The sequence below is a fragment of the Alosa alosa genome, chromosome 12, assembly GCF_017589495.1.
Source record: "Alosa alosa isolate M-15738 ecotype Scorff River chromosome 12, AALO_Geno_1.1, whole genome shotgun sequence".
NCBI lineage: Eukaryota > Metazoa > Chordata > Actinopteri > Clupeiformes > Clupeidae > Alosa > Alosa alosa.
The window spans coordinates 4,362,657-4,495,840 of NC_063200.1; the positions used below are offsets into that span (position 1 = coordinate 4,362,657).

Here is a 133,184-nt window from a genome sequence, read left to right on the forward strand (position 1 = left end):
CCCTCTCACAGCATAACCAGTGGACTCGACAGAACAGTCTTCCCACTGTTTTTCCTCAATGAGGTAAATGACCCTTATTTAGCCGACAAACTGTTGTCTCCATTCTGTTGCTATGTATTCTATTGTGCAGATCAATAGGAACATGTTCACATATTAATCACAAATGTTGTCTTCGGTGTCCTGTTCTGTTGTTGGGGCATACATTCAGTCCTTCAGGTTATATGCTACAATTAAATGAATCTTGTTCATTCTGGCCAGACTGTGGTGGTTGATGACGCCTCAGCAGCTAGGCTGCATAAGCTGTTACTGATCGTCAAAATTGGATCCAACTTCCCCATCTTCATCATTGCCCTCGGCGCGTTGCTGGTCATCATCCTCCTCGTCCTCATCATTCGTCTCCACAAGAAGAAGGTTAGTGACTGCATCAGTGGTCCTGTTGGAAAATGGGTAAAATGCTCAGGACAGCCAGTTATGCCCCTGGAAGTGTCCAAGTTTTGGATGGAAATTTATACTTTACTTAAGAGCACCCCCTGGTGGCTTGTTCCATTTCCTGTTGGATTTTCTATGACCGGAATATTACAGTTTCAGGCTGATTAGTTATCACACTTTTAAGGAATTATTGGGATAGACGTTAGGTGGCAATCACACTGGTAAGTGGAAGTGGTTAAAAGTAGCTTTTGTCCTAATTTATACTCATATGTTTCCTAATCTTTTTTCATGAATGTATGGCTACCCTTGATTGCTCTTTTATCAAACACTAATTCTCTGTGATATTCAATTCAGTTAACTTAATCATTATAACAATAGCATGTAACACTCCTTTATGGCTGTTATGTCTTTTCCTCATGATTCTAACAGCTTTTTTCATAGCATGTCAATTACATGACTAACCCCTGTGTACTAACTGTCACTTGCCAGTAGACTAAATGTCATGTTTTGATGCTTCTTAGTTGGTTCCTTTCTATGTCCTTTCAGATTGAAGTGAAACGCTTTGATTTTTCAGAAGCTTACCCTTACTTACCTGTAAGTCCTAACTGAATGCTACATTTGACAACTGTTGGTGTGAATTTCTCTTCCTCTGTCCCTTTCTTTTTGAACAGCACGTTGTTCATAATATGCATATGAATGCAGTAGATCCTGGGTGTCACTGGGTATCGTTTAGTAAACTGTGGTAAACTGCATCTGTGATTTCAGTGTGGAAGAATGTTTGATGCTTATGCCCAATAGTCTTGGACTGACATTATCTTCAGTTAATGAGTTGAAAACGCATTGTTTTGTCACGTAAGGGCCCCGTTCATGTTGCACAGAACTTTTAATGACATTTTGAGTCTGTTAAGAGGCAAAAAGGCACATTTAGATGATGCCCCCAGACCTAGCATTGTAACTCACTGGAGGCACTGGCTATTAGCTGCTGCTACTCCAGTTCGGTAGCACCGATTTTGGTCATTTATTTTGCTATTGACAGTACTCTGCGATATCTAGCGATCAAGATCCATGTAAAAATCAGCCAGATTTTTCCTTTATGATCACACTTTCTTGATCTAGTAAATATCATACATTTGATTTATTTAGAGCCAACTTGAGCCACAATGTCTCTTACTATCAACAGCAGTAGTTATATCATTTACCACAACATTTGCTGCTGCTGTAATGGTGCCATGGCCTGCTCTGAACCCAGACTGTCTATTTACAAAGGATTCTAATATCTTTGCTCTGCATCAAGAAGGAGACCCAAGTGATTTGAATAACTACAGATCTATCTCCAAGCTCCCATGTTTAGCAGTCACTAGGGCTGATTTACAAACTTTTGGAATAGAACATGAGAAGACGGTTAAATTAAATTAAATAAATTAAATGAAATGTCAGGGCTTCTGCTTGTCTCCCAGTTATTTGCCGAGTTATTACAATATTTACAAAAATAAAATAAAAATTTACAAAAATTATTACATCATTGGGTTCTGAAAACATAAGGTTAAACCCAATCATGTAGTCTCTCCATGTAAAAAAGACACTTCATTATTGGGAAGTTATGGCTGCATTTGGTTTTATTACATTTTCAAAGGAGTTATTTTGATGGAGCTATAGTTTTTTATGACATTATCGGGCCATGATTACATATTGGGTTCTAAATGGTTCATGTGCAATACCTACACATTTAAATTATTGTACTCATATCATTTTCCTCATAGACGACTGCTAAGGAGGACACAATCTACTCGCCTGTGAATGACAAAACGGAGGACTACTCTGACAACTCGAAAAATGGCAACTATGTTGGCATGACCCCTGTAAAAGCAGAGCGTGCTTGAGCACGATTCCAAAGATGTGTGGCGCCAAATAGTATATATGATCATTTTTCATCACATGCTGATCCATTCTTTATATGTTAAATATGTGTAAATATGTTGCTCTATTTTCCCATTTTAAAATGTTTTGAGAGGTTAGGCTCGGCCTTGAATGTTTGCTGTGTGAAATTATGCTTATATGTTTAAATCATTATGTTCCCTGCATACTTTAGAAGGCCGGGTGTTGTCCGTGGTTGTGTTTTGTAAAAACAGCTGTGTTGATGTTTTATATAATATGATTGCCATCAAATAGTGTTTTTGAAGGAGATTTTTGAATTTAGAATTTTGTTTTATGAAGAGATGACTGCCAGTGTTCTCCATCTTTCTGTTGCCATGCATACCCTGGAAACTCCAGAGTTCTCGCAAGAACACAGTTTGAATTGTCTCTGCGAGACAATCTGGCAATGAGTAATGATGCACGTTACCAGGGTCTGGAATCTCCATGCTAGGCCATGCTAATATCAAGTATCAAACATGATTACAGTCTTTAATGATTGTGTTAAGTACACTGTCCTTTAGTAGACAGAAACTAAAGGGCTTCTGTAGGATTACTTGCAGGACACTTTAGATTGTTAACTGTGCCTTCCTGTTTCATGAATGAATGAAAGTGTATCTGCCTCACTCAGCTGCCAGCTTGTATGCCAATTAGAGAGCTTGTCTTAATGATATCTGTTGAAAACACTAGTAACCTTATGTGCTCTCCTTTAAACCAGTTCTCTCTCTTCTTGGTCTTGAAGTAAAGAGAAGGACTAGACAAATGCATTTCATTTCTTTGGCCATGACCATGGTAGAATTCTGCTGGTGTGTTTGACTGCCAACTTCTATTGACATGGTTTGTTGAGTTATTAGATTTGTTTTGTTCCTTGTCAGCTTTCCCCCTTTTTGATTGTATGATGACCCTCCACCTTAGAGGCCAAATTGTCGCATTGTTTTGAAAAAAAGAAAAAACATAGAATAGATTGTGTCAAAAACCATAGTAAGCCTCACTTGTAAAATTCAGCTTGACTGATCTTTAAATATTTTTTTTGATGGATATGTTGTATAATTGGATTTTTTGACCTTAGGTTGTACATCTGATGGTGTGAGTTCAGAATATGTCTCAGATATTTACGTCATTGTACATTCTGTAAAAATGTTTGTTTTTAATGTAATTACGTTTTAAATTCATATGTTGTTCCGTTCCATGGCATTTATTTGCCATGAGTGGTTTGGTTGCCATTTTCTCTGCCTCTTTTTGATAATAGTAACGTTTGATCACTATTGATATTGCTTAGTGTAAGCCAGTGCTTACAAAGCACAGAAACCAGCCGAATGAACACAGGTTGCACCATCCTCCTTGTTACATTTTTCAATGAAGTTGAAGTGTCGTCAAGAATCTCCTGTTTGTGTATCCTGACTTTAGATTTTGGTTATTTCAGTGTTATAATGTGTGCTCGAGTTGTGTGTGAATAAGATGGGACAGGCTTTGGTATATGCATGGATAATCTCAGGTCCATAGGCTCCTTTTGTGTCTCGGGGTGCTGTGCACATAGTTACAAATGTGGTGCCCCACAGGCCACACACTGTGTTGTAGCTCTTGGTAGCTACTGTAGTACCCCAATGAATGTCCGTAACCTTAAGCTATTACAAAACAACTTCATCTACATCTTGGTCCGAAGTGCTATTATAGTATTGAGACTAGAGAATTGTTTTAATTTCAAAAATGACTTTTACATTTCAGCCCATCCAAGGATATAAGTGCTCTCTTATGAGAGATGACCCTTTTGTATGCTTCCTGTGCCATAAGGGCTGGGTCAGAGTTATAGATGGCTTTCCAACATCCCAAGGTAATTCTTCCATACTCAGTTCATAAATATTTTACAGAAGTTAAGTTTAAATAAGTTACTTCCCTCTTTAGTACCACATCTGTAGAACCTTATTCCCTCAGTGTCCATTCAATGTCAACATTCATATGTTACAAAAAGAGCTCATGACTATTTTGAGTTTCCTTTATACCTTTGTATTGTAATGTCAATTAATGACATTATTGTTGGCCGTCACTTCTACTAGATACTTTGCATTATACTGCATACATGTTAAATACTTTTGCACTAACAACAATCTGTATTTTACAATAAACTACGTTTGACTTATGCTGGTTTCACTGTTGTTTAAAGAGAGATATATTAACTGTATGTCAGTAAGTAACCCTGGACTTTCAGTTTTATCTGTTCTTAAAATTTTAGCCTTCTGATTTTGTTCACTACTCTCTGAGGCCATTTATCAAAACGATCACTCTTGACAAAACAATTTACAAATATAATTTACTTTTTTTTTTTTACAAAACTCTATAAACACATTCTCACTCACTAAAACCCCATGATGCACATGTGATGCATACTGGTACACATAGGGAGCACAATTACAGATAAATCCAGCACATGCATCAGTGCTCACAGTACTGAATTGGTCACACTTGTTGCTATTGATGCGATGACACCAATATAAACAATGCACGGGCACTGCACTGGGTGAGTTGATGTAAATAGAACCTGATAGAATAGATGCAAATAATCAGAGTGTGAGGAGGTTGTGGAAGGCAAAGACCAAGAGCCATTTCAAGCAATTGTGACCGATGCAACTTGTTCATGGATGACACTCAATAATACAGCTCTTAGTACTTACTTTATGCAATATCTAAACAGTAAGTTGAGCATATCAAAATGCACAACTGCATTAATGCATTGCAAATTCTGAATATTTTCTTTCTGGAGCTACATAGCCTACTGTATGTTCAGGCGCCTCATGAAGCTTTGTGACATGAAATCAGTTCCTCGCTGTGCAGCTGAATACTAGACTTCCTGATTGGCAGACCACTGGCAATACGGATGGGCAGTATCATCTCCTCCACTCAGTGCCGATGCAGTACACATTATTCACTCACGACTGTGATCCACACACCGCTCCAACACAGTCATTATGTTTGCCGATACCACCACAATCGGCTGCGGAAAAGATGGAGATGAGTCTGCCTACAAAGCAAAGGTGACAATCCTAACATGATGCGAGGACAACAACCTGCTGCTGAATGTCAGTAAGTCTATCGTAACTCCCCCTGTTTCCACCGGTCCCGTATTTCCACCGTCTTGCGTGTATGTGTCACTTAATAACCATTTCTATACAAACCAAGACAGCGGACTCCTATAGAAACGCAACCACGCACAACATAGGTGTATCTAAATTAGCTATGTACCAAAAATGACATTTTACCGTGACTCGAGGAGCTGTAAACAGTGTTGTAAGGCTGCGTGTGTCAACCGCTTGGAGCTCCAGTGGAATTTTAATTTCACGACGAGAATTCTCGGTCTAACCGTTAATGTGCCGTTGAAACGGTGTAAATAGGCGACCCATCAGGCCAGCACTATAATTCCAAACGTGGAATTCCTAAACAAAATCGGATATTTCAGGCAGTAAATGCTCCCGTTAGGAACCAAACCAGATTTTGTTCAAATCTACAGAACTATGGCTACTGAAAAATGTAAGGTTCATTTAGTAAATGTTATTTTGAAGTGTTAAAAAACATCGTTGTTTTAGAATTTCTGAACAAAAGTGGTGATAATTGGGGGTGTTACGATATGGAGCTGATCCTGAATTACTGGAAGCAGCAGAGAGGAAGTCAGGGGACACAGCAGTAGAGTCAGCTGGTTGAGATTCCTAGAGCTTAACACCGGCAAGGATCTGAATAGGTAGTGGTTAGGAAGGCAGCGAGATGGGTTCTTCCTTCGGGGGCAGAGGTTTGGTATACTCCAGAATACTGACTAACTTGCTGTGACATTCAGAGTATTCTGACTGGCAGCATCACAGCATGGCATGGCAACAGCACCACCCATGACCGCAAAGCTTGACAGAGGGTACAAAGATACAAGGATACAAGGAAGTTTATTGTCACATGTATATAGTTACTGGATGTAAGAAATGCAGTGAAATTATGTCTACTGGATGTGCATTTATGGGGGTCATGTAGGTGCTGAGGAGTGAATGAGTGCAAAGTCAGTATAGTGTGAGTGCTCAGATCAGCACAGCGCATCACAAGGACTGAGCTACCAACCATGAAAGGTAAAGAAAGCCTTGCTTTTCAGCTGGTACAGCACATTACTGCACTGTACCTGCAATGCCAAGTAAATGCTTGTCATTTGCAGAGGACACGTCAACATACAGCACCCTCCACAATTATTGGAATTATTAGAAAAAAGAACTGAACTCAAGATCAGTCTGGTGGATAAATAAGGATGACTATACTGAAAGGAGTCCCATCATGACCCATGCTTACACATTATCTGCTTGGTTTGGGGGCTAAAGAGGAGAATGTGCAGGAGGGGACCCAGGAATCTGGATGATCTGTAGAGATTCTGTAGAAAGCAAGTTGTATTCTGTTACTTTATTAGATGTTGTAAGACTAAGTGCTTTTGTTAGATGTATTTATTTATAAAATAATAAATTTAATAATAATAATATTATAAATAATACAATTTGCTTCCCTTCAAGACTATTTTTCCTCATTGTTTTCATTGTGAAAAGTACAGTATATAAATTTTTACTCAACTTTAACAGGGGTGCCAATAATTGTGGAATGAGCTGTACTGTATATAATTGCTCAGTACAGTCTCATAACTCAAATGTAACATGAGATAATAGAGGAACAACACAACGCGTTATAAATTAAATGAAATACAATACATTTATTGTAAACACAAATGTTAGGATAGATTAGAGTCACATGGTAGGGATAGCACTGACTGACAGGCGGGGCTTCAGTGATGTCACTACCTGTGGCTAATTGGTAAATGACACCTGTCCTCTCAATCAGGAGACACAGACACAATTGGGTTTGGAGGTCTGCTAGAGGAGCATGGCCAAGGTTCTCCCCTTTCGATTGTTGCCACATGAACTGTGGCATTAGGGACAACCTTTGGCTCTCTACGGAATCCTGCCAAGCTGACACGAGCTTGGGCCAGGACCGCCTCGTAACACAAATGTTAATGCAATGTTAAATAGGCTATCTATCCATTTAATTGTTTATTGAATTCCCTCTTTGGCCTGCATGTAGTAAGGCCCCTTCTCTTGACAAATCCGTGCAGAATTTTCCTCCTATCGTCGTCTCTCTCTCCAGGGATTTTATCCGTGTGCCACACAGCAGGCTGTGGCGTGGGCTTCTCTTCCTCAGTGATCAGTGTGGCCTCTGTGGTTGTAGTGGTCCTCTCAAAACAATCCATGCAGAATTATCCTCCTCTCTTCCTCAGTGGTCAGGTTGTGTGGCCTCCTCTTGTGGTTGTGTATTCTGGGTTGTAATGTCCCTCCTCTCAAAACAATCCATGCAGAATTATCCTCCTCTCTTCCTCAGTGGTCAGTGTGGCCTCTGGTTGTATTCTGGGTTGTAATGTCCCCTCCTCTCAAAACAATCCATGCAGAATTATCCTCCTCTCTTCAGTGGTCAGTGGTCAGTGTGGCCCTCTGTGGTTGTATTCTGGGTTGTAATGTCCCCTCCTCTCAAAACAATCCATGCAGAATTATCCTCCTCTCTTCCTCAGTGGTCAGTGTGGCCTCTGGTTGTATTCTGGGTTGTAATGTCCCCTCCTCTCAAAACAATCCATGCAGAATTATCCTCCTCTCTTCCTCAGTGGTCAGTGTGGCCTCTGGTTGTATTCTGGGTTGTAATGTCCCCTCCTCTCAAAACAATCCATGCAGAATTATCCTCCTCTCTTCCTCAGTGGTCAGTGTGGCCTCTGGTTGTATTCTGGGTTGTAATGTCCCTCCTCTCAAAACAATCCATGCAGAATTATCCTCCTCTCTTCCTCAGTGGTCAGTGTGGCCTCTGGTTGTATTCTGGGTTGTAATGTCCCCTCCTCTCAAAACAATCCATGCAGAATTATCCTCCTCTCTTCCTCAGTGGTCAGTGTGGCCTCTGTGGTTGTATTCTGGGTTGTAATGTCCCCTCCTCTCAAAACAATCCATGCAGAATTATCCTCCTCTCTTCCTCAGTGGTCAGTGTGGCCTCTGTGGTTGTATTCTGGGTTGTAATGTCCCTCCTCTCAAAACAATCCTCTGCAGAATTCTGGGTTGTATCCTCCTCTCTTCCTCAGTGGTCAGTGTGGGTTGTAATGTCCCTCCTCCTCTGTGGTTGTGGTCAGTTCCTCTGGGTTGTTGTAATGTCCCTCCTCTCAAAACAATCCATGCAGAATTATCCTCCTCTCTTCCTCAGTGGTCAGTGTGGCCTCTGTGGTTTTGTATTCTGGGTTGTCCTCCTCTCTTCCTCATGTCCCTGGTTTGTATTCTCCCTCTCTCAAAACAATCCATGCAGAATTATCCTCCTCTCTTCCTCCTCAGTGGTCCTCCCTCTCTTCCTCAGTGGTCAGCCTCTGGTTGTATTCTGTGGTTGCAGAATTATCCTCCTCTCTTCCTCAGTGGTCAGTGTGGCCTCTGGTTGTATTCTGTTGTAATGTCCCTCCTTCAAAACAATCCATGTTGTGGTCAATGTCCCTCTTCCTCAGTGGTCAGTTCCTCCCCCTCAAAACAATCCATGCAGAATTATCCTCCTCTCTTCCTCAGTGGTCAGTGTGGCCTCTGGTTGTATTCTGGGTTGTAATGTCCCCTCCTCTCTTCCTCAGTGGTCAGTGTGGCCTCTGGTTGTATTCTGGGTTGTAATGTCCCCTCCTCTCAAAACAATCCATGCAGAATTATCCTCCTCTCTTCCTCAGTGGTCAGTGTGGCCTCTGGTTGTATTCTGGGTTGTAATGTCCCCTCCTCTCAAAACAATCCATGCAGAATTATCCTCCTCTCTTCCTCAGTGGTCAGTGTGGCCTCTGGTTGTATTCTGGGTTGTAATGTCCCCTCCTCTCTTCCTCAGTGGTCAGTGTGGCCTCTGGTTGTAATGTCCCCTCCTCTCAAAACAATCCATGCAGAATTATCCTCCTCTCTTCCTCAGTGGTCAGTGTGGCCTCTGGTTGTATTCTGGGTTGTAATGTCCCCTCCTCTCAAAACAATCCATGCAGGGTCTCCTCTCTTCCTCAGTGGTCAGTGTGGCCTCTGGGTTGTATTCTGGGTTGTAATGTCCCCTCCTCTCAAAACAATCCATGCAGAATTATCCTCCTCTCTTCCTCAGTGGTCAGTGTGGCCTCTGGTTGTATTCTGGGTTGTAATGTCCCCTCCATGCAGAATTGTCCTCCTCTCTTCCTCCATCCATGCAATTATCCCTCCTCTCTTCCTCCAGTCTCTCTTTGTATTCTGGGTTGTCCCTCCTCTCAAAAACAATGTCCCACCCGGCCTGTGGTGTGGGCACAGGTCCACAGCTTCGTCTCCATTACCGTGTGTGTGTGTGTGTGTGTGTGTGTGTGTGTGTGTGTGTGTGTGTGTGTGTGTGTGTGTGTGTGTGAGTGTGTCTTACTGCCCCCCTCGTCCAGCTGATGTGTCCCATGGTAAATAGATAACTCATTCAGGGCTATGAAGAGAGGTGAAATTATTATAATTAGTAAGTCTGAAAACATTGAAATGTCCATTTCAACTCTATTCAACCATCTGAAAATGTGATACTTACTGCAGTCCTCTTTGCTGAACTCTCAATCACGATCTCCATCAACCTTCAGTGGAGATGAGCTCCTACCCCTCACATTACATTTGATGCGCTCCTACTTGACTTTCCCCTTGGGGATCAATAAAGTATCTATCTATCTATCTATCTATCTATCTATATCTACCACCCCCCTTGTCCTGCTGAGGTATCCCTTGGTCAACAAGTGATTTGATCAGGGCTGTGGAGAGAGATGAAATTGTGATTTTTATTAATAAGTCCATTTTGACTAGTTTAGGCTATTCAACTATCTGAAAATGTCATACTTACTGCAGTCCATTTTGCTGGTCTCCTGATCAGGCTAACTGATGTCCTCTTTCTCAGCTGTTGAGTGAGACACGGGCCTAGCATTAGCCATCTCAGTACGGTGGATAGCGATCACTGCCTTTTCAACTTCTAGTCTCAATGCAGGCCCATCCTTCACCTCATCCAGAGACACTACTAGTCTCCACACTGGACCTTGGAGATGTCCATCTCAAGGGCCTCCTTTCTCCTCCTGTCTGCCATCTCCTTCTTGAGGCGCTTAGACTCCTTTCTTTTCTTCTTCTTGCTGGCATCAACCCTCTCATTCCTGAGCTTCCTCTTTTGGATCGGTAGACAGTAGCTGAAAAGTTCATTATTTTCACCTCTTCGCTTTGAAGTGTCTAATAAGACTGAGCAAATTGTTGGGATTCACTCAAGATTCTACTTTGCACATCTTGGAAAAGTCCGAATTTACTTTCAATAATAATTCACACACTATTTCAGTAAGCAAAATTTCTTGGTGATGCAGTATGAGTAGATTTGCTTCTTGCAAGATTGGATATTTCCTCATTGCCTTCCATGTGAGAATAGTAGCCTATACATTGCCAAATGTATTTTTTTTTATACCTCTCTAACTCAACTTCACCAGGGGAGGCAAACATTGTGGAGGATGCTGCATACAGTACCTATAAATAACACATGGACCTCACATTAACAGCGCACCATTTATAAATATGTGATGTGATCTGGGAAAACCCTTCACATGGTGCAATGTTACCAACTTATGATTCTGATACCATCCTAACAACATCCAAGATTTTGGGAGGATGGTATCCAGTGTTTTGCTAGGGGACAGTGTTCAGAATGTTGCTAGGATGGTACCAGAATCTTAAGTTGGTAAAATTGCACCAGGGAGGGTTGAAATGGAGCAAAAATCAAAGAATTTTTGAGTGCACCATGTGAAGGGTTTTCCTAGATCGCATCACATATATTTAACAGCATCAAACTACTAGTATTTCTAGTCATGTGATATGTCTTAATAGGTCCCCTCAATCATATACCACAGGTTATGTGATTCACCCCTGATATCTGAATGGGGCCCCACAGTCAAGCCTTGTGTGGGGGGCCTTTTCACGTAGACCTGTGCCCAGTGGCTCATAATCCGTCCATAGCCAGCTGGTAACAAAGACATACAAAGATAAAACTGAAACAATGCCGAAGCTCCAGACTCCCAATTCGATTGACAGCCAATTGCGGGTTTGAGCCTGGGCGAGTGCAGGGCTGAGCTGCATGGTCAAAAAAGTCGTCAAAAAGTGACAGACCATCTTTGGTAATACTAGGCATTTTGGGTGTGCTTCAGCAATGAGGTCAAAGGCCATGGCCAAATGGGATCACATGGACTGGTCTTCAGGATCATCTACATCATCTCCTAGAAAGGTCTGCCATGCCATTCAGGTGTCTAGTTGGTAAATGGTAGGTTTCCCCCTGTGCTCCCTATCTGAGCCCCCATTACTGCCTGATGACAGTCATTGTCCAAGATGTTGATCAGTTTGTTCAGGGTCCTTTTATCTGATATTGAAGTGATGCACTCCAGTTCAGCTCCCACGACAGAGCCAGCTTTCCTTACCAGCCTGTCTAGTCATCCAGCATCCTTCTTCTTTGTGCTTCCTCCCCAGCATACCACAGCATAGAAGAGGACGCTGGCAACAACAAACTGGTAAAGTCTGAGGAGCTTGCTGCAGACATTGAAAGACCGCAGCCTCCTCAGGAAGTACAGCCTGCTCTGCCCTTTCTTGTAGAGTGCTTCAGTATTGGCTGAACAGTCTAGTTTATTGTCCAGGTGTAAAAAAAATGGAGACTGGTAGCAGAGCGGGCTTAGACCTGCGGAAATCCACCACCATCTCCTTGGTCTTCGCAGTGTTGAGTTGAAGGTGGTTGAGTTTGCACCATTGCACAAAGTTTCTACTGCCTCTCTTTCAAGAGTGGGGATGACGGTAAAGATGCACACAGCATGTAGGGGGTCATGTAAGTCCAAACACATCTAACGGTAACTAGGTTTAAATGTATCCAAAATGCAATGATAACTGCTTAACAACTCTAATGTAAACTCTACATACTTTGCCGAGGTCATTTTCACACCATCAGGGAGGGCTCTCTCCCCATGATTCCGGCCCAAAACATGACTCTGCCACCTCCTTGCTGACGTCTCAGCCTTGTTAGGACATGGTGGCCATTCACCAACCATCCATTACTCCATCCATCTGGACCATCTAGGGTTGCATGGCACTCATCCGTAAACAAAACTGTTTGAAAATTAGTCTTCATGTATTCCTGAGCCCACTGCAACCATTTCTTCTTGTGAGCATTGTTTAGGGGTGGCCTAATAGTAGGTTTATGCACACTTGCAAACTTCTTGAGGATCCTACACCTTGAGGTTCACGGGACTCCAGAGGCACCAGCAATGGCAGTTTAGCATCTGCTCTCTTAATCCTTATGCCTTTGTCTGCACAAACCCACCTGTGCTCTGAATCAGCGTCAAATTTCTTCACAGTACGATGATCACGCATAAGTCTTTGGGAAATATCCAATGTTTTCATACCTTGTCCAAGGTAGTGCACAATTTTACACTTTTCAGCAGCAGAGAGATCCTTTTTCTTTCCCATACTGCTTGAAACCTGTGGCATGCTTAACAATGTAGAACATCCTTCTTAAGTAGTTTTCCTTTGATTGGGCTCACCTGGCAAACTATCACAGGTGTCTGAGATTGACTTCTATGATCCAAAGAGCCCTGAGACACAATACCATCCATGAGTTTAATTTTAAAAAATAAATAAATAAATAAATGTTTATGACACTTAAATCCAGTTTGCATAATAATTTGGAACACGGTGTATATACAGGCAGGGGTGTAGTGGTAAAATAAGAGGTGGGTAAACTATGAATTTGGTGATCAAGGTGGACTGTGCCATGTGATTTTTTAAAAAGGCATTCAGAACATGTTTGATGATGGTGGAGGTTATTGTCCAATGTTTATAACAATACCAGTGGTATTAAATGGTTCCTAGAGTGTTGATGAGTGTACATATTGTGAATGTGGATAATACAGTATGATTTTTAAATACATTAAAACATGCAATTGGTGAATAAACTCTTTTGAGAGGTGGATAAACATTATTTCTGAAATTTCAGAGGTGAGTAAACTGTGCTTACTCCACTGCATCCCTGCTCCTTAGCCTCCACTGCATCCCTGCTCCTTGTGTACTGCTGAAGGGTCCTCTCTTTCTCTGTGCACCCCCCTCCTTTCTCACTGTGCATAATACAGTGTGATTTTTTTAAATGTTAAAAGCTACAATTGGTGAATAAACTCTTTTGTTAGGTGGATAAACTCTAATAAGAGGTGGATAAACTCTATTTCTGAAATGTCAGAGGTGGATAAACTGTGTTTACTTGCGTTTAGCCTCCATTACAGTCCTGTAGAGGAGTAAACATCTAAACATAGATCAGTAGTAGAACCTTTAAAGAGTACATGTACTAAATTTGATAGTTCTGTCTGTTAAATTAAGATATTTTAATGACTTCCTTTAGAAGTCTGAAGAAGAAATTTTCCTCCAGTGACTAGGGAGACGGCAGAGTACGTGGCACAAACAGGATGTAAACGAATCTGGCCAATTGACCTGTGGAAGAGCACTGTCCCATAGACAGCAAAAGAAAAGTCCACAGGAAAGACAGAAACAGGAAGACGTTTTACCAATTAAGGCATCATTAGCACCGACGAGGCCGGACACCTGGACTCTGTGAAATTGGTCTATTTACTAAAATGACCGCATTGGCTTCACATTTGCTGAAGTTTCGATTCCACATTGTTAAAAAATCGCGTTTCGGCCACTGGATGGCAGTATTTACAACAACATCGAGCACCCAGAGTCCCCAGAGAGAGGTGATTGCTTCCCAAAGATTTCACGTCGCGGTCAGTTCTAAAACACGACGTGCACTCATTTCAAGACCTAAATCGCAATCATGATTTTTTTTTTGCAAATAGACTACGCTGTCTTTGTGCATATTTCATGTGTTTAAATAACCGTGTTCCCTGAGCTTAATTTCACTTCCGCTGCCGTCGCGGGCAGTCCTTACAGCGTGCATCTAAGCGTAGGCCTATATAGGATTCAGCAAACTTTTTTCTTTCGAATTATGTTCCCTTGTGCACTACACACTAAAACATCAGATGTAGGCTACGTTCTGCAAGTCACGCAATGAAACTGACATACTGTACTTCGAACCTCAATTTGGCCTCCTCCAAATGCAAACTCAGGCCTATTTAAAAAGATGCTGTTAAACCATGTACGAATCCCAACAAGCCTTGAGTGTCGTAGGCATAATCGCAAAGTGATTATACACGCACCCTGAAAATTAGGCTACATACCTCTGTATGACGTCCATGCATAGCCTTCAACAAGGTCTTCTTCAACTTTGCAGAGCCCATACGTCATCTCCTAAATGGTAAGTAAACACCCATGCATGCCAGGCCCCCAGACAAAAATAGCCTGACTTAGGAGCCACTGGCTGCTAAACCCTAAATGTTAAGGAGCGAAACCAAATAGGAGCCAACATTTTCATCTCCAATGTCTCCTTTTGTCAGCAAGCACTGGATAGAGCAAAGTATTTTGTGGCAACAACATCAGTGGGATGAAATAGGTCTATAAGAAAATTCCTTACAGTTACCATCTTCTATACATGTTCTATAACATAGGCCCTACAACATATAAGCAAAATAAAGTGTTGCATTGCAGGAACATAATTTGAGTATCACTAGGCTCATTGTTGTTGAAAACCAGTAGCCTAATTGCACCAGTGTTTGTTGAGTTTCTAACAATACAGGAAAAGCGCAAAGAAGGCAGAGAAGGATCGTACATGTCGTGTTACGCAATTAAACCTTTAAACCTTTGAGCCGCAACTTAATTCTCAGAGTGCTGGTAGAACTCAGCCCCACTAGACTACAGCCCCAAATCAGAAAAAGTTGGGATGTTGTGTAAAATGTGAATAAAAACAGAATGTAATGATCTGCAAATCTCTTCAACTCATATTTAGTTTCAAAAAGGACACAGACAATATATCAAATGTTAAAAATGACAAATTTGACTATTTCATGGAAATGTTCATTTTGAATTTGATACCAGCAACATGTTTTAAAAAAAGTTGGGATGGGGGTAACATAATCCTGGAAAAGTTGTGTAATGATAAAGAAAACAAAAGGAGGAATGTTTCACAACTAATTAGGGTACCTGGCAACACAATTGGGTATGAAAAAGAGCATCCCAGAGAGCCAGGGGCAGGGTCTCAAAGATGTAGGGGTAGGCCTATTCCTCACTCTGTGTAAACCTGTGTGCACAAATGATGAAACAATGTAATTTTAATGCTTCTTAAACATGAAATAGTGAAGTATTTGAGGATGGATGGCCGTGGTCTTTAGGACCTCAGATGGCACTGCATCAAAACCAGACCTGTTTCTGTAAAGAAAATCATTGTTTGGGCTCAGGAAAACCTCTGATAACTATGTCTATGTGTACAGTTTGATACTCAATTCAAAAACGTTAAACCATGCAACAGCCAAAACTGTATTGAGACATGATACAGAAAATACCACTGTCTTATCTGCCTGGCCTGAGCTTGTTTAAAATGGACTGAGGTAACGTGGAAAAAGGTCCTGTGGTTAGACCAATCAAAAATTGCCATTTGTTTTGGAAATCATGTACTCATCTGGGCTAAAGATGAGGGGGCCTATCCAAGTATCCAACCTTGTTTTAGTGCTCAGTTCGAAATCCAACATCTATGACGGTGTGGAGGTACATTAGTGCAAGTAGGAAAACAAAGCCAAAATGAATTCTGCACATATTTAAACAGTATTTTGCCAGTCCAGGTGCTAAAATGGTCTGTCTGCAGTCCAGACCTGTCAAATAGGTGCATCATGGAATGAAAAACATGACTAAGAATACCCCATACTCTTGAGCAGCTGAAATCCATATCCCTATTAGTCCCGACCAGTAGGGAAACTTCGAGATTGTATGGCTGGTCGGGGCTCACTAACATCAAAGTGCTGAAACGACGGCCAGTCCCACAGGCATTCTGAGGAAACTGCACTTCCACCTCAATATATATTGGGCAGTAATGGGACAACATTTCATTCTCAAAACTCTAAGCAACTCTCCTCAGTTCCTAAACATTTATAGAATGTTGTTAAATGAAGAGGTGAGGCAGCAAACATTCCCTTTCCCAACTTTCTTTAAAACATGTTGCTGGAATCAAATTCAAAATGAACATATATTTTCCATGAAATAGTCAAAATTTTCATTTTCAACATTTGACATGTTGGGTATGTCCTTTTTTGCTGCTAAATATGATCACATTCTGTTTTTATTTGCATTTTACACAATGTCCCAACTTTTTCTGATTTGGAGTTGTGGCCTAACATTTAGCTACCTAACATCAACTAATTGTCAAGTTAACAAAAATAAAATAAATTTAATGTCAACAATCTGTCTTGTGGCTGGGGCACCTGCACCGTACGCCGGCGACCTGGGTTCGATTCCCGCCCCGTGGTCCTTTCCGGATCCCACCCTGACTCTCTCTCCCACTCACTTCCTCATTCTCTACTATCCTGTCAATTAAAGGCATAAAACTTCAAAAAATATATACTTAAAAAAAACAATCTGTCTTGTTTACTGAATGTAGTATTAGATAGCTTACATCACCTCCTACAATAAACCCTATCAATATAATCAGAACCTCTTTAAAAAACACTAATGCATGCCACATGACTGTTGTGAATGTAAAACCATTCAAAGTGTGGGAACAACATATTGTGAAGGAATGCAAAAATGTAATTCCCATCTCATAAATAATTCCCATCATGATCTTCCAGGGACTAACTGGTACAAAAAGCGTTAGAATTGAAGTCACGAATAGAAGTGTGTGTGCGACAGCAACACCAAAGCACATTTCCTCTGTCGCACACACACTTCTATTTGTTTATCCAGCACTGGCTTTGGAAACGACGATGTTCACAGACAATGTAGAGTATGTTACATGATTTTATGAAAGTATGATGTATTGCAACATCAGAAGCAAGTCAAATTTGTAGTTTCTTATGTCTCATTCCATCGAACTAGAGATCCCCGATCTGGCAAACTTGCATATGCGGTTATAGCCAATAGAGGGTCGTGAAGCGAATGCAGAAGTGCCATTCACCCTGTTACGAGTTGATGAGTACTGAAACGATTTTGGAAGGATTCTTTGAAGGTACAAAAATCTTGTTAGTGTTGTTTTAAAGGGTAAATGTCCAGTTCTTCATTTATACCACTAGGGTGCAGAGTTTTTGAGATAGAAGATGTGCATTCATGTAGAATCTGGGTCAAGTTTCCCCGATAACGTTGCCTTTGAACACATTAAGAGGGCTCTAGAGACAAGGCACTAAAATTGTTTACTTTTCAAGGCGTGTTTCCCAAACTATGTCCTCAGAGTCTTCTTTTCTACATGTTTCTACACTAGTTTTGAGCATTGTGAGATATGTGTGCATGACGGGTGATCATAATATCAACAAGAAATATGCAAGTCAAAATTCAATAAGTTATCAAATATGACATGTAGGCAACATGTTACTCATGATTTGCATTTAAAGGGAAAATGTTTTCCTTTTTATCAAGTGAAACACAAAATGAACACCCTATAATGCAACATCCTAGTGTAGCATCCTGCATGACATTTTTAGGATCTAAAACATTTGTTTTATCTAAAAACTTTAGTAAGGTAGCCTATAGCCTGGTTGGCTGGAATCAGAAGGTAGGCTATCTGTGTCATATTACAAAGGCTGTGAACACAACATATCAACCTAAAGTCAGATGACGTAAAAGATAAGAATGAAAAGTTGAAAAGAATGAAACCTACATTTACATCAATCTCATCAGACTTGGAATAGATGTACAGTAGAAAAGAAAGCAATGGCTTCTCAGAGTTCAACACACCATTGAATCATAGACGTTGCAACGTTTTGTCCGTCTTGAACTCAGCCCTGTTGCACACCGTTGCAGCCAAACATGCCGTAACATAGCCTATCAAAACGATGCAAAACGTTTTGATTTCGAACATGTCTCTGATAGACGGTATTTCTGGTTGTACCTGCATGTAAGTATGACCCAACATTCTTAAAAATGGAATCAGTTGATGGGATGTTCCGTTGTTCCATTACATATACGCTCAGAACCCTATCTATAAGGCTCTGTATACGCCCAAGTGGTGAACAGGTAGTTTTACCGACAGCTAGGCCTACTCAGCATGCTTTTTCCTTTTTAGTTTTTAACATTTCATGTATTTTCTCGCAAACCTCCTGAAATGCCTGGTTCAAGAATCCGATAGCCTATTTCACACCAGAAACAAAACGTTAACTGTAAATCATCCTCCCTCTCATTGTGCAGATGCGTCATCCTGTACTGTTGGCAATATTTCACTCTCTGTCTTTATACTTGTATACATTATTTTCCTGCATTTTGTTTAAATGTATTGTGTCACCGTTTTAGCATCGTTTCAGCTTGGTTAATTTCTGAGGAATTCAGGTTCTCCCGGGGCATATTGGATCCTGCATCCAGTGCTAGAGGTGGGTGGAGTAGGGATAGGGGGTGGGGGTTGTGTGAACTGTGAAGTTTCGGTACCACCCCCACGTTGGTCTGCATTCTGGCTGGGTATACTGCTGCACTTAAGAAGTGCTTCCTGTGGTCACCTGGGCAGCGTTCAAAGGGAAAAAAGTTTTTAAACGCAACTTTTCCAATGCTCTAGAGAAAGCTAGTGTAAGGCTTTCCCTGGGATTCCTTTATCGCAGACAACACGAAAGTGGAGCACTTGGCATAGTGCCATATGTAGCCTAGGCAAGAGAGCAGGCGATAGCTTCTTGAGGAAAATGAAAACTGAAGTTTCAGAACATCAGCTCTGAATACCAATGGAAAAGTCTTACAAGCTCATATTTATACTTATAACAGGTAAGACATTCTTTATCTGTGCTCGGCAGCACCTATTACTTATAACCACCGGCTCTTAAGGAAGCGGAGATAGGCATATCAGGTGGGCAAATGTCGCACTTTACAGACGTTTTTGTAAACAGTAACCTCGTCAGTTGGGAAGTTGGTCAAGTGAAGTTTGTTTTTATTTTGTATATCTATATAATAAGTAGGCCTAGGCTAAGTGCGTAATGACTACCTGCGTCATTCATCATTTATTGAACACTTCATTGGATCTGTAATACTAAAGCATAGGCTTCGTTTAATTTCACACATGTTTGTGTTCGCCTTTGGAATCATAGCCTCATGTCTCCTCTTTTACACAGAACTCCCAAGCAGCTCAGGTATTCTAACCATTAGTCCACATCTTGAACTCATTTCCCCTAGTTACATCATGTAAAATCAATGCCATTAAAAAAAAAACCTGGTCGATATAATTAGATGACATTCCTAAGTCACAACAGGTCTTGTAAAGCACAAGATTACTTTTTATTATGTCTGGTAATCCTAATGGTTTTCAGTGTGATAGAAAATTAATTACAGTGTATGTGATACATTCCTCACACTCTTGTGACCTGTGCTTTGAGATTTTTGCTGTCAAGCAAGGAAAGGCTGACTTTGTCCAGATTTGTTTATCTTTTTTTAAATTACTACTGCTATTTTTTGTTTTCTGGCTGTAGCTATAGCCCTATGCAAACACTCCCAGGCTGAATGGAATGCAACAAAAGCGTCAGCAAACAAGACTGTATCCTGTACTCCCAATGACAACAGCAGTAACTGTGCAGGTACAGTCTCACTGAATCTTTGATGTCCTTAACACAGTTACTCTCTCTGTCTAAGTCAGATACGTTATGCCCATGCCCAAATTACACCCACACACATGTATACATTCCTTCTGATCCTACCTCCATCAGTCTTTGCACTGGGCTCAAGAATTCATCAGACTATTGTTGTGTCCATCGCTGACCTTGTATTCTGAGTGTTGATTGTGGCCAACAGTTCACCCCTCTGGCTGATGGTGTGAAATGTAATACTTTTCTATGACCAACAAGTTTGGCTCCTCTTTGTCAAATGGAATGTGTCTTGAATAGAGCCATTGTATTTTGGAAGTCTAAAGTTTATCAATGATATAATGCTAAACCATTTTAGTTCCAGTCTTATAGATCAGTCAGAACAGATCATTCATCACAAAATAATATAGAGGAATGGAAAAAAATAATTTTCACAGAAATGTTGGGTTGTTCTCAGCAGGTGCATGCTTCTACTGGTACATGTGTAGATCACATTACACGAGTGGCCTCTCAGTAATTAGACCCACGACAATTTAACTTCCAAGTCATTCTGAAAGATGGCAGCCTCTCCGGTTTCCGGAAGCCAGGTTTTTACACTCTCTGGATGGTACTGGCAACTAGCACACCTTGCTAGCTTTATAATGACCTGTACTGCACTCTATAAGCACCAAAACACACTGCTGAGTTACACACTGACAGTGAAGGCTACTTTCTCTTTTATGTAGCCATTGTTGTTTGACTGTATTCACACTGAATTTTGTTCAAATTTCAGTGCAACATTCCACCTCTTCGGTTAGCTAAGACTGTAAGCTGAAACACTGCGTCACTGCCTGCCCGACCTCTAGAGCTTCAGAGATATTTTAAGAAATTAACCAAACAAAACCAGCAACAGAGCACCCAGATGTGCAGCCTAATTGGAGTGTAGTTACAAGCTTTGGGTGAAGTCAGGGAGACCATCACAATGGTTTATTGGAAGTCATTTCAGACCGTGTTTGGAGGGATTGAATACACCCTAAGCTTGAATGAAGGAACACAATTATTGTTTCCAGACAGGTGCCTATAGAGATGTGTTTTCAGGCTCTACCCATGACTGTGTTGCTGGCTTGCTAAGAGCAGGATTGTTAAATATCTATTCAGTATCTGCTATTGTAGGCCTAATGGTCTTGGGTAAGAGTGTACCCATTGTGGCCAACCATAATGAAACACATTTTGAATTATTAACTGAAATTACACAAAATGACAAATTGGACAGAATGATATTAAACACTGTGGTTTGGTCTGTCCAGAGTAGAGCCAGCATTGGGATTGTTGTGTAAACACTGTGGTTTGGTCTGTCCAGAGTAGAGCCAGCATTGGGATTGTTGTGTAATCATCAGCTCATTCACTGCTTTGTTTTGTGCCGAGCAGTGACCAAAGAGACTCACACATGGAACAGCCATTTCTCCAAGTGTCCAGAACAGTACAAGCACTACTGCATTCATGGCAAGTGCCGCTTCGTCACGGAGCAGAACACCCCGTCCTGCCGGTGAGCTTATAGATCAACGTGACATGTGTCTAGGTTTTTAATTCAATTTGAGTGGGTGGGTGGGTGATGGGAGTGGGCTTGGCAATCAATCAATGCAGAAAGAAAGTAGGATTTGTTCTATTTGCTCCCCATTGCAGAAAAACCAAGCCCTGGTGGATGGGTTAGGTAGGAAGGTAAAAAATAGTTTTTATTATTAGTTTGTAGTTTACAGTGATGCATGACAATAAACACAGCTTGTGTGACTGGATCTGCTCAAATCAAACAAAGCATGATGCCCAGTGGGTACAGAAACCCATATGCAGTGTCCTATGAAGGACTATACTCCGGTCACATCAAAGCTGCTCATAACTGGCCTGAGGATTCAGGAAATGAAAGAAAGCAGACAATTTATGTTTCAAAACCATTACATTCAGACCAGGGAAGTTATCGAATGCATAGAGAAGTCAAGTCGTTTTATTCTTATCTGTCATTTGGGATACTATTAGACAATTTAATGTCCAGTTTTGTGCAATACACGCACGTGCATTTACCTCTACTCATGGTTTACACCATCTTGTGTGTTCTATTCTTTTTTAAATGTTTTTGTTGTTTGCACCCTGTTGAAGTTGTGCCAGTGGATACACTGGTTCCCGATGTGAATATTACCAGTTTGACTGGCTCATAGGAGACAAGAGGCAGATCATCATTGCCTGTGTGATTGCGGGGCTGGTTCTCCTCATCATTCTGCTTGTGTTCATCTGCGTATGTACAAAGTGAGTCACCCTTTTTACAAGTCACATGTGTCTTCTATAGGCTTGGGTATCGAATATCGAGTATTGGTTGGAACCGGGACTATATTTGCGATTTTCAAATTTTTGCGAATCGTTCAAAAGTTTAAATTTCGATTCCCAGTCCGCCGACCGGAAGAAGAAACAGCTGAACACCAACAAAGAAGCGCATAGTTCATAGAATTAAAATTCATGGAGAAGGTCAGACTATTTCATTCAGAAAGCAGGGTTCCCGCAGATCCTTAAATAGTCTTAAATACAACTGAATTTTCGAAAGAGAGGTATTAAATGTGCGTATGGGACCGCCAGCGAGTGCAAGAGAGCGAGTGATGTCTCAATCCAGTTTTGTGTATTTAAAACGCAATTGTATAAGTGACTAGGCTATTAGGCTACGGGAGGAAGTGTAGTGGTTGCAGAGTGAAGATGTTTTTCACGGGTGTGGTTAAAGTGGTGAAAACGGTAATAATACAGTAGGCCTATGTACAAAATAATATGCCTGATGTTTTCGTGGTGTAGCTGAGGCCAGAGAGATATACAGGTAGCCTACGTGGAATAAGAAAGCCTACGGTAGAATGAGCGGGAGAAAGAGCAATAGGTTGGCCATACGTTCGAATTTAGGCCGGACATATGGATTTTAAAAGCCCTGTCCGGCGTGCGTTGCAGCCTCAAGCCGGACGCTTTGTTTGTTTTGGAGTCCTTTTGGAGTTAAGCGTTGCATCTAAATCTAAACTATGGACGCGAAGACTGCTGGTCAAATTATGTGCAGTGCTTCGCAATCAGGAGGAAATACTGTATATGTTAAGTTGATCTGTTTGCATCTTTCCAAGTCTGTCTAACTGTCTATCTGTCAAAGTTATAATAGCCTACCTGTAATATCTGCCAGCAGCTTGCTTGCCAGCGTTTCCCAGTAGGCTAGGCCTACTTCGCAAAAGTTGTGAACTATAACCGCATATTTTTTGAATGTCGGCGACTGACTACATAAAAAAATAATACGTGCGTGCTTGAGATGAAACCAGCAGTTTTCAGCAGGATCATGCGAGGAGGACCTGTCTTAATTTAAAACAAGTCAATAGACCTCTCCAGAATAAGTCCCGCCTCCTAACTTCCGTATCCATCCAGCCTTCGGTCGTCAAATGTCTATGGGAAATAACATGGCGTTTTGAAAGATCGTACCTGTCAAACTCTGTAGGTGACAAAGTAGAAAAAGCTGCTGGGCAGATTGGCCTACACACTTCTGCCATCTAGTTTCCACTGGATTTTTTGATTTTCGGTGCCGTTTAAGTACTTAAATGGATTTACGGTAAGCCGTTTAAGGGGGTTAAAATTAGTAGGAAATAAAAAAACTATTGCATAAACAGTCATATATATCTTTTTGCCGTGGTATAGTGTTAAGTTTCATTTAGATGTCTTGAAAAGGTCTTAAAAGTCTTTAAATTTGCACTTGGAAAATGTGCAGATACCCTGAGAAAGACCGTTAATTAGCTAGCTCATTTAAAATATCCTAAACCTTTTTTGACCCTGCCTCTTAAAAAAATCGAATCGGAGAATCGTTAGGAACCGGAATCGAAATAAGAAATCGGAATTGGAATCGGAATCGTTCAAATTCAAACGATACCCAACCCAAGTCTTCTAGTTGAGTTGATGTATGTTTGATCAATGCTGTATAGCAATGCAATATTGTCTAACTTCAGTGATGAAAGGTGATATTATGGAGATGCAACCACTTCATTTTGTACTTGTGCACAATGCAAAATGCAGTCAGTCTGACTGATTTTGAATCATATGCTTGGTAAGGCAAATGGAAGATTTAAATTATTACTTCCACAGCCAATTTGATGATGTACTGTGAAGTTACAGCAGTTTAACAGTCCCCCTTGTGTTTTCCAGTCGACCTAAACTCTGCAGAAAAAAGAAGAGAAGGGAGGAGAATAAAAAGGATGAGATTGAGAAGCTTCGCACCATAATCTCCAGTGAGGCCTCAGCTCCAGCTCCAGAAACACTGGCCACAAATGCGGTGTGAGATGGCGTGCGCAGCTCCTCTGATGTCATGTCACTCAGGTCTTGGTGGCGATATCATCAACAATGCATCGCTGAAGGTTTCCATTTCCCTACCAGTCAGATTTTAGCTTGGGGCAGATCAATCATATCCTTTTTGCTCGGAACCATTCGTCTCGCCAAAACACAACACAAAGTGGAACTCCCATAGCTGTCACAGACAGATGAATGGGATGGAAGCAAATTCCAGTAACTCGGCAGTACTCTGGGAATTACCTGGGAGAGAGAGTCGGCTCATCTGGAGAACGCATGACCCGATCTTTCCACACCCTTATATAGACACCAACGAAGAAGAGCGCTCGGAGCTGAGTGCCTCTGCTGTCAGATTCAAGGCGCAAAAAGCCTCTTGGTCTCGGTCTAAACAGGGCAGAGAGGGATTTGTCTGTGACGCCATGCAGGCAAGCTCCTGTGCTAATGGCATGTGGGTAGCCCTGTCTTAACAACACACAGGAAAGCCAGACAAAGTGAAGTCTACACTTCAGCCTTAGACTACTGAGGTGATGTGTTGATTGGAAAGAAGTGACTATGAGGGAAAAAAAGAAAGAAAGAAAGAGAGAGGATCCTCATCGCATATAATGCTGTCATTTACTTATCTGTGTTTTATGATGAAATTTATGTTCGGGGATGCTCAACAAAAGGGGCTGTCTCTTGCTGGACAAGCTGATGGCCCCAAGGAACGATAGCTCCCATTCCTCCCTCAATCTAAAATTTTTATTCAGTCAGGCAATTGGAAATGTGTGCAGCAGTCTTTGATGGTGATCTCTGGAGTAGATATAGAGACAATTGAGTGGGTGACTGTATGACAACACGGAACCAAGCTATTCGTGCCTCAGCAGCTGTGAAAAAAAAGGGATTAGCTCTGGGCTGGGGTGACATGGGTTGTCATAAAATAAGGTCTAAAGGCCCGATGAGCATGTTGGTTGTCTCATAAGATTCTTCTTCTTTCCACACGCAACACTGTTAGTGTAGATGCGTTTACACTTAGAGGCTCAAGCTTTTCATGATATTATGTCCAGATTAATCCAGTGGTGTACCTCACATTGCACCTTCTTAAGAGTTACAGATGTTTCACTTGTTAGTCTCTTGCAATACATTGTGCAAGGTATTATTTTGTGAGATTAAGTGTTTATTATCAAGCTAATAATACATTGTCATATACAAAAACATCGGTGGAGGTCGGCACAAATTAGATATGAAATAAGCTAAATTGTATTTTTAATTGTCAATTTTAAATTAAACAAGAATCATCAGTCAGTCCATTATGTGACTAATTGAGTTATAATTGGTCTCACCAGCCACTTGCTTGAATGAATTCCACTAATTAATGGATGGAATTATGCTGATTTTAAGGATGAAGGTGAATTGTTCGGTATGGTCCATTATAGATAATGTGTTTCATTTATTTATTCTTTATTCTTTGAAATGTGTTCATTTGTCCCAAACATTGAGCTAATTCAGAACCTATTCTGGGAAGAATAGAGTCATAAGCTAGTGGTATGATTTTGTTATGAAAAGGCATCATTTCAGAATGTCCAGAGGGTTTTGTCTTATGTAAACAGTGTTGTGTTATTGTAAAATTAGCTATGAGGTTTATTGGATTAAAATCCAACAGGCAAATTCCATTATGCTGTAATGCAACATAGTCAAACCCCACAAAATTATTTGTAAGGGTTTATACTGACCTCAGTATTAGATTGTTGGTTTATACTGCCAGTGTGGTAGTTTAGATGTTAAAGCACATCTTAATGCAGTTTTTTTGGCAAAGACCTGTTTACAGTTTCACTTTCCAAATGTAGCTGTTCGTGTTTTATCCATGATTGATAATTATACGCAGTAATTATCAGATTCAATGTACACATATGTATTTTTAGAAGCTTTGTAGAGGTCTACATATTCACACAGTAAATTAAAACATATTTTGACTTGCAATATTGGTATATGTGTCACTGACTTTACCAAATTTCCCTCACGGGATCAAAAAAGTATATATACTTATACTTGAATCTATGATGAACATGAATAACAGCCTGTCCAAACCAGGATCATTAAATTGTTTGACAGCATTCTTTCAAATTATACAGTCAGATGACTGCATGTCCCCCTCCCAATGATTGCAGGAAATGCCTGAGAGAGGAATTCTGCAATCTGACTGTTCTGTACAACAGACACTAATCGCACTCCTTTGACTATGGACACAGCAGTTTATTCAGGACCCTTCTGTCTGCCACGAACATAAAGGAATCTTGCTTCACACCAGGCACAGCTCTCTTCCCCAGCCCATTCATATGAAAAGAATCCTGCTTCTTAAGGCTGCCTCCTCAGCCCACCACTGCACTGAGGAGAACACTGGTGACAATTGACTGCAGCAGGAGTTTCCTACAGATATTGAAGGAGCTTTCTCTGGAAAAAGCACTCGTTTTTGCCTGTTTCTTCAAAGACTGTCGACATTTGCTGACCAGTCCAGTCTATTATCCAGCTGCATCCTCAAGTCCTTAAATGTGCTGAGCATGGATGATATAGAACTGGAAAGAGGGAGGAAGTACCACCAAAAAAAGTTTGAATTTCACTGCAACCATCCTTTTCAAAATGCACATTTCACGGGGCTCATTTGCGGCACCATCTAAAGTCAGCCAACCTTGCAGAGGAATAAAGCGTAGAATTCAGCGGTATATCGTTGATACGGATTTGTTGAAGACTGGCCCTGGGCCCCCCCAAGTCCTCCCCCACCCCACCTCCACCTCTAGTTCACCTCACGGTCACGGTGTTGTCTGTGAACTTCTATATGTGGTATGAGTCAAAGTTGAAGTACTAAAGTCAGTACCTGAAGTCAGAAGTGTAATGGGTGGACATGACCAGGGAAAGCAGTGTCCCCTGTGGTGTGGTTGTGCTATTGACTGTGTTAATGCCAGACCGAAATTTCAGTCTGAAAGGAGCAATGCCACATCCTGGCAAACGGCGGATCTTCCCATAGACCTCTGAAGTTCACCTACAAAAAAGAACCAAACCTGCCATCTTTGCCCATATAAGGAGATCTAGGTGTTAATTGAAGCTAACTACCTATAACAACTTGCATTGGAAGTTAGCTCTGGGGTAGAAAAAGTCTAAGTTTGCTGTCTTAACCGACTGAAGATCACCACTCAAAGGCAGAGGGCAAAATTGAGTTAAGCAAAACGTCTGCATTTCAGACGTCTTTGTCACCATGACAGTTTAACAGGTGCAATAATAATTTCAAAACCCCATGTTATTTTTCCATAGGAAAAATCGCAAGATACTGGATCCCAAAGATTGCAGTTTATTTGTAGGTGAACTTCAGAGGTCTATGAGGTAGGGCTGTGATCGAGGTCACCAGGCGTGCATCCACCCTCAACTCTGCCAGCTTTTCCCTCAGGAGCTGGGACTCAGGAGAAGTTAAAGAATACGACTGTCACTACACCACCCCCTTGTTTAGGTGAGAGTGAGTCCTGCGTAGCAGATAAACATGGCATCTTCCACATCCATTACATGTGATGTCTAGGCAATTGGCCTGAAGTGATTCAGCACACTAGGGGGTGTCTTTTGGTAACTGGGATGTGAGAAATGATGTCTTTGATTGCACAAGGACCTTCTCCAATTGCAGTAAGCTGTGGACATTTTCTATTATCTCTTTTACACACAAAATTAACTGTTCGTGTTAATTTCACTTTGCTACCTCTTCTGATGAAAATTACTTGGGGAACTTTGATTGTCTTTTGCCTCAGAACTGTGTCCGAAGGCAACAACTTTCCTCCAAATTGGCAGCATGTTGTGCTCTGTGGACTAATTGCCCTATAGCCAATTCAATCTGCACTGTGCAAACCCAGTGCAAATAAGCCTCGCGCTGATAAAGCTTTGAAGAGCCGCTTCTTCACAGAGCGCTTTATTGCACTCAAGTCCCCTAGTAAGCTCCTGCCAACAGAAACTGGCCGGTGTGACCTGCAGGCGCGAGCTCATGTTTCAGCTTGGCCATAAATAGAGCGCTCTTGCCCTGATGTCAGTGATCAAAGAACGATAGGAATCCAGCACCTCCACTGCAGGCATCACATGACGTAGGGGATACACTTGTGTGTGTGTGCGTGGGTGTGTGTGTGTGTGTGCTGGCGCGCCCAGCTGCATGTGGGTGTGTGTGTGTGTGTGTGCGTGCCGGTTGTTACTCTTAGATTCATCAAGGCCCTGTCACTTTTGCATCAGCAGTTGAAATACTTGCCAGGGCTGTCGCATGTGGGTGTGTGTGTGTGTGCGTGCCGGTTGTTGCCAGGGCTGTCGCATGTGGGTGTGTGTGTGTGTGCGTGCCGGTTGTTGCCAGGGCTGTCGCAGTTGTCAAGTGAAAATCATTATCTTTTCCTCTTCTTTCTCTTTTTAGCATTTCTCTCCTCAAAGAAATTACTTTCTGACTGTCAACACATTCCTCCAGAACTACTTTAATAGCAGGAGGAACATGAATTGATAGTCAGAAAATCAAACAGTATGCCGAAAAACACACCGCCATATCAATGGTCCACTCTATATTCAATCCCTTGCTTACTGCCATGACCTGTTAAGGACAGAGCGACAGCACTGGGCTGTATAATAAAGTCATAGCTAGCCCTGAGTAGCCCCAGATGACCTTTGGCTGATGGCTTTATAGGGCCGCTGTGCAGCGAGATGAAGGGCGTGCCTCCGAAACCGCTCAAGAGGAAAACATCTTGCTGGTATCGGAAGTGTGTGATAACAAGTGCCTCTGGTCTAGGAATTATGAAAGATGGCTTCTGGCACACTTTGAAAAAGTTGTGCCGTATGAGAAATATATTGTTTATGACTGTGCTAGTGTTTAGAGTCTGTATGTAGACTATGTGCCATTGCATAATACAATACAGCTGAAACTAAACTGATATTTGTTTTACAATTTATTAAACTGCATTATATCCACAGCAAACGTACATGTACATTTGTGGTGTATCTATATTACAGAAAATGATGTAGAAGAACGTGTGTGACAAGACAGTAAATGGACAGTAGCTACAATTACAACCTGATGTTAAACAATGGGACAATCCAGCATACATTACATACAAAGAAGACATTACATGTATTCTTTATGAAGTAATGGTATCATGATGATCAGACATTTCATTTTGGATAAAGTTAAAAATATGTAAAATAGATAGGAAAAAGCAATCTGTTGAGGCTACAAAACCATTCCCTGATGGTGTTTTTGTGTTTACATTGCCCCAATGACAACATATGGCATGTTGTTTTATGCAACTGTCCCTTCCATTCTAATGCTGTAGATCCCTAATGATGATTTAGGAAGATCCTCTGAAGATTTCTAGGAGGATGAGATTTTTAGTCAAATGGTGGAAATATGATTGAGGACAGTGTCGTCTGTTATAGTGCTACACAATATAAAGTGTGTACTTATTTTTTTTAATAATCTTCCATGGGTCCGCCTTTCCATTTAATGAATTTAGTCAGTCATCATCAATTACATATATCATCAATAACATATAAACAATCTAGGTTTAAATGACAAGCAAACATTTAGCGAACATTCCAAAAATACAGTGTCCCTAACACTAATTTAGGATGATTATCATTTGCATACCATGACACAAATATATTACATTACATTACATTTGGCTGACGCTTTTTTAACCAAAGCGACTAACAACATGGTAAACAGTAAGTTTTAGAACAATTCTCACAATAAAAAACAGTGGAAGGACCGCAGCCTCATCAGGAAGTACAGCCTGATATATATAATATATAAATATATAAATATAAATAAAATAAATAATATAAATAGATGTTTTGGAAGTAATGCCTGATTTGAAGAAAGGGCAGAGCAGCAGGCTGTACTTCCTGATGAGGCTGCGGTCCTTCAATGTCTGCAGTAAGCTCCTCAGGATGTTTTACCAGTCTGTTGTTGCCAGCGTCCTCTTTTATGCTGTGGTATGCTGGGGAGGAAGCATAAAGAAGACGGATGCTGGGCGACTAGACAGGCTGGTAAGGAAAGCTGGCTCTGTCGTGGGAGCCGAACTAGAGTGCATCACTTCAATATCAGATAAAAGGACCCTGAGCAAACTGATCAACATCTTGGACCATGAATGTCATCCACTCCACAGCACTTTTATAAAGCAAAAGGGCTTGATCAGCTGGAGACTTCGCTCACTGCCATGCACAACTGAAAGGCTGAGGAAGTTATTTGTCCCCAGGGCCATTGAACTGTTCAATGCTTCACTTAAGGGAAGAGGAGAGATAGACTTCTCTGCATAGTCTGTCTGCCTCTCCACCCTCTCCATGTTTGAGTACTGACTGCCCACTACTGTTTTACTACTGTCCACAGCCTAATGTTTTACTACTGTTTTACTGCTACACTGTTTTTCATGCTATATTAGCACACATGACCAATGGCTTCTGCTACAGTACTGAATGGCTGTAACCCTATTACCTCAAACTATTCTTGCACTGACATAGTTTTTTATATTACCTTGTCTACATTATACATTACTCTCTTATTTGTCCATATTATTTATGCTTGTCTCTTGACCTTATTCTTGCACTGTTGCACTGTTGGACTATGGACTACTTTTTGCACCTCCACCATGACACTGTGGGCCAGATGTACTAACGCTTTTGTGCACACTTCAGGCATATTTGTTTATAGCGTCGGTGTAAAATCATTCCGCGAGGTATGTACAAACAGGCGCAATGATGTAAGCATAAACTGCCTGTCGCTGGAGCTGAAAGTGGCAGTTTTATGTTTTTAATGTCATGCATATGCATTCATGGGAGGATCCAGGGGAAAGTGGGAGTTTAGCGTAAAAAGATGGGAGGGGAAGAGTAAAGAGCGCCTAATTATGTATTCCGCGGTATGTACAAAGACTGCTCCTGAAAGCGCACGTCTATTCTGCGCCTAAATACTTCCGCCTTGTAAAAGCAGGTGTTAATCCAAATTGCAGTTCAATGCGTTAATAAGAGAACCTTTCAAAGACAACAGAATCGCTATTTAGAGCACTTTTGTAAGTCTTTGTACTATCAAAAGCAACATTAACTTTTCGTTGGCCTTTCAATGTCTTACTTTCCTCTCCGTCATTCACTTAAACTTTCCTACTTGCTAGATTTGACCAATCTTCCATAGCCTACGTGCACAAGCATTTTGAGTAGAACTACTGATCTTCATTATCTCCTTGCTTGTTGACATCTTATCATGTATGGTATTATTTCATGATCGCTAAACGTTTGATTCTTTTAATGTTGTCATCAGTTAACTTCATTCAACTGCGCTTGTATGAGCTGCCATTCAGTTGTGGACGTTCATAAATTGCGTTTATGGGCGGAGAAAGGCAGAGAAAAGCGCAGTTTACACTAAGGATTGAACGATTGATAAATACGACGGAAACTTGGGTCTGACAGCGTTCGCAATGTGCGGTTTGTCTATGACGCTGATAACGCTACGTTCGCAAATGTACGTACATCTGGCCCTCACTCTCTTGAGCACCTTACCATGCACACAGAACTACAGGCCAGTCCTGGCCAGACGAATGACTGAAAAGCCAGTGGCCCACCGGCCAAAGGGCTGGTTTTTCCGCTCACAGACGCTAGGGGGAAACAAGACAGCCACCATTCACCCCAGAAAAAGGCATATAACCATTCCAATGACGCTGAAGCTGTTAAGATAAATTAAACTGCATAGTTACCCTTTAAATTATGTGGAAAACACTCTGGTTCAGCAAGTGGTGCCACTTCACCCATCTGCACACCTCATTAGTTGTCACAGGGTATAATTTAGTGACCTCAAAGGGATCCCTGATAGTGCTCTCCATCTGTCACCAGTAATACAGAGTTATATCAAAGCCTCTGCCAGACTGGCAGCCAACAGCAGCTAGCGGTGGCTAATTTATATTTATGTGGGCATAGCCATGGATCTTAGCCCATCTGGTGGAGAAACGTCAGATCTTTGAGTTTCTTTCGTATTTGTTTCGCCAAAAACAACTTGTATCAAAGGCTTTTTTTGTTTTGAAGATGTGTGGTGCTTGGGCTCACAGCAATATCAAGGTGAAATCAGTAATGTATGAATAACGTCAGTTAAAAACACTGAATTGCTTTCTGAAGGAAGAACATCAGGGCACCCTCTCACAGTAAAAGTTTCTATTCAATTTAGAAGGGTAATTTTGTGTTCAGAGAGTGTTACAGTGAAACGGTCAGGGGTGCATAAAGAGCTGGTTTACCACTTATTACTTTGACCTTGTCTTCATCTGATGTACTGTGTCAACAAAAGGAAACAGATTTCAGCTGATTGCTGAAAAGCGTTCAATCGGTCAGGCTCTTTGAGATAGCACTGCTACATTTGAGATGTTCATTGCAGTGGTTAAGCTTAATTGAAGTTAAGTCGTGCACGTCGCGGGCCTGTGCCTTGCTAATCCAAATGGAGACCGGATGATTTTTTCAGCAGTAATCAGCAGAGCTGCCAGTCAGCTGCAGCAACAACACATCCAGCACCCCCACCTCCAGCTCACGTGCTAAGCAAGCTCGACATCAAAAGGAAGGGGAGAGAGAGAGAGGTGGGCTTGGCAGTTGATTTTCAGTCTGGTGACATGATAATCCATGGGGTGAATGTTTTTGACAAATCCTATTCATATTGTAATGAAATGACGTTGGATGAATGTATTGTTATGACTGACGTATGTGGGGGGAGGGAGCTGAGGGAAGAGTGGGTTGAGTTAATTGATTGCTCGCACCTGACCACTGATGAGCGTGAAGAAGCAGGAACTTTGGAGCAGTGATTATCGTCGAGTTGGAGAGGCATAGTCATAAAAAGAAGAGCACAGCAAAGGGTGAGCAAAACTGGGAAGTGGCGTGTGGTTGCTAACGCCGAGCTGCACTCAAGGTTTGGGGGTGGGTACCGTTCGTATGCTATTTAGGGCTGCCGGCGGCGAAGATTTTACTGATCCTAGCACTCACCAGCCGTTTTAAACTGACAAGTAACTGCTAAAAACAGCACTCACCGACGCACTTATTCTTACTGTACTCTAATGTTTTTTTGAAACTGTCCTAAAATTGTGAGAATTGTTCTAAAACTTACTGTTTACCATGTTAGTCGCTTTGGTTAAAAAGCGTCAGCCAAATGTAATGTAATGTAAATAATGTAATGTAAGATAGTTTAGCGGGCTAACCTGTAGATAAGGCCGGGCATAGGAGTGCGTAGGCGTTGCTGCTTCTCAGAAAGAGGTGCTCCGGTTCCGCTATTGTTCGGAGGCCTCACGAGCGCTGGACTGGCGTCTGCTTTCTCCCTGTGCCAACCAGCGCCAAAGCTTAGACCCCGGGGGAGGGTCTCGTATCCCGGGAGAGTTAAGTGTTTATTGACTTTGTGTGTGTGTGTGTGTGTGTGTAACTTATTTTAAACCTGGCAGTATCCGTTTCATGATTGGGTGGGAGGGTTGTGGTGATCTAAAGCCTTGTGTTGTAGTCTGATGGCGTCTTTGGTATGAATCTTAAAGTGCAGTGTGAACCTGTGCAGTGCCCTATGGGGGTGGTGTGGGCTATAGCTTTTACCCATTTATTGTGTGTGTGATCTCTTTTGTATGGTCTCTTTATTGCAGTGTCTTCTGTGTAGTAGGCTTCATAGTGGTGTGTTGTTCACCCAGGTTGATAGCATTTGGTTTTAAGATTTCATGAATCTCAGTCTGACATGTTTGGTAGCTGCATGAATTGTGTTAAATAAAGATTACTGTTTATACATCTGTGCTACTTTTACAATATTACAATATCACACAATCACACATAGAAGCTGTTGACAGATTGCTACCATTTGTCTAGTCAATCCCTACATTTTACTGAAGTTCACTCTGTAGATGTGTGGAAATTCTGTCTTCTGCCATTACTGCAAGCCAAGGCACAGTCATAGGGAGGGCCTGTGACCACTGGAGAAGTTTGTCAACTAACCAACTAATTAAACCATAACAGCATGACCCCCATGGACTTCATGTATGATAATGTGTGCTTGCTTATTTAGCACAATGCTACCATTTATGTCATTTCATTTCATCTGTTTCAATAACTGCTTAGATGGCGGACTGACAAATATATGTTGTACACAGGTGGTATGAGTAGAGACCTGAAAAATGACTATAGAAAATGGAGCCCAACAATGTAATATTTCACTATGGATAATTGTGTGTTTGCCCAGACAGATTATGTTGGATATTTGTTAAACACCCCATATTGTTAGGACTGAATGCAGGAATCATCAATTACCAAGCTGTCAGCTGTGAGAGCAAAGCTAAACACACACTAAGCTAAACACATCCCTTATGATAGGCTGCAGTGCGGTTGCTGTGATGAATGAACGGTAGGCTACTCTATATGCGTCACCAGCACTTAGAGAGGCTTCAGGAGGGAGGAGGCGATAAGAAGCACTGACACACAAACTCACAAAAGGGATGTACAGCGCTGGATAGATTGTCACGGGTAAAATTAATAATTCATTTTCATTTGACTATTGCTTTGACTGCCTTTTGCACTAAACACATATAGACCAAGCAATGCAATGTACTGTAACATACCCATGAAGCCAGAACCCAGAGCCATGTTAGGCTATAATAAAATGAATGCATGGATAAATGAATGCAAGCATGAATGGATGAAGAAGATGCCTAACTGATAACTGAATGAATGAATTAATGAATGAATGACTAATGAATGACTGATGATGGTATAAATTAATGTTTGTACAGCCAATAAAAGGAAGGCATGGTATTAATGGTGGTGGCAGTTCTTCCATATTTGCATTCAATGTAAGACTTCAGAGGTATAGGTTATCTGCAGGTGGCCAAGATAAAGACAAACTTTAGCTTCTTGCTGTGTGCTCTGCTTTTATCAAGATTTCCAGGTGGTGTTCTGCAGTGTTATCTCTAATTGGTCACCATGGTTATGCAGACCATCTGGAATTCTGCCCTTATTCCCAATAAATACAGAGAGGGAGATATGATTAGAAAAAAATCACATTAAATTTTATGTATGTACAGTAAGCATTTGGCACACAACTGATGTTGCACATACTGTACACAACATTTCACTGTGCATTAATAATTTTACCTGCATACATTATGGATTATGGGTCTGCTGTTGGACTTTTGGAAAAACATAAGCTGTAAGTTATGGGTGTAAAAGTGTTGGGAAGAAGACTTGTAAATTCTTCTATAGTGAGAGATAAGCCACTCTTTGTTGTGCCATAACAAGAATAAAAGAATTACGAGAGGTTACTCATAAATCATGATGACAGCATTCATTCACATGCATGGTGGATACACAGGCTTGTGTATGCATGGTTTGTGCATTTACATTTTCAATACGTGCCAGACCAAGTGCCATGGGACATGAAACACTGTAATTAGTCACGTTCCATGCTCCACTTATATGTATAACAAACTGTCACTTATTGGCACCCAAATAATTAATTCCCTTTGCCCTTCCAATGAAATTGCTTTAAAGTGACTTGCAGATCAACTTATTGCATGTCATCTACTGTTGTGAGAAGGATCAGTTGATAAGCTGATAAGTAGAATACAATTGGAAAAAACACATATGTTTGACTTTTGGAACAGGAACATAATCTATGTGAGAAGGAAAAGTCACACCACCCTTCACTGCATGACAGGAATGCCAAGCTATTTTATGTGTAAAACTAACCTAGACCTATTATCACTCCAAAAGCAACGGAATAGTCACAAGGTTATTGTGAGGCATGAGACAAGCAGAAGCTGAAAATGGACAAACTGAAAATAGGTGCTGAGCTTCCTCAGGATAGTAAAGTCTTCTGTTCAGCTCAGACCAAAATAATGAAGGGGTTGGATAACAAGATATTGCAGCTGAAAATTGAGGGATATTGAGGCAAATAGGAAAATAATATGATAAATAGTTGAGCGCTGAGGGCAATATCCTGTTGACATTGCTGCATGACAATTTTCTGACCTAAATTGGAAAAACACTGACCCGTAACAGAACCTCAGGGATTAAAATATGCCTCTTCGATAAGATAATGGACCACTGAACTGCCCAGGAGAGTCTGTTAGCCTAGTAATTAGAGGTGGTCTTTGATGGTGTCTGTGAATGTGTGTAGAGGCAAGAGCAGAGGTGAAGCATTCGTTAGCTAAGGGAGCTTTATGAGAGTCAGGGGAAAATATCTAATATCCAAGATTTGCAGCATGCACATACACTTTATTTAACCAACAGGGAGATATTTGCACTTGCAAATCTTTTCTCTGATGTGAGAGTAAACATGAAATGTGCTTCCCTTTGTGCTGGTTCGAGACCGAGAGAGCCACTCCGCAAAAGGAGCCGCCGCCGGCCTGTACAGCTGGCAGAACTCCTGACAAAAAAGGTCACCTTAGTCCAGCAAGGTCAGAGCCAGCTCCACCAAGTGTGTGGGCCTACTTCATCCTTGAAGTGTCATGTTCAATCATCTTTTTGTCTGTATGGAGAGGCTGTGTGGCTGTTCTTGATGATGGAATAGAATGGGTGCAGTGAACAGGGAAAGCTGCCGATTGCAAAGCATGTCCTTACTGTGGCTCATCGTCTAGAACATCGTGTTCCATTTTGACAAAAGAGTTTCTGTATTTTCTGAGGGTCTGATACAGTATCTTCCAGAAGTAATGGCACCTTTGGTAAAGTTGACTAAAAACAGGAATAAAAAATAATCTTTGGGTGATTTATCGTAATCTCACAATAAAAAATAATGAGGAAAAATACCACATTGAAGGAAAGGAAATTTAGTCTGAGAAAAATGACAAAACTCATGTCAAATTCTCAAGAAATAAATATTTTTAACAAAAACACGTCACTCACAATTATTGATGCTTGTAATACCTACTTAAGCCTCCCTTTGACAATAAAACAGCTCATAATATTCTCCTATGACACCCCATTAAGTTTGAGAATACAAACCAAGGGATTTAAGACCATTCATCTTTATAAAACCTAGGTCACTCAGACTCCTAGGTCCATACTTTTGCAGTCACCATACCATTCAGCCAACCAACTCCTCCTGCCATTTACATTTGTAATTAAATGACTGGAAAGGCTTTTACCTGGCATGCCCTCTGAATAATCTATTAGCAGTAAGGTCACTTTAGGTGACCCCAATCTGATTCCTTTTTCTAAAACTGTCCAACAGTGGTTCTTTTGCCTCTCTCACCATCCTCTATACTGTGTGTGGGGGCAAGATAACCATGGGTCTTTGTCCAAGCATGCAAGCATATTTCCAGTTGATTAGAACCTTTTAATTATTGTTTAAACTGTAAATATGGGCATTTTCAACAAAGTATAGTTTTTATAGCCATTCCCTGACTTTCTCATTTTGAAAATGACTAAGAGATTTAACCTCTGTGTCACTTTATTTTTATACCTTAGCGAAAAAGAAAGTCATGAACTACTTCTGAAAGTTCACAGACTCTCTGATTAACTTAAAGAAGTATAATTAGTATGAATATAAATAGGAAAATGCTTCTGTTACATTTTGTATAAAGCTGGATTAACGGCATGATGTGCGCGGCATGTGCTGCGTTGGCCCCTAGGTTGCTCTTGGTGGAGGTAATGCCCCAAAGATTTGTTATGGTTGCCACCACCGTATTATTTACAACACGCCGCGGTCAAAGTTCAACATTCAACTTTGACTGCGGCACGTGCAAGAGCGGCTAAATGCGCTTTGCTCGGCACAGCGGCAGGCCAGGTCGAATATTAGCGCTGCCGCTTGCGCGTACAATGTGAATCCCCCTTAACATTTTCTAGGGATGCCAATAATTGTGGTTGTTGTCACAAAACATTGTCACAAAACATCAAACTCCTGCATAGAGAAAAGCCGGTGTTTAAATGGCCAATTAACTAATTACTTCCGCCAACACTGGAAAAGTCTAAACACCCAAAATGGGCACACCACCCCTACCTGGCGGATATCTACAGCAAACATCATGACATCAAAAATTACCATAGCACACCCCCAAAAACACATGATCAAATATTAAGCATCATTCCTCGCACGCAAAGGAATGCGCCCAACATATTGAACACGCACAAATAATAATTCCTGAAATTGACATAACATACATCATTAATTAAATAATAATCAGAGAATCATAGTGTGATGTACTGCTGAGACGGCACATCGTCACACTGTGCCCTTTGGAAGTCCTAATTTATTCACTCATACAGGGTCAATAAATACACATAACTAAATGTTTTTATGATGACTTCACCGTTAGGGGCATATGTTGCACATTTAGCTGCCCTATAGTTAGTAATGACACTTGGTGGCGCCATGGGTTCACAAGGCTATCTGCAGATTGTGCAGCTCCCTAGCAGCAATTCCATTCATTACCATGGTTTGGTGTGATCATTATAAGTAGTGCTTTTAGGATTGTGCCTATGAACAAACCAACAATTTTGTCCCAAAATGCAAAAGTATTTTCAACTCATGTAAACATAATAATAAGTTGACCCAATGTCAATTTATCTAGAAATCTCTTCACATGTTATGAAGTACGATCATTGTTTTAGCTGAGGATGTACAGTATAGCTGGAAAATTGGTGTAAATGTGGAGCTGATGCTTTTTGTTTTTGCCTTTTGTTGCCATTCTCTTTGTTGCCAATCTGCTGCAGTGGTAATCCAAAACAGCTGGCACTTCTGGGTGTCAAACATGTCTCCAGAGACCTCTGTTAAGCAAAACCTAATCTTGTATTCAATGTGCTTTCCACAGTTTCTCTATGTGTACAATATTACATGGGTAGGAAAAACCCATGTCAGGAGGCAGGCGGCTCTGCATACCTTAATTGAAACAGTTCTAAGAATTTAGGATGAGTTTGATGGGCATCGGGTTTCAAAAGAGAAAAAGAAAACCTTGTTGGTGAGGTTTGGTGAAAAAAATACAACAGATTGAAGACCATGAAAAGTGGCTCAATGTTGCCACTTCAGGCTGAGTCTCTTCCTGACCATGGACTATTGGACTAACTAACTAAACTAATCTGTCTGAACCATAGACTGTATATATAGTATATACAGTCTATGGTCTGAACTCCAGTTACATTTGAAGATATAAAGATTCTATTCCGGAACTTCAAAGTGCTTTTGGAGGTTGATTGCAAAGATTCTAGAGTGTTCACGGCCATCTCACCAAAGTCTTTTTTTTCTGTCGGTGCCTCTCCACACTTGTGACAGATGTATGTGTGGGCTGTTAAATTCAAACACCAGTCTCATGCCATGAACACTCTACATCACAATGACCTAAAGCTTGTAATGTCAATGGATGACATAGGTTAAAAATAGTCCTTCAGACCTTCCCATTGCTTGTGTTCTTTGGGAAAATGCATGGCAACATGGGTATTTTTCAAACCACTGGTCTTAGACCAGGCAATGATTTTTTTAACCTGTTCTGTCATATGTTACATATTATTCATGTAACCCTCTGCGACCTGACTTGCTTTTGGTAGAAAAGTATGGTGGTCGTGAGATTTTACCCTTTTTTCATCTTTTGAAGGATTCTCTAAAGTCATTAGACTTGAGGGCCAAGCCAGATGACCTTGGTCTTCTTCCATAAGAAACCTTTGATGCACATAATGGCAGCTCACCTGCAGTGCCGTATTAAGGAACCTATATCGCCAGCCTTTCTCAAACTTCTTTGACCTGAGGCCCAGTCATTCCAGACTTTGGGGTCATAGGCCCCACCTACACAACCCCCACCCCCCTTCAAATTATCATGATGATTATCATTATCACAATTATTATTGTTATGCTATATTGTTACACATGCACTTCAAATCAGTCAATTTTTAAAGTGCTAACATTGTTCACAAAAAGTTTGTGAAAACATACACATCAGAGGACTGCTTTACTGATGTAACACATAATTGTAGTATGTTAAAGTATGATGCTTGCTTGTTTTTGGATGTTTCCCTCATGCAAGCATCATAAACTGGTTGGCAAAAGTAAAAAATATTGATATCCTTTTCAATGAAATTTCATTCGAATCCCTGAATGTAAGGATTCAGGAAACACACAAGCTTTTGTGTATGATAAATGGCGGAGCAGATAGGCGTAAATCACTGATCTGGAGATATTTCACAGGAAGACTAATTATGCTACAATAGCTTTTGGCCCGTTATATTCAAATTTGACTATACTATACTCAATGCTAGACAGTGTATTAAATAGTCTCTGCTCTGTGTTTATGGAAGTTGCAAGATTCCTTTGTTAAGTTCGTAATTAAATAGCCCCAACAAGATGGTCTACCTGAAACCAGTATTGAATGAGCGCTAACCACCCACTTAATTGTATATGTTTGATACATCTTAGCTTTTTCCTCCTGATTGCCGTTTGTTTTTCTTTTTCTGTCGGTCCGAAATTTGGTTTGTTAACTCACCTGCCATTTATCCCCTGTGAATTTGGTCTCTGCATTTATCCCAATCCGTGAATTAGTTGAAACACACTCGGCACACAGTGAACACAGTGAGGTGAAGCACACACTAATCCCGGCTCACTGAGCTGCCTGCATCAACAGCGGCGCTCGGGGAGCAGTTAGGTGCCTTGCTCAAGGGCACTTCAGCCGTGCCTACTGGTCGGGGTTCGAACCGGCAACCCTCCGGTTACAGGTCCGAAGTGCTAACCAGTAGGCCATGGCTGCCCCAAAATAGGCCACAGCTGCCCCTGACCCTGACCCTCCAAGGGTATGGAGATGTTTTTTTTAACTTCTGAACCTCTAACCATTCACAAATTATCCACTCTCTGGACACACTCAATCACTCACTCTCAGAGACCTCCAAAACTTCTCATGTTTATGGCTCTAGCAGATGCTTTTGTCAAACTTACAATGACATCAATAAACTTTCCATTAACATTAAATTTACATTTTACATTAACTTAAATAAAGTAAAGTCATGTGGCCAAAATAATAACTAGATGTACCGCATAGCGGTACAAAATATGACCGCCGCTCAGTCCTGTACATCCGTTCCGCGAAAATAAATCACACTTCAATTTGTCTCCATATTTTACTCCATCCCCCACTCTTGAAACTTTTGTGTATGCTTGTTTGGCATGCCTGAGTGTGTGTGTGCGGCTGCACAGAAAGTAGCCTACTGGTGCTGAAAAGGTGAATAGATTGTAGAATAGCCAAAGAAGATGTAGCATTGTTATACAACCTTTAAAATCTCTAAACAATCACAAGTAGGGCAGTTCATCACAGTTCATCCATTGCAACTGGATTGATGAAAGGTCACTTACACCTGTAGGCTACATTGTATTTGGGAAAAGCAAAAGGTATCAGCATAATGTTATTTATTTATTTATAAACAAAAACATCTCTGTCAGTTCCATGCCGTTTTCAACAGCTGACAACAGTCATTTTTGGATGGATGGATTTTTTGTGAATGTTTCTTCTTCTACATAAGATTTTAGTCACCTTTTAGTTCATGTTATTGCCAATGCACAAATTAAGTAACAGTAGTCTGAAACGTTATTGTTAATGCACAAATTAAGTAACAGTAGTCTGAAACGAAATGCTGTTTTACATATAACCAGTGGTGCAAATAACTGACATGTCCAAATGGGCCTTGATGAAATGCGTCGCTAGACTGTTCATACACATTTTAACGGGCCAAAGTTGAAGAGCTGTTGTCCGTTATTGTTCGTGCAAATATAGGCTGATTCATGTTCCTTTCCATTGTGTAACTGAGGTGCATGGCTATGGCTTTCACCAGACCAAGCTCAATCTTTTAAGAAATCAAAAAATAAATAGCGGGCAGATCAGGCTGGGTTCACCCAGCCTAGTCCATAGGCACCCGATATTGTTTAATTTTCCGATTGAGATATCCACGCTCTCTATATCTAAATGCAAAAATGCATCAGGGAGTTATGACAAAACTGTAACTAACAAACTAGATCCTAATAGAAATCTGTTAGCTTCCCTAAGCTACAGGTAGGCTTATAAGGTAGGCCTATTTACAACATAAATTGTCAATAGGCTATGCTGGCGACACAAATAAAATCTCCTTTGGAAACCAATGGCTTCACTTACAGTATCAAGCGGACTTAAACTGCCATATCGTGGCGAAAAGTTGTAATAAAATTCACGCAGCTCCATGAGTCAAGGAAAGCGCGAATGAAGTAGCCACTTCTAAGGGACTGTACGATATTTAGAGGGGGGGAGGGCCGGTCGCCAGACGATCGGGTTAAAAATGTTCTGCCTGGCCCTCCCCCCTGGTCAATTTTTTTTCCAGGGCCTCCCCGGCTCAAAAAAATTCTCCTAGGCCCTCCCTCCTACGTGAATCAAATAAAACTGGTCGAAAAATGACGTTTACAAGGTTAAAACGGCCAGCAAATGTCATAAGCACACATACACACACACGGGCTACAAACCAGTGTTCTGCTGGTTTGGTCACAAGCGCCCCATGATGCGCCCGATATTTTAATCAACCCGACCGCAACTTCGGACATGGCGAATATTAATTAGGACAAAATTATACCCGACCAGCGATCCGACCCGCTTATTTACCAAATGTGTGCTTTTGGTTATAGCCTGCATGCAGTAGTCCATTTCTGTAAAACAAACTAATTTATTTGCGAAACTTTATGCAGTAGAACTACAAGCAGGCATGCAGGACACAATGGGTGTGTTCCAAACGGGAGACAGCTGCCTACTGCCTCCCTCCCTACATATTGTATTGTATAACCGCGGTGACCTGCAAGCTTACGAGGGGAGTTGTGGGAGATTCAGGTAGGGTTGCGACTTTTGGACTCGCCCACTCTGTCAAAGAGAGGCGTGAATCATGTTTTGGCCTACAAACCTTTTTTAAAATATCGAAAACGGATCATTGATCAGGGAAAAATATCATGAATCAGGAAAAAATAATTTTCCTCGGCCCTCCCCCCAGGCCAAAAAAATTCTCCTGGGCCTTCCCCTAAGGCTTGAAAAATTATCTTAGGCCCTCCCCCCCCCTGACGACCGGCCCTCACTCCCTCAAATTGGCCTCCATCACTCAACCAACGCTAACGGTAACATTACCTAGGTCCTTATTGATATTATAAGATTAGCGTACCTGCAGTAAAAACCAAGCATGTCCGATAAACATCCTCAGATTTATTTCGGCTTCAAGAAGAAATGGAAATTACATTTCATGTGAACATCATTCTATACTTATTAGACGTTCTCTGCGGTAAACTACACTCCTTGTATGAAGCGTCCATTGTTTTTCCAACCCACTTTTAACTTCCAACAAAATTACGTCTCACTGCAACGATACGCCATCTAGTGGACAAACGACTACTTATCGCCAATACTGGAAATGCAGCCATGATGATGAATGATATTTATTTTGGCTTTCTTTTAATCCTACTGAATTTGTAATTATGTATCGGCAGTTCTAATACCGATAGTATGTGGGTGCCTGTGTGTGTGTGCATGTGTAAATGTGTGCACCGCCATCTACAAGCCAATGAGTGTACAGTCACTAAATGTACACATAACCTAATTTTTTAGACCCCCATGGATGAAAGTCTATGAAACTTGGCATACCCCCAGAGAATGCCAGGGCAATCATACACATACAATTTGGTGCAGTTCTGAACATCTTAACTGAAGATAGAGGCGATTAAAGCAGAATAATATTGCATTTTAATTTTTTACCGGGGGGGTGCAAATCACAAATGAGTGATTATGGGCCAGATTGATGTGGGCCCTTGAGACCAACATACCATAAAAGATTATTTATCCTCAGTGCCACGGTTCAGGTAGTTATTTAGGAAAAACTTTTTTTGCAGTTCGGGGCCCCAGCACGGGAGTGGCTCCCCGGGGCCTAAAACAAAATTTTTCCGTAAAAAGTCTAGTGGGGCTACATACCCACCAAATTTCATGTGCCCCGGTGGTTCGGTGTCCCGGGTATCGTTGACCAAACATTCAGGAAGTAGATGACGGGGAAAAAAAATAGAGAGCGGTACAGAATATGACCGCCGCCCAGTCCAGCACATTTCTTCCACAAAAATAAATCACGCTGAAAGGCCTATATGATTCTAACTGTCTCACTAAATTGCATTATCCACACTCAATTCTCACTGGTATCTCTGCTAGACAACAAGTACCAAAACATGATTAGTTCATAGATTTCACATGTAAAATTCATTTTATACAACCCCACCCCCATCTTGCCTGTTCATAATTCTGAGAAATTCTTGAATGTGTGCATGTACACGTTTATGTTTATGTGTGTGGATGTGTGTGTGTGTGTGTGTGTGCGTGCTTGTGTGTTTGCCTGCGTATGTGTGTTTGTGCATGTGCATGCATGCGTACATATGTCTACTGTGTGAGTATGTGTCATACGTATGATTACTGTGAATGTATGTGTGTGCGCAGTATCTGTTTATGCACATGTGTGCACATGGAATGGGTTAACATGACCCCTGAGGCAAACATAACGGAAAAAATTGGTCATCCTAGGCCCCACGGTTCTCAAGATATTCACAGAAAACTGTTTCTGCCCTACCCTCCTTTCGGGGTCCAGTACAGCGGGGGCTACAGATCAAAACGAAAAGGATGGTTCCATGCTATCCATGTGGGGTTACATGCCCACCAAGTTCCGTGTACCCCGGTCTTTCAGTGTCCCGGGAATCCTTGACGGAAATTTGGACATGCGAAAAAAAAAAAAAAAATCTGACTAAACCTATATGACCGCCGCTTCGCTGCGTGGCGGTCATAATAATACACTATATAGAAGTAACAGAATAATAACAAAAAACATGTGGAAACAAACAAATCTATAAGGACCGTAATCTCTCAATTCCCATTCACTCTTATGGAATAAGACCATTTAAAAAAGCCTATCTAATAGAGAAATCTGCAGAAGTGCAGTTTGTATCCTTGAACCCTGCCGCATATTGATATAACGGCACCCACCAATGCAAATTAGCAAGACTTACTCAAATGATTGACATCTTTCATGAATAATGAATTATACTACCTACTCGAAACAGGCCTCAGGATAAGCTATAAAAATGTATGACCAAAATGGATTGCTCTTTGAATGGATTGCTCACAGCCTTTTTAGGGACTTGTTTTATGTTCAAAAAATCTAATCAAATGAGACCAAAATCCCAAGCCACTACAGGGTAAAACTTGGTTATTATTAATGTTCTCTGTAGTGCAAAGCCTCCCCATGGCCTTGCAGTCAAAATGCAAAGGTATCCATGATACAATGATGCACAGTGGATGTCAGAATTTGACAGCAAGGTGTCGCATGCTGTCGCTCATTAAATGCACCCCCACTGATTCAGTTTGATGGCAAAATATCTATAGTCCCCAACCCTGTCATCAGCAGCTTTTTGCACCATTTCACAAAATAAAAAGAATCCTCTCTGTGGCTTGCCTCTCATGTCCATGCTCACAGGATGCATGAGAGCACTTGATCACTGCCCAAGGCTTCAATCATATACACTGCTCTTAGGCTGCTGATGTTTCAGAGCCCAAAAAAGGCTGAGATTCTCCAAGCGTATTATTAAGGAAAATCAAAACTGTGGAACTGCATTTTACCAAGACTGATTTTTGCAAAAGAAATATATGGCTGACACTAAAAACTGTTGTTGTTCAAGACTTTAAAGGCCCTATCATGACAGTCTAAAACACATGGTCATGGCGAAAAGCTTATTTAAATTTAGTGGGATGTCCAGTCCACATTTGGAGTGTTTTCGTTAAAACATCGGGTAGCACAACAAGGCGTTCTTAGGTTTCTTAATCAATCATAGGTGTGTTTTGGGCGTAACATCATTGTGATATGTCATTGTGATATGTCATTGTGAGATGTATTTCGTAATATCTTTATTCTAATTATGTTTCCCATTGTAATCGTGTAATTTGTAATGTTTTGCATGGATGTGTGCCGGTGTGCGTTTGTGGATGATAGAAGCATGGTGCGTTGTGCACCAGCCCACATAATGCGCTCGTAAAATATGTGCGCATTATGTGTACACACTGAACAGGGTTGCAACAGAGCAGTAGGCATCACAGAATGCACCTTAACATTTTTTAATAATCACCAATAATAGTTCCACAGTTTGGCTGGATGTTTTATGGAAAAGATGCTTGTTTAGCTGCCCTTTTATATTAATATATTGAAAATAGCTTTCTGCATCATTCTGCACAAACCTGCATTACATATTGTCTTTAAGGGGCATGATGTGAATTGTTTGTGAACCTCAATAACGAATACATTCTAGTGTGTATTCAATCCAGCCTTGTAAGCTTTCACCTGTCATGTTACATAATATATAACTTGCGTTATTGGTCATGGTAGGAGCTCATTTTGAGAATCTGTGGAAGCATAAAGTACCCACTGTAAATGTCAGGTTTCATAAAGGAGAGAGATCTGATAACAATCCGGATGGATTATTTCCAAAATGCCAAACTTCATTCATAAGATGAACTATTATTAACAGTGGTCTCATAGAGACAGATATGAGATTTTGTTTGTGTAACATGGTCAATGTGAAGCAGGTTTTCACTGAAATATGCTAAAATGACCACTTCTGATGTAAACCTGTTCTCAGAAGGACAATGAACAGTTGCCCCTATTTTCCACCCTGGCGCAATGCGGAAAACCCGTTTTCCACCCGGCGCAAACAGTATTTTGGTATTTTACACGTCTCATTTTTAAACAATGCACCTGGAGGTGTGGCGATGAACAACCTAGGAGTGTTCCGGTGCATTGTCTAAAAATCGCTATCGTACACTACCTAAAACGCATTGCGCCACTGACCAAGAGAAACATGGTCAGAAGTCTATTACTGTATATGGCGAGTTGTTTATATGTTATTTTAAGAGTGTATTGTCAACAGTATGGGCGGGTACACAACACTCCATCCTTCTATCATTCATGAACACGCACCAGCGCACGTCCATGCAAAACATTACAAATTACATGATTACAATGGGAAACATAATTAAAATAAAGATACAAAATACATCTCACAACAAGTAGTCATTCACCATCATTTGCAAATTGGTAATGATGGTTAAAAGTGATTAGGGAAGAGGCGAGAGACACATATGGAGCACAGCTGAAGACGCACCGTCACGAGATAAGCAACTCCTCTGCAGGATAAATGTTGTTTTATTCAGTCATTTGAGTAATATTAAGGTAAGTGTTGCTTTTTCCAGCCTGTGTTTTCGATGGTAACTGTCAGTCAATAGTGAAAGTAACTTAATGTGTATAACTGTTTTGTCGCTGACTGACATCACAGTGAAGTTAGTTTCACTTTGCCAATGAGTTCAAATAATAGACGAGTGCAAATGTGTGAAGGCTATACTATAGGTTTTAGTAAAGCATGGTTTAGTGGAATGACTGTTCCATATGGTCTCGCAAGCAGACACCTTCAAATGCGCCGCTGACTGTCAAAATACTGAAGCATTCTTTGACGTTGCGCTTCGCGCCGTTAAAGGGAATGACAGATGTCATTCTCATTGGTTTAAATGATGTTAAGCCCAAAACACATCGATAACTGATTAAGAAACCTAGGAACGCCTTGTTGAGCCATCCGCCTGGACGTTTGATAACGAAAACACTCCCAATGTGGACTGGACATCCTACCAAATTTGAATAAGCTTTTAACTAGTGACCATGCTCTTTAGACTGCCATGATAGGGCCCTATAACTTTGAAGTAAAGTAAACTTTGTGAATATGTTTTCATTACCCAGTGTAGGCCTATATAAATATGCAAATGCATTTTCTTCTCATTTCCTAATCCCCATTTTAATATTTATTGTATCAGAAACAATCTATGTTTCTATTTAATCTTTAATTAAATGTTTAAACTTTTTAAACAGCATCATCTAGTCCAAAACTGGAAGTTGGTACAATTATAATATTTATTTACTAAAGTCTAAAGACTATAAGTAAACACTCTTGGAGTGCAGCTGTACGCTGAAACAATAACTTTTACTTATTTTAATTGTAACATGGACAATATCAGTTCCACATAAATGAAATGTCTTAAAGATTCAGTCCAATCATTGATTAACCCTTAAAACCCCATCTTAGTTCCAGAAACATATTCATACCTTTGTTCATGACAACATCTAGCCTGACGAGCCAGACCCACATTAAAATGTAGGGTCTGGACACTCACCGTTCGCAGTGCTCAGTCCGAAGGGCGGGATAATCAGTTGTCTTTCAAATTCCCTCTGCACGCAATGGGACAGCGGCAGCGCTATGAGTCCCATGCGTTTCCCACCAGCGGAGCTAGTTGGCTATTTCAAGCGTTTGCCAACTTAATAAAAGCTTTTTCGTGTCACACTGTTAAGCCAACAGCAACATCCATCTTATTTGTTTTCAAGTATCAGGGAATTCAAGCCAAACCGTTGCAACTCTGCCATTAATCATTATGTTAAGCCCACCTAACGACTCTATACACGTTTTTATTGGCCTGATTAAGTTTCGATTTCTGGAGCTCACAAGCCAACGGAGAGTTGCTGCCGCTAGGGGCGCGTCTAGATTTCTAGGCTAGACAACATCCCTTTATGACCTGGAAACAGTGCACTCTAAAAAATGTTGGGTTAAAAATAACCCAAATATAACCGAATAAACTTTTTTTAACGCTTATGAGGATGAAAATGAACCTGTCCCTTGCTCTACTTAGTGTTCTCTTCCAAATTTCAATAGCAACAGCAAGCAGAACTTTTAGCATAATTGATTGTTTTGAAATTTTTATAGAAAAACCCAAAAACTTAGAAGCAAGAGCATAAACATATTCGACTTATAAACATCATCACACCATGAAATACCTAATTGGCATATCCCCACAAGGAACAGTAATATTCATATCTAAGGGTTGGGGAGGCAGAACATCAGACAAACGTGTCACAGAAAATTCTGGGTTTCTGGAATGCATCAGTGCAGGTGATGTCATACTGGCTGATCGAGGGTTTAATGTGGCAGAATCTATTATCTTGTATAATGCTGAGCTGAAGATCCCAGCTTTCACCAAAGGAAGGAAACAATTGAGCCCAGAAGAGCTGGAGTCCACACGTGGACTTGCTGCAGTAAGAATCCATGTAGAGAGAGTTATTGGTGAAACAAGAAACCGATACACTATACTGCAAAGTACTATAGGTATCCAGATGTGTGAAGCGGAACACCCCAAAGGGTTAACAGTTTTAGACAAAGTAGTCCATGTGTGTTGTGCTCTTACAAATGTGGCACCCTCAATCATTCCTTCTGGTTAAATAATACAATGTAAATATGCAATGATTTATTTATACAAAAACACACTGTAAATCATAATAATAATAATGAATATATGACATTTTATATATTACAATAATACATGTATTACATTTTCATTTTAAATAACTTTGTGCATTGTGTTTATTTGTATTCATCTGTTTTATGTATTTATGCATGTGCATTTTATTTATTTATTGAATAAATCTGTATTTGTCTGTCCGGTACAACTGTATTTGTCTGTCCGGTACAACTGTATTTGTCTGTCCGGTACAACTGTATTTGTCTGTCCGGTACAACTGTATTTGTCTGTCCGGTACAACTGTATTTGTCTGTCCGGTACAATTCAAAATTCAGCACTTTTCATTTGTTTTCTTTGTGCACGCTTGCGTTTTGCCAATTCCTGTTTGCAGACACTGCACTTCCAATTCAAAACACTAATATCAGTATTCTGCAAACAACTTCTGTGCATGTAAAGTCTCTTACAGATTCCTGATGTACACTCTATTTTGTCAACAGTATCCAGAACAGGCACACCACAGTAAAAGATGATTTGAACCAGGTACAGGAACATTTTTGCCAATAGCTCAGGAATGACACATGTTTGGATAAAAGTGTGAACCTTTCCACGCAGTTTCAAAGAAGACTGTATCTGGTATAATTCTCTCAATGTGCACTTCTCCTTTGCCATCTATCCCTGGTCCCCAAACAACAAAATCGCAGTAGCTTGCCTCTGCCAAGTGAATTTGTGTCTGCACTTGGTAAAAGTACTGGTGGTCTTTCTTTAGTGAAACTTTACCCTCTACCTCGTGGAGACAAAATGTGCCATCCTGTTTCATTTTGTCAAGTAAACTGCTGTTCTCAAGACTACTTGGTGCCTTCACGTCTAACACACCCATCCCATGGCAGTCACACGTTAACATGCCATCTGGGGATGCCCCTAACCATGGATATTTAGGATTAATGACCAGCCCTGCCCTCCTGACATTGAGGTTGGTGTGGTGTTCCTTCATGATCTTGGAGTAATCCTCCACTGCCCTTCCCTCATGTTCTATGCCCCATTTGAAACAAATATTGAAGTATCAAAAATTATAGATTATGATAACCTTCATAATGTCCATATCATTATAGTAAAGAAAATGGAAAGCCCTCAACTATTTTTTCTAAAAGTTATTTGATTGCAAGTAGCCTAATCGAACATTCCTCTGCTTTTAACTTTATCCAGTGTGTTCCCAAATGCTTCATTAAATTTTATGTGCAGCTCCTTAACACGCAATAGTGTTTAAACATGTTATTTATGTCATTGTTCCAGACTAGCTGGTGATCATGTTGACTGGTGATATTTGAATAAAAAGTGAATATTCAACAAGGCCCTGCTTACTTCTTAATAGCGCTTTGCTCTGCCTCCCCTCTCAAATGCCAGAGGTTAACATTTTCAGGAAGTGTTTGCAAGATTTGGCCACCATCTTGGTCTCAGGGACCGTTGGCTCGGGCGCCCTGGCTAAATCATTTCAGTATGCTCTCAGCTGCATCCGTGCTAAATTTGGTGCTTGCAGATGAATTTGCACGAACAATGGGGTGTAAGGCCCCATACTACAGCCAAAACTGCTTTTTTGGACAGCGGCCATATTGAAATAGGAGGAATAAGGGGTCCAGATGCACCGGGTCATGTTTCCCATGATCAATTAAGCCAGACATGTCAAAGTCAAGGCCCACGGGCCGGAATGAATTATCTACGGCCCCCGGGATGATATTTGATTAGTATTAGAACCGGCCCGCAGGCCACAGCCGCCGGCTGCTGTTTTGCACGCACCAATACTCCATTTCCCACAATGCAACGGTAGCCCACGAACTCACTGCGGCGCCGCAAGTGGGCCTCGGCTTCATTATTCATCAGTATTCAGTCAGGGCAGATGTCAACTTTCAGCTACCCCCCTCCCCAGTGTAGTGCCTGAACACGTTCATTGAACTCGTTCATATTTTGAGCGAACGTGAACTGAACGTAGGCTACTGTATTAGCCTACTACTGCCTGATGAACGTTACGAACTCGTTCATTCTGGTGTCTGTAAACGGCACGCTCTTTCAGTTTAACTTCGTTGAATAGGGAATGTCAGATTTCTACAGAGCCTTCCACGCGTTAACCCAGCTAAACACACCGTAAAAATGCCTTAATATGGCAGCATGCAGGTCACCATTTGTCAAACTATGGGCCACGGTCCGCAATGTGGACAATGGTCTGCAGAGTGAAATTATTCCCCGGGCCATCGTCTGATCATTTGCTGCGCAATTGATCAAGGAGCCGCGGACAGAAAAAGAAAACAAACATTTCTGCAATTAGTAGGAAATACTTGTTTGGTGTCATCAAACATAGAGGCATAGAATTAAGTCGTGGTATGGGCGTTTATTCAATGCATGCGTGTGCACGTTGGTAGTAAAGCTAAGCTTCAACCTATTTGAAGGCTATTTGATTATGAAACGACATTTAATAGAACGACGTGGATTTATGCAACTTCCATAAAAAACAGAGTACAGACTATATAAAACACTGTTTGGCATTAAGTATTAAAGTCAGCCAAAAGCTATTAATTAGTCTTAGTTAAAGATAGTTAAAGATCTCCAGATCAGTGATTTATGCATGATCTGATCCGCCATTTACCATTCACAAAAGCTGGTATTGTGTTTCCTGAATCCTTACATTCAGGCATTCAAATTAAATGCAATTAGCATATAAATATTCTATCAGTGTATGATGCTTGCATGAGGGAAACATCCCAAAACAACAGCACCCATATAAGTGCTGTTGTTTTGAGAAGTATTTCTCATGCAAGCATCATGCAACAATGCAAAAACAATTAAACTATTGTAGGCCTAATTATATTTTACTTTAGTAAAGCAGTACTCTGATGTGCATGTTTTCACAATCTTAGCACTTTAAACATTGACTGTTTTTTCACTGTGCATGTATAGCAATAAAAATAATAATAATTGTGATATCATTATGATAATTTGATGAAGGGTGGGAGGAGGGGGTGGGTTCATGTAGGTGGGCCCTATGACCCCAAAGTATGCCTTGACTGGGCCTCAGGTCAAAGAAGTTTGAGAAAGGCTGATGTAGACGACAAAGCAGCAAGGAGGCATCGTATGATCATTTAAACAAGTTTTATGACAAGGTCGGTGAGGATGGGAAAAATCGTACATTTCTGTGCAAACTTTGCCCGCACTTCAATCACAGTCATTATTCATTTAATCATTAAATAAAATACAGTACACGTCTTGGTTCAATAGGTTACGTACAGTCATTTTAATATGTTTTAATAAACATTGAACCAGTCCGGCCCTCGGCTTGTAGCAAATTTGTTTTTTTTGCCCTCTAATGTATTTGACTTTGACATCCCTGAATTAAGCTGAACAAAGATATCAAGTTTATATTTGTAACTCATATGGTTCAAAAAAGTTATAGCTGGAACCCTTTTCGGGCAGCGGCCATATTGGATTTGGCTGCCATCTTGGCCCCAAGGGTCAATTTACCAAGGGTAAATCATTTCAGTATGACCAGAGGGGTATTCCAGAAAGGAGGTTTAACAAACACTGAGATAAAACCCTCTGGGTTGTCTGAACCTGTGGCGACTAAACCCGAGCTGTCGGTTCCAAAACACCGGTTACCAGTTAGTTCAATCAACCCTGTGTTAGATAACCTAGAGTTGTGCGCGTTCACGGCAAACTTATAAAGGCATCATCTATTGAGAGTCGAAATCATGAGTGAAACCGGCGAAAGGAATTGAGCACCGTATTTTTTAGAGGCGGAGTAGTCGAGGCTTACGAGGAGGAGAGAACTGTAATAACAAAAAAAAGAGCAATACTTAAGCCTGCGTCCGACCTTGCTTGGCAGAGAATAGCCTAACTGACCGTGTAAATGCATTATGTTTAAGATAGCCTATTTAATGTCAAAAGAACAATTAAATAATTCACTGGACATCACATATTGTATTGACTGCTTTGAATGATGCTTAGCCTAGTTGTCACAGATTGAGTGGGCCATAGAATTCTTTGAGAATCCCAAATGTAATTTTCTATTTTAACGCGGGTCCTGCAGCTGTGGGCCAAGTTAAACTTTTGCGCTCCATCATCGGAAGGGTGAATGTCGGAAGGCATGGGTAGCCTATTGGACACATTTCGGTGCACATTTGGAAAATTTAATAAGTGATGCTGACCTGCCAGTTGGTGAAACTACACTTTAATGATCAGGGCTCTCAAGTTTTGAAGTTTGCAAGGAGTGAGACATATAGCTATTTTTATTTTTTTGTAACAGTAACGCAAATAGTTACTTTCCCTGGTAACGAGTTACTCTTATCATAGAGTAATTCAGTTACTAACTCAGTTACTTTTTGGAACAAGTAGTGAGTAACTATAACTAATTACTTTTTTAAAGTAACGTTCCCAACACTGTTATTATGCCTATATTGTTATACATGCACTTTCACTTAAATGTTTTGTGACATGCACATCAGAGGACTGCTTTACTAATGTAAGATATAATTAGTTTCATTGCTTTTGCATGGTTGCATTATGCTTGCATAAGAAAATAAATACTTCTCAAAACAGCAAGAATTATATGGGTGCTATTGTTTCCCTCATGCAAGCATCATACATTGGTAGGAAATGGAGAAAAAAATACATGTTTTTAAATTAAGTTTAATTTGAATGCCTGAATGTAAGGATTCAGGAAACACAATACCAGCTTTTTTGGTGAGCAGATAGATAGGCGTAAATCACTGATCTGTTGATCTTTAACAGATAGAAAGAAGGCTAGCTTTTGGCCACGTTATATTCAAATTCGACTATACATTACTCAGTGCTATACAGTGTTATACAATCTCTGCTCTGTTTCTATGGAAGTTCCAAAAATCAACATTGTTCTATTAAGTGTCGTTAAACAATTAAATAGCATTCAACAGGTTGAAGCGGAGCTTTGATACCAACGTTATCGATTAGTTTCAGTTTCTCTCACGCAGACGCCTGCATTGAATGAACGCTCATAGCCTACCAACACTTTATTGTATGGCTCCTTGTTTAATGACATCGATAGCAGAAACGTTTGTTTTCTTTTTTTGTTGGTCCGCGGGATCAACTGCGCAGCAAATTTATCAGACGAAGCACCTGGCCTAATTTCACTCCACGACTCCGCGGACCAGCAGTCTCCACGTTGCGGACCCACATCAAAACAAAACTATTTCCTGATTGGTTGAGAAATCCTATTTTTTGATTGGCCGATAGGTTAGTAACTGAATAGCAGCTCTGAGCTGAATGAGCGCACAGACAGCAACGTTGTGTGACACGTTTGTAAAATATAGCCCTTAGAAATTTCTGTGCGGGCATGTTAATAATTTTTCGGAGTGAGAAATGCCATGTGTGGCGTATGAGCGTGTGGAGTCATTGAAATGCGGTGTCGTGAGACTTGAGAGGTCTGTTAATGATCCTCGTGGGTTTGTGTCCAGGAAAACGAATGAAGTTGCGCAGGAACTGCTTTAGCGCAAGCCAAACTTTACGCACCGACCGACAGCTTGCCGATAGGCTCTGCGTCTCCAACACTACAAAAACTCCCAGTCGGAGAGCGTGTGTAGCCTATTAAAAAATATTTTATCCCAAATGCAGTGGTGGAATGTAACGAAGTACAAATAATTCGTTACTGTACTTAAGTAAATTTTCCACGTATTTGTACTTTACTTAAGTAAAATTTATAGTGCATACTTTTGACTTTTACTTGCTACATTTTACAGCAATTATCTGTACTTTTACTCCGCTACATTTCTACAACACCATCGTTCCTTTTTTACGATACTTTTTATGATCAGTTTTTTTCTCTCTGACAAACACGCTTTGTTTTACCGGGGGGTTGCTACCAAAGATTCTGGAGCGCTACGTGCATTCTTAGAAACATAAGCTTCTAGTCTAGACCAGGCAAAGCGTGAGCTTGTAGCCATCTGCATTCGGTAGGCTATATTCACCAGACCCATGGCTACACTGTACATGCAACTGTGTTCTGTGCCTTTCTCTGTCTGTTATCTGCAGCGTTAGGGCCTCCTCTCCGATGAGATTGCTATCCGCGGATCAGCGGGGTTACAGGCTATGCCCATGCTTCTGTCACACGTCTGATCATTTGCGGCACAAATGAATGGTAGACTATTAATGAACCGGTGGCCGGAAGAAACGTAACATTTTCCAGATTAGGAAATATTCCTTAATTGTGTGTGATTAAATAAAGATGCATAGCCTACAATTGGGGGGGTAGTAACGTGAGCGCTCATTCAATGTCTATGCGTCTGCGCAAGTGAAACTGAACTTAATCATAAAGACACCTTTCTCAGCAACTTTTCTGTTCAATCAGCATAATTGGCATTATGATCCACCCGACGTTTCCCTTGTCTACCCCGTTAAACTTCAGGCTCTCTGTTTTGCTGAATGATATTACTCAGCAGATCACCCTAGATAACCAGAATTACAGTCTCTAGAATTGTAGGTCAGAATGTAAACTGGGCCACAGATGGTAAGCACAATTGCATTAACTTAAAACTATCTAGTCGAGTATAACCTAAAACTAGCTTAATTAAAATGCCACAGCCCATACTGATTTTTCCTTTTAGAATATAGATATTAAGAGAATAAATCATTATGCAAATACTTTTACTTTTAATAGCCTACTTAAAGTACATTTAAAAGTAGGTACTTTTTACTTTTACTTAAGTAGGGTTGTCATTGTGGTACTTTTACTTTTACTAAAGTAAATATTTCTCTGTGTATTTGTACTTTTACTTAAGTACTGAGGTTCAGTACTTCCTCCACCACTGCCCAAATGCCATCAGCATTCTTAACCAAACTTAGTGACAACATGCATACCTGGCTGAGCTGTACAGCTATATTTAAACTTATTTATTAATTTTCTATAGGCTATGTTTCCCCTTTTTTGTACTGTACTTGTTTTAATTAGCCTATATCTTCAATGTGTCTGAGATGTTGTTTGTCCATCTGTCTGGTGAGCCAAACACAAATGTCCATATGGTGTAGGCTAGCTAGCCTACATTAAAGATTTATTTTATTCTATTCTAATCCACCATGCGTAATGTAGGGATGGAGAATGCTTTTCAAGTAGCCTATATTTAGGATTCAGCTGAAAAACTCTTGCGCTCTTGAAAAACTTGTTTGGAAAAGAATGGATAGGCTATCATGTGATGTCGTGGTCTTATCACCCTCTCACGGTGAATTGCACGGATGAATATTATATGATTTTGTGCTTCTTTGTCAATCGGACCTTCGTCAAAATGAAACGCCATTGCGTGACAAGTGTAAAAATAGCGGCCTGATTGAACATGCACTAAAATAACCGAACGTAATTTAACATAACCTGAACAAAACCTACCCCCTACCAGGTTAAGTTCAGAGCCTATGTTACCATAGTTACCTACATAGCCTGATCATTTTTTAGTTTTCTGGAACTGAAATCCCAGGTTTACCGTTTACTCTGGGTTTACATACCCAGTTCAGTTCAGAGCCTATGTTACCATAGTTACTTACATAGCCTGATCATTTTTGAGCTTTCTGGAACTGAAATCCCAGGTTTACCGCTAACTCTGGGTTAACATACCCAGTTAAGCCAGTAAACCTGCTTTCTGGAATACCCCCCTGAGCTACATCTGTGACAAATTTGGTGATTTTAGATGAATTTGTGCGAAAATCTGCTTAAGACCCCTCCACTATATTAACATCCATTAAACTATTTGCATATCAACATTAAACTATCTGTTTATCAACAACTTTTAAACTATCTACATTCAACTTTTAAACTATCTATTAAACTGTCAACATTCATTAAACTATGTGTATCATCATTCCTTAAACTATCTCTCTATCAACAACTTTTAAACTATCTACATTCAACTTTTAAACGGTCTACTTTTAAACTATCAACTTTCATTAAACTATGCAACCACCATGTCTAGCCTAGCAACACCTAAGTACCCATTTCTGCATTATCTGTTTTAACTACATGATATTTTTGGCATTTTCATGCACGGGTATTTCCTTGGAATTGTATTTCTAGTTGTATGTATGCCTTTATTATTAAAGATCCCACATCACTTTGCATAGATAGAAAGATGGTTGTTGTGTGATGGAGTGCGGTCACAACAGTTGTATATTTAACTTCCTTACCAATTTGTGTCTTTTTCCAAAGCCACAGCATGGTGGAAGTCAATTCAAGGCTTCATCCCATAGCCTAGTTCAGGGAGCATCAACTTCCCTAAACACTACAAGTCCCAACTCATAATGATGTCATCACTAAGCGTCGAAGGCGTTTCAGTCAAACCGATACGAGCGTAAACTTGGGTATGTAATACTCAGCTCAACTTACCATACCGACTGGTGCACACACACACACACATCAAGTAAATAATGTAAAGGCTGTATAGAGTTGTGCTTGTTCTTTTTATTAGACTACTTTCTTGATTGTTCTTGTAACGTTCGCCAGTTTGCAATCTACCACGATTCCTGCGCCTTTAGCCTACTAGCAAATGAACTCTGACACAATTTTAGTAGTGCTTCAGATGATATACCTTAGCTGTTCAAGACACATCTAAACATAGATTGAACTTTATATTCAGTCACATTTGAGTAAAACATCGTAACATGTACAATCGTTCAGCTGTCAAGTTATTTTGTGCTCAGGTCAGTGGGAGAGTGTAGCTTACTAGGAGTTCGCTTTGTCCTCTATCGGCACATTGTTGACTTCTGGACTTTGAGTGTCCCATCATACAGTGAAACCATAGGTTGACATAACAGCCTCTTGAAAACTGAACCACCGTTCCTCTCTTTCTTCACCCACAGATTTGACATGGCGTTAGCTGGTGTGCGTGTGATTGAGCTGGCAGGGTTGGCCCCAGCCCCTTTCTGTGGCATGATCCTGGCAGACTTTGGGGCCAGGGTGATTCGTGTAGACAAGACAAAGGTCGCCATGGCCATGGACACTCAGGCCAGGGGCAAACAGTCTGTGGCGCTTAACCTGAAGCATCCACGTGGCGTGGCTGTACTCAAGAGACTTTGTGTGGAGTCTGATGTGCTCATTGAGCCTTTTCGTCATGGTAAGTGCTACAATGGACCCAAGTATGTTGTTCACCTCCTGGAATCAGGTATGAGGAGACAGTGGCAGTGTCGCAGCTGGTTTGACACAGAAAGTTTTCTTTATTTTTTAAATAGGCTGCTATTATGTGTTGTATACAATTATGTCTTTTTAAGCTTATTGTACCAACCAAAAAATAGAAGAAAATAAAACCTGCTGTCCATTTCCTTGTACCGGTATTTTATTCTAGCCTATAGTTATCTTTGTGATAATATAGACCCATCTGTCTCTATCTCAGTATCGGCAAGCAAACAATTGTAAACTCTAATCAATCTCTATCTAATCTGTAATCAAAACTATGAAACAACAAATAATGAATTTATGTAGTAAGCAAAAAAATCAAATTATCATGTCAATATGAATGTTAACAGTGGCCATTTACAGAAGATATATTTTATTGTAATACTTTTGTGACATTTTAGAGGAGGCTGAGCCTTACAAGGGGGAAACTGGACTGAGCCGGCTGGTTCAGACACATGTCATTAGTGGGAATGAAATGATGACGGTTTGACACATCTCCCCTACTCTAGCCTCCCTTCACTGGCTCCCTGTACACTGTAGGATAAACTAGGTTGTTTTTAAATGTGCTTAAAGTCTTTTCTGTAGTTAATGTAGTATGCGAAAACACAGCAGAGTTGTCGTAGTTATGCATGATGTTCAAACCACACAGAATGATTTCTGCTTTAGGCTACCTTAATGGCATAGATCTTCTATGTTACAGTGCCACCATCAGGAACCTTGAATTTAGAGCTTTTAATGTCAAAAACTTGTTAATTTTGCACACACATTTCATGTGTGCATTTGACGCATGCATCATATGTGAATGATTTGTTAGATGACAAAATGCCATAAGTTCCAGAATCGGAGTTAAGTAGTGATGACAGCTATACAACATATAGCTGTCATCACTACCTGCAGCTATATGTTTTAATGCTTGTTCAATAATTAGCCCAATTATTCACATTTCATAAGGTAAATGCTAACAAATATGTATTTGAGCACAAATTAAATGTTGAAATCTGCCATCCCATTAAAGCCCCCCTATGCAGTTTTGGCAATTTCTTCGCTGTTTTCTCACAGGTATCTCTGCAGAGCTCCCCCTACAGCTTCAGAGTATATAGTTTACGACACTCCTCAATTGGTCAGTCTGCAGTTTCCTCTTTCCCTGTTTCTCCGACAACAGTTCACTCGCTTTCTGCTTGTTTTCACTGGCCCTGCCATGACGAATGGCTGAGAAACTCCATTGCTTCCTTGTTCTAGACGGTGCCTGGCATGTATGCGTGTAGTGCAGTAAAACAATTCGTTATATTGCGAGACCGCAAGACTTTCTGTCTCTGAAAGTTGCAAGGCTGTTTTTACAGGTCACAGGTCATTAGGGCAGGGGTGGGCAAACTTTTTGGCTCAAGGGCCACATTGGGGTTTGAAAATTATCTGGCGGGCCGCAGACTCCAACAAAAAAACCCAGCAAGACCCCAACAAAACCCCCGCAACCCCCAACAAAAAATTATTTATTTTTTTTATTTTATTTTTTTATATCATACCTTCGTGTTTCTTTTGTGGACATTTTCAGCTTTCTTTTACATTATTGGTTAAAATTGATAGAAGAAAAATGAAATGGCACAACCCAGAAAAAGATTATTTACAATTTATTTAAATTTGTCTTAATGGCAAAGGCCACACCCAATCTAAGCGAGCACTTAATTTTTCTGGGCTTTTCAAAGAACATCTCTAAGGCTCTTTGGTAATTGAATTGAATTGTTGGGGGCCATTAATGCTGACACGCATGCACGTAGCCAGATGCTCTCCTTGTAGTCTATTTCTCAGTCCCAAAACAACAAACCCGCATATAAAAAAGTAAATACTCACTTTTCTTCTACATCACTCCCACAGTTACCTTACAACTCACTCACAATTAACTCGAAAAGGACCTAGGCTACTTGATTGAAGTGCGACCGTTAGTCTCACCGTCAAGAGAACGCTGAAGTTATGAGAACACGCCTTTCTGATAAGAGAATGTAGGCTCCTATGTCTAATGCCGCAAACGTGAAAAGGTCTGTTTGTGATAGCCTATTATAGCTAAGTGGACAGAATTTAGGCTATACGTATATGCCAACATATGCTCATATTTCCTTTAACTATCAGAAAGTTTAAACAGGCCTAGACTGTGTTAAGCCTAGCTTTCCCATGCAAACATTACATGTAGCCCTACGCTAACGTTACAAGTCTAGGCTACAATTAACGTTAAGACCATACACCTTGTAGCACATTGGTTTACTCTATTGCATTACTTACGTTTTAATAATTTGTCGTTGAATGTTGATGGAGGCTCATCTTTGGGAAATCAGCTCTCTGGATAAAATTGTCAGCCGGAACAAGAGTTCTCAGAGTTGACGACACCGGACGTAAATCAATCAGCAGAAAGAACCGCATCACAACAGTAGGCTAAATCGCAACAAACTTTTTTTTTCCCATGTTAAATTCATTTTGGTAATCATGAATTGGTTTCTTTTATTTGATGTAGGCTAGGAGAGGAGGATGCATGTTTCACATTAGTGTCAATGTGTCAAAGCAGGCTTTGGATCAGAGGAATTGCTCAAGCTTAACATATGGCATAGGCTACAAGCGAATTCACGGCATACAAACAGCTTCGTGATGAAATATAACTAATATCATTTTTTATTGTCACCAGGCCTATAAGTAGGCTATTTATTGTGTAACCTACAAGTGAACGATGACACCATAGGCTACACTGTGGCGGAGCAAGACCCCATCAGTCGGATAGCTAAACAATGTAACCGTGTTCAGAATGTAGGCTAGCCATATGGGCTGCAGACTTGTCTTTGGGCTTGTAATCACCTGACACATCATGCCGCATATATGTCCTGAATAATGAGAGGTTAAGTGCGGATTTGATGCACTTAACTTACTCAAGACTTTCAGAAAACAATTTCGAGATGACGTTGGCCGTTGTGCTTTTACAGTGTGTTAAGTGAATCTCGTGATATTATGTTGCAGAGGCGCTGAAAATCCAGCGGCGGCGCTGCGCCGCTGTTAAATACACTGTAGGGGAAACACTGGTCATATAACCATTCCAATGACTCCAAAGCTGTTAAGATAACAGTCAGACAGTTAAGTCCCTTGGGGACCAATAAAGTATCTATCTATCTATCTATCTATCTATCTATCTATCTATCTATGATAAGGTAAATTAAGCTAAAAACCCTGCATAGTTCCCCTTTAAGCATGGTTTAACTGAGCAATGAATACACCGCACCACCATAAATTCAAATTGCTATTACATCACTTACATTTTTATTACTTTTGGTACATCTGTAGAATTTTTCTGACATTGTTTTCTGACAGTGAATACAGCTAGGCCAGAACTTGTTACTGAGAGCAGCTCAAATAGGCATAATTGCATTGCATTTTTTTATATGGGAGCTTTGTTTTGCAGCCAATCAGTGCCAATTGTTTAATCAGTGAAACTGCATAATGTTTTACAAACAAGGACAACAGCCTGCTTTTCTTATCTTGAAATTTAAGTTTGACATCAACAAAACAATAATGCAAAGGGGATTTGTTACTTCATTAAGCAGGCATTCTGTGTACAATTTAGATGTTATCGCTACTCACTGAATTTTAAGCTTGACTCCTTAAAAGCATGTTTTCAGTTTGTCGTTGTCAAAGTCTAATTTAGGGGAATTAGGAAAGGGTCCAGTAATTGCATCACAATGGTTGCATACATTTGTGATTGTAAATGTATTGAGAATATAAACCGTTTTGGCCTGGATTAGGTTTTTTAAGGACTTTGTTGACTTTGTTGAGTGATCTTTCTTTAAAATAGGCCTCCTGCTGGACATTTCCCATCTCAGAATCAGACCATTTTTTCAAGAAACGGTCTTGGTCGAATAAGAATAACCACCTGCATTTGTTCAGATTAACTCCTCACCTGCTGAGCAAATCACACCTAGGGCTCTATCTTGCACTCAAGTGCAATTGAGGTTGTACACTGGCGCTTTTGAAATTTCTATTTTGCATCCAAGGCACAGTGGGCTTTTCCCTCCACAGACGTACGTTGGTAAATTAGAGAATGAACTTGCACTCCTGGGGGCGGTTTAGCGAAAAGAGGAGGCGTGTTCTGGCGCAATCTAGCATTTTCAGAAAACAATTCTGCCACAGACCAGAAAAAAAAACCTAGTCTAAAGTCAGAGGCGTGTTATTCAGAGGCTATTTTAAGGGTGCATACTTGGCAATAATGCAGCGCGTGCACAATGCGGTTAAGTTCGCTTGCTCATAATTTTTCTATTGCACAGTAAAATGGAGTACGTCTTGGGACAGAGAATTAGACGTGGGAGGGAGAGGGTCTGCTGGCCCAGACAGACCTATCTCCCTCAGTGAGGAGGAATGTAGGCGTAAACTACGCCTGACCTGTCAGGCTGTGACAGATGTCTGCCATCTCCTGGCAATGCTATTTAATCGAAAAACACACAGAAACATGCAGTGTAATTGAACATTGGGCATACTGAAGATGCGCTTCAGGTGTTTGGATAGGTCAGGAGGCGCTTTACAATACAGTTTGCAAAAAGTTGCAGCATTCTTTGTGGCATGTTGTGTTTTACACAACATTTCCATTAATCATGGATGTGTTGATAAGGAAATATTAGAGGACTTAAGGAGACGTGATGTTGAACTGCATGCCAATGCCATTTAACCCAAATGCCACAGCAGCAGCATGGGAGAGGAGAGCTTATCTGACAGAAGAGCTGCATCGTGAGGTATAGTAAAGCAAATTAATCTCGGTCTAATGTTAGACTACATTGCAAAAATATCACCATGCATTCATAACCTCGTGATTCAGTGGGAGTGAGCCCGAAAAGTCGGAAAGTATGTCTTTGTGACATTTCTCGGCTGTGAACCGCTCCTGGCGTGCTTCTGGCCATTATAATAGCAATCCACCATGGAACAAGCGCACTTTCTTTCATCTTTTAAAGGGAATGTGAGATGACCCTCTGATTGGTTAATAGCATGTTACGCCCAAACCCCACCTATGAGTAATGTAGTTACTTCAGACCCCATTTTAGATTTGCGTCGGGCGCAAGAGTCATTTATCCCGCTGGTATAAAAGCAACAGCGCCCGAGATACGCCCACAAAGCTACTTGCGTTTGATACTTGCGTTTCAGATCGTTAAGATAGGGCCTCTAATGTTTTAGGCACCTGTGGCAGCATGCAATACAAAACTGTCACACCGGAGTATATTAAACGCAAAAATAGTTTTATTAAATAAACTATGTACAGAAGTCAGTAAATGTATGCCAAAGTAAAACTGTGGTGTATGTCAGCATAATGAAATGAAAAAGCAAAAAGATGTGTCAGTGGGGAGCGCAGCCGCAAGTGTGATGTTGAGCAAGCAAGCCAGCAAGAGGTCCCTCGCGGACTGGGAGGTTCAGGTTTTATCCGGCTCCTAATTCGCCTTATTCACCAGGCGGGAGAACAATTATTTTATTCAATTACGCCACCAATTAGCCACGTCATCAGGACCCTAGAGCTCCCCCTGCTGGCCGAGAGACAAACACAAAAGAGCAGCCTAAAACCAACAGACCCTGAGGGCTAGTGCTGAACCCAGCACGGTAAAGCTGGAGTGTCACAAAACCCATTTGATCTCAGATCTGTAGCTTGGTTCCATGTTTCTGTTGGTGTCTTGTGATGGAGCATATGTTTTTCATACAGCTTGTGGTATTGTATTTTTGAGGAACTTTGGTGCAGGTATGCAGCATTACTCCCTAGATGTAGATTGTGCAGGCTATTTAACCAAGACATGACGACCTAAAACTCTATTCTGCAACTAGAAAATGTAATTTCGAGGAAATTACCAGTGCATGAAAATATAAACATACTGTATATTAACATAAAATGCCAAACACACTTTTATTTGGAAACAGTTGGCAGGAGTCATAGTTGATAACAACTGACAGTTGAAATGGCTGAACAGTTAAATAGTTGATTAGTTTAAATAGTTACATTATTTAATAGTGAATTATTGTAGTGAGGACATTTATTTTGAAACAGTTGTGGGCAGAGGAAATAGTAGTCGTAAGAGAGCCAGATTGTATGCTTAAAGCCTGAGACAGAGTATATAGTTTAAAAGTTGAATGTAGATAGTGTAATGGATGTTGATAGACAGAAAGTTGAATGGATGTTGATAGGCAGATTGTTTAATGGATGTTGATGTATAGTTTAATGGGTGGATGAGTGAATGGTTTGAAGAGGATGAATGGATAGAAAGTTGGATGGAATGTGCCTTATATCCTTGTAGAATGGAGAGACACAGAGAGAGTTGGCCTAGTTAAGCAGAAAGCAGTTGATACAGGTGCAATCAGTTTAACTGGCCCTTTGATGGGTCCTAGTAGTGAGCAGCTGGAAGTTGATACAGGTGCAAATCAAGTTAATTAGTCCATTGTGATGTCATAGTGCTAATGCAAAGTCTATGGGGAAAAATAAGCTTGTTTTTTTATTAATATCTCAAAAAGTATAAAGTTTACAAAAGTGAAAAATACATTCCCCACGTGTCCTTTTCAAGACCTACGTTACAAAGTTTGAACAAACTTTCTACGTTAAACGGTTAAAGCTGAATTAGACGCAGAAATTTGGTGGGAAGAATAAGAAGAAGAAGAGGAAGAAGACTTCGGATAACAGAACAGTGCATTTTCATGTACTGTAATAAGGTCCCGTGAAGATTTCTGGTGCTAATAAGTCTTAAGTATGTGCACATGACATTCTGGAAACAGGAGGAACATCAGTGCAGATCAGAGCTATGGGGTCAGATATGGCCTGGTAGATGGACATTATTTCTGAACCTGCATATTTGAGTTTTAGGTTCATATGTCTTGGTTGAATAGGCTAAATCTAGGAAGTGCTAACATATACATAAGATACCAGTAACATTTTGGGCATGGCCAGAGGGGTCATTGTGAACGAATTAGGTTGAATATTCTTATCTGACTACTAGATATGGCACTCATGCATTATGGTTAATTTTGAAGAAAATGGTTTTCAACTTTTGCTAGTTCTGTGCCTATATTCAAAAACACCTTGTTTTAAAGTCTCGTCCGTCTTCATTTAAACCCTAATGGGCACGGTCTGCATGCAAGTTTGTTCAACAAATCTGATAAATCTAGTCAAAGAGAACGGCTGTTTTTTCAGTTCCCCCTGGAATGACTTCTATGGTTTGCAAGTAAATGAAAAATGATGCTGTTTTGGGATGGCCATAAATACTGTCTGCCGTCTCTTCTAAAAAGATCAATGACTTGCACCTGGGGCAATAGCAGTTTTAATTCCTGGCTTCACGCAAACCGTTGCTTCCACTTTAACAAATGCATTGCCCAATTAAAAACAAATTGGCACAGCTGGCACCATGAGCTTTGCAGTGTTATCTACAGTCACTTTGAATCTGGAACGGACTCTACCGCTGGTTTTCTGACACCCGAACTGCAAACGGCGCCAATTAGTTTTGACACCCTTGAGCTCTGCAGGCCTACTGAGATTCACAGCCTCATTTCATTTGTTTGTTCATTCATTCACCGGTTTGTTCAATGCTTTAATTCGCTTGTCATCCTATTCACCTCATTTATTTGGGGCAACCGTGGCCTACTGGTTAGCACTTCGGACTTGTAACCGGAGGGTTGCCGGTTCAAAACCCCGACCAGTAGGCACGGCTAAAGTGTCCTTGATCAAGGCACCTAACCCCTCACTGCTCCCCGAGCCGGTTGTTGCAGGCAGCTCACTGAGCTGTTTGTGTGCTTCACCTCACTGTGTGTTCACTGTGTGCTGAGCTGTTTCACTAATTCACGGATTGGGATAAATGCAGAGAGTATATATACTTATACTTATATAGGGATCAAAAGAGTATATGTACAACCCCAAAACAGAAAAAGTTGGGACGTTGTGTAAAATGTAAATAAAAACAGAATGTCATAATATAGAAGTATTGTAAACCCATATTTAGCAGCAAAAAGGACATAGACAACATATCATGTTGAAAATGAAAATTTGGACTATTTCATGGAAAGTATACGTTCATATTGAAATGCCAGCAACATGTTCCAAAAAAAGTTGGGACGGGAGCATGTTTACCACTGTGCTGCTTCACCTCTTCATTTAACACAATTTTGTAAATGTTTAGGAACTGAGATGACCATTTGGGGTATTCTTAGTCATGCTTTTCATTCCATTATGCACCTAATTTGACAAATCTGGACTACAGACATGCCATCTTAGCACTTGGACTCTTCCTCTATGGAGAAATATTATTTAAGTATGTGCAGAATTCATTTTGGCATTGTTTTCCTGAATATTCCTGAAATTTTCCTGAAATATTCTAGATCGTCCCTGGAAAAAAGCATTGCCAGGATGGCAGTATGTTGATCAAAACCTGTATTCATCATTCTGAATTGATTGTGCCTTGCCAGATGTGCAAGATGCCCATGCCTGTTGGCACTAATGCTCCTCCACACCGTCATAGATGTTGGGTTTCGAACTGAGCACTAAAACAAGTTGGATAGGTTGGATACGTGGATAGGCCCCCTCCTCTTTTAGCCCAGATGAGTCCATGATTTTCAAAACGAATGGCAAACTTTGATTGGTCTAACCACAGGACCTTTTTCCACGTTACCTCAGTCCATTTTAAACAAGCTCAGGCCCAGATAAGAGGGTGGTATTTTCTGTATCATGTCTCAATACAATTTTAGCTGTTACAATTTTGGCTGTAGTTTTGGAATTGAGTATCAAACTGGGCACATAGACAATGGTTATCAGAGATTGTCCTGAGCTAATACAAGGACTGGTCTGGTGTTGATGCAGTGCCATCTGAGGTCCAAAAGACCACGGCCATCCAATTTGTTTTTCAGCTATTTCCCTTGTTTGCAAAGATTTCTCTGGATTCTCTGAATGTTTTAATAATATTATGTCCTGTAGATGATGAACTCCCTAAATACGTCACAATTTCATGTTAAGAAGCATTAAAATGACATTGTTTCATCATTTGTGCACACAGGTTTACACAGAGTGATAAATACCCCTACATCTTTACTTCTAAGAGACCCTGCCTCTCTTGGATGCTCTTTTTCATACCCAATCGTGTTGCCAGTTACCCTAATTACTTGTGAAACATTCCTCCTTTTGTTTTCTTTATCATTACACAACTTTTCCAGCATTTTGTTACCCCCGTCCGAACTTTTTTTAAAACATGTTGCTGGTATCAAATTCAAAATTAACATATATTTTCCATGAAATAGTCAAATTTCTCATTTTCAACATTTGATATACAGTATTGTCTGTATTCTTTTTGGAACTAAATATGAGTTTAAGAGATTTGCAGATTATTACATTCTGTTTTTATTCACATTTTACACAACGTCCCAACTTTTTCTGTTTTGGGGTTGTACTTATACTTATATTATATAGGGATCAAAAGAGTATATATACTTATTCTTATATAGGGATCAAAACGAGTATATATACTTATTCTTATATAGGGATCAAAACAGTATATATACTATACTTATATAGGGATCAAAACAGTATATATACTTATATAGGGATCAAAAGAGTATACGTACTTATACTTATATATGGATCAAAAGAGTATATATACTATATACTTATATAGGGATCAAAAGAGTATATGTACTTATACTATTTGTGTTTTGCTTCTGGAAAGGGGTGATGGAGAAGCTGGGTCTGAGTCCTGAGGAGCTGCTGAAGGAGAATCCGCGGCTGATCTACGCCCGGCTCACCGGCTACGGACAGACGGGCTCCTACTCTAAAGCCGCTGGACATGACATCAATTACCTGGCCATGTCAGGTACAGACTGTCCTGTCTCCCCCACGCTGCTCGATAGTAGCTCAAGTGAAAACTTGGCTTACAGCTGTGTATGTTTTCTTCCATTTGCTTTCCCTTTAGTATTGATATTTTTATGACAGGAAAGCATGGGGCTCTGCTCCGTTTCAATGCTTTGTCAATGCACTGTAGTGGTCACAACAGCTCCTGAATTGAGTTGTCTGATGGGAAGGAGGTTTGGCATCCAAATGTGTGCACAAAGCGTAATGGAAGCAGCCCAGTGGTTTGCCTGCAGTGCACTGCAGAGGAGCTGACATGATTGGAATGCAGTTGTGCCACAAAGGCCAAACAGATTCTTCTGCTGCCATTTCATACAGTACACAGTTTGACTCCACTGCCTCCGAAATGAACTGAATGCAAAACCTCATGGAAGCTTGGAAGCATTAAGGTGCTTGTTGTGCCAAGCTGCTTTTCTGGGGATGTGAAAAAGGCCTGCTTTGAGGAAAGGCTGGCAGGGCAGTTTGGTTGCTGTTCAGCGTTTACTGAGACTGCTGCTTAGTACTGCCTAGAGACCAGAGGTGGAAAGTAACGAAATACATTTACTCACGTTACTGTATTGAGTAGTTTTTCTGTGCATTTTGTATTTTTTTAAGTAGTTTATAAAATCGGTATTTTAAATTTTACTTGATTACATTTTGAGTGAAGTATTGTACTTCGCTACATCAAAAAATACCATCCGTTAGCCTACTTGAGTAAAAAAAAAAAATGAACCAAACAGAAAAACAGAAAGGGAGAGGGGAAAAAACGCACCCTAAACCACTAGCCTAGTGATAATGATCAGCATGTAGCCTACAACAGGACTGAATCAAGCATGCAGTCTTTTCTGAAAGTGATGGAGATGGAGCTGGATCACGAGATGCATCATTCAGGTTACATGTGTAGCCTAACTTATGAAAGTGTATTTTCCGCTATTTCAGTGGGTTGTCTCAGTTCGTTTTAGCACTAATGATTGCGGAGATATTTAAGCAAACACCATGGGATTTCGTGTTTTGACGTTTGTGCTCACCTTTCTTTGTTAAGAAGTTTATTAGCAGTTGTTTCCCCTCGTTTTGATGTCTCTCTTTTTCCTGTTTTGGCCTTTGTTTTTGGTAACCTGACTTGGCTTTCTTGGAGAAAGACATTGCACCAGCAGCACAACAATTAGCGGGCCACTAGCCTACTAGCGATGCTCAACTAAATAAACAAACCTTATGAATCGTGCAGGCGGACTAAACCATTTAGCTCTAGCAAGGGAGAGTGAGAGTGACCTTAGACAGTTTTCACTATGTTTTGTATACAAATCCAGTCAGTCAAACTTTCAATTTCGTCTGACATTCATTTTGACATTTAATTTGGAAATTAAAATATTCAGGTAAAATAAATATAGGCCTATGGTGGAAATAAGTATTGAACGCTTAATTTTTTTCCCCAGTAATTAGCCAAACTTCAATAAGGTTGCAAAGGTCTTGGGAGAGCTTTTTACTTTTATCCATCATGAAATGTTTCTTGTGTGACACCTTGGTAATGAAAAACCTTTTTATAGCCCATCAATATGTAAACTACTAACCAAGCTTGCACAGATAGAAAGACTCTCTAACTACTTACGGATTCCAGCTCGTTCCTTCCCTTTCCTTGCCCTAGTGCTTTTTCATGTTCAATACTTTTTCACTGTGTTATTCCACTTCATTACACATTACTCTACTTATGGACTTGTTTGGATTTTTTATGTGCGGATTACCTGAGTTATTACTAATGCCTGGTAAAAATGTTGTGCCGCCCGTATTCCACTTTTCAAGGGCCCTCTCCTCCTTTGGGGCCCTATACTCCCCCTCCCCCCCTCCCCAGTCCGACGCCCTTTAATCTGCTGAACCTTCTGCTCGTTTCCAAATATAAAAAAAACTCTCTGCAACTCAACATTGACCTGCCTGTCTCAGCTGCCTGTGAGGGGCTTTTCAGTTGTGCTGGATTACTGTTCACTGTAAACCAACCAAGGATGAGTGCAACTAACTTTGAAAATCAACTACTGCTCAAACTTAAAGGAGAACTCCGGTGATTTTTCACATAGATCTCCATTTTTCAACGTCACCGAGTACTGTCAGTATGAACAAAACTGAAACAATCGGTTTTACCTAGCTCGAGTTGCTGCAGCTACAGCGCAATACACTGGGAGCATGACCATGGCTGCCTTACAGTAGCTGCTGGCTGCAGCAACTCGAGCTAGGACCAAAGTCCTTTTAGGCAAGTACCTCCACTCGGCAGCCATATTGCAACGCTTTTTGGGCACTTATCGGGCATCTATTTCGGCAGAAATGCACGAAGCACACCACATGATTGGCTCAATGTATTCACATGTTGACGTTTTGACGCGGAAGGGTTGTGATATGTGTAGACAACTGCCATATTGGCATTACAAACTAACCCCACGCATTACTATGGAGGATTTGTTGAGTGCTGTATCTCCTCATTAGAAAGTCTCTGGTAAAACTGGTTGTTCTGGTACCCCCCCCCAAAAAAAAAAAAACTGTGAAAAATGTGTCCACCATCTTGTTTTTTAAAAAGATAAAAACAGGATATTCTTTGGTAGAAAACATCTTTCTTTAATTTATCCAAATGTTTAACACACACAATAACTTGCACATCAATCAGTCTCACTCTCCCACACCAACACACTGGCCCAATTCAATTAAAAACTGTTCTAAAACAGGGAAGATGTAGTCAGCATCTTCACATTACCTTCCCCCTCTTTTAAGCTTGTAAACATAGTTTCAAGCACAGACAAAAAAAACAGTACATTACAATAAATTGTGCAAGTCATTAGTGCTTTAAAAGATCAGTTCAACAATGTCTCAGGTGACTGCCAGTCTTTTCAAGATCACTCCTTCTTGGCCCAAAACTGCACTCTTCACAGTACACAGCCCTCCTGATACCTCCTCATCCAGGCCTCCAGACTGCCTGACACAACACCCAGCCCTCTGCAATCCCAGCTAACGGGCTATCCGAGCACCGGCCTACTCCCAAGGCCACAGGCCAGTCTGCCACTAGATATATTCAGGAAGTCCTCAGGTCACTGCTGTTCTCTTGGGCTTAGCAATAGCTCCCCACAAGGCTCACATCAGCATCAAGGAGTCCCTGAGCTATTCCTCCATCAGGCGTAGGCCAACCCAACAGGACAGCAGCGCAACTCCTCCAGTGATCTTTTCCCAGCAGGTCTCTTCATCGGCCTGCTATCCCCTTCTCCGCAGTACACCTTCATGTTCCAAATCAATTGAAATGTGGGTCCCATCCACACAACTAGAGGGATAATCCCACCACTTCCACCAAATGTGAAAAATGTGTCCACCATCTTGTTTTTTAAAAAGATAAAAACAGGATATTCTTTGGTAGAAAACATCTTTCTTTAATTTATCCAAATGTTTAACACACACGATAACTTGTCTTGCACATCAATCAGTCTCACTCTCCCACACCAACACACTGGCCCTTTATAAAAGAGCACCTGTGGGTGTGGCCCAATTAACTTAATTAACAATTATTACTTTCGCCTGCAGACAGTTAGTCAGCTAACACAGACAGGAATATGTGCAAAAGTGCATTCAATTAAAAACTGTTCTAAAACAGGGAAGATGTAGTCAGCATCTTCACAGTAACTAAGTAACTTCTACTTAAAGTACATTTTAAATGAACTACTTTTTACTTGAGTACATTTTCAGATCGGTATTTTAACTTGTACTTGAGTAATATTCCATCAAAGTATTGGTATTTTTACTTGAGTACAATATTTTCATACTTTTTCCACCTCTGCTAGAAACCTATACTGTGTTCTGTTAGTAATACCTCAGGAGAATATACAGTATTTATTTAGCTAGCATTTCTCCCAAGTAAATTCCTACAGATGTATTTAAGCATTTATTAATTATACTATAGTAATCATAATAAATATTATTATATGAGGCTCCTTTATTATTATTGTTGTTAAACACTTATTGAATGATTCAGGTTAGACTTAGATTCAGTTTTCTGAATTTGCAGACTTATTGTTTGTCTAAGAATAACGTTTAGCACACTCAATCACTTAAAAACAAATGTTCATCATCATTTAAAATGAATACTATGCTGAGCTTGTCTCATTATTCACTCATGTTGATTGTTGGAAATGTTATGTTGGCCACCAGTTGTTTTCCAATGAAAAAGTTAATAAAGATTCACATTAATGAGAAGATGTTTTGTGCCACAATTAATTATCCCTCCCTAATGTGATGGCGTCACATTAATGTAACAAGAAATCTGCTTCCACTGCCATGTGTCTCATGATGTTGTTGTCAGGGACAGAGGTATGTGGGGAAAAATTATAATTTATTCATTATAAATTAATCTCTTCTCACTGGTTCTGTCTCTTGCTCTCAAAACTGCAGCTATTTCTCCTGTTGTTAAGAAATCTGGAGCAGCTACTGATGACTTTAAAAACTATCTTCTCATCCCCAACCTGACATTTACAGTGGGGAGAATAAGTATTTGAACCCATGCTAAAGTTGACTAAAAAGAGGAATATAAAATAATCTGTTAGAAATTGATCTTAATGCTTTAATAAAAAAAAAATGATTAAAAATCCAACCCGAACACCAATTTGTTTCTGTGTTTCTTTTTTTTGTTAAGTCTATTAGCTGGTTTGATGTTCATTGAGTTCAATGCAAATCGAACCAGCTAATAGGCTAACTGAAAAATACACCATGCAAATCTCTAGGTATGGTGAAGGGATTGTGGTGATGTGGGGCTATTTTAATTCCAAAGGCCAAGGGGACTTTATCAGGATGCATAGTATCCTGGATCCATGAAATAAGTGGCCTTTAAAAATAAAAAATCTGCCTGCCTCTATGGGAATTTAACATAGGGGTATGAATACTTATTACCCCTGTATTTTAAGGAAGAACATTTATTTATTTATTATACATTATTCATTCACAAAGAGAATTGGTGTCCTTAAAGGCTGGATATTTCCTTAAAAAGGCTGGGGATATCAGGATGCATAGTATCCTGGATCCATGAAATTTTTAATTAAAAATAAAAAATCTGCATTATGGGAATTTAACATTTCTAACAGTATTTTTTTATTTATTTATTATACATTATTAGTTGGTGTCCTTAAAGGCTGATATTTCCCTCGCATTGGTTTAAGATCAATTTCTAACAGATTATTTTATATTCCTCTTTTTAGTCAACTTTAGCATTGGTTCAAATACTTATTCTACCCACTGTATTTCTAAACTCCTTGAGCACACTGCAGCCTCACAGAAAAAAACCTTGGTGTCATAATTGATTCTACCCTCTTCTTTGACTCTCACATTAGATACATCACTAAAACAGCCTTCTTCCACCTCAAAAACATTTTCTGACTCTGCTCTCACTTAATCCCACCACTGCTGAGACTCTCATTGATGATTTCATAACCTCCAGACTTGACTACTGTAATGCCCTACTCTGTGTCTCAATAAAGAGATTAAACAGACTACAATGCATACAAAATTCCGCTGCAAGAGTTCTCACCCGTACCAGGTCCTGGCAACATACCACTCACAGTAAAACAACAGGAAAACAACTTCACTGTCCACCTTGAAATCCATGCTGAAAACTCACCTTTTCACTCTTGCTTTCACTTTCTACTCCTAAATGCCCCCTCCACCCCATCCTTTCCCCTGTCTATCTCCCCTGTCTGCTGTTTTATTTCTGTTGTTAACATTTGCTGAATGTATAGTGTCTTTTACTAAGTGTACAGTCAACAAGTATTGTCCCTGTATGTTGCTTTTATGTTACTCTTGACATTATTGTGCAGTGTCTTTGGGTGACATGAAAGGCACTTTAAATAATATATTATTTCTATGATTCTTCTTCTTCTTCTTCTTCTTCTTCTTCTTCTTCTGACCTTGTTAGCACAGCAGTTATCTTTATTGAAAAGAACTATCAGCTATATGTAAATCAGGACATGTACAGACCCCAGGCTCTGCAGAAAGAGATTTCCCTTTGTTGCTGTTGGCTTGATGAGCGCTGGACTCAAGTCAAATTAACCTAAAGCTAATGCACAGGCAAATTGCTGAATCTGTAGAGAAAAATGTGTCTAGTTTTGTTTTCTAGTGTTGTTGGATGTGCCTGTGGTGTTCTAGCGTCTCCATTTCTGTCTCAGAGTGTCTGTACTTTTTATATGTGCAGGGCTGCTGTCCATGTTGGGGCGAAGTCAAGAGAAACCGTACGCCCCACTCAACCTGGTGGCAGATTTCGCTGGCGGAGGGCTCACCTGTGCCTTTGGGATCGTGCTTGCCCTATTAGAGCGGAACCGTTCAGGCAAAGGCCAAGTGATAGATGCCAGCATGGTGAGTCTATTCTGAGCTCTCAGCTTTTCATAATTCTAACCCTTATAGTCCCTTTAAGGTGCCTAGGTGTCAGACAAATAACAGATCGTTGGCTGGAATTACCTTTCTTTATCTTTAAAAGAGTGGTTTTTAATTATAATTCAGCAATAGCCCTGAGCTACCCATCCCTCCAGCTGTTTCCAAACTCCAGCTTGCCAGTCAGTGAGTTTCTTTTTGCTGTCCATGAGGCCATTCCCCCTGTGGTGCATGTCAACTCTTTGTCTTCTTAAAAGCTTTTCTGCTTCTAACCTGACAGGATTTTTTCCCCCAATCCGTATTTTATAGAACTTTCCCTACTTTCTGTAGTTTTGTTTTTGTGAGGTAGAGCCTCTGAGTAACTCATCCCGCAGGCCACCAATTTTGTGCTCTCTTTTTGGCATTAAAGGGTCTGTTACTCTGCCCATAGTGTAGAGTTGAAATAAACTGAGCTGCAAAAGTTCAAAACATTTGAATCATTTGTAAAAAAAAAAAGGAGAATGGTAAATGACAATATGGTTTTGAATTTTTTGAGCTCAAACGCCTGGTAATAGTATTTGAGCAATCGAGAAAAACTGTGAAATGGTTTCTCTCGAGGTTAAAACATGTACTCGTAGCCTCATCATTTTCAATTATCAACAGTTTATGTACCATAAGTCAGTTACAATTACAAATTTGCTTTCTTTTTTCCTGAATGCCTTCAGCTTTGCTTTTCAAATGCTTCCATAAAAGCAGACAGTTTGCTGTGTTTACTCATTGTCTCTTCCATGTGTTGGACCTCAAAGGTGCTCAGAGAGCAGTCTGTTTTTGTCTCAGTCCAGCACCTCACACTGCCAAGGATGGAGGGCGTGTAGATAGATAGATAGATAGATAGATAGGTACTTTATTGATCCCTAGGGGAAATTCAAAGGTCTCGGTAGCATACAGACATCACACACAACATGCACTTACAGCAGACATGGTAAATATAAGTATAAACATATAACCAAACTCTACTATACAATAGAGACAGTAGAAGATAAGAAAAATAATAAAACGAAATGCTAAATATACTATATAAATAAAATAAAAAAATCCACAGTGTGCTTGAGGGTAATGGATCTCGCCTTCCAACTAGATTGTTTCGGGGGGCCTCCCGCAGAGGCCCAATTGGACGGAGATGAAGAGACACACATGGCTTACTGTGTCAGGCAGCACAAATCACCGTCACCTCTCTGGTCCCTGGGTAATCTTAGCGTGCAGCCATAGGTCATTCTGCTGAGACTAAAGTACTCGCTATGGCAGGATCAAGGCGAACAGGAATATCCTATTGGTAGTGATATTTAACTGTCACACTCAGGGCAGGCTGTGTGTGTGTGTGTGTGTGTGTGAGAGAGAGAGGGAAGGACACAACACTTCAAAGACCTTCAACACAACAGACTAGTGCACTTAAACACGAATGCATCATCTGACATCTAGTGATGTTCAATTATCCTATTCAGTGAAGTGTGTGTGACATGACATGAAAACGCCACATACACCAAATCCGGGGGTTGGCACACAGCGTCCCAAGGAACCACAGGTGATGCATTCCTCTGTGTGTTTATGGACACATAGAACCATAACCAAAACACTGTTGTATAGAGTTGAGACTCTGGTTGGGGCCCCTCTCAGTTGTGAACTAGAAGGGCACTCAGAGAGCAAAAACCTCCCTCAGGGTCAAATGCCATATCTCACATGAATAAACATTTGAAAATGTTCACATTTTTAAAAGCAATACGTTGGATGTATTTAAAATATTGTTATAGTAGAAACTGATAAAAAGCATATAGATAGATAGATAGATACTTTATTGATCCCCAGGGGAAATTCAAGGAAGGTATATATATATATATACACTACTCACAAAAAGTCAGGGATATCTGGCTTTCAGGTGAAATTTAATGTTTCAGTACAGAAAGTACTGAAACATTGGACTGTTGGACATGCACATTCAAAAGTTCAGAGAAGGTCACATTAAGTTCATCTGTAAAAGTTATAGTGGATTTTATAGGTTCATCCTGAAATTTCACCTGAAAGCCGAATACCTTTTTTGTGAGTAGTGTATATACAGCGGGGAAAATAAGTATTGAACACGTCAACATTTTTTTCAGTAAGTATTCTTCCAGTGAGGCTATTCGCATGAAATTTTCAGCAGACATTAGTATTAACTTGGGTAATCCACATGTAACGGATGCCAGCAAGCTTAGCTGTGCTTGTGGAACGTTGGTAAACCTCACTCCCCGACGCCTCAAGAGTGCTGCTGGCATGCGAGCCAGTAGCCTGGGCTATTGGCTCAATTGTTAGCTCGCTCACCTCCCGATCCGAGGTGCTGCTGTTCGCGGGTTCGAGTCCGGGCGTGTGCAGGGCTGAACCGCAAGTTCAACACAACGCAGGTTACACACACATATAAAAACATCCAAACATTAATGTCCATAGTATAAAAAAAAGTGGGATCCAAAAATTAATGTCCATAAGTAGAGTTAAGGAACAAGTAAAAAGTGGAATGGCCCTCCTATCAGGGGTTAAAATTGATGTATTGAACACACAAGAAACATTTCATGATGGGTAAAGCAAAAAAGCAACCTTATTGTACACAAAATGGAACTGGTTAAGATAGGGAATGGCCAAGGAACAAGCTGGAATCTATCGGTTCTCTGTCCGCTGGTTAGAGAAATAATTATTGTCCCTCCATTTGTTCATCTGTGCAAATAATTTTATTAATATTCAACAAGCTAAAGGGTTTAGTTTATCCATATTGATAACAATGGGACATAAATATTTTGCATGACTTTAAAAGGTCGTTACCAATCAGATGTGTCACACAAGAAACATTTCATGATGGGTAAAAGCGAAGCGAATGCAGAAGTGCCGTTCACCCTGTTACGAGTTGATGAACCACTGAAACGATTTTGGAAACATTATTTTAAGGTATAAAAAAACTCTTTGGTGTTGCTTTAAATTTAAAGAGATGGTGGTCTAATGGCGGACCACAAGTGGCACGCCACTGGCGGCATACCACCAGTGGTCCGCTATCTGCCAATCTGATTTTGCTACAGTATCTGGGCAGATGCATTTCAAACTTCAGAATCATCCAGTAAGCAGTATTGGAGCCATTATGTAAGGGATAATGTATTGTCCGCCAGTAATTATCACGACAGGGAGAACAGAACCCCGACGCGCAGTGGAGGGTATTTGCTTCGACCTGAAAGGACTTATTTTCTGACAGGCTAATTACCGGCGGACAATACATTATCCCGCTTATTACACGGCTACTTGCCAAAACAAGAAAAGAAACCTAACACAATGGGTCTTTAAAAATGATTTTGCTACCGTTTCGTGTCTTCCGCTGACAAATAGTTCCCCACACAGATAGAACTTGACAGTTTCAGGTGTTGCGTGGCAACGTCTTACTAACTTACTTTCCCTTTCAATGAAATTCCATTGCAATAAGCGAACGGACGTCTTGCTGAGGGATGTGAAAGACGTTAATCAGCCCGTTGCCATTGACAGTGATAATAATAATAATAATACCTTCGACTTATATTGCGCCTTTCATGGTACCCAAGGTCGCTTTACAACACATGGATGGGGGGACCTCACTAGTAACCACCATCAATGTGTAGCACCCACCTGGGTGATGCACGGCAGCCATTATGCGCCAGAACGCTCACCACACACTAGCTTGAGGTGGAGAGTGAGGGAGTGAATGAGCCAATTACAGTGGGGGATGATTAGGGGGCCAGATTGAATGAGCCAGGTTGGGAATTTAGCCAGGACACCGGGGAACCCCCTACTCTTTACGATAAGTGCCATGGAATCTTTAATGACCACAGTGAGTCAGGACCTCGGTTTAACGTCTCATCTGAAAGACGGCATCTCCTACAGTGCAGTGCCCCCGTCACAGCACTGGGGCATTGGGATCGATCTTTTTTGGCCAGAGGGAAGAGTGCCACCTACTGGCCACCCACCAACACCACTTCCAGCAGCAATCTAGTTTTCCAAGGAGGTCTCCCATCCAAGTACTAACCAGGCCCACACCTGCTTAGCTTCAGTAATTCAGCTAAGACAAGGTATCCATTGGTCTGGCTGCTGGCATGTGGTGATTACATAGCCTACTTTGCCGGTGATTTATATAGATTTATTACACGGCTCTTCACAATGCACATAGAACGCTCCATTGACTTAAATGGGATTTCCCAAAGTTCTAGCGGTCATTATTTTGAACTAGAGGACCTTTTGAAAAAAATAATTACAGCTGTCAATTGCAACGGAGTTTGTGCTTCTAATTCAGGTCTTTCATATCACTCCGCAACTACTGGGACTTCATTCAAAAGTGAAAAGCAGACGGTTGATCAGCTGTCTTCTAAAGAATGTTTGATTCATGTTCAGCGTGTGTTGTTTGCGAACTATACATGGATTTCTATGCAACGTCACGAAAACATGCGTGCGCAACTAAGAGGCAGAAAGCACCATAGAACAGCATAGTAGTGCTGTCCATGAAAAGAATAAAATTTGTTTTTGTGCTGAAAACTGTACCAATTCGAAATCACAATGGTTTGGTTTGTTGCCTCGGCTAATGTGGCCATTGACAGTTTATGAAGTTCCTCTGTCAAAGGTAGAGAGGTTGGAAAAAATGATCAACTCCTTTGTCAGAAAATGGCTCGGAGTCCCACGCTGCTTAAGCAGTGTAGCCTTGTATGGGAAGGGTATTGTTGCCAATATCTAGTCTGACAGAGGAATTTAAGTGTGCTAAGGCTAGATTGGAAATGACTCAGTCCAAGGACCCAGTGGTGAGGAAAGTTGCACCCACAGTTAATGCAGGGAGGAAGTGGAACTCAGAGCAGGCAGTTAAGCAAGCTCAATCAGCATTGAAGCATAGGGATATAATGGGCCATGTGCAGCATGGGCGGGGGGGTCTAGGGGTGGGTGTAAGTAAACCCTTGTGGAGTAAGGCTTCTGCAGGAGAAAAGAGGAAAATGGTAGTGGAGGAAATGCATAGACAGGAGGAGGCTGTAAGATGTACTAAGGCAGTGTCACAGATCTGCTATTGGCTTGCTGTCTGAATTGGGCATTTGGGGTCGAAGTCTAAGATAGGTGGTTAGTAACTGTCTTTAGCAGCAGAACGGGCAAGCGAATGGTTGTGGGTAAGGAGAAGTTACCCTTCCTGGGGCGCAAGCTGAGGTAAGCTAACTGGCTCATTTGTTTTGTGTTTGTGATGGACTGTGCCTAGGTTGATGGTACTTGGCTAAGGTTTTTTATGGTTTATGGTTCAGTCCGCATCAACGGGACGGACCAACCTAGCCAACTTAGACCATGCCTAGGTTGGTTAAGGGTATTTGGATGTTTGTTGTGGTAATATGGTGGCAGGGGCGTAAGCAACTGGGGTTTGTGATGGGGCCTAAGCTAACTGGCTAATTTGTTTTGTGTTTGTGATGGGCTGTGCCTAGGTTGATGGTTGGTTGGCCAGGGTTTTTATGGCTATGGTTCAGTCCACATCAACGGGACGGACCAACCTAGCCAACCTTGACCATGCCTGGGCTGGTTAAGAGTATTTTGGGTATTGGATATTTCAATGTGGTAATATGGTGGAGTGTCTCCAGGACGCTGGTTTCACTGTTACAGTACTATATACTGCTGTTGGATGGGCCATTTGTACTGTGTTTGTGACCATTTGTTGGCGGATTTGTGGGTAGTGTGCTTTTTAAAGTTAAACTTGAGCAGGGGCTTCTGAATGTGTTTTTACCTTGGATTTTGGCACAAGGGATTTTAACATCTAATCCTGTGTATTAATGTAATGTTCAATATGTTCAATATCCCTAACGGAATGCATGTCTTCGCCAAAAATGACAAAATATGACGTTATTAATAATGCAAACGAACGACAAACTCTGAAATATAGTCTGAAATGAGATGTTATTATCATTGAGACAACAGGGGTATACCAAGAATTCTGATTGTAGCTTACAGCAGCCGACTATTTAGGTTAAGTTTATAACGTTGTGGATGGCCACCAAGCATCTTCTGCCCCACGGCTGCGCGCGCATCTAGTTTTGTTGGTAAACGGGAAACCCGTGTATTTGTTTCTGTATCATCTGTATCATCAACTGGCCATGCACAGGATCTCCTCGCAAGATTTTTGACCAGGAAGTCAGAAGGATAGTCAGAAGAGTAGCCCAAGAGCCAGGGACCCCTCAGACAAAGCTCCAGAAAGACTCGTCGGCAGCAGGGACAATTGTTACAGAGAAAATCATAGGTGATGAACTCCACCGCCATGGCCTCTATGCATACTCACCCCGCATGACTCTATTGCTGAAAAAAAAACGTGTTGAAGCTCATTGAAAATTTGCTACACAACACAAGCTTATGAAATACTGAAGGAATGATTCTAGTCAGGCGAGAGCAAAATTGAACTTTTTGGATGTCATACTACACACCATATTTGGAGTAGAAATGTCACTGTGCATCACCCTAAAAAACCATACCAACAGTGAGGTTTGGAGGTGGAGTTATCATGGTGTGGGGCTGTTTTTCATCTCATGATACTGGCAGACTACATACAGGGAATGATGAATGGAGTTAGGGATGTAACGGTATGAAAATTTAACCTCACGGTTATAGTGACCAAAATTATCACAGTTTTCGGTATTATCACGCTATTTCTAAAAGTGTGTTCAATATGTTCAGAAAGCACTGATAGGCCTACACAAGCTGAAATAGTTTCAAAAAGTGTCGCGTTCACTTTTTTCTTCATATTCAATTGGCTATGTGCTTATAGCTTCTTACCCTACCATGACTTGGAGTTTGCTATTTCTGTTATTTGGATCCAATGAGTGAGACCAAAGTAAGCATTTGATATAAAACTTTAGGCTACTGTGTTCTCCTGATAACGTGAGTGGAATGTGGAATGTGGATTTAATGTGGACGCAAACAAAAAAAGACGCAGAGTGGCTACATGATACAGTGCACATTTTGCAGTGAAAATGTTCTGCCTTTTAAAATCAGGTGTAGCCTAATCCGAATCATACTGTAGTTAAAACCATAAATTAGACAACAGAATCAGTAGGGTACTAGTTTTGTTTCATTGTACTAGGCCTACTGTATGTCAAAAGCAGGCTCGGATGAAGCTGGGAAGGATTAAACACACGGTTTCCATACCGCGTTAATCAACTGTGATAATTATGATATTTGAAATGAAAACGGTAATTGTTATTTTTAGCATTTTTATCGCGGTTTACCATTTTACCGGTAATCGTTACATCCCTAAATGAAGTCATTTTATTCTGGGAGAATCTTGCCATCCACCAGGATGATGAGGATGAGGCATGGTTAGACCTTCCAACAGGACAATGATTCATAGAATTCAGCAAAGAAAACTCAATTGGTTTCAGAGAAAGGTTCTAATTGAACCGTTTTGGAAGTTAAAATCAGGATTCACAAGAGGGACCCCTGGAATCTTCAATATTAAAAGTCTATCTGTTTAAAAGAATGGGCCAAAATCACACCTGATTACTGCGACTGATTAGTGTTGTCATACAGGAAATGCCTCGAAGCTGCAATTACAAATAAAGGCTTTTCCACAAAGTATTTGAGAAATGTCAGTAGGCATGTTCAATACTTTTTTCCTTTGTCATTCCACTTTATTGCACATAACTCTGGGATGCAAATAGCCTCATTGGAAAGTATAGTTACTAAAAAAAATGTTGTTTTCAATACGTATTTTCCACGCTATATTGAGTGGTATTTGAAATGGCTCTTAAAATTGCAATATGCTATTTTGAAAACCATTCAGGAACCATGCATTTAATCATTAATATGCATTAAAATGCATTTATTAACATATAAGGGTAGGATTATCAGGGAAATGTTAGCAACAAGTGTTGCTCATCAGAAACACATTGCATAACACTGAGTGTGGTGGAGTGACCGTAGCATCGCCGCCTGAAATTGTTGGTCCAGGTTAGTCCCCCGAACCTGACATTGTAAGTCCCTGCAGCTGGATTCTCACACATTCATCCCACCATTTCAGCAGATATGCCATTTGAAACTGACATTGCTTAGCCTGGGAGAGTTTCCAAAGTGCTCGGAGGTTAAAAAAAATGCGGCACTCCATTCCAGGCTAGACATTGCTTCCTAGCTAGCAGTTTCTTCCAACAGACCTTTATATGAAATGTAAAGAAAACTCCAAGTAATTTGAAACCCTGTATCATTATCTTTCAAAATGATTATAAAAAAAGTCTAAAAGCAACACTACACATGAGACTGCGATGCATAGGGAAATAACAGAGCCTTGACAGTGTTAACGTTAATCTGATGTTACATTTACACCAGATGTGTTGACAAATCAGAGTGTTTGACTTTGCATGTTCCTCTGTGGGAACTTTGCATGTTCCTAAGTGAAAATCAACCGAGGCCACATAAACAGATGGGCTCGCTAATCATGATTTCCACACAGCAAGTTGAACATGTAAATGCATTTGATGTGTTTGCAGTTAGGTTTCTGGAGAGGCTGCCTTCTCAGCCTTCAGGCTCCACTCCTACATCCCAACCTGAAGTGTGTTTCTTGGCACCATCCAAGGGGGGGGGGTGATGATATCCACACTGTTCGCTGGTAGATAAGACCTTCTGTTTGCTTCCCCTGAGAGGAAGACCCTGCGCTTTGTAAGTCAGAGCTGTAATTTTGTGGAGCAAAGAGGCTTTGGATGCTGATATTGCAGTGATGCAAGCAACATAAGGGCCCCAAAGTCTAAAAATATATGTTATTGTTTATTTTTTAATATGAAGTGGTTGTCTTGAACCCACCTGTTTTGAGTCCGTATTCTGGGCATTGACAAATTCACAAATGGAGGAAAAAGCCATTTCTCATTCCATTCTTGTACTCTCCAAACGGCGTACTCACTAACTTCTTTGGTTTTATTCCCTGAATGAGTCTTTTTAACGGTCTAAGCAACTGCTTTGAAGCTCCTCTAAAGTCCTCTAAATGGGTTCTGTCAGTGATAATTACCATTTCGCTCTACTCACTTCCAGCGTGTCCGGGCCGCGGCAGGTTGGTTTGAATGTGTTCTACCTTTCCTTACCTTTGTGCTGGGATGCTGCAGAGACCTCATTTATTGTAGCGTCTGGCTCACACAGGGAGTTTAGTGGGCGCCCCTGGCAAGCTCATCTGACCACACTGCAGGGAGTTTAGTGGGCGCCCCTGGCAAGCTTATCTGACCACACTGCAGGACTCCCTTTGCCTGCTCCGCTTCTTCTGTTACATCAGACATCAAGCTTTATCTTCGTGTTATAGTGTCCTGGGCTCCTTCTCTCTCGGTTTTTAAACAATTGAGATTTTCTTTTTTTTTTTATTTTATAAAGACAGGACAGTGAAGTGTGACAGAAGGTGAGAGGGAGACTGGGTGGTGTTGGAGGTGGTGGTGGTGTTAGAGGTGGTGGTGGTGTTAGAGGTGGTGGAGGTGGTGGTTAGAGATGGGCATCGTTAAGAAATTATCAATATCGATGCCATTGTCGAGTCTGCTTATCGATGCGTTTCATTATCGATTCCCATAACGATTCCTGTACCATTTGCTGAACACTTATAGGATGGCTTTGAGAGTTGTTGGCTTTGAATGTCTAATTTAAAGTGGTTTTAGAGAATGAAGATCAAGTCCACAATATCAATACAGAAGTTGAATGCTTTAAAATTTAAAAAAAGTAAATATTTCTAAAACAAAGCTTTGTATTGGAATCGTTAGTGGAATCATTAACGTGTGGATGTGTACGATTCGATGGATCGGAATGTTTGGAACCGATTCCCAAGCCTATTGGTGCTGGTGGTGGGATCCGGGTCCAGAATCAGAGTCAGCTTTATTGGCCAGGTTTGTGTAAACAAACGAGGAATTTGACTCGGTTGATCTTTGCTCTAAGTACCACACTCACTTAACATGTAAAGAATAAAAACAAAAGGTCAGTAAGAAATATAAAAAATACTGTAATAACTGTAATTTAGCTAACATGTTTAATGCAAATTGAATTGCAGTCCAGCTGTACATCTTCATTAGTATATTTGCTTCTTGGAAAAAAGGTTCAACAGACCTGTTGGTAAAATGGTATTTCCATTTATTTCCCTCTTGAGCGAATGACAGCGTATTAGATTAGCAGAAACTGTATTTAATGTAGATAGCTATTAAGAGCTTAATAAGACAAGTAAATGGTTATGATGGAGAGAAAACAAAAGACCTTTGAAAAATAACAACTTTAGATTTGCACAACGCCGATATGATTTCAAACCGTGAGTGATTGCACTTGTGCACTGTGAGCATGTTAGCATGACCAATATACTGTAGGACATAGAGTTGTCTCTACCCATGTATTTCATCTTGTATTTTAGTGGTCTTTGAACCATGAAGTCAGATTTGTTTCATAACTTGAAGACTTAGAAGACTGCGTTCTGAAGCTGCCAAACAAACTTCAGAACGCAGTCTTCTAAGTCTTCAAGTGATGAAACAAATCTGTCATTGGTGTGAGATGCACCGACCTATGCCTGCAGGGTGCAGGGGATCACGTCGAAGACGTATAGGAGTGCACTCATTGTTGCTCATTGTTGTACGTTTGTCTCAGAACAACTCTCATGTGCATCTTGCCTCGTGTGTCGAGACCTTTGTTTTATTTTTACCCAGATGCTTTTCGTATCCGATGTGATCATTTGAAATACAAAAAAATTAAAAAATCCCTTTTTGTCTTCTTGCTGTGTGTAGGTTGAAGGAGCAGCCTATGTCGGTTCCTTCATGTGGAAATCCAGGAACATTGGCTTGTGGAACCGAGGCCGGGGTGAGAACCTTCTGGACAGTGGGGCTCCATTCTACGAGACGTACTGCACCTCAGATGGAAAGTATATGGCTGTGGGGGCAATTGAACCGCAATTCTACATCCAACTCATTCAAGGTCAAGTGGTGACTGATTGTTTTCTTTCCTTTATTCCGTTTCTTTTTCTTCTCACACAACATACTTGACAGCCACCCAAACAAGGTCGTTGTCAAGATGATGTCACAGTAGAAAAACAGGCTCTCACCTCCCAACATTATGGAAATCCTAATGAAGCTGCTTAGGCTAGTGATTTGCCACAAAATAAAAGCCAAAGGTCATTATTCTCTGACTTATATAATAGAGGTCTGTTCCTCTGTGACTTGTGGTGAGGTCTCAGGATACGTTGAATGTGTGTCTCCTATTCATAAGCATTCAGGATCTCCACATGCTGACCTTCAGGAGAATCATCCAGAGTTAATAATGTCTGGCTATTCATTAAGTATGGCCCCTTTCATAGTGAGAAGCACCGTGCAGACCTTTGACTGACCTCCCTTTGTTGACTTGAAATTGTGTGCTCTGCTCTGACCCCCTTTCCACCCTGCAGGCTTGGGATTAGATGCATCCGCTTTGCCAGCCCAAATGAGTGTCTCTGATTGGCCGGACATGAAGGAGACTTTTGCCCGGGCGTTCGCCAGCAAGACACAGGCCGAGTGGGGGCAGATCTTCGATGGCACTGACGCCTGTGTGACCCCCGTGCTGTCACTGGATGATGTGAGCTCACATCCCCACAACCAGCAGAGGGGCTCCTTCCTGCGGGACGCCCAGGGCGAGGAGAGCCCACGGCCGGCTCCGCTCCTGTCCCGCTCACCCGCCCAGCCCTGTCTCTCGCGGGACCCCTTCATCGGAGAGCACACGCGGGCCGTGCTGCAAGACTTTGGCTTCGCAGCAGCCGAGATCGAGCAGATGGATGCAGCGGGTGTAGTGGAGTGCAAAGAAACCAAAGCACGCCTGTAACCTTAACGACCCATATGTCCCAGCACGCCCCCATAATGACGGCAGTCTAGGGGCCCACAGAGAGGAAATGTGCTTTTCACATGAACGCCATACAGTGCCTAAGTGCTACCCAACCAGCGGGTGCAGCAATTTAGAGCAGGAACTGCACTTGCGCCTAAAAGGCTTTGAATTGCCTGGACGTGAAATCCTATCAATCCCAGCCAGTCCATGTCTGTAATTTGGTATTGGTTGGAATTATATATAATTTTGTTCACATAGGTGCCTGCCAGTGTTTTTATTTTCATAATTACATGAAATGTTTAGTTTGTGATTCCACGATTTCCGAATGCTGAAAATATGTTACACTGCATTTTCTCCTGAGTTTGATTGCTCTGTTGTGCAAAGGTCTGATGACCCTTATTAAAATTATCTTCAGCTAAATTATCTAGCTTTATCTTCAGTATCAGTTAATTAAGTACAGGTGTATGTATGTATATATATATATATATATATAGGGCTGTCACTTTTTTGAAAAAATCCTGTTCGATTTTTGAGACATAAGTGTTCATTAAATCGATTGTAAAATCGATTTTATAATGTCTAAAGACATTGACGTTTGCGTTTTCAACACCAAATATAGGCCAATCCACAAACAACTAACAGGCATTAGGACGAATGTAAAGAGGGCGCTTGTAGACGCAAGCCAGCAATATTTCTGATGATTTATTGGCGTGAAGTTTCGTGCACAATGACAAACAGGAGTGCAACATTCTCGAAAAACAATAAGCAGAGTGGACTGCCATTACATCAGTGACAAACATGACTGCAGGCTTCAACGTAGCTGTGTCTGTGTTTACGATTAGAAATGTCAAACAAATTTCGCTTTGTTCTTCTCCATAGTTTGATATACCAAAAATCCGAAGTACTTCCACATCGAACTCCTCAAGTTATTAGGGCCTATCACTCTTCTCTCTCATGTCGCACAGACTGATCACGTTGTGCTCCATTTTTTTGGCAAAACACGAGCAGCACAGCAGCTGATTGAAACAGCTGTTTCCTGTGCGAAAAATTGGTGGGAATTTTGTTTTAGCTTTCAATGCTTACTGCACTCGAATTCTTTTATATTCTTATATTCTTGTTTGTGAATTTTGTTACATCTATCCTTTTTATTTGTTTAATTCGTTTACAATTAATAGTGTACATATTTGGTGAAAATCGATTCCCTATTTTAGTTTTCGAAACTTGTGTTGTTTGGTTTGGTTTGGTTTTCGAACGTAAAGTGACAGCCCTAATATATATACATACATAAATATATAAACTGGACATTAACAGACATTTAATTAATGCTTATTGATATTCAATATATATAATGTTATGACTGATGAACAGAGATACATTTTTAGGATGCTATTTTATCTATGCAGATAATATTGTATGATATTGTATGTAGAAAGACTCTCCACTTGAGTTACCAAAATGATTAAAAGGAAATTGAATGACTGTGTTTAGGTCCTCTGTTCTTAGTAGCTTGTGTTTAGGTCCTCTGTTCTTAGTAGCTTGTGTTTAGGTCCTCTGTTCTTAGTAGCTTGTCTCATCTAAGTCCATGTTACTCAGTGAGAGCTGGAATGTGGGTCTGCAAAAAAGCTTCACCAATGAAATAAGGAATTAAATTATCACCGGGGCAATAACACCCGTCCCTCCCACCCTCTCTCTCTCCTGCCCTCTCTCTCTCCTGCCCTCTCTCTCTCTCCCCCCCCTCTCTCTCTCCCACCCTCTCTCTCTCCCACCCTCTCTCTCTCCCGCCCTCTCTCTCCTCCCCACCCTCTCTCTCCCCCTCTCTCTCTCTCCCTCTCTTCTCCCCTTTTCTCTCTCCCTGGTTTTCTCCCACCTCTCCCACACACATTTTCCTTTTCCCAGCCTGGTTTAGTTTGTCTCCACACAGATGCTTGGAGGCCCAGAGATATGAGGGGAATGTGATTTATTGTTTTTCTAAATTTATAAATCCGTATGACTGAGTGTCTGAGCAGACCTCCTCACATTGGGGGTCCTGAGCGAGCAGTAGGGCCCAGTATGGCCCCTCCCAGTCCAGCCCGCCGTTGCCGTGAGAAACCCTCCCCATGAGAGCAGCACAGCCCCTCCTCACATGACTGGCTCTGACCAGGGAAAGTGTCTCATGATGGCTCCTAACAAAGTTCCCCGAAAGACCCTAATGTTTCCTGTAAACAATCAAAGTCCAGGAACGAGAGACTCCGAGACTCACGTCGATACATCTTCTTAGTTTCTAGCACACTAACCTAAAAGAGGAGAGTTGGTGAAGGAATGGTACTACGCCCGTTTCCTCCCTTGCAATAGTGTGTGTTTTTCTTTGCCTTGAGGGAATCACATGTTACATCACTTGATCGGCCTAATGAGCAAGCAGACCAGCTATTGCTAGACAGAGAAGAAAGAGATCTTGTGAGCATTCCGTGGGCAGCCTGCTTCCTTATCTAGCTAGGGCGAACTGCCTAAATGTCATAATTGCTGCTGTGTTATTTGTTTGGCATACAATTATATGGTAATAATGTGCCACATTTTTGCCAGTGACATGAATAATGCATTTCGAGAGGCAGTGAGGTTATAGACAGAGGAGAGGAAGAGAGAGACAGAGGTTTGGGAAGAGGTGAGAAATCCACTCCCAGGGATAGTCACGTCAGTCACGTGCCACCAACTTTTATGTGAGGTTCCATTCAGGCCTTCAAAGAAAAAGTTTGTATGTGTGTGTGAGCGTGTGTCTGACTGTGTGTTGGTGGGGGGAGGGTGGAAACTTGCTTCATTAATCCAAACTACTCCCTCCACCTCTGTCTCCCTCCACCTCTGTCTCCCTCCACCTCTGTCTCCCTCCGCCTTTCTACTCTGTGCTCCGCACAGTCTGCGTCCCTCAGGCGAGCGAGCCAGTCTCGCAGAGCTCCCACCGCTCAGCGATGCAGTAGAGATTAGCCCCAGACGCGTCAGCCTTCCAGCCTGCCTGCCTGCCTGCCAGGGTGAGGGGACCAGCGCTTCACCACCGCCAACCTCTGGTGCCAACCGAGAGCCAACCCAAACTGCTGCTGCCCTCTCTCTCTCTAGCCATGACTCTCCTGACCGAGGAGAAGCCCTGCACGTCCCCTGAGCCGGGGAGCCACATCACGGCCATAGAGCTCGCCCCCAGCCTGCCGGACAGATGCTGGGGTCCCAGCAAAGACCAGGACAAGGACCCGGAGAGCCTGGACGTGGGGCTCTCCGTGTTCGGCGCGGTGGAGCCTCCTCGGCGGTCACGCGGCCGTCTCGTCCTGCACGGCATGGTCATGTTTGGAAGGGAATTCTGTTACGCTGTGGAGGCAGCGTTCGTCACACCCGTGCTGCTGAGTGTGGGACTCCCGCGGAGCCTCTACAGCCTGGTGTGGCTCATCAGTCCCATCTTGGGCTTCCTGCTGCAGCCGGTCATCGGCTCGGCCAGTGATTACTGCAAATCGCCCTGGGGCCGGCGGAGGCCCTACATTCTTTCTCTGGGGATTATGATGTTGGTCGGCCTGACGCTGTTTCTCAATGGTGATGCTGTCATATCAGGTAAGGCTTTTATTTATCTATCCATTGATCTATTTATGTACAGTACAGAATTATTGCCTCCTATGGTAACGTTAACTAAAAACAGGTATAAACAATTAGATTTAGGGATTTAAGACCCTAAATCCAATTGTTGTTAGACCCTTTGTCTAAACAAAATCTCCCCAGATCGTTCAGATTCCTAGGTCCACACCTGTGCATTCTCTACCTTGACTCACCCTGCTGTTTTTTCTATGTTTAGATCAGGGGACTGAGATGGCAATGGCAGAAGTTTGATTTTGTGTTCAATAAACCATATTTGTTTTGATCTTGATGTTTGTTTTGGTGCATTAACCTGATGAATGGTCCAATCATGTAGTGTCTTGGCAGAGATTGGCAGATTTCTATTGAAAATGTTCAGGTTTTTCTTGGGCTTGATAATATCATGCACCTTCATAAGGTTCCTAATTCCTTTGGGAATAAAATTAGCCCCACAATATCACAGCCACTCCACCATAATTCTCATTAGGCATGGGGTTCCATTCAGTATAGTCATTTAGTCAAATTTACCAAAGGTGGCAATAATTCCCGTGGGTACTCTATGTACAGTATGTATGTATTTACAGTATATTAGCTTGGCAAATGAGGCTGCCCATGTCAGGGGGTGATGGGTTTGATGACCATTGCAGTGGGGCTGCCTTAATACTGATGATTTGGCATTTTTTAATGGCATCTCAGTAGTGGATTGTAATCTGTGACATTTCTGACAGACGAGAGCAGACTTAATTGCTCCAGCATCGCCACTGCTCTTAGGAGTCATTGACATGCATTACAATCACTTTGCAGTGCTCGTTTAGCATTCAAAGTTCCCCCAAGAAGTCATGGTGAGGGAATATCATAGACTCTATAGGCAGCTTTTGAAAGTTAAATTTATTATTGAAAGTTGAAAATTATTATAAAGCCTTTAATTTATATGATTTCAGTCAAGAAAATGGAATAAGCTAGCCTGGCGGGCCATCCTATATCATTGAAATGTATAGTCTGGAATCGACCCATTCACCTCGCTTAATCCTAGGGGCGGGCAGAGAATTGTCTTTCAAACTGCCTAGGCATGCAATAGGCCAGCTACTTCGACCATATCCGTTATCCGGGCGGCAAACGGCAAATACATCCTTCTTCGAAAAGGAATGACTTAAGTGCATTGTGTTGCTCAACTTTTAAAGAAAAGCACAAGTCCAACTCCTCCAAAGTTGACGCCAACGCCGATTCAAACAACCGCTCTTCGTTCGCCATAGCCACCTTCCTTGTTGTTCACCGTCGTAGGACTGTCGTTATCCTGTTAAGCCCGCTTTAAGACTCTCTAACAAAATAGAGCGCTGTGATTGGATGAAGTCCACGGCATCAGCCAATAGAAATTCCTATGGTTTGCTACTAGACATACAGGCTGAGCAAATTAATTTGCCGCAGCTAGGGTGCGTCTAGATTTCTAGGCTAGGAATAAGCTCTAACCAATCTAACTGCATACAGTACAACGCTCCAGTGTCTGATCTCTCCCTTCCCCAGGAGTCTCAGTGTACAGTCCCTGGTTTTCAATGTCAGGCTGATTAACATGACTGTTGGAAGGAAGCTATTCTTTTCTATAAGAACACTGAAACTGCATGAAATACTTATACTTGTGTAAACCAAGTACAATAACCAAATAGTTTACTTATTATGATGTGATCTGAAACGCTTATTAATGAGCCCTTAAGGCTAAGATCCAATGGTTATTGGACAAATAATCCACCCGTCGCCTCGTCTGTCTGGATGTCATAGTCTGATAGAGATCATATTAATCCCATTCTGCAGATGTAGGCCTGGTCATTTCTGCCTCTTTCAAATAACGACAATGAAGAGTAATGATGCACTGAAAGCCATCACAAAAGACTGCAAATTATGTGGTGGGCATACAATAGTTATTTAGACTTTGAACTTTGAATAAGGTTAGAGCCTATGGAACTACAATCACAATTAACTTGCTTTGTAATTAAAAGCTGCAAAATAGTCTGTCTCTTGTGAAATAGTAATAAAAGTGGTTAGGTTATTGATGTCTATTCTCTGCTTTTCATGTTAGCTGTTCAAAGACATAAAATATCAAATTGAATAATATCCAGCATATTCTAGCTGTGAACTACTGGATCAAAAAACAGTGTGAATCTGTGTAGTTGCTTTTCCGTTCAGTGTGTGTGCAGAACCATTGCAACAGTGAAAAGCATTCTTGTGTTTAAGCCATATTATTAAACCAGTTTGGACATCGGCTTTGAGCAAACGCTCACGTGTCCCCTCTTTTCCCCACCACTAATAGTCCAGTTAGAAGAAATCAACATCAGAACATGACCAACAATAAACAAATAAACCTCAGGTTAATAAGGTGCCCATTGCAGTTTGAAATATTGCAAGGCCATAACATATATTTTTTCAATATTTTTTGAGTACCCTATAACAACAGCAGTCATATATCGATGCTTTATTTCATGTGTTTTGCAGTGATTCATAATGTGTACACATACTGAATGTTTTTGTTATTATTATTGACTCACATTGATTTTTCCCTCTGTTGCAGCCATAGTGCAAGACAAGACATTGAAGACCACATGGGCCATTGTTGTGGTCATGGCTGGAGTGGTCCTGTTTGACTTTGCAGCGGACTTCATTGATGGGCCTGTCAAGGCGTATTTATTTGACGTTTGCTCCTACCAGGACAAAGAGAGAGGCCTGCACTATCATGCTCTGCTCACGGGTAAGAGAGACAACACCGAGAGAGACAAGAGTGACAACACCACTCTGCAGTGAAACAAATAGTCATTTACTCACACTTGAACATGGTTTTGACAGTAATTATGTGAAGCGTAAGGCACTGTGTGTTGGCATCCCATGCGTGTCGGTACAGAACTGAATCTATCTGGTGGCATGATCTACCACCAGATTCCATTCAATGCTCTTGAATTCAAGCATCTTGATTTGCTCCCTTGAGCCTTGACAGTCACACACACACACACACACACACACACACACACACACACAGAAATAGAGAGAGAGGTAATGTATTAGTAATATTATGGAAATGTTATGTCTAATGTGTTATGTTAGTGCTTTGCTTGTGCAGTTATTAAGGGCAACTGTACAGAACATCCTGTGTAATCAAGAAATTCAATGTACGTCATTAAACCTACCTCTATACAAGTTGAATGTGGTCATTTGAATGTCCTCTGGATATGAGGACATTCAAATGACCTGAGAACAAGACTTTATCCTACTTGAATTTCATCAAACATTCTGCACCATAAAAGTGACTCTTGACTCTGTTTTTCATCTTTGTTGTCCTAGTCAGAGTGAACACAGCCACTTGTGTACTTCTAATATTAAGACATCATGCTCCCTGTCCTCTTCACACCTGAAGGGTCAGTGTTGTAATCTGTAAGTTTACCTTTTGTATGTGCCCAGGATCAGGCAGAATTTCTCTTTATTTCATCATGTCTCCTCAGACAGCCGAGGGCATCTTTTGGAACTTCAGAAATAGTCTTGAATTCCGATGTGATGCCATTTGGGGACTGACAGTTAACATAGCGCGAGTTGTCAGGGGATATATCCACATTAAAGAGCTCCCTGGTGCAGAACTTTCATTTAAAAGATTTTTGAACTCGGTGTTTATGACATTGCAATTGTCAATGATTCGTATGGTCACTCAGTGTAACCTTTTAATCATCATGATTCTTTGACTGAGTTTAGTTATTTAAATGTGTAGTGCCAAGTTTATGTGTGTAATTGATTTGACACTATACATCTACAACTTATTTCAGTCAAAGAGACAAGATGACTTGATTGGGTTATATGGAGTGAGTTTATACTAAGCAGAAGAGTTTAAGGTGAGGTCTGGGTCAGAATGGATGTCTTACTCACACTTGAACAAACATTAGATCAGCCTTGTTTACCATGCCAAAACGTTATATCTGCCTTACAATTTTTATATAGTTTCCAAACATGTCAGAATGTCATGTTGAGCCTATGGTATTCATGGAATGCTAGCTGCTAGCTATGGTGTGGTGAGTGCTGGTCCACGTGTCTGTAGTTTATCACGCAGGCAAACACACAATGCAGAGTGCAGTTGGACCTGGAGGCGTTCTGACCAGAGCGAAGCAGGCACAGGGTGGTGTGAGCGCCCAGGCGAGCATTCTAATCCCGCATCCGCTCGTCATGTGGTGCGGTCATGAGTTTGGGCTGAGTGCGGGAGGCACATGACTTTTGCCTCTGCCGCTCTATACCTCCGTTGCCGCTAAACAGGGTTTGTTTGTGTGCGCACGCTACTCAGCTCAGCCTCAGAGGCCATGCCCTGCTTATTACAGTGGGTGCCATGTAGGTGCCACAGGGGAAATTCCGTTGAGGGGTCTCTCTTTGTATTTTGGGAGGAGGTATGCTGAACCCCACCATGTGATAGCCTTGATGTCAAAAGGATCTATAACATCACAAGTTCTATTATTTCCTTTAAGGAAGTCATGTGTGAACCTGTCTTTAGACTTTCGGCACATTGGCACTTCTATTAAACTCCCTCAGCCACCTCAATAAATCAATAGCACTCTCTCCCCTGTCAGGCATTGTTTAGCTAGCTGTAATTCGATTAAATGAGATGTCTCTCATAGGCCTACTGCCTACCAGTATTCAAAATATGGGCTTGGTCCAGAATTACTGTTATCTGAAAATCAATATTTTGGCTGCAAGATAGCTGTAAAATCTGTATAGTTATTCATGGAGTTATGCAATTTCACATGGGAGGTCAAGGCAGGAAGGAAGTGGTCATACATGAAATTGATCACATGACTCTTGGTTTCTTGGTGAAAGTGATGTTACATCTATCCGTTTGTTCCAGCTGTCCAACACATTTGTTGTGAATGGTGATGGCTCCGAATGCAGTGGTACTTTGATTTGCGTGACAAATTCCTTGAGGATCCATCAGTGAATTGCATCAAATTTTGGATCATGTGGTCATTTCCCCTTTTGAAAATCATGTTCAGCAAAGGGTGTTATTGAGATGTCAGGGAACTGAGCCAAGGAAAGGGAGTCGATATCAGAGGGGAAAGAAACACTGCAAGCACTAATAGTCCAACAATACAGCAAAGCTCCTTTGATCAGCTTGTGTTTAAATGTGTACATTATATTTATTACTCTGGCACTCGCTCTTAACTCACCAGTCTCAGGAACAACAGTCAAACAATCAAGCTGCATTACATTATGATGACTAACTAAATACAAAATGACTACCTAAGCAGTTATATGTCTAAAATATAAGCTTAATATTCTTAATAGTTTCTTTACAGTCATGTAATGTATATGTTTTGAAAGGTAGCTCTTCTTCACTATTATATCTGTTTTTAGAGATTTAGTGCTGTAAAAACGAATATTGTTATGTGTGAGTACATTCTGTGATGTGTCTCAGGTCTTGGCGGTGCTTTTGGATACCTAATTGGAGCCATGGATTGGGGTCATTCTTTCCTGGGCACTCTGCTGGGTTCCGAGTACCAGGTAATTTATTTTTTCTCTGCCCTGACCTGGGGCGTGTTCCTCATCGTGCACCTGTGCAGCATCCCAGAGAAGCCCCTCGGCCGCGAGTGCAGAGCGGACTCCTGCTCCTCCTCAGCCCCCAACACGCTCCTCCTGGGGAGGAACAACAACGCGGGCTACGGGGCTCTCCCCAAGGAGCCCTGTCCCGTGATGGTGCCTGCACCGGAAATCAGACCACGCTCCTTCTCAGCACTGAGCGAAGCCAACGCCGTCACACCCAGCGCCAAACAGCCCAACAAGGAAGTGAGTTATTTCTGGCATGCGCGCACACACATACACAAACACACACATACATACACACACACATACACATACACACACACACATACACACACACACATTCTGGTGTTTCTTTTGTATTTTATCCCATTGCACCAATTGTATTCTTCATATTTCATTGGTTTTATCCTTTGTTTCACTGCCTCTTTAATAATTTAGCCGTTTCTATTAATCTGTTAAAGCAGGAAAGTCTTGTCTACTCGTTTAAATAGGCATAATTAATAACCTTGCTGCTGGTGACTCATTAAGCACTCTGAGATAATTCCCATTTCCTGGAGTGGCTCATTAATTTGATGAAAAACAATCATGTAGATGTGACCTCCAAAGAGAAGTGAATTCAAAAATCTGAAAGGATACCCTTCAACTCCCTGGCTTTGTACGGAACAAGTTCAGCAGTCAGGTTCAGCAACAGAACACAGAAACTAGTTTCAATACACAAAAATTGTGTTTTCTTTTAAAAAAACAACAAGACTGCTCTGTGTCACTGTAGAGGTTGTGTTAAGTCATGTTCTATCTTTCTCTCTTCACTGTCTGCCTATCTGTATCCCTGTTTATCTTTGTTTGCAAGAAGAGGGCGCTAGATGATTGGGCTCTGTGCACTTGCTTAGCCTACTTGAAGTCGACAAATCAGTTTTCTGTTTGTTGACAGCCCCTGAAGAATGAGTGCTTTAGTTGTAACGTAAGAAATAGAATCTGTGCGAGTCTTAATGTCCGTATCTAAGGAGAACTACTGTATGCCTGCCTGTCGTTTATAGCAAAGACAGCCACAACACTTCTCTAAAGAGCTGTAAAAGAGTTGTGTGAGGCTGCTGAGAAGAAAAGGCAATGCTTATGGCTGAGGTGCTCACAACCTACTTGAATTGACTTGCAGATATGTAAATCTTGTTGCTGTATTTTTGGAATGGTACTTGTTGTGGTCTCTATTTATAATCTTAACCAACATAAGTGTGGGGAGAGTGGGTCTGGGACCAGGACGCCAGACACCACTGTTGAGTCTTCTGGAGATGTCGTCAGCCTAATAAAATGAAAGATGAAGGAAGATGTCTGCTTGAAAATCCCCAGTGAAACGCTCAAGCGTTGCTATGGTTGCTATGGTTCTGCCAGCGCATGTTGTGCTGTGAAGGGGGGCCTTTATGGTCCTGAGTACAACATGCGGTACATTTATAACTTCCGCCAGCTAATGCGGTTTATGCACGGAAGGCTCTTTAGCCAGCTCATTGGTTTCTGGTGGAGCCAGGTGTGTTGTAGCTGTCGCCATTGTTAATGCAATTAGTGTCTACACGGACCCGGTTGGGAGTTGCACCTAGCGGATCAGCACGTTATGATGTACAAGGATTTATGCGCGTGTCAAAGTTCTTATTATTGGGCAAACAAGATATTCAGTGTCGGAGTGAACATATATGGAGCAGAATATGACAGGAGATGCCGTTACAACACGGCTGACGCTCCCTGAAAAACATGAGCTGGCTTGGCCTTCCGTGCATATGGTCCACTGTGCGTGTTGTTGTTGTATCTCTCGTCCTGTTGTGTAAGGCTTGGTTGGTGATTGGCTTCTGTGGCAGTGCATGTTGTACAGTGAAGGAGGGCTTCAACATGCGGTGTGTTGGCAACTGCCCCCAGCCATTGTGTGTACTGTTGTTGTATCTCGCATCATTTTGGATCATTATTAATAGGCTTGGTTGTTGATCGGCCACGGTGAGAAATCCTCTACCTACTGTGGACCACAAGGAAAGTAACACCTTTCTTGTGTGTATGTCATTTTGCTTTGTCAGTCTTTCATTTCCTCATGCCTAAATGTATTCACAGGAAGTCATCTGCATTAGTTTTGTATATCCCAGATTACACCCGAAACTCATTGTGCAGTATCCTAGAGGAGGACGTTGTTCTCTATGTTCTCATCTTTTACTCTGACTGGATTGATTGGTAAACCAACCAACCGGGATGGAAGAATTGATATACAGTATATGCCCTCTGGCATCAACATTCAATGCCTGTGTGCATATTAAGTCAAAGTCAGAGTCAGTTTGAAGTCGTTATTTTAAGGTAGTGTGTTGCTCTAATAAGGCCAGTGAGAATATGTCAGTACAATTTTCTGGCACTTGTTTTCATCTTAAAAAGCTCAGTGGTATGCAAGTGCTATATGAGATGGGTCAGAATGTCCAGTTTAAAAAGCTCAGTGGTAGGCAAGTGCTATATGACATGGGTCAGAATGTCCAGGAAATTGACAGCACAAGCACACATGTCCTTGTGTCTGGCACTTGCTCACAGGTCCACTGGGAGTTCTGAATTGCTTTGCTGTTCATATGTGAGATGAGAGTGACCTATATGAGATATAGGAGTATGTGTTTGTGTGTGTGTGTGTGTGTGTGTGTGTGTGTGTGTGTGTGTGTGTGTGTATGAGGGAGAGACAGAGAGAGAGAGAGAGAAGGACCAATGGAGCCCAGAGACGTAAGTCTTGGCACCCTGAAAATGTAATGGCTTTACACTGCCTCCAGAACAGGTAATCTGCTCAACATGCTGAACAATGAAGACACAACCGTTGGAGAGCCTATTTTCACATCTACAGTGGCAAGTAGCCGTATAATAAGCAGGATAATGCATTGTCCGCCGGTCATTATCGGTCCCTTCAGGATGAAGCAAGACTCTTCCGATTTGCATCAGGGTCCTGTTTGCCCTGTTGTGACTTATTTTCCGATAATGACTGGCGGACAATACATTATCCCTTACACACCAACGGTAGAACTCATTTACCAACTTAGATACCACTGTAAGTGAATAACGTATTTGGAAGTCTAGGCCATGTTCGCAAGAATGTGGTCAGAGGGCTGCAGTTTGGGGGGCTTCAAAAAAGGAGGCAAAAAGACTTGCACATTTTGCTCAGTCTCAGCCATCATAGGGAGCAAATACTGTATGAAAGTTTTGTTATCCTCAAGTGTTGTATTTGCATGTAGTGGAAGAACCGGTAAAAGTGTGTGAGCCATGTAGACTTGGTACCTTGTCAGTGACTCTTTCCAGTGTATTTGGATCTTGTTTTTCCTGCTTGTGTGTGTGTGTTTGTGTTTGTGTTTGTACTTGGGATATTATTATGGTCATGTTTACTTGTGCTCTCAGCTGCTGGCTGAAATTGATCATGGTGGTTGCCAAAAGAGGTTTCCCCAGCTCCTGCTTGCATAAGCACTTGTTGTTGTTAATAAAGCCTGTGTCATATGCATCCCTAAAAGGCTGTTAGAACATGCAGTATCCATGCAAATTGAGCCCACATTAAATGGAAATTTGAGCATGCCACAGGCAAGGAGACAGACATACATATAAAGCAGTGTCATCTTGCTCATGTGACTGGCCTACCTTAGTCCTCATTTCATAAGCACCATTTTCAGACAGATTCATGATGACATTTTACCTATACAGCCTTGTCTGGGTGTGCTTTGCATGCACATACAACTGGCGCATTTGGGAAAGTGTGCTGCAATTATATATTTAGCCTTGGGACATTTTTCATTCATGACCGTTTTCTCACAGAGGAGGAGCAGTTGGTATGCAAATGACTAGACATGAAGGAAGAAGGCTTACCACACATAGTATTTATAAATATAAATATACTATATATATTTTTTGCTGTGAAAGTATTTTAAATATTTAAATTCAAATGAATCATTCGATAATCCGCATTAGTGACATTAAAGTTCAAAAACTGTTTTATTATTATTTTCACTGTTCAAATAATGGCCATAATAATCTACTGTATGATATGACTTAATATGCTGAGGAAATAAATTCAAAAGTGCTTCGGGAAAAAGGTTTTTTTTTTTCACATACCGTACAAGGCATTTCAGGCCACACATATTACCTAGGCTAGGGGACACAATGAAAATAAATTAACACTCCCCTCAATGTCAACACTATCAATGATCTACAGTAGGCAGCACATTTTCTTCTCTCTCCTTCATTTTACAGTCTAATGGTTACTGACTAGAACGGCTCGGGGTCAAAGGTCATATGGAATCGATTAATCTGCGCTATTTTTTTTAATCAGTTATTTTTTCTCAAATTAATTAATCGAAATAAATCAGTTATTTTGACAGCCCTAAAATATACATATATATAATTATGGTAATGATCTAACTCTCTCCATGATTCACTTGGGAAATGTGTAATGTTTTCATGAAGAGAATAAATACACAAAAAGCAAAAACTAATAGCTCTTTAATAGTTGCAACAAGAGAAGGAGAGCTGTGGTGCATGTGGCACAATCCGACCCCATCTCTCTCTCCCTCACTTCCTGTCACTCTTCACAGTCCCATCTGACTAACGGCAGAAATATATATATATTTATATATATATATATATATATTTATATATATATATATATATATATTTATATATATATATATATTTATATATATACCGGTATACTGTATTTACTTAAGAAAAAATAGTTCCAACAAGAGAGTGTATGCGAATTAGAGAAAGAGCTAGACCGAAAGAGAGAACCAGAGAGAGCTAAACAGCAGATGAATTACTCACCAACGTTATGTTCTTTTTTGCATTTTTAATTGATTCAGTAATAACCGCTCCCTAAAGAAAGGTTATGGTGCCTCAAGTTTATAGTCTAATGTACAATTGACAAATGTCTATTGTAAGAGTTCAACATTTATACCAGACAGTGAACTGGCCCCAGCTGTTTCTGCTTCCCACATATAGTGGGCTTTATAAAACCCCAGGTTGCTTCCTTCTCTGCTGTGCACAGATGGTCCTAATGCATGGACACAAGGTGTCTGGATTACTGTTCATTAGCTTGTGATATTGTGTCTGTGTGTGTCTGTGTGTGTGTGTGTGTGTGTGTGTGTGTGTGTGTGTGTGTGTGTGTGTGTGTGTGTGTGTGTGTGTGTGTGTGTGTGTCTTTGTGTGTGTTGCACAGGTGCAGAAACGGATGTCACTGAAGAGTCTGCTACTGGCCATGATATATATGCCCAGTCACTACCGCTACTTGTGCATCTGCCATTTACTGGGCTGGACGGCCTTCCTCTGCAATATGCTCTTCTTCACTGACTTCATGGGACAGGTGAGTGAGTAGGCTTGTCCATACAACAACAACAACAACAACACATTGCATTTATATGGTGCTTTTCAGCCCTCAAAGTGCTTTTCAGTGACGGAGGAACCTCTCACCTTTAACTGCAGTGTATTTCACATGGAAAATATGTTTTATGTTAATTTGATGGCATTTCTGTTTTCTTCTGATGTACAAACAAATGAGCCTTACTTGAACTCTGAAAAGAAACGCTTTACTTAATTATGATAATGGAAGTGCGGTGTGTGTGGCCATGTACATGTAGGTTTTGTGTGCCTGTAAATGCGTAGTGATAAAAATACCATTAACAAAAATATAGATAAATCCTCAGCAGGGCAGCGGAGGTCTGTCACTTTACTTGCATTGAAAAATGTAAATCCTCTCTGACAAGGCACCCTCTGTGTGAAAGGGGAAAACAGGATGTGAGGGCACATATCGTTTGTCAGTGACAACAGCTTGGCTACAGTGCACTGCACACATGGCAATGAGTGCTCAGTCAGGGAACTTCTCAATGCAGTGCAGGGGGGAGGGGGCGGGGGTTATAGTTTGATTTAACCTTGACTGTTTCCTTACTGATGAAATATGCATGGTGGTTAGACTGGAAACAAATGCAGTTGTGGATGAATGTATGCTTGGCACTGTGGGCTATATTTTAAAATCAGCAGCAGCTGGAAATGCTAATTCTATGAGTTTACAATACTACAATTAAACACTAAACACTATATGAAGTGGTTTTGCTACAAGAGTCTGGTAGTGGGTGGAATTACAAGCTCATTTGGTGATAAAGTTCTTTTCCAGTGTTTATTGTGGTGTGTTTTAATGACTTTTACGAGATCGGGGCATCTATAATGTGATGACTTGTGGCTATATTTCACTGATTCTTGAGAAATGGGTTAAACATGTAGCTCAACTGCAGAGCAGTTATCCTACTCAATGTTATTCAGTCATTATTATATCAAATTTCTGTCAGCCAATTACTTCTTACTACAACTAAATCCATATGTTCACAGAACAGGGTTTAATTATTAAGTAATTAAATGTTTTAAATGTTATTTAAAAGTCTTTTCATCCAAATGAATTACTGTATGTCGCCTTGGATAAAAGTGGACAAGAGAGGCATTGTAAAAATGGACTGTAACTAAGATGCTGGAAAGCTGTAATTACTGTATCTGAAGCAAATGCACCATACAGATCTTACATCTTAGCTTCTGAACATATTGTAGAATTAAAGACAAAACATTATGTTGTTGTTGTTGTTAGTTAGTTTCAAATGTTAATTTAAAATATCCTTATTGTTCTGCTTTGTGCTTTCTGCTTAGTACAGTCACTTTCTTTAATGACAATTGTGCTCTTCACACTAGGAAGAATTTACAGCTAGTGCGCAGTATATATAGTATCTATCTATCTATCTTGCCCTTAGCTCACTGAGGATTCCTGTTATCTGGGGTGGAACTGTACTTAAGATTCAGCTAACGGCCACTGAATAGTCCAGAACAGGTTGCCAAGGACACCATATCTTCCCTCTTCCCTTGCAGCCCATCTCTCTCATCTTATCTCCTTGCAGCCCCTTCTGAGAGATGGTTGCCCTTCCATAGTAAAGTTCTGTCCTAATCAAGCTCCTTTGTGCCTCTACTAGATTGTTTACAAGGGGAACCCGTACGCTGACCACAACTCTACGGCGTACGCCACGTATGAGAGAGGGGTGGAGATCGGCTGCTGGGGTCTGTGCATCAACGCCGTGTCGTCTGCGCTCTACTCCTGTAAGTGCTGGGCCCTCATCAGCCAGAGATGGGATTGAGGATTTAATGGGGAAGCATTAAGACTCTTAGGAGGAGGAAGGGGAGCAATGTTTCTTTGTCACATTGACCTGTGATTATGCCTGCATTCATTTCACACTGCATGCTTTGCATAGGCAATGTTTGTGCGAGAGTGATTCTGTGGAAGTGGCAGGAGGCGCACGTCCCACCCTAATGCATCATCCATCTAGTTTGCCGTCTCAATTTAAATTGTGTTTACTTAACTCTCAGTCCCCAGCTGGTAATGTGCTCTGGGTTTGCCCGTAGCAAGTGCACTTTGTAAGCCATCGGGCTCAGGATTTGTCTGGAGATTGCATCTCACTGGTGTACTGCTCTCAGCACATCAGGTGTTTGCCGACAGACAGAGCGCACGCCTGTTGATAAATTGCACGGAGACTCAAGCCTGTTGCGGCTTCATTATGGGTGTCCTTCCAGAGAGAGATGGAGAGAGAGACAGAAAGAGAGAGTAATCCAGCTGTCCAGTGATACCAGCAGCTCTTCTCCATGGTACACAGAGGCTCACTGCTCTCTGGTGGAATGGATGAGAGGATAATTAAGAGATCTTTTTGCCCCATGGGTCCCCATTTGGATTAAGATGCAGTCAGTCGCAATGGTGACAAAACCAAAGTCACCTCGCAGAGGATTTATTCTTTAATTATTGTTTAGCATTTTGAATAGTGCATTGACTTTGTCATACATTGAATCAACATTGATTCATATTATTATATATTCTAATGTGTTTATTTAAAAAATCACTTATGTTTAACCATGCATGTTAAAACACTTAACATGCCATCTGCATATTGTATTCTTTCTCTCTCCATGCACTTAGATGCCCAGAGATTGCTGCTGCCCTACATTGGCCTGAAGGGACTCTATTTCGTGGGCTACTTCATGTTTGGCCTGGGCACCAGTCTCATTGGTCTGTTCCCCAACGTCATTGCCACCCTGACACTCTGCAGTGTGTTTGGAGTGATGTCCAGCACATTGTACACCATGCCATTCAACCTCATCTCGGAATACCACAAGGAGGAGGAGGTGAGACTGCGCCTGTCTGCTTACATTGGTCCCTTAAAAATGCTGATCTTAAAGGGTCTGTAGGTAGTATCTTTGTTTGAAAATGACCTAGAAATGACCTTGTGATTTCAAAAACACCTATGCTGTGTTCCCCAGATATCCACCAAAATATACATGCTACACAGCTACCTGTAGTTCAGATCTACTCTGTTGTAGTGCCAATTTGTACAGTACCTCAATGCAAGCCAAGGAGAGAGCACCATCTCAAATGTAATATGGTGCATTCAAGACAACTCAAATTCAACATAATTCTATACCCATAGCCCCTTTAAGTCTCTAAATATTTTTAGTATGATTTGACAGGCTGGCACATTAAAAACTCAGGTATTTTATATTATAAGATCAGTGAAAGATCAGTGTGACTGATTGGTAATACCTGAATTGGTAGTTGAAAAAAACAAGTATTAATTCCAGTGTCTATCAAATTAGACATAAATTAATTAACATGTGGTGGCAAGGCAGCATCAGGCAATTGCATATCAGTGCCTTGAAATATGTGCTTTCATGTAATTAAACGATTTATGGATTCATTTACATGGAAAGTCCCCATGAAAATTCTGTAAATCAGTGTATGTGTATGTGGGTGGATTTGTCTCTGTGTGTGAATGCATGTGCTCTTATGATTAGTAAATCCCAGTCACTGAACCCCTAGACAGCAGCACACTACAATATGGTTAAATAAAGAAACATGGCAGTCCACAGACATGTTCACGCCCCACTGTTATATGAGCAGTGACTAAATATGGTTACAGAATTGAACATTCAAACATGGACAAATGTAGGAAGCAGAATTAGATGCCATTTAAATTCTGCAACTTTATTTCTGAAATAGCATGAGTCAGTGAAGCACAGTAATTGAGACCCAAGGGTTGTTTTATTGTACATTGGAGAAGCAAGGTGAGGGATGTGGTGATGATGGATGATGGGGGGGCATATGCCAAAGCAGTCCCACCGTCCTCTAAAGCAACACAGTGTAGTTCTTCCACCTAAAATAATCAACTCCCAAACTCTTTTTGATGATACAGACTTTTAATAGTCAGAATCGGGTTTCGGTCAATATGTATGCCAGGAATGACTGGTATTGCATTCAGTTTTGTTCCAGTCAGAAACATGACCCTTTTCATCGGTTCTTGACTAATTTGGAACCACCTTAACACTAAATAGCTCCCCAGTATGTTGGAAATTGATTAAAAAAGTGATTCATACAGTTTGTTACTTTAAAACATGGCTGAATACGGTGTAATTATACCTATTTACAAATCACATAATCTTTTCAAAACATCTTTTACTATTAGATATTTCAAGCATTTTTATTATACATTTATTATAGCTGTCACGAATGGCCTACACCTCCAGAAGGACTAATTGGTGTAATACAACATTAAATGGCACTATTTGACGTGGATGCTAAATCTGATAGGGAATAATCCCCACGCTGATGCAGCATGTCACTCTGATGAAAATATATATGCCAAAATAAATATGGCTGCCAGACATGAGATAACGTGCTTAAATTTCCCACACAAATCTACCCATACTCAGTAGTCTGGATGGTAATGACATAGCTGGAGCATGCTTGAGCAGGTTCTCAGCATACCATTTAGCTGTGCACCATGTGTGCTGAGATTTGCCAAAAATCTGTTAAGTAGTGCAGATGAAAAGCATTCTAGAATATGGCATGGTTTAAAAAACCTGACTGAGAGCTTTTGCGAGTCGAGACACTCATTTAAGACTAGATGGTAATCTCCTCCTGGGAACATCTTTAATAACTCTGGATGGGGAATGGATGTGTGGTGTGGCAATTAATATTGATCAGACTCTTAATCCTGAGGTTCGTTCTCAGATTACAGTAAAATCAGTGCACCACTAGAGTTTACATGCTCAGAAACACCAATAAATCTATTTGAATTTAGTGAAGTAATGGCTAATTGAACAGACTCAATGAATGCTGTCTGATTGTAACCAGTTATGCTACTGAAAGCAATAGAACATCATTCATGAGAAAAAGTTAAGGATTCTCTGCATTGGAGCTGCTTAAAAAGTGGAACATTTTATTTATAATATTTATAATAATAATAAATAATAATAAGTTTATTTTATATAGCACCTTTCTTAAACCCAAGGTTGCTTTACATAGTAGGAAGGCAGGGAAACACAATAATAACAAAAAAACAAACAATACAACAGAGACAAAGGCAGGGAAATACAATAACAAACAAACAAAACAATACAACAAAGACAAGTTATCTGTATGGAACTATGTGTTGGGTGTGGAGGAGAAGTGATCATTAAACAGAAAGGTCTTGAGATGTGCTTTGAAGAAAGGAAGAGAAGGACAGGCACGAAGGGGGCTGGGGAGGAGTTCCAGAGTTTGGGGCCAAGGCACTGAAGGACCTGCCACCCAGGGTGGAGAGTCTGGAGTGGGGGATAGCCAAGAGGTTTTGGTCAGAGGATCTGAGTGAGCGGGAAGGAGTGTAAGGGGTCAGGAGGTCGCAGATGTAGGGGGGAGCAAGATTTATTGTGCGTCTGAATTTCACTGGGGCCAAAATGTTCTGTTAAATTTCAAGCACGACTTGAATAATGCAAGTTTATAACTTTGTCAAATAAATGACTTTATTTGTAGGCCTACAAATAAGCTGAAGAGTGTCTCACACACCCTGTATCTTTCTCTCTCTCTCTCTCTCTCTCTCTCACACACACACCTCTCTCTCTCACACACACACACACCTACTATCTCTCTCACTCTCTCTCTCACACACACACACACACCTACTATCTCTCTCTCTTCTCTCTCACACACACACACACACACCTACTCTCTCTCTCTCTCTCTCACACACACACACACACACACACACACCTATCTCTCTCTCTCTCTCACACACACACACACACACACACACACACCTCTCTTTCTCTGTCTCATCTCTCGCCCCTTCTTCTCCACTCCAATAGGAACAGAGGAAATTGGGAACTGTGGATTCCTCTCGGCGTGGTTGTGGCACAGGCGTGGACTGTGCTGCTCTCACGTGTATGGTGCAGCTTGCTCAAATCATCGTCGGCGCTGGACTTGGGGCACTGGTCAATCTGGCAGGCAGTGTCATAGTGGTGGTCCTTTCAGCATCAACAGTGTCACTTATGGGCTGTCTCTTCATCGCACTCTTCATCAGACATGTGGATTAAACTTTGTAAAAAGTATATGTATAAAATTATATAATAAAAATACTAACTACCTTTCATTGGCTTGTTATTTGTGATTTGAAATCACAAATTCACAAATGGTCACAAAATTCATGTAAAGGATGGTGTTTATTTTTATGTTGTATTAAAGATTTGTACATTAACTTCTGACTGTTTGGAAATTTGCACTGTAAAACAGGTGCAGTTTGTTAGAATGTTACATCAGCTAAAGGCACCAGTTCAAAAATTCTGCAGCTGTGTGATTATTGAGATGATGCTTTGTGTTCAAAATCTCCTCAATGGTGCTTGATTGGCATTTAGCCCACATAACGTCACTAATCTCACAGTCTTTAATACACGTTCTACTTGTGTGAGTCACTCATTAGGGAGCGAAAGGATTGTAGTCCATTACACATTCAATTACAGGTTTCAACCCTTTATTTTGAGCGCAATTGAATACTTGCGGTAGGGCATTTTGCACTCAACTGAGGTGATCAGAAGCGGATTAATGAAGAACTGAAATGGTCAAGTCAAATGGACATTAGGAAATATGGTCAGTGAACCAACAAATTGAAACATATATAGTATAACTATCGCGTGTTATGTACTGTTAGGAAGAAGGTCATTCTTCCCGTTGTATATGACAACACCTGGCGGATAAAACAAAAGCGCGGGCTCCGGTGGGTTAAGCCGAACCAGGGCATTCGCCTGCTCTTCGTGCTCAGGTTTACTCGAGGCTGTGAAGGGTCTCATGTTCGTGACAGAAGGAGAAGTGATTTGCCAAAACAATTTTTTCAGAGCTTTTCTGAACTCCCTCCTCATTAAACAGTACAATATTGGATTTAGGCAGCTGTTGGAGTGTGCCAGACAAACAGACACGGGAAATATGTAAGCTTGGGTCGTGTAATATTCATCACTAAAGTGAACAACGTTGAGTTTTATAAGAATACCCCAAGCTGTCAGAGCTTGATTAGGCAACCAACAGAGGAAGAAAGAGAGAACAACTATAGTCACAGATCTCGTTACTTTGGAACGTCTCTTTGCACTAGAAGTGTTCACGTTTTTGTTCGTAATGAAGCGCAAAAGTAGGAGATAACAAACTGATATTATTCCTAAAGGAATGAGAAACCCCACCAATACTTTCTGTGCGTGGTATAGCCCCAGCCAAAACGGTGCGTCGCCTTTTCTGACAGGGAATTTCACCAAGCATAGCTCCACATTTGACACGGTGGCTGTTGTGGAGAACACCGCGTTTGGCAGCGCAGCCACTATTGCGGAGATCCACACAGCGACACTCATCCACCTTGCAGAAAAGCGCAGACGGCGTCGTTTTTGCTTCAGCGCAGAGGCTACAGAGTAATATCGCGCAACACTCATTGCAGTGAGGAAAAATACACTTGCATACATATTCATTGCAGTCACGAACGAAATGATCTTACACATTGCTTTTCCGAAAAGCCATGTGAAATCCATTGCGTTTTCCACAGCCCAAAAAGGCAGTGTTAACACAAACTGGAAGTCTGTTACAGCCAAACTGGTCACAAAGAGGTTGATAGAAGATTTCTTCCATGCTTGCTTGGTTTTCATTAGGTATAAAACAAGAATATTTCCAATTAACCCAAGTGCACATACCACGGAATAAATTACAGAAATAGTTATTCTCAGAATACCCCATCCATCGCCCATGAAATCGGTTTTACCAAATTCATCTGTGAGGTTGTAGAAGTCCTCCCAAGAGCGATTTGTTTTGTTTAGCAAGACACTGCAAATTATCAAAAGCAATTAAGAGAGAGCCGAAGGCATCGCTCTCCTCGGTTCCTCTTGTGCCCTCCAGCTCTGCGAAGTATTCCTTCCATCCATCGCATCCATCCCATTTCCAGACTGAGGAGATGACAGCGGTTCCTGGTGCAAGACTTAAGTCTCAAGTTTTGATGGTATCATTCTTTCTATTTTCCTCAGGTTTTGGAGCTATCCACATCCATGTATCACAGTTTTGTTTTTCCTGCCCTGCATATAATAACCTTCAGTTAATGATGCTACGAATGAGAACTACACACTTAGTGACAGGCTCAAAACGTCTTCTTACGAACATACGGATTCACTTTTAAGGCAATGCAACACATTAGTTTGATGAGTCAAAATGTTCAAGTGCACATCCCAATGTTGAGAGAGTGGCTGAAACACGGTATGGGAGCAACAGCAGGCAGGTTTTGATTTTTATACAGCTCAATTCTCGGGGATTGGACAGCATAGCTTTGCGCATCATCATTAGCATCAGCGGTGCGCATGTAGCTTCAGTTCGCTGGACAGAGAGCTTGTGGGCGCGGTAACAGCCACGTTTTCTCTTCTGTCATGCCTGATTGATATGAACAATTTTGTCTTTGTTTTGTAGATAAAAAAATAATTTGCACAACTCTGGAAAATACATTTGAAATTTAATTAGAAATAGTTTGTTCCATGTAACCATGTGGAATCAACTTCAGTCTCTTTTGACCATCTCAGAAAAGTATTTTACATGGTTCACACAGGCCTCCCAAAATTCAAATTGTCCTTTTTTGGAATTCCTATTTCGAATTTCCAAATATTTACAATATCTTCTCATCTTAGCAATATAACCTACTTTGGATCTAACATAGGCCTACTGAATTTGGCCTTGACTTCCTCCATCTTTTCATTTCACAAGTTAAATTGGTCAGATCATCAGAGGCATCATTGTCTTGAACAGATTTCAAATACAAATGTGTATATACACTATATGCTGATTGATTGACTAAAAATGTCCATTGAACATCACTCCTTCCTCCCACGAGGAAGCAGAGGGATAACCTGCCTGCTGGTAATGGACCACCATGGGCTAAACAGGATTTCTTGTTCTTATGTTCTGCAACATGACCCTTCAGTCTTCTTTTTATTCTGCTGATGTAGCAGACACACTCACACTCCAATCTGCAGATTGCAAAGGTAGTGTTACAATTGGCAAAGGCATTAACAGGAAAGCTTGTACTGGAAAACACATCCACGAAAGTAGCGCTTTTCACTAGATTTCCGCAATGGTTGCAGTTCCCACATGATTCCCTTTCAGTTTACTTAGCCAATGTTTCTTTTGAACTGTAAGGTGACTATGCACCAATGTATCTCTTAATGAGGGTGCTTGTCTAAAACAGAATAAGGGAGGATCACAATAGACTTGATTATTCCTCTTTTTCTTTATTAAATACTTTTTCAACCTCAGAGTGACTCTGCAAATTCTTTTTTCTTTGGATTCTCACTTCACCTGTCGCAGGAGAGCACCTGGGCAAGGAATTATCTGAAGTCTCCTGAGCACCCTGAGCCCTTTTGTATCTTATAAATAAATCACTCTTGTCAATGTGTGTGTGTGTGTGTGTGCGTGGTTATGTGTTTATTTGTGTGCGTGTGTGCGTGGTTATGTGTTTATTTGTGTGCGTGTAGGTGTGTGCAACCCTTCGCTCAACTCCACCCTCTACAGGCCGATTGGTGTACACAGTCACTTGTATGGATGTACACATCCATTCATTTATTGTATGGCCCCCCATGAACAGAATCCCAGGAATCATGGCATGCATTCTGAGGGTGTCATAATGATCCTGCACTTTTTAACTAGGTGGCGCTATACATCAAATCACTTGTTATGGGATGGGCTGACATGGCCCCTTGAGACCAACACACGAAAAAAAAGAGTTAGTCATGCTAGGCCCTATACGGTTCTCGAGATAGTCACAGAAAACTGTGTTCGTCCGGCCTGCGGCGGGTCGGCGACGGATCAAAATGAACAACAGTAGCATCCTTGTCATCCTTGTGGGGCTACATGCCCAACAAGTTTGTGCTGCTCGGTCTCTCAGTGTCCCGGAATCGTTGACACAAAGTTACTAAAGAAAATAAATCTGTAAGAAAAAAAAACTCTGACTAAACCTACAGTGTTTACAATACTAGATGTACCGCACTACAGTGTATACAATACTAGATGTACCGCAAAGCGGTAGAAAACATGACCACCGCTCAGTCCTGATAGATAGATAGATAGATAGATAGATAGATAGATACTTTATGGATCCCCAAGGGGAAATTTAAGTTCAATTCAGTCCTGCATCCATTCTCTCCAGAAAAACAAATCACGCTTGTCAATTTGTCTCTATCTCCTACTCCATCCCCTACTCGTATCAATATACTCTCGTATGTAAGTGAGTGTGTGCATGTGTGCGTTTGCTTTTGTGTATACCGGTATGTGTGGTTCCATGTGTGTGTGTTTTGTGAGTGTGTGTGTGGGGGTAATGGGGTGTGTGTGTGTGTTTGTGTGCGTGTGTCTGCTTGCCTGCATGTGTGCGTGTGTGTGCGTGTGTCTGCTTGCCTGCTTGTGTGTGTGTGTATGTATTATGTGTCTGTGCGTGTGTGTGTGTGTGAGTGTGTGTTTATGAGTGTGTGTGCCTGGTTGCCTGCATGTGCGTGTTTTTATGTGTGTGGGTGTGTTTGTCTGTGTGTGTGGGTGTGTTTATGTGTGTGTGTGCTTGTGCACGTGTGTGTGCTTGTGTCCGTGTGAGTCTGTGCATGTGAGTCTGTGCGTGTGCATGTGCATGTGCATGTGTGCATATGCCTGCATGTCTACTGTATGTGTATGTGTGTGCATGTGTGTTTGTGTGTGTGTGTGTGTGTGTGTGTGTGTGTGTGTGTGTGTGTGTGTGTATGTGTGTGTGTGTGTCTGTGTGTGTGTGTGTGTGTGTGTGTGTGTGTGTCTGTGCATGTGGGCATGTGTACATATGCCTGCATGTCTACTGTGTGTGTATGTGTGTGCATGTGTGTGTGTGTGTATGCATGTGTGTTTGTGTGTGTGTGTGTGTGTGTGTGTGTGTATGTGTGTATGTGTGTGTGAGTGTGTGCGTAGCTGTGTGTGTGCATGTGCGTGCGGGCATGCGTGCATATGCCTGCACGTCTACTGTGTGTGTATGTGTGTGCGATTGTGTTTATGTGTTTGTGTGTGTGTGTGTGTATGTGTGCTTGCGTGTGTGTGTGTGAGTTTGTGCGTAGCTGTGAGTGTGTGTGTGTGTGTGTGCATGTGTGTGTGTGTGTCTGTGTGTGTTTGCGTGTGTGTGTGTGTGTGTGTGTGCCTGTGTGTGTGTGTGAGTTTGTGCGTAGCTGTGTGTGTGTGTGTGTGTGTGACGAATCAAAATGAAAAACAATGGTTCCATGTCATCCTTGTGTTGCAACATGCCCACTAAGTTTTGTGCATCCCGGTCTTTCAGTGTCCTGGGAAGACGGTCATAAATATATACTGTAAATATATCATTATACTGTTCAATGTTGTCATGCCTTTTGTGAAATGAAAATACAAAACAGTCATTAAAGACCTCAAGTCACTTATTGATTAGTATTTGTCCCAAATAAATATGTTTTTTCAGTCACATATTTTCAAATGTTCAGCCCAACTTCACTGCCTGTTTTTTAACTGCCTGTTTGTCATTCTGAGGCTCATCGGACCCTGGCATTTCTGGATGACTGCCAGATCTTTACAGATAGGCAGTCAGTACTCCACATTTTGCACATTATTAGAATAGTGGTGGAAAGTAGAGAGACAGGCTCCCATTTCCCACCCACTGTCTCCTTCCTCCTGTCTGTCTCTCTTCCTCTCTCAACTAATGATATCTTTCATCTGGTGAACATGACGTCTGCCATTTTCTGGGATCTTTTGATCAATCTGCTCCACCATTTCATTCTATTTCAAATATCTCAGAGGCAAGGTTACTCGAGAGTAGCACAGTCTCTGGTCACCTAAAAAAGCAGCTGTACTAGCAGTGAGAGGCTCAGAAAAACAGAGGAAAGAAAGGCCATGATTTTATTAGTAAGTCTTATCTGTGTCATGTAATAATGACAGATAATAGACGTAGGAGATTACATTGCTTCTTTAGAGTGAGGACTTGAATTGAAACCATGCCTTATCATATTTCTGATTACATATTTTGATATGTTGGGGAGTATTATAAGACATATACATCTGCAGTGTCCCGCTGCCAGTATTCAGGTGTGATTTTGGCCCATTCTTTTAAACAGATAGTCTTTTAATATTGAAGATTCCAGGGGTCCCTCTTGTGAATCCTGATCTTTAGTTAACTTCCAAAATGGTTCAATTGGATTCAAGGTCAGAGCCTTGATTTCCTTTCTCTGAAACCAGTTGAGAGTTTCCTTTGCTGAATGATTTGGATCATTGTCCTCCTGGAAGGTCTAGCCATGTCTCATCCTCATCATCCTGGTGGATGGCAAGATTCTCCCGGAACAAAATGATGCCATTCATCATTCCTTCAACTGTATGAAGTCTGCCAGTACCATGAGATGAAAAACAAACCCACACCATGATGCCTCCACCTGCAAATCTGATTGTTGGTATGGTATTTTTAGGGTGATGCACAGTGCCATTTCTCCTCCAAATATGGTGTGTAGTATGACATCCAAAAAATTAAATTTTGCTCTCGCCTGACCAGAATACATTCTATCAGTATTTCAGTACATTCTATCAGTATTCCATGGCTCTTGGGCTACTCTTCTGACTATCCTTCTGACTTCCTGGTCAGAAATCTTGCGAGGATGTTCCTTCCACTTGCAGATAATGGCTCCAATACTGCTTACTGGATGATTCTGAAGTTTTGAAATGCATAACCAGTTCCATTGATATGTTTTGCAACAATAAGGTTGCAAAGGTCTTGGGAGAGCTCTTTGCTTTTACCCATCATGAAATGTTTCTTGTGTGACACCTTGGTAACAAAAAAACCTTTTTATAGCCCATCAATATGTACTAACCCTGCTTATATTAATTTTCACAGATAGGAGGGATAATTACTCTCTAACTACTTAAAGATTCCAGTTTGTTCCTTGCCTTTGTGTGCTGTTTTTTCTTAACGTGTTCAATACTTTTTTCCTGTGCCATTCCACCTTTTTACTCATAACTCTACTTATGGACATTAATGTCTGGATATTTTTATATGTGTAGATTACCTAAGTAAATGCTAATGTCTGGTGAAAATGTCATGTGAATAGCCTCACTGGAAGTATACTTACTGAAAAAAATGTTGACGTCTTATTTTCCCCACTGTATGTCTCACTTAAATTAAATCAAAAATGCCCTACTCTCCCTTTGGTGCTCCCCTTTCTTCTAGCTGCAGTGTGTACCGTTAGCAATATGCTAGATATAGCATATTGGGTCTTGAAATATTCACAGGAATCCATTGAAATTGAATAATCATGTTATTTTATCCAATATAAGTTGTATTTTTGTGTAACAATTCCATATTTAGTGTAGTCGTTCCATATCAGAACCCCTGAAGTACAATTCAAGTTCTATCATGAAACTTCAAAGTGTTACCTTTCATTTGAGACCAAAATTATGCTTCTACACAAAGGGGTTCATAGACAGTAAGCATTTGATTGTCAGTATGCATTTTGGATAACCAAAAGTCCTATGGGAGTTTCCATAGGGCATTTTACAAAACGGATGGGCATACCTTGGCAAATAATGGTCTAAGGTACTCATATTTTCATTCTATATTGATCGACTTTTGAACACAGCTTCACAAGACCTTGTGCTAGGTCTCAGTTGTGTTTCTAAGTCATATCAAGTGACCTAGAGGGCTAAAATGTGATCAGTTCAGAGATGCTTGTAATCCGGCAAAAAGAAAAAACTATTCTAGCCTCTGTACCTCTGTGTCAGTACATCACACATTTATTCTGACTGTTTCCTACGAAAACTACAGGATCTTAGCTTTCTATAGAGGTCAAACATTTGATGGTAAAAAAGAGAGAGAGACATACACAGCCACGCACACACACACATACACACACGCATACCAACCGAGAGAGAAAGAAAGAGAAAGAGAGGAGGATACATGTAGGTCTCATAGTTCATTTAATACCTCATCTCAAGCATAGCTTTGTCATTACAGCCATGAGAGGTCTGTCATTAGAGGCAACTTCCTGGACAGCATCCCATGCCATCTCTGTCGTCATTCTTTTAAAATCTATCATTATAAATAATTGTAACATATAGTAACAAACTGCAATATTGTCTTTGAATGTTTTTTATCGGTTTAACACCTTTAACACACAAACACATAATACTGGGCCAGACCTGGTCCTTATGCCCCAGCACTAAACATCTACTTTAGGCTCTCTCAAACACACACCCATCAAACCTGGTTATGAACACTGTAACTACTGAAGAACATAAACACGACAGACATGACATACAACATTGGCAACTTGCATGGTTTCAACATCAACATTCAACATAAACACATCACACAGCATCATGGGAGTTTCACAGTTAAGTCAGCTAGGCTCAGTTCACTACAATATGTCTGAAAACATTAAATACTATATGCATACATACTATACTTACAGTATACATACATGCACCACGCATGCACGCACACACATAAATATGCACATTTACACACACACACAAACACATAAAAACACACACATGCAGGCAAGCAGGCACACACATAAACAAACACACACACACACACACCCCATTACCCCCACATACCCAGTCATAAGCGAACACACACACACACACACACAAACACACATGCACACACAGACACACACACCACTTCCCCTACACACACTCACAAGCGAAAACACACACACACACACACACAGATGCACACATACACAAAAGCAAACGCACACATGCACAAACTCATTTACATACACTAAAGTTGCAAGAGTAGGGGGTTGGAGTAGGAGATGGAGAAAAATTGACAAGCGTGAATTATTTTTCCCAAGAGAATGTGCAGGACTGAGCGGCGGTCATATTTTCTACTGCTTTGCGGTACATCTGCCGTTTCTGTATCTATTGAATGGATCCATGAAGACTCTATACTGTATAATATATTGGTCAGAGTGACATTTGAGAGAGTGAATTTGAATTTGAGTGAAATTGAGTGAATTGTTATGCTATCAATCAATTTTCTGTTCTGCCACAGCAAATGACACATAAGCTCTTAGATTAGTCTGATTACCAGGTTCATGATGAATCTTGGATAAAGCCATGCTTAAATCTTGGAGAAATGTAAGCATGATTGATTATTTGTAAACGTCCAATCACTTAAGCAAATATTTTCGGTCTCTGCTGCATACCCATGTGCATTGTCAATATTTGATAACAGATCTCCAAACAAGTTAGGGCTACTGCTGAAAAAAAGATGAAGAAACATCAGAAAATATTTGTAGTGCAGACTTTCTGTATTATATTGATCCTGCAAACATGAACAAAATATACCAGTCACTCATTACCAAGCATCATTACCGGTGGACTGAGTTATGCAGTCATGCCATGGCAACCATTAATTAGAGAGAATCCCATGTCGCCGGAACACTCCGTGGAGCTTCATTAGACAGAAGTGCATCTGACATTCCTCCACTGTCACTGGTGGCTGACCTTGAAGACAGGCTTCTGAGACCCACTTAGAACTCCCCTCCACCCACCAACCTAGAGAGATTGATGGGATTGAAATGCCCACATGAATCTCAAAAATACAGTATGGGTGATATTTGAAGAGGCCAAGTTGAACTGTCATACTGAGTCAAGGGAGCGCCTCTTACCTCATAAGTAATGCATGTCAACAAGAATGACCTGTGTTTTTAGAAACATGCTCCTCCCTAGCTTTTCATGTGTTAATGCAGCATACAAGCATAACCTCTGAACAACCAACAAAATGGGGGAATCTCCCTTTCTCCACATCCTCCTGTCAGGACAGTGTGTGCATGTTAACTCTGTCAACATGCTGGTTTTGAATAATGCACAAGCACTTCTGCACAACCCATGGCAGCATCTCCAAACTGTGGGTATATGTCCCACTGTTCCTGTGGCATGAAAACAGACTGTTCATACAGCGGTTTTCAGTTTAAACACAGGCTTTATACATTTATAAAATCATAACTTCACCCTACTTTTATGCCAAACCTTCATATTCACTCAGCCATACACTGAATCCTTCCTCTGACTGCTGCGTGACCAATAACTCTTAGTCACTCATGAGCCAGGAATCATTTTCCCTGCAGTGACTGCAGTGGATAACATCTCGCGGGGGGGGATAATTTGCTTTTCACACTTTAGTTGTCGACCAACTGCAGTAATTGACTGGTTTGGAGCCCCTGGGTTGTAAGTATGCAAGCAGGAAATGTAAAAACACGTTGATTATAGGGGGGGAAATCCTCCAAGGATGTTACAAACTCAGTCTGCAGATATCCTCAATCCCCAAGGCGTTCTTGTCCTAACCGGTGATAGAAGTAGCCGGAGCTGAAACATTATTTGGTGTGGAAGGATTTAGGTGAGGCCTTATCGGGTCATGAGCAGACATTCCCCGATGGACACAGAACGAAAGTAAGCAGGCACTCAAATAAATTGTGCCATGTTGTCAGTTTTTAAGAGTTGTAGCAACTTCCCTCCCATTTCATCGCATTTCATTTATGTTTCAGGCTACTCCAGTTATTAGCCGCAATTTTACTATCAGGCCAGTGAAGGCCGTGGCATCGGCACATTTGTGCATCCTCATGGTGTATAGACCCTTTCAACAATAAAAACAAAAACAATGCTTGAACATTCTATTTGGTTCCCAATCTACTTCCTCTGCATTAAGATAACATATGGAATGTTAAAACGGAAGCCTTGCGGGAACTCTCTTGAAAGGGGCTATAGCCTCATCAATTTGCGTTTCCACTATCTGACCGATAGCTCCACCCAAAACCACACCGTTTATGTCTCCGCCCCGAAGTTCCTAAACGTGCATTAGCAACTGTGAAATGTGGTCGGAGCATCTGCTGCCCAGGGCCCATGCTTGGCACAGGTAGTGGAGATCGTCTAAACATTCCAGCTTTATAACGTGTGAAAGTGGATGGTGGTCTCAATTCTGAGCTAAAACAAATTTCATTGTGTACAGTATTAACGTTTGTTTGGTGATGATGGAGAAAGGATAATAACTCTTGATATGTGTCTCAGACTGTGATGTGTTGTATCCTTCAATTTGAGGGAAAGTTCTTGAAAAACTTTGCATATTTCGCACATTTTGATCATGACTTGACAAGATCTGACCAGGTTGTCTTCATTCACATTCATAACCATCTAGATAAAATATAATTTCTTTGTTGACATCTGAACAGGTGGTGCTCATATTTAAAAGCACCTGTTGCTCTGACACCTCACCTTTTGGTACATATGCAAAATACTGTGTGTGTGTGTGTGTGTGTGTGAATGACAGGAAAGGACTTTTTTAACCATATACTTAACACTCAGCACGGCTTGGTGACACGGCGCTATACATGTGCCAGAACAAATTACCTTTTATTTTTCATGATCGACACATTTTCGATCATCACATTTTCACATTTTATTGAGGCAAAGAAGGGCTCCATCAATACGTTCCGTCTCCACTGCTTCCCTTGGAGTACATCAGAAAACATCAAATTCCAAATAAAATGTTCATGCAGTCTTGATTATGCTCAAAAGCAAAAGAGCACAATAAAAGGACTCAAGCAGCAGGCTACTGAGGCTTCAATCCCAAGGATCTGCAGGAGGGCTTGCTCCACCATGCTGAGATCTGTAGCGTGCAAGCTACGCCACAACATGTCCTCTGGGGACATAGAGACGCCACAGATTCTCACCAGAGAAATAAAGCAGCGACACAAGAACCCAACTGACAATCACACTGCATTCTACTGGTGTCCATGTGTAACCCACAAATAGATTATTTCCTCCTTTGAAAGGAAGCCATGACAGCATGGCTGTCAACAAGGTGTTCATGCCAGTTCATCTCCTCTGTGCTTCTCACATTTACCACATGCCAAGTCTATTATGTCCATTACATCTCCTACGCACTGACCCCAGTGCATTATGGGGTTGAGTTGAGTTGGCGGCGCCACCCTCAGACTTTGGCCGATGCTGCATTATGGCGAATTGAGTTGCAACACAATTAGACATATTAGATATTAGATATACACAAATAAATGCAACACAATTAGACATATTAGATATTAGATATACACAAATAAATGCAACACAATTAGACATATTAGATATTAGATGTACACAAATAAATGCAACACAATTAGACATATTAGATATTAGATGTACACAAATAAATGCAACACAATTAGACATATTAGATATTAGATATACACAAATAAATGCAACACAATTAGACATATTAGATATTAGATATACACAAATAAATGCAACACAATTAGACATATTAGATATTAGATATACACAAATAAATGCAACACAATTAGACATATTAGATATGTCCTAACAGAATGCAATGCAACACAATTAGACATATTAGATATTAGATATCCACAAATAAATGCTATGGAGCAACATTTTGAGCAGAACTTTTGTTGTTTCATTTCTAATTTCTTTCTGTCACTTGTGTTCTTCTGCTATTTTGAATGAGAAATAGGATGTAATAGAATGACATATTTCACAGATTGAGGGTGAACAGAGAGAATCCAATGCAACATGACACCAAGACGCGCAGATGATATTATGACAAGGTGTTACACTGTCTCTCCTTAATGTCAACCTTCCTGCCATGCTTACTTACAGCATCATAACACAATCTGATAGAGTGTTGGATAGCAGAGACAATGTTGTGAAGAGAGTAGGCAGTGTTAAACGCCACCTTTAAGACCTGCCAAAATGTACTTATTTACTGAAAAAGCTCAGGGACTGCTCTAGTTTAACGCGCCCTCAAAATATATGCGGTTTAACTAAGAGTTCCACATATTCACTGCTTAGGTATCTGATTTAACAGATTCCTTAATGGAAGCATAACCTCAGGAAAGTAATGTTACAGATTACCAGTTAACATAACAATTTAGTGTAATGCCAGTAATAATCACACAATACAATCAATCAGTGTTGAAGACACATTTAACAATAAATAGCAAACAAATACACACATAGAGGGTTGTAATTGACTACAAAGGGCATTTTGCCATGAGAATTCCTCTCCTGCCAGGAATGCAAAAACACTGGCCTTAAATTCTCCAACCACCAGACTTCTCAAAGATCCTAATCATTTAGTGCCCATCACCACTGTGTTTTCCTGTCAGCAAGTTTAACAAACAGATATGTCCTTATACTGGGGAACTTGTGATTGCAGCACATGCTAAGGAACTGATCGGTGACATCCCAAGTGATGTGGGACTCTTTGGTGCCTCTCTGTGGCTGTCCCTGGTGGGTAATTGTTTTTTGATCCTTCTCACAAACAAAAGAGACAAGAAAAAAAAATGATTTATTCCCTGCCAGATCTGCTTTTAATACTAACATCTGAAGCTGGCATTTTCAGTTCTCAGCTGTGTCTGTCAGCAGTCAGCAGTCTTGTTGGTTTATGTCTGTCTCTTTCTCTCTCTGTGCGTGTGCGTGTGTGTGTGTGTGTGAGAGAGAGAGAGAGAGAATGGCAGATCTGCATATAAATACAGCAGGGGAAATAAGTTTTGAACACATCAAAATGTATACTTCCAGTGAGGCTATTTGCATTTTCACCAGACATTAGTATTAATCCACAAATATATATCTATAAAATCCATTCCACTTTATTACACATAACTCTACTATGGACTTTAAAGGTACACTATATAGGTTTAGGTATTTTTGGTGACTCTAGAGCTCCCTCTAGAGTTGCGATATATTTATATTTTACTCTGCTGTTGTAAATAGCAAACTTCTCGCAACTTGTCCCCCCTGTAAACAATGAACATGCTTTTGTTGTGGAGGTGAAGGATTAACAGGCAAACTGTTAATGTCGGGCTACTGTTCTTGGAGTTGCATGGCTGGTTTTGTCTGTAGCGACTCGCTTTGTCTATGCTATATTATAAGTCCGTTTACCATCAAATTGGCTTTGTAAAGGTGAAAATCTTGCATAGTGTACCTTTAATGTTCAGATTTTTTATATGCGTGGATTACCTGAGCTAATACTAATGTCTGGTAAAAAATTCATGTGAATAGCCTCACTGGAAGTATATTTACTGAAAAAATTATTTTGGACGTGTTTAATTCTTATTTCCCCTGCTGTATGTGGGAGGGTATTTACTATCTACAAGAAAGTGGAAGAGGGTGTAAATGCAGTGGCATGCTGTATGCGCTCTTTAGTAACCACTCTTAATCCTTTACCAGAGGTATCGACAGAGGGGGCCCTTTTCATTTCACTCAAAAGGGTCTTACTCTACTTAGTGCAGATGCATTGCCTTATTTAATGCAGATTACGGTGCCTAAAGGTCTATGAATTGATAATGGATATATGAAGAAGACAGTCATGTCCACTGTTTTTTTTTACCTTATTTAACTGTTCAAAAGAATGTCTACATCAGTATTTTTATTCCATGTCAAAGTGTTTGAGAACAAAATGTCATACTGAAGATTACACAGATGAACTCTTACCAAGCCCTGCTTAAAGTAACCAATGATCTGCTTCTCACACTAGATTCAGGTGATAATGCCATCCTCTTATTACTGGATCTTAGAGCTGCTTTTGACACCGTTGATCACAATATCCTCCTCACAGCCTTGATCAGCAGGTGGGCATTAGAGAGACTGCAATACTCTGGTTCCGCTCCTATCTTAAAGGTAAACTATGCAGTATTGGCAATTTCCTTACTGTTTTCTCGGTTTCTAGTATATATACTCTTTTGATCCCGTGAGGGAAATTTGGTCTCTGCATTTATCCCAATCCGTGAATTAGTGAAACACACTGCACACAGTGAACACACAGTGAGGTGAAGCACACACTAATCCCGGCGCCGTGAGCTGCCTGCAACAACAGCGGCGCTCGGGGAGCAGTGAGGGGTTAGTTGCCTTGCTCAAGGGCACTTCAGCCGTGGCCTACCGGTCGGGGTTCGAACCGGCAACCCTCCGGTTACAAGTCTGAAGCGCTAACCAGTAGGCCACAGCTGCCAGAAGCTGGATTCTGCTTCTTTTTTGCTGGGTCTGTCAGAAACTCCATTGCTACCTTTTTCTAGCAGTAAAGCCATTCGTTATACTCGTTATGCTTTCTGACACTGAGGCCATCGGCCCACAGTTGCAAGGGTGGTTTTTCCGCTCACAGGCAGGGGGAAGCGAGACGGCCACCATTCAACCCAAAATAGTCATATAACCATTCCAATGACTCTGAAGCTGTTCAATGAAGGTAAATTAAGCTAAAAAACTTGCATATTAAGCTAAAAAACCTGCATAGTGTACCTTTAATCATAGGACTTTCTCTGTGTCTATTGGCTAGTTCTCCTCATCATCTCCTCCCATCTCATATGGGGTCCCTCAGAGGTCCATCTTGGGTCCTATGCTTTTCAGCCTGTATATGCTCCCATTGAGTGACATAAGAAAGCATAACATCTCTTTTCACCTCTATGCGAATGACTCACAGCTGTACTTGCCTCTAAAATAGGGACTCCATATAGTCTCTCCTGGTCTGTCTTGAACTAAAATAGGGACTCCATATAGTCTCTCCTGGTCTGTCTTGAAGACATCAGAATTTGGATGGCTAACAACTTCCTCCAGCTTAATACTGACAAGACAGAAGTCATCATTTTTGGTCCTCCCAAGCAGGGTTGTGCACAATTCGAATGGCAATTCTGCTTCCTGTTTGCTACCTCAATTGAAATGCAATGAAATTCAAGAATTGAATTGGAATTTAAGAGCCAGTTTCAATTCAATTCTGGAATTTTGCACAAGCCTGGTCCCAATGCAAGATGCATGTAGTGCAAAATTTAGGTCACTGCACCCCATCTGTCAAACCCTATGCCAAAAACCTGGGTCTCATCCTCGAACTCTGCTTTGACAAACAGATTAGCACTGTTGTCAAAGATAGTTTTTATCAGCTCAGAATAATATCCTGCCTCAAATTTTTCTTATCTCACAATGACCTTGAGAAAGTTATCGATGCCTTTAATATATCACGGCTGGATTATTGCAATTCCCTCTACCTTGGTCTCCCCCAATCCTCACTTAGATGTTTGCAGCTGGTCCAAAATGCAGCTGCGCGCCTTCTAACTGGCACCAAGAGGCGTGAACATATCACCCCTATTCTGGCCTCCTTGCACTGGCTCCCAGTTGTTTTTAGGATTCAGTTTAAAGTTTTATTATTTGTTTTTAAGGCATCTAATGGGCAGGCCCCAACCTACATCACCGACCTTGTACAGCCCTACTCAGTTCAAAGGTCCCTGAGATCCTCAAATAAAGGGCTTCTGCATGTGACGCGCTCACGGCTCAAACAGAGGGGTGATAGAGCTTTTGCAGTTGCTGCTCCACATTTGTGGAACCAGTTCCCCCTGGATATTAGACCCGCCCACTCCATTTCTGCCTTTACTCCCTGCATGGCCTTCCTTGTTCCCTAACTTCCCTGTGTTGTGTGCCCTGATATTGAAGATTTCCTTTTATTTATGTTTTTATGACTATTGGTCCAGTGTGTTTATTCTGTATTATTTGTCTTAGTCTTTATCATTAGTTATCCACTGTACAGCACTTTGGTCAGTTTATGCTGTGTTTAAATGTGCTTTATAAATTAAATGTACTTACTTTACTTACTTACATACCAAGTAAGTGGCATAAGGCAAAAAATAGAATACATATACTGAAAGGAAAATATTGGTTTTATCCTTTTACACTCAAATGTAGATCTTGGGGGAAATAGTACAGAAGACACACGTGAACAGTGAGGGCACCACTGCCACTGCAATCCTCTTGGAAAGGTAAGCAGCTCACGGTGGGTAAATAAAAGCAATGTGAGATCACACCTTTTTGCAAGAAAGCCTTACAGAAAAAAACAACAGAAAGGAAATGGAAGGCTGTTGTTACCTCCACCATCATCACGCATACTCCTCTTTAACACCCAAAACAACCTTGGCACATTCTGAATGAAAATCCACTTGTTCATGTAGGTTCTGTGCCTCTCTCATCCACCTAAATAGCCTTGCAAATAATGACACGGGGCCTCTTGTCCCTGGGTTACTCGAAGCCTGACATCATAGAGGTGTTTTCAAAGATGCTGAGTGCTTTTCTGTTCTATACTGTTTGGCACAAAGAAAGCATGTAATCATTCCTTTGCCTTCTGTGTCTGTTGTTCTCTGAGCCTTGGTTTGGAATCTGGCTAACATTGTTTTGTTTCCATTATTTGTGGTTTGTTTTATGTTTGTATACAAATGATTTATTGGATTCATGGATAGTTGTGCAGAATTGGCACTTGGCACACAGGAGTGAAGAATTAAAGGAAAACAAATGAGAGAATTCTTTCATAATTGAGTATTTGCAACTGCAGCCAAGCAGAAATAAAATCAATTTGATTTATATATTTATTTTATTGCATACATTGAGAATTTAAATACTGTCATTCTTCAAAACGAGACATATTTTCCATTTTGCTGATTTGTTGTGCGTTCTGCAAAATGGTGTGAAAGCTGCAGATGTGGGGGGCTTCCATAGCTTGTTCCTGATGAAACCACAGCATGAGCACACGGGCAATGACACGCGGGTGTCATTTCCTGTCAATGACACATACCTCGCTGACAAAACGTCACACCTTAAGAGCATGCATTTGTATGTTCTACATTATGTGCACTAAAGGTCCTGTTTTGCTTGCCAGCCTCATCATCTGCATATGGAGTGCATTTACAGGTAATTGCATAAACAAGTTTTCTCTACCTCCAGAATCATGATTAGCTCTGTTGTCAAAAATAGTTTTTATCAGCTCAGAATAATATCCCGCCTCAAATCTTTCTTCTCTCACAATGACCTTGAGAAAATTATCGATGCCTTTAATACATCACGGCTGGATTATTGCACTTCCCTCTACCTTGGTCTCCCCCAATCCTCACTTAGATGTTTGTAGCTGGTCCAAAATGCAGCTGCGCGCCTTCTAACTGGCACCAAGAGGCGTGAACATATCACCCCTCCTTGCACTGGCCTCCTTGCACTGGCTCCCAGTTGTTTTTAGGATTCAGTTTAAAGTTTTATTATTTGTTTTTAAGGCATCTAATGGGCAGGCCCCAACCTACATCACCGACCTTGTACAGCCCTACTCAGTTCAAAGGTCCCTGAGATCCTCAAATAAAGGGCTTCTGCATGTGCCGCGCTCACAGCTCAGAGGGGTGATAGAGCTTTTGCAGTTGCTGCTCCACATTTGTGGAACCAGTTCCCCCTGGATATTAGACCCGCCCCCTCCATTTCTGCCTTCAAATCCAGGCTAAAAACCCACCTTCAAAATGGTGTGAAAGCTGCAGATGTGGGGGGCTTCCATAGCTTGTTCCTGATGAAACCACAGCATGAGCACACGGGCAATGACACGCGGGTGTCATTTCCTGTCAATGACACATACCTCGCTGACAAAACGTCACACCTTAAGAGCCTGTATGCGACTGATCAACTCTTGCCATTTGTATGTTCTACATTATGTGCACTAAAGGTCCTGTTTTGCTTGCCAGCCTCATCATCTGCATATGGAGTGCATTTACAGGTAATTGCATAAACAAGTTTTCTCTACCTCCAGAATCATGTAAACTGTAACTACAATGTCAGGTCATTAAATCGCTCAGATGGGGCAGGAGTGTCCATTGTTGGAGGGAAGGATGTTAAGGCTCATTCCAAACCATGGATGGTGTCAATCCAGAGCAAAAAGGAGCACATCTGTGGAGGAGTCCTCATTCAGGACCAATGGGTTCTTACTGCTGCTCACTGTCAGAAGGTATAGTTGTGTGTGTGTGTGTGTGTGTGTGCTGATTTTAAAGCATCCTTTGTAGAAAGGTACAGTGCAACAACCAGTGAATATCTGCTGTGTGACAAAGTATATTTTACATTAACTTAGAATTTACAGTTCTATACCTCATGAAGAATTCATACATGATTAACTTAGTCAGCTGCATCCTATTCTAGAGTTTTTCATCCTTGGGAGATGTGACTGTCCTCCTGGGCGCTCACTCTCTGAAGAATGAGAAAAACACCATTCGGGTGGGAATCGAGCGCTGTGAAATCCCCCGGACCTTCAGCATGACAACAAAAGCTGATGATATCATGTTAATGAAGGTATTAATTATAGATTAATTATAAGCCACCGTTTTTTTTCAAAGGAATCTTACTTGATACATGCAATCCATTATTTACAGAACTGATTTCTTGAAAATTAATAAAATAAAAAAAATTTCATTCTAGCTCAAGGACAAGGTCAAGGTCAAGAAAGAGAAAGTGAAAACAGTCAAACTACCTAAATCACACAAAGATATTCCGTCTAAAACAAAGTGCCAAGTGACTGGCTGGGGAGTCACAGACCCAAACGGCAAAAAGGCCTCTGACACGCTCAAATACGTGGAAGTGTCCATCATAGAGCGTGATTACTGCGCCTGCCTGTACAAACAAAATCTAGTCATCACAGAGGACATGCTCTGCGCAGGCAACAAAAAGCCACTACACGACGCCTGTCTGGTATGTATGAAATCCCTGTCTTCGAAAGAATAAACAATGTGAGGTTATTGACAGCAGGTTTAAAAACATGACAAACTCTCTAAAATCCTTGTTTAAACGTCTACTGAATAAACAATTTCTATAGACTTTGCTTGTTGTTGTCATTTTCAGGGAGATTCTGGGGGCCCTCTAGAATGTAACAAGAATCTTGTCGGCCTTGTGTCTGGAGGGTCAGGATGTGGCGATCCCAAGAAACCTGGAGTGTACACTCGCCTTTCAGAGAAACAGATGTCCTGGATCAATAACATTATAAAAAGACAGTCCAACAGCACCGTCTTTTAAGACATGACTGAATTCGCATGTAATGGTTTCTCATAGACAATGTACTTCAAGTGCGTTATTTATGTCTATGTAAGAAGAGATGTATGTGATTGACAGTTGGCACTGAATCTATCTGAATCACACAGATATTCTAAGAAAAGGTGCATCACTTAAATTGCCATATTAAAAGTTTTAGAATCAACAGCCTCATGTTTGCCTCACTCTAAGTTCTAAGTTCTAAGTTTCTTTTGTAAAGTTTGGTAATGAACTGCAGCAGAAGTGTTTTCTAGATGATTCCTTTCATCACTTCTTGGGCTTAATATGAGGGTCTTATCTTTAAAAAACACCCTGAGAAAAGTACCTGCTGTCTCATACTGTTCCGGTCAATCAATATAAAAGAATCAGGTTCCCTATGCACTTTTCACTTGTTAATCTTATCCAGCTTTCACCACAAGGCTTATTGAAAAGGATAAAAGTAGTATTTTTGTCTCCAGTCAACTGGTTTGTCACAGATGCGGTTTTATATTCTGAAATATAACTCAATATGAAAAGGTCATACTGAAATGAAAGGAAAGCAAGTGACATTAAAGAGGCATCACTAGAGCTATGATTCCTAGGAAAAAAGAATATGAGACTAAATATATTGGCCTACTGGTTACTTGTAACATTACATAATATTGACAAATGCAATATTACTAAATCTATCTATTAATTCCAGAAATGTCTGTTTGTATGTCTGTGCGCCGCATATCACTTGAACAGTTCATCTGACTGACTTGACACTTGGAATGTGTTCTCCTCAGGCATATGTGAGTGCAGTGTTGTTTAGATAAGAAATGCAGATCGTTTTAAAAAAAGCATTTGAAAAAGCAAAAAAGCATCTAGCCTCTCTAGCCACTCCTGTCCCGTGATTCCTGGGCATGCGTGGCTTTGTTGATATTTACACACTCACACACACACACACACACACGCACGCACACACAGACCCGCGCGCGCACACGCACGCACAGTGGTGTAGTCTACTTTTTTGAGGTGGGCATACTGTATATTTTGGCCAGTAATGGGCTCAGTGGTTACCAAACTAGGGTCGGACTCGACCCTAGGGAATAATATCAAGGGACAAAAATGTTTGTGGGGTCGCGAGATTTGCACTTACCTGCCCCTTGCATGGAGGGACAGCATAAATTCACTTTCAAAACCAATAGTAAATAATCATCAAATACCCTCTCCAGCTCTTGAAGTTCCTGCTTGCTCCTGGTGGTCCACCATCTCAGTGTCAAGGTCCCCTCCAGCTCCCCTTGGACCTTGTTGCTGACTGCCACTGCCATCTAGAGAAAACAACAAACAACTCTGTTTCATATGAGGTCAGATGCAAAGAGTTCAGATGCAAAGCCCTCTAAAAGCTATGACAAAAATAGGCAAATTTTAAGTTTCATTTTTTAAGCATTTTCATCTATGACAATCAAAAATTTTACTATCAAGTAGGCCTACAGCAAGTCAAGCCCAAACAAAATTAGATTAGCTGATTTTTAAATGTTGGTCAATAGAAATATAGCCTGTTTTGTAAACTCATCACATGCACTAAAGGTTTTTGCATCTGGCATTATATCACAGTAACAGTGTGGTAGATAATGTTATTACCCATAAGTACAGATAATATATCTCTCCATCCATGCATACCATGGAGATAGCATGGTTCTGGCTAGTAAATAAAGTTCATGATGGATACTTAATCCAGACAGCCACAGTACACATCATGTAGACCGTTTACAGACAGACGTGGCGATTATAGGAGTTATTCCCAAAGAAGAATCCCAGATAAACAAACGTCCAGAAATTAAAACTAAGTAGGGTAACGTGGATCAGAGTACGTTAGTTTGCTACAGGGGCGCAGCTACCGATTTTTGAGGGGTATGCAACAACAATATTGGCGCCCCAAAAAAACAAACAACTAAAAGCAAAACAAAAGGCCAATAATTTACACTATTATTTTGCATTAGTGTCTATTGAATATGTTTTTAAAGAAATGCTGCCAATTTAATGTTTAACTTGATGTTATACTTTATAAGTGTTGATAAATGGTGCCTTGCCACTTTAAGAGAGTCTAAACGGTTCTCATAACGTCCTTTTTTCCAGCTATTGCTTACAATGGATAAGGTTGATAGGCACTCTAGCTTTGTTTGTTTGCACCATTGACAACACAATATTAAGTTATTACAAGGAGCCTTCATTGTTAGGATATGGAAACATGTAATGAGTTGCTGCTAGCATGACATTTCTGTTTGCAGTTGGCCATTAAAAGTACAGTATGAGCATGGTAGCCACCTAGCTATCTGAATGGAATAGGCTATGTTTCAATCGGCATTTTGCTTAACAAACGCTATAGTTAGTCTGTTAACATTCATATTTGCAAGCCTCCAAATACAGACGTAATCACTTTAAATCATACCTGTTGCCTTTCACCGTCCACTTATTTAACTGCTGTTGCATCCCTTGACATGCCATCTCCTTTTCCCTCTTTCTTTTCTATTTTTTTTTTCAACAGCTTTTTTTATGTATCCATCTTTTCCATAGACGCGGCAACTAGCTACTCGTAGGCCTATCTGCTCGTCCAGCGCTCACGGCGCCCCCACTCCCTCTTCTATGTCAAAATTCTATGATGGAATCTTATGAGATAGGGCGCCTACTCTAGCCTGTTATAGCCTCTAAAATGTTATAGAACATTGAGAAAATGTTGAAATGATTTAGAAACGGACAGCAGTAGCTACATATAGAAAATACCAAATATATTATTTTACCATCGCTTTGGCGCCCCCATGGAGCTGCGCCCCTATGCGCCGCATATAGCGCATACCCACTTTTTGCGCCACTGGTTTGCTAGTATTGAGAGAAGAACGAAAGCTAGACTAGAGCATGACTAGCCTGTGTTACCATGTTATGTCCACAAATTAAACAACCTAGAAGGGTAACTTGGTAGCAATACAAGTCTCATAAAAAGCGTGAATGATGTTTTCGACTCTTAACTTACCTTATTAAAAAAGTTCTGAAGGTCTTGCTGTCCTTTGCGCCTGGCCATCCTCGTCGTCCCCAACTAAAAACCTGGAACGCTGCTGTGCTGCTGCCTAAACCTGGCAGCTCGGGGTCGGGGGGAAGGCTGATTGATGCTGGCATTAGTCCCGCCCCTTCCATTTGCCTCCATGGGACCTATCTTTCAAAAAATGTTGAAAAATAAATTATTTTTTGGTCCCGGTTGACTTGTGCCTTGAATTACCCATATGATGTTTGTCAATTTTAAAGACAATTTTTCATGTAAAGACATTTGCAGTTTGTTTCGTAACTATTGAATTACAACATTGTGAAAGATCGTAATTCCAACGACTACAAACCCATCAGTCGCGCTAGTGACGTTAGCTCATTCACGGCCACACTAGATTGTACAAGCATACCAGCAACAGGTCTTAAAGGAGAATTCCGGTGTGATATTGACCTAAAGTGTATTGAAACATGATACCGAGTGTGAACGTATGTCTCATAGCCCATTTCGGCTTGTCCCCTGCACTCCAAAATCTGGCGCTAGTTAGCCGATGCTACCAACAGCTTTTTCAATAGTGGTGCTTCGGCATCGGGCTTCAGCAACTGGAATCCATGCATTTCCACTGAATTATTTTTGGAATCTGATCCCTTATCATACCTGTTCATTCTTACTCGTCGCTCGACTTATCGTGACTAAATTCAAGATGGCTGCAAACGCTAAACTTCGTGAAGATACTGTCTGTATAAATCGTAAACTACCAGTGCTACAAGTTCTCAATGTCTCGTTTTAAATGTCAGGGCCCTCGGAAGCAGTAGCGTGCGGTGACCATACATTTTGGTAGGGCAGAAAGTCTGACTTTTTTTAATAGCCTATCATTTTGGGCTACATTAAAATTACATATTTTACAGGACTTTGTGGTATGCTTAAATCATGTCACAGTCAGAATTGTAGATCAGTAACCCATCAGTTAAGTTTGCACTGCTCTCATCAATGCTAAACCAGCGGCATTTTGTGTTCTGTCTGGCCTGCTAACTATCTAATATTCTTAAGTAGTTGGGTTTTATAACTGCAACTCAAGACAGTTGGGTGTTATGGATAATTGTCTGACCACTCGCTGTAGAAACTATGCTATATTGATAGCTCGTTCTGAATGCAGCAGCCTATGCCATACCTTGAACACCCGTTGCCTTCTCGCTTTTGCGCTTGTCAAAAGATGCTATTAAATCCACTAGAAGCTAGCTACTAAACCAAAGGAAGACACCAGGGTTAGCTAACGATCTTCTAATTTCAACCTCTCAAATAGTTTTTAAACAGAAACTCAACACGGTTAACAGGTGCAACACTACTCGCCATTTCTGCATCTTGAAATGAAACGATAGGGCCTAATTTATAACTGGCGGAATAATTTGAGTAGGCTAGTTCTAGAATATGACCATGGGGCAGACTACTTTACGACCATACAGGCGCTTTTTAGCTGGATTGCAATCCTTATTGAAGCCGCCAGGGTTATGCAATAATTTATTGAGGAATGCGATCGTCGAGGTGCCCTGCCCCAACATTGCATGACAGATTAAACTCAACGAATCGCCACCATCATCCAAAAGTTGATGTCAATAGACCAAAATAGTTGGAAAGCCTACAGAAACTATAGATAATTAATGTGACAATCACATTATTAAAAGTAGACTTGGAGCAATGATTTACTGAGGAACTATTTTTTTGTGGAGGATGCTTCAGGTAGTTCGCTGCCCCACCTGCCCATATGGACCGCGCTTTCCTGCTCGGAAGTCTACCAATGAAGTGTGGAGATACATTGAGCCTCAGAAATGGGTGTAAAACAGTGATTTATTTGCATGGTTAGCCCGACCAAGCACCACTATTGAAAAAGCTGTTGGTAGCATCGGCTAACTAGCCAGATTTTGGAGTGCAGGGGACAAGCCGAGATGGGCTATGAGACATACGCTCATACTGGGTATCATGTTTCAATACATTTTAGGTCAATATCACACCGAATTCTCCTTTAATTTGGGATCTGTCGGGAAAAACCATCCACTTTCCAAAACCTCCAATCCAACTAGCACTCTGATGTCAAAGACCCGGCGGAGAACACTCAAGACGAGATGCTGAAGACTGTTGATCCTTTATTCACCGTATTGCAGTGATAATACAATCCAAACAGCCCAGGACTGGACCGGCCAGGCAATAGAGTGGGTGAGCGGCAGCTGCTACCCCTCATGAGATCTGATCTGAATGTGCCTGAACTCTTTTTTTATGCCTCCGGGGCCTGGGGGCGCTCCATCCCCAGGAACGCCACCAGGCCCTTCTAGCCAATCAGAACGCTTTTGGGACCCGGTGATATTGGTGGAAACTCCTCCCATATAAACATTAAAAATGTGTGTTGTTGGGCAGAATTCATGTATCCAGGTTCTATGTGTTTTATCATGCCCGGACATGTTCAGACATGTCCACTACTGGTAAAGCACCTCTCTCTCCCAGGTTCTATGTGTATTATCATGCCCGGACATGTTCAGACATGTCCACTACTGGTAAGGCACCTCTCTCTCCCAGGCCCTGTCTTGTTTACTTCCACTCTCAGCCTTTGACCGTCCAGTCTCATGACTTCCAGTAAATGTTGTACACACACAAGCATTATTAATCACATTCCTAGACATGTCCAGATGTGTCCAGATAAAATCACCACACTTTCCTTGCCGATGAAAATACCATGAGTCAGAGGATTAAACACATCAGGTAAGTTGTATTCGTCCATAGACTGTACATTAGATACTGTTAAAGTGACATAGCAGGCAGCAAGATGCAACCGTTAACTAGCATAACAGCTAATCTTATCGATCTGTTTCGACCTCACTCTGACCGTCACTACGGTCTAAAAAAGGAATGATTACCTTCGTTCTGCCTATCACCGAGACCATATGTCAACAAAGTCATGCCCATGACCTCCGGAAGCAGAAATCCATTCGAG

The 133,184-nt window shown here is 41.0% G+C and overlaps 6 protein-coding genes and 1 long non-coding RNA gene across 9 annotated transcripts in view; 6 read left to right on the plus strand and 1 right to left on the minus strand.

Moving 5' to 3' along the window:
• scarb2b (scavenger receptor class B, member 2b) overlaps positions 1-4,477 on the plus strand; it is a 22,660-nt gene extending 18,183 nt beyond the window's left edge. Inside the window, exons 10-13 of one of the 2 annotated variants that reach the window (XM_048258861.1) lie at positions 12-63; positions 259-411; positions 976-1,023; positions 2,190-4,477. In XM_048258861.1, coding sequence (XP_048114818.1) covers positions 12-63; positions 259-411; positions 976-1,023; positions 2,190-2,309 — 373 coding nt within the window. In that variant the 3' untranslated portion in view covers positions 2,310-4,477. The remainder of the gene's footprint in view (positions 1-11; positions 64-258; positions 412-975; positions 1,024-2,189) is intronic. The other variant, XM_048258862.1, reaches the window with a different exon arrangement.
• A 3,115-nt stretch (positions 4,478-7,592) lies between these two features.
• LOC125304513 lies at positions 7,593-9,220 on the plus strand. Its single transcript, XR_007195255.1, has 2 exons — positions 7,593-7,631; positions 8,997-9,220. It is a non-coding gene; the product is annotated as an uncharacterized LOC125304513 (long non-coding RNA).
• A 9,676-nt stretch (positions 9,221-18,896) lies between these two features.
• Positions 18,897-29,300, plus strand: btc (betacellulin, epidermal growth factor family member). Its single transcript, XM_048258863.1, has 5 exons — positions 18,897-19,214; positions 19,913-20,017; positions 21,431-21,548; positions 22,154-22,300; positions 24,203-29,300. The coding sequence occupies exons 1-5, from the start codon at positions 19,175-19,177 to the stop codon at positions 24,333-24,335; spliced, it is 543 nt and encodes a 180-aa protein (XP_048114820.1). The 5' UTR covers positions 18,897-19,174; the 3' UTR covers positions 24,336-29,300.
• Positions 29,301-36,344: 7,044 nt separating this feature from the next.
• amacr (alpha-methylacyl-CoA racemase) lies at positions 36,345-87,557 on the plus strand. 2 transcript variants are annotated; one of them, XM_048259148.1, is made up of 7 exons: positions 36,345-36,765; positions 57,848-57,999; positions 58,498-58,751; positions 68,506-68,649; positions 74,866-75,026; positions 85,796-85,982; positions 86,449-87,557. In XM_048259148.1, the coding sequence occupies exons 3-7, from the start codon at positions 58,505-58,507 to the stop codon at positions 86,856-86,858; spliced, it is 1,149 nt and encodes a 382-aa protein (XP_048115105.1). In that variant the 5' UTR covers positions 36,345-36,765; positions 57,848-57,999; positions 58,498-58,504; the 3' UTR covers positions 86,859-87,557. The 2 variants fall into 2 exon arrangements, with proteins under 2 accessions (XP_048115105.1, XP_048115104.1); XM_048259147.1 differs by lacking the exon at positions 36,345-36,765 and having other exon boundaries at positions 57,821-57,999.
• A 2,187-nt stretch (positions 87,558-89,744) lies between these two features.
• slc45a2 (solute carrier family 45 member 2) lies at positions 89,745-107,560 on the plus strand. Its single transcript, XM_048259149.1, has 7 exons — positions 89,745-90,422; positions 93,001-93,177; positions 95,869-96,236; positions 101,191-101,334; positions 102,980-103,103; positions 103,972-104,177; positions 107,172-107,560. The coding sequence occupies exons 1-7, from the start codon at positions 89,945-89,947 to the stop codon at positions 107,397-107,399; spliced, it is 1,725 nt and encodes a 574-aa protein (XP_048115106.1). The 5' UTR covers positions 89,745-89,944; the 3' UTR covers positions 107,400-107,560.
• A 256-nt stretch (positions 107,561-107,816) lies between these two features.
• On the minus strand, positions 107,817-109,566 carry rxfp3 (relaxin family peptide receptor 3). Its single transcript, XM_048259150.1, has one exon. It carries the CDS (start codon positions 109,080-109,082, stop codon positions 107,997-107,999), a length of 1,086 nt encoding a protein of 361 aa, XP_048115107.1. The 5' UTR covers positions 109,083-109,566; the 3' UTR covers positions 107,817-107,996.
• A 16,258-nt stretch (positions 109,567-125,824) lies between these two features.
• Positions 125,825-127,329, plus strand: gzma (granzyme A). Its single transcript, XM_048259613.1, has 5 exons — positions 125,825-125,905; positions 125,985-126,133; positions 126,322-126,471; positions 126,598-126,867; positions 127,018-127,329. The coding sequence occupies exons 1-5, from the start codon at positions 125,830-125,832 to the stop codon at positions 127,186-127,188; spliced, it is 816 nt and encodes a 271-aa protein (XP_048115570.1). The 5' UTR covers positions 125,825-125,829; the 3' UTR covers positions 127,189-127,329.
• Positions 127,330-133,184: the final 5,855 nt, after the last annotated feature.

Coding starts and splice junctions, on each gene's coding strand:
- rxfp3 (XM_048259150.1), bottom strand. CDS start 109,082: ATGGGCGATGGATGGGGTATTCTGAGAATAACTATTTCTGTAATTTAT.
- slc45a2 (XM_048259149.1), top strand. CDS start 89,945: ATGACTCTCCTGACCGAGGAGAAGCCCTGCACGTCCCCTGAGCCGGGG. Junction 93,178..95,868: donor CTATCATGCTCTGCTCACGG/GTAAGAGAGACA, acceptor GATGTGTCTCAG/GTCTTGGCGGTGCTTTTGGA. Junction 101,335..102,979: donor TCACTGACTTCATGGGACAG/GTGAGTGAGTAG, acceptor TGCCTCTACTAG/ATTGTTTACAAGGGGAACCC.
- btc (XM_048258863.1), top strand. CDS start 19,175: ATGGAAAAGTCTTACAAGCTCATATTTATACTTATAACAG. Junction 19,215..19,912: donor CATATTTATACTTATAACAG/GTAAGACATTCT, acceptor TTCTGGCTGTAG/CTATAGCCCTATGCAAACAC. Junction 22,301..24,202: donor TTCATCTGCGTATGTACAAA/GTGAGTCACCCT, acceptor TGTGTTTTCCAG/TCGACCTAAACTCTGCAGAA.
- amacr (XM_048259148.1), top strand. CDS start 58,505: ATGGCGTTAGCTGGTGTGCGTGTGATTGAGCTGGCAGGGTTGGCCCCA. Junction 75,027..85,795: donor AAGTGATAGATGCCAGCATG/GTGAGTCTATTC, acceptor TGCTGTGTGTAG/GTTGAAGGAGCAGCCTATGT. Junction 85,983..86,448: donor CTACATCCAACTCATTCAAG/GTCAAGTGGTGA, acceptor TCCACCCTGCAG/GCTTGGGATTAGATGCATCC.
- gzma (XM_048259613.1), top strand. CDS start 125,830: ATGTTCTACATTATGTGCACTAAAGGTCCTGTTTTGCTTGCCAGCCTC. Junction 125,906..125,984: donor CATATGGAGTGCATTTACAG/GTAATTGCATAA, acceptor TAAATCGCTCAG/ATGGGGCAGGAGTGTCCATT. Junction 126,472..126,597: donor ATGATATCATGTTAATGAAG/GTATTAATTATA, acceptor ATTTCATTCTAG/CTCAAGGACAAGGTCAAGGT.